This window comes from Microcaecilia unicolor, chromosome 1 (assembly GCF_901765095.1).
Source record: "Microcaecilia unicolor chromosome 1, aMicUni1.1, whole genome shotgun sequence".
NCBI lineage: Eukaryota > Metazoa > Chordata > Amphibia > Gymnophiona > Siphonopidae > Microcaecilia > Microcaecilia unicolor.
The window spans coordinates 646,453,094-646,597,272 of NC_044031.1; the positions used below are offsets into that span (position 1 = coordinate 646,453,094).

The window sequence follows — 144,179 nt, forward strand, 5'->3', positions numbered from 1 at the left end:
CCGACACGGGTTCAGCTGTAAACGACTTCCGTTTCAGCATACACTCCTGACTCACTCCTTCACTCCTTTGGGCATGGTGGTTAAATGATTTTTGAGCGATGAAGTTGTTTCCAGGTCCAAGAGCATCGACGCTCCTTCGTCGGCGCTAATCAAAGGACTCATCAACCCAGTCATCTATGGGCAGCTCGTCACACAGCAGTCCCACACTTGCTGCACAGGGGACAAAACGCTGGTCATCGGCGACTGACCCCCCATTGTCCCCTTCCTCTGTTAAGGCAACTGCAATGCAGAGAGGAAATTTCAAGTGAACAAAAACTGAACTTCAGAGGACAGCTGGGCCGTTGAGTGTACGAGCTTCAGGTCACCATCTTTCCCCTCTCCCTAATTTGGGACACTCTTTGTCTGGTTTCTCCTCAGAGGCCTGTCTGATATGGGTAACCCTTCAGCATAGCCCTCTGAGTCATTGAAACACGGAAGCCCCTCCACCACTTACAAGGTGGTGTCCCTTCGGAGGGGTCTCAGATGCCCTTTTTATTTCTTTATTTATTATCTCATTTGTACCCCACAGTTTCCCAACAGTGTCAGGCTTAATGTGGCTTACAATGCACCGCAGAGGCAGACACCAATGCAGTAAAATGAAGCTAATACAGCAGAAAACCTACAAGAGATACTGGGGATGAGTAGGAATGGACTGAAGGAGTAGGGAAACTATGAGGGAAGGGGGATATGTCCAAATGTCTCTAGATCAATGCGCTTCCAGCAGTGGAGACACATGAAGAGGCCTTGGGATAAGCACTTCCAAATAACAAGGTCTTCAGAGATTTCCTGAAAGTTAGATGATCGGGGATGGTTTTTATGGTCTTTGGCAAAGAATTCCAAAGCTGAGTGCTAATGAAAGAGAAGGAGGTAGCATATGTGGACTTTATAATTAATGCCGTTGCATTTTGGATAATGAAGGTTAAGATATGAATGGGAGAGTCTGAATGTATTCCGAAGCGGTAGGATGATGAGATCTATCATATAGCCAGGTACTTCACCATACAGGATTTTGTGAACTAGAGAGCAGAGTTTAAAGGTGATACGATCTTTGACAGGAAGCCAATGTAGTTTCTCTCGGAGGGGCATGGCACTCTCAAACTTTGACTTTCCACAAACCAATCTGGCCGCTTTATTTTGGGCCGTCTGCAGTTTCTTAATTAGCTGCTGTTTACATCCAGCATACACTCCATTACAGTAATCCGATGGCATAGTACGACGGACTGTATGAGGTTGCGAAAGACCTCTCGAAGGAAAAATGATTTTATTCTTTTTAGTTTCCACAGTGAGAAGAACATCTTCTTTGTGGTGGCATTAACGTGGTGTTCAAGTGCAAGTTAGCGGTCAAGGGTGACTCCTAAAATTTTGAGGCTATTTAGTATGGGAAGGTTTAAGGTGGTTGGTCTGTACTTGTTGTGCTGAGATGATAATAGAAGGCAGTGCGTTTTGTCAGCATTCAGCTTGAGTTTGAAAGAAGATGCCCAAAAGTACATCGTATTTAAACAGCGGTTAATTTCTCTAGAGATCTCGGACAAGTCATTTTTGAAGGGAATATAAATAGTAACATCATCAGCATAAATATGCTGGTTAAATCCTAAGTTACTTAAGGTCTTGGCCAGTGGAATCATCATAATATTGAAGAGGGTTGGTGATAGTGGAGAGCCTTGAGGGACTCCACAAGTTGCTTTCCACGACTGTGATAAATCTGATTTGGCGATAACTTGGTAAGTTCTAGAAGAGAGAAAGCCCTTAATCCAGCTATGAACATGTCCGCAGATTCCTATGCTGTCGAGGAGGTTCAGCAGTATGGTGTAATCAACCATGTCAAGCGCACTTGACATATCGAACTGTAATAACAGTAGAATTTTGCCTAGAGCTATTTCCTGCCGAAAGCTGTTAAGTAAAGTGATGAGCACGGTTTCGGTGCTGTGAAGGGAACGAAACCCAGACTGAGATTCGTGAAAAATAGAAAACTTGTCAAGATAGTCAGTAAGTTGTTTTGTCGCCATGCTGTCCATCAGTTTTACAAAAAGTGGGATTGAAGCAATAGGGTCAGGGCCGTGCCGATGCAGTAAGTGGGGTAAGCGCTGCAGGGGGGCGCCCACCTCTGGAGGGCACCGCCGCGGTGCTTACCCTCACCCCGCGCCGCCGAGGCCTTTAAATCTTTTACCTGGTCGCAGCAGCGTCAGTGAAAGCGCTGCCGAAGTCTCCCTTCCCTTGCACTCATTGGTTCCCTCAGTGTCCCGCCTTCTTCTGACGTCAGAAGAAGGCGGACACTGAGGGAACCAAGAGCGCGAAGGGAAGGGAGACGTCGGCAGTGCTCCGCTTTCACTGACGCTGCTGCGACCGGAAGTAAAAGATTTAAAGGCCCCAGGGCGCGGAGGAAAGAGCAGAGAGGCATGGATGGGAGGGCAGAGAGACAGGCATGGATGGGAGGGCAGCAGCAGGGCCCAGGGAGAGGACAAATTGCTGGAAGGGGAGGGGAGAGAGGAGGATTGCTAGCTATGGATGCAGCAGGGAAGGGCAGAGAGGGACAAGGATGGACATGGGGGCCCAGGGAGAGGACAATTTGCTGGAAATGGAGGGGAGGGGAGAGAGGAGGATTGCTGGCTATGGATGGAGGAGGGAAGGGCAGAGAGGGACAAGGATGGACATGGGGGCCCAGGGAGAGGACAATTTGCTGGAAATGGAGGGGAGGGGAGAGGAGGATTGCTGGCTATGGATGGAGGAGGGAAGAGCAGAGAGGGACAAGGATGGACATGGGGGCCCAGGGAGAGGACAATTTGCTGGAAATGGAGGGGAGAGAGGAGGATTGCTGGCTATGGATGGAGGAGGGAAGGGCAGAGAGGGACAAGGATGGACATGGGGGCCCAGGGAGAGGACAAATTGCTGGAAATGGAGGGGAGGGGAGAGAGGAGGATTGCTGGCTATGGATGGAGGAGGGAAGGGCAGAGAGGGACAAGGATGGACGTGGATGGGAGGACAGGACCCAGGGAGAGAGAAGAAATTGCTGGAAATGGATATAGAGCAAGAAATGAAGAAGAAAGGAGGAAAGTAAAGAAATAAATGGAAAGGAAGCCCTGGAAATGGAGTTAAGAGGACAGATAGCAGCAGACTCAGATACTGGGCCAGCATGATCGGAAAAAGAAAGTCACCAGCAACAAAGGTAGAAAAAAATCATTTTATTTTCATTTTAGCGTTTGGAATATGTCCACTTTGAGAATTTACATCTGCTATCTTATTTTGCAATGTATAGCAATTTGTTTCTAAGAATATTGCTGACAATTCCTGTCAGTGTAGCAAGTGGTGAGCGATCATTTTCACAGGGGGGGGGGGGGGGCGCCAACTGATAGTCTGCAGGGGGGGCACGGCCCTGAATAGGGTGATAATTGGTAAGGTCAGCACATCTCAACACCGTTTAATTTTTTTTCAAAAATACTTCTTTCACTGCTATGCTCGTGCACCTGCACATGGTTCTAGAACACCTATCTGCCTCCCACAAGCAGCATTTACTTTGTAGCCTTGCATAGTAATCTTTTCCAATGTTCCTCATACCATTTCTCAAAAGTTAAAGTAATATCTTTCTTTATTATTAACACATTCACCACACAATCACACTGCCAGCTTTGTTACACAGTCATTCTTTTACATGCACACATTCCAGCACTGCTCCCTTTTGTTTGGCATTCCAGCAACAATTTAAAACCACAAAATCCCAGCATATGTGAAATATATTGTCAAAAGATTTTACCACGCACAGTAACACTTCTCAGTATCAAACAATATTATCCAATTTATACAGGACACTTGCTCTCTACCAACCACTCACACCACTAGCATGCAACTTCCCCAGAACTTCTTTATATCTCCCGTCTCCTGTTCTCACCATAACTGCAGTTTCCATTTCGCTCAGAACTCTAAATAAGCTCAGAGTTCCTTAAAAATTCAGCCACAAGTTATTCATGACTGCCATGCTCCTTGTTTGCAGCTCCCGGTCCCTTGCGTGAGCTTCTCACCCACTGCACACCCGGATAACTCCCAGTCTTTCACTCTTGTCGCTGGCCCCCTCTCCTCCTTTCAATCCCCAAGCTCTCCTAGCCAATCAGAGGACTGTCCCCGTGATCCAATTCACACCATACAACATCCGCAGAATTTTTTCAAACACACTTCATGCCTCTCTCCCTCCATGAACGCACATAGGCACTAACTGCACATGCGCAATATCACTAGGCCCTGCATTCATAAGTACATAAGGACTAAAGCACTGATGAGTGCTGCAACATCACTGCCACACCAAAACTCCTGATGTGACTATTACTGCCACACTCCATAGCTTCTGGCCAGTCTTAACTTCACCCCCATTTACAGGCACTGCACCCTGAGATCGCAATCAACACACGCAAACTCCGGAGCTCCTTCCTTCTCTGCTCCATAGCACTTCCGGACCCACGGGTAATCACAACCCCACCCCCAGACCAACTCCGTACTTCAGACAGGATGGATTCCACTGCAGTGTCATAACTCAGGAGAACAGCAAAGATGCAAAGTCACAACCAATACAAACAAGGCATGATTCCACTGCACTGAACATGTTCTCTGTACTGAGGTTACCATCCTAGAGGACAGCTGTCTGTTCAGTTGAGTCATCTATGACCATTGGTTGAAGTTCTTATGGCTCTTCCTAGCATCTCTGTACTAAGCTTAGTATTGTAGGGGGCAGACATCTGTTCAGTTGAATCAACTGTGACCTCTGGTAGTAGTTCCCTTAGCCCAATGTGGTCCCAGCATCATTTATCTTTTTGACAAATTCTTCTGACAGAATGACTTCCACAGTTGTAATCATATCCTCTGCACCAAGGTTCGCATTCTAGGTGGCAATCTGTTCAGTTGAGTCAACTGTGTCCTCTGGTTGCAGTTCCCATGATCTATAGCAGTATCCTTTAACTTATTTGACAATTTCTTCCATAGCCATGACCATCTCCTGCGTGCTGAGATTATCATTGTAGGAGGCAGCTGTCTGTTCAACTGAATCTACTGGGACCACTGTTTGCAGTTCCCATGGTTCATCCCAGCATCTCTGTGCTAAGGTTAGAATCATAGGGAACAGCTGTCCATTTAGTTGAGTCAACTGTGACCTTTGTTTGCACTTCCCATTGTGCATCCCAGCAATTTGAACTTTTTTGACAATTGTTTTTTTAGACAGGATGCCTTCTACAGTTGTAACCATATCCTCTATACTGAGGTTAGCATGGTAGGGGACAGCTGTCTATTCAGCTGAGTCAACTGTGACCTCTGGTTGCATTTCTAATGGTCCATCCCAACATCTTTTAAAATTTTTGACAAATTCTTCAGAGATGAAGCCTTCTACAGCTGTAACATATTCTCTGTGCTCAGATTAGCATTATAGGAAACAGCCGTCTATACAGTTGAGTCAACTGTGACCTCTGGTTGCAGTTCTTATGGCCCATCCCAGCATCTCTATACTGAAGTAAGCATTGCAGAGAGCAGTCGTTGTTCTGTTGAGCCAACTGTGTCCTTTGGTTGCAGTTCACATGGTTCATAACAGCATCTTTTAACTTTATTGACAAGTTCTTCAGATAGGGTGCCTTCCATAGCCATGATCATATCCTTTGTGCTGAAATTAGTATCGTAAGATGCAGCTGTCACAGGAGGAGGTGATACAGGAGAAAGCTCGAACACTTGAGCTGGAATCTAGGTCCTGCTAGGCTGCTGCTAGGACCTAGCTGTAAATGGTCAGCTGGCTGTTCTAATTCTGGATCAAAACATGCATAGTAAACAAAAAGACATGGAGGGGCAGAATCGAACGGCGCCGGCCATCTTCGGGCCGGCTCTACAAAGGGCCGGTGCCAACCGTATTATCGAACAAGATGGCCGGCCATCTTTTCTTTCGATAATATGGTTGGGGACGGCTAAATCTCAACATTTAGGTCAAATGTTGAAATCGCCGGGTTTACAGATGGCTGGCTTCAAAAAAGTGGAAAAAAAAATCCAAGTGCTCATCAGAGGCATCTGTCCATTTCCTGACATGCACTTTTTTTAGCCAACCACCTCGGGATTACAAGACTGGTGCTCTAACCACTTGGCCACAGCTCCACTTACTTGGAGGTCCCTCCCTTTTGATTATGCCCCTTCAGGTTTCTCTCAGCCAATCACAGACAGGGATCTCTCTCAGCCAATCACAGCGCATTTAGCTGTCTGTGATTGGCTGAGAGAGACTCCTGTCTGGGATTGGCTGAGAGAGACCTGAAGGGACATAATCAAAAGGGAGGAACACCCAAGTAAGTAGAGCTGTGGCCAAGTGGTTAGAGCACCAGTCTTGTGATCGAGAGGTGGCTGGTTCAAATTCCACTGATACTACTGAAAAAGCCAAGCAAAAGTAGTTTTGATTTAGGACGTCCCTGACGAGCATTTTTTTTAAATTTTTTTTGGCTGGAAGGGGGTTAGTGACCACTGGGGGAGTAAGGGGAAGTCATCCCCAATTCCCTCTGGTGGTGGTCATCTGGTCAGTTAGGGCACATTTTTTAAGCTTGGTCATGAAAAAAAAGGGACCAAGTAAAACCGCAAAATGCTCGTCAAGGCTTGCTTTCTTTTTTCCATTATAGGGCGAAGGCGGCCATCTCGTAAGCACACCCCTGTCCCGCCTCCCGTCCCGCCTTCACTACCCTACCGACACGCCCCCTTGAAATTTCACTGGCTCCATGACGGAAAGCAGTTGAAGCCGGCCAAAATCTGCTTTCGATTATATCGGTTTGGCCAGTTTCAGGAGATCGCCAGCCATCTTCCGATTTGTGTCAGGAGATCGCCGGCGATCTCTTTCGAAAATGAGCTGGTTTATATACTATACGATCAAATGTAGACCATTTGAAGAACCACTACTTTATTTATTCAAAAATATTTTCTGTATAATAGACCAAACTACAAAACCAAAAAAAAATCTAAAATAATCCAACTGAATCAAAATGAACTGTTGCCTTCTTGTATATTAAAAATTAATGGTGTCTTTTACTAAGCTGAGGTAAGCACTCATGTGTGTTTACCACAGGTTACAAACGCACATCGAGGGTTTGCTGAGGCATCCTGCAGTAGTTTGAGGATCAACCCACACTTCCTACACGTTGAATAATGGAAATATTTTTAGCACTGGGAGGAGGGAGGCATGCACCTTTTAACCTTTTTGACAGATTCTTCAGAGATGATGCCTTCTACAGCCATGGCCATATTCTCTGTGCTGAGGATAGCATCATAGGAGGTAGTCTTCTATTCAGTTGAGTCAACTGTAACCTCTGGTTGAAGTTCTTATGGCCCATCCCAGCATCTCTTTACCGATTTAGCATCGTAAGGGGAAGCTGTCTGTTCAGTTGAATCAACTGCAGTTCACATGGTTCGTCCCAGCATCTTTTTAACTTTTTTGACAGGTTCTTCAGACAGGATGCCTTCTGCAGCCATGATCATATCCTATGTGCTGAAGTTAGTATCGTAAGGGCAGCCATCACAGGAGTAGGTGATAGAGAAGAAAGCTCCAATTCATTTTTTAATGTAACATTTGAACTGGAATCTAGTTCCAGATAGGGCTCCTTTTAGTAAGCTGAGGTAAGCACTAATGTGTGCTTACCACAGATTAAAAACACCTAATGCGGGACATGCTGAGGCATCCCGCAGTAGTTTGGGGATCAGTTCCAGGTGCCTTCCAGGTACTGTGGAGTATTTGCAGCCCATGTGAATATCCTACCAGCCTTCTCTGAGTTGACTCCCAGGTCCACCCCGATCCACCCAGGGCCTCCGCTCCAGGTGCCGCGCACTTCCACCAGCTGCCTTCCAGGTGCTGTGGAAGACTTGCAGCCCATCTGCACATCCTCCCTGCCTTCTCTAGGGTGACTCTCAGGTGCACTCCGAATCACCCAGGGCCTCCTCTCCAGGTGTCTAGAGCTTCCACAGCTGCCTTCCAGGTGCTGTGGAGGGCTTGCAACCCATCTGCATATCCTCCCAGCCTTCTCTGGGGTGACACCCAGGTTCTCCACTCCAGGTGTCACATGCTGAAACATTTTCTCTCTACAATTTGTATTTTCTCTCTGCTATTCCCAATGGCTCCTGTACAATTTTTGTTCTAGGTACTGTTCCTTCCTAATCTCTTTCTCCATCTGAAACCACTGTATACCTCGGGAACACAATGCCCACCTTCTGCTTTCAACATCTCACCATCCCTTTTGTCTTCTCCCTTCTCAGCTCTCAACCTTCAACATTTCCTTCATTTCATTCAACCATCTCCATTCTGTATGAGTACATCTCTTCATCACTCTGGTCATGCCTCTCCTACTCTGCTCTGTACTCTCTTGCTCCTTATCCTACTCTCTGCTGGGAATATCAATCCCAATCCTGGTTCTCCACATTAGCTCTCATCCTATTCCTGCAGCTCACACCACGATGTCTCCAGTCTAATTTCTGTTCCTCTTCTCTCCTTCTTTTCTGCATTTCTCATGTGCTCTGTGGAATGCCCGCTCTGTCTACAATAAACTTTCCTACATCCATTACCTCTGTATCTCTCATACTCTCCATCTGCTTGCCCTAACTGAGATTTGGCTTTGCCCTGAAGGTTCTGCTTCAGCTGCAGTCCTGTCATGGAAGTTACCGTTTCTCCTACACTCCTCGCCCGGTTGGCTGCGGACGTGATGTCAGGCTACTACTCTCACCTTCTTGAAGATTTCAATCTCTTCTTCCACCTCAGTCTCACTGCTTTTCTTCCTTTGAAGTCCACTCCGTCCATCTATTCACTCCTTTACCTCTACGAGTAGCTGTCATTTATCAACCCCCTGATAAATCCCTTTCTTCCTTTCTCACTGACTTTGACTCCTAGCTTTTCTTCTTTCCTTCATTCTTGGGGATTTTAACATTCATGCTAATGATCTCTCTGGTTCTTATACTTCCCAATTTCTCGCTTTAATATCCTATTTCAATAAAGCTGTGTTCCACTACTCCTACTCACCAGAATTACCACTGTCTTGATCTTATCTTCTTCTCTAACTGTTCACTCTCCAGTTTCTGCACCTCAGCTCTTCCCCTTTCTGAGCATCATCTGATAACTTTCACACTTAAACACCCTTCTCCACAGTCCCATCCTATCTCCAACAATCCATTTAGGAATCTTCAGGCTATTGACTCTTCTACTCTGTCCTCCAGTGTTTCAAACCTCTTGTCAACCAGTGTTGTTATCCAAGTCTGTCAATGAGACTGTTTCATCCTATAATACTATTCTCTCCTACACTCTGGATACTTTCGCTCCTCTCATTCCCCATTCTGTAAGGCGTACCAAACCCCAGTCTTGGCTGACTTCTAGAATCCACTACCTACGTTCCTGTGCCCAACCTGCTGAATGCCTTTGGCTGAAAACCCATGTCCATGCTGACTTCATACATTTCAAATTTTTGCTGACCTCCTTCCAGTATACTTTTTCACTTGCCAAACAGGACTGCTACATCCAGTTGACAAACTTTCTTGGCTTAAACCCTCGACGTCTCTTTGTCACACTGAACTCTCTCCTCATAATGTCTTCACCTCCAACTCCCCCTTCACTTTCTCCCCAGTCTCTGGCTGAATACTGTCATGATAAGGTTCACAAGATTAACTTTAAATTCTCAACCAAGTCACCTCCACCTCTTCTTCCCTCAGTCCATTCTCTCAACCCTCCTTCAAACCTTGCCTCCTTTTCTTCCTTTTCTGAAATCACTGAAGAGGAAACTGCACATTGTTTTCCTCTTCCAAACTGACTATCTGTTCCTCTGATCCTATTCCCACCCATCTACTTAGCACTATCTCTTCTACTGTCATCTCTTCTATCTGTCATATCCTCAATCTTTCACTTTCCACTGCAACTGTTCCTGATGCTTTCAAACATGCCATAGTCACACCACTCCTTAAAAAACCTTCATTGGATCCTACCTGTCCTTCCTACTATTGCCCCATCTCCCTCCTCCCTTTCCTATACAAGCTACTTGAACTTACTGTTCACCGCCCTTCTCTTGACTTTCTTTCATCTTAAACTATTCTAGATCCACATCAATCTGGCTTTCGCCCTCATCATTCAACTGAAATAGCCTTTGCTAAAGTCTCCAATGACCTGTTCCTGGCCAGATCCAAAGGTCAATATTCTATCCTCATCCTTCTCCCTTGGTGCTCTGATCTCATCCCATGATTTTCAGTATCACCTTTAGGCTGATGACTCCCAGATCTACCTCTTCACACCAGAATTTTCAGTGGGAATCCAGGCCCAAGTATCAGTCTGCCTATCTGGCATTGGGGTCATCTTTGACTCCACTCTCTCTTTCTCTGCACATATCCAACAGACTGCTACAACCTGTCATTTCTTTCTCTATAATATTGTGGAAGCCTTAGTGGTGTGAGAAAACAAACTCTGCCACCATTCAGGATTTGGAACACCTCTGTCCATGTCTCCAAGAGCTGTTCTCACTCACACACACAAGCTCTTGCAAATGTCATTACTCCTTCTCAGCCAACCCTCAAAAATAGGGAACTGGCTCCAGGCACTCAATCCAGTTTTACATTGATGTGCTTAATCTTAGGCAGTTCTTTTCTTCAATCCTAAATCCAAATGACATAAGGGTTAAACGCATTCAAGTCAGCTTTTTAACTTAATTAACAGTTCCTTTAAAAGAAACCATCTTCTTTTAACCTCAGAGTTATTCAGATAACCACATTCTCAATTTTCTCAAACCACCTTTTCAGGTTTCACACTTCTGACACTCTCCAGAGCACTCAGACCACATGTGCTTCCGGCCTCGCTGACATCCAGGGCACCTCTGACAACAGCTACAACTGTCATTTCCAAGGTGACCAGGTTTTGACTTGGATCACCTAACCCTCCACAACCAATCATGCACATATACATGGAATGTTCAATTTTATTTTTTTACTCTTTGGAATCTGAAAGAAATTTGCATTTTGAAACTCATTTTCCCATTGATTTTAATTGTAAAGTGAAGATACTTACCTCTAGCAGGTATTCTCTGAAGACAGCAGGCTGATTGTTCTCACATGTGGGTCGGCGTCCACGGCAGCCCCATGAACGGAGATTTTCCAGCAAAATCTAAAAAGCTTTGCAACAGCCAGTAGGGCGCAGGATGGATGCACTGCGCATGCGTGGCCATCTTCCCGCTCGCGTGCGTCCATTCCCGCCTCAGTTAAATGAAAAGCAAATAAAGAATAAAACAACAACTGCAAAGGGGAGGTGGGTGGGTTGGTGAGAACAATCAGCCTGCTGTCCTCAGAGAATACCTGCTACAGGTAAGTATCTTCACTTTCTCTGAGGACAAGCAGGCTGCTTGTTCTCACATGTGGGGTATCCCTAGCCCCCAGGCTCACTCAAAATAAGAAAGAGGGTCAATTGGGTCTCGCAACGGCGAGGACATAACTGAGATTGACCTACGAAGAAACAGCTAACTGAGAGTGCAGCCTGGAACAGAACAAAAAATGGGCCTGGGGGGTGGAGTTGGATTCTAGACCCCGAACAGATTCTGCAGCACCGACTGCCCGAACCGACTGTCGCGTCAGGAATCCTGCTGAAGGCAGTAATGAGAGGTGAATGTGTGGACTGATGACCACGTCGCAGCCTTGCAAATCTCTTCAATAGTGCCTGACTTCAAGTGGGCCACTGACGCTGCCATGGCTCGAACACTATGAGCCATGACATGACCTTCAAAAGTCAGCCCAGCTTGGGCATAAGTGAAGGAAATGCAATCTGCTAGCCAATTGGAAATGATGTGTTTCCCGACAGCGACTCCCTTCCTGTTGGGATCAAAAGAAACAAACATTTGGGCAGACTGTCTGAAGGGGCTTGTCTGCTCCACATAGAAGGCCAATGCTCTCTTGCAGTCCAATGTATGCAACTGATGTTCAGCAGGGCGGGTATGAGGATGGGGAATCTGTCAAAAAAGTTTAAAGGTGCGTGATTCCCCCCCCCCCCCCCCCCCAACCAGTGCTAAAAAATATTTTCTATTATTTAGTGGGCAGGAAGTGAGGGTTGATCCCCAAACTACTGCGGTAGACCACAACACACCCCCTAGTAGGTGTTTCTAACCTATTCTCTGTGCTTAGGTTAGCATTCTAAAGCCATTTATTCAATTGAGTCAACTGTGACCTCTGATTGCAGCTCATATGGCCCATCCCAGCATCTCTGTACTGAGGTTAGCTTCACAGGGGGGCAGCCGTTTGTTCAGATGAGTCAATTGTGTCTTCTGGTTGCAGGTCATATGTTTCATCCCAGAATCTTTTAACTTTTCTGACAGATGCTTACCACAGGTGGGTTTTTGGGGGCTCAACACCCAAGGTAAGGGAGCTATGCACCTGGGAGCAATTTCTGAAGTCGACTACAGTGCCCCCTAGGGTGTCTGGTTGGTGTCCTGGCATGTGAAGGGGACCAGTGCACTACGAATGCTGGCTCCTCCCACGACCAAATGGCTTGTATTTGGTCATTTCTGAGATGGGTGTCCTCGGTTTCCATTATCGGCAAAAATAGGGGACGACTATCTCTAAGGATGACCATCTCTAAGGCCGACCTAAATTTCGCAATTTGGGTGTCCCTGACCGTATTATGGAAACGAAAGATGGATGCCCATCTTGTTTCGATAATACTGGTTTCCCCGCCCCTTTGCCAGGACGTCCCGGCGAGGACGTCCTCAGGAAAACTTGGGTGCCCCTTTCGACTATGCCCCTCCTTGTGAACCATCCTGCAAAAACTTTAAAGTTTTGATGAAAAACCCCTTTTTAAAAAGTGCTTATGCAGTACTGGCAAAAAGTGCCTAATTTGTCAGTTTTGCAGCATTTATCTCATGCATCTCTTTTACAGTGTGTGAGTCTTTTCTGTGATTCTGGAGTACTAAGATATGTTATTTTGTTATGTACACCGCCCTGATCTGCTCATCAGTCCAGGTGGAATAACAAGATTTTAATAAGCATGAACGTAAGATACACTGGCTACCAATGCTTGAATGTGGTATGTTTAAAAATTGTATTGTTAACTTTTTAAAATTTTAGATTCCTCCAATACTTTATCCTCACATTTAGGTATTATATACACCCAAAGGTTCTTCACAGGTGAAAGCCTGACTCATCTCCCAAGCCTTTAATGCATGTGGTAACTGACTGTCCCCTCATTCCACCCCTGGTCTAGCTTGCCGCATACCTTGTAACTTAGGGGTCCTTTTATTAAGATGCTCCGAAAAATGGCCTGCAGTAGATACATGTATTGGACATGCGCAAGTCCATTTTTCAGCACGCCTGCAAAAAGGCCTTTTTTTGGCCAAAAATGGACGTGTAGCAAAATAAAAATTGGTAAAGTCTGCGGTGAAGTCTCATGCGTTAACAAGGTGGTAATGGTCTACGTGCGTACAATGCCGGCGCGCCTAGTAGACGCATGTAAAAAATGAAATTACTGCCTGGGCCCTGTGGTAGTTGGGTGGTAGTTCAAAACTGACGCATGTAGGATGCGCGTACGTGCCTGCGCAGCTTAGTAAAAGGTCCCCCAAGTCCAGTTCCTCATATCTTACTCAGCTGTATATATATTTGCCTTCAGTTTAGCCACTCATTTATTTATCTCAATTGACTTTATACTACCCATCTTGTCCCTATCTGTATTTCTCAATTGTACTTGCCCCCTCGGCTACATAGTAAAATGCATCATGGCACAAACAACATTAGCATCATAAATTGTTTATTTGAATGTTGTCATGCGTACCTATTAGTTGTTTCATTGATGTTATGCTGAGGGATCATATAATATCTATTTTATTTGAATGTTCTTCCATAGTGTCTATTATGGTGTCATTTATATTGTACTGATTTTTATCATATTTCTGTTATATGATTGTTCTATAGTGCAGTTAAATGTTTATATTTCTGATAATGTATCATGTTAGTCCCATCTCCAAGGTTACTTCATTGATTGTATTTATATTTCTATTTGGCCATTTTACTATTGCTATGCTGTTAACAAACTTGTAAGTTTTATGTTAAATTGTACCTGCTGTACACTGCCAAGAGATGAGTCTCTTCATAAAGGTGTTAAATCCAAATAGATAATTAAATGAATAAATAAATAAATTACTGGATAGGTCTGTTTTTAGAAAGCAATTATGGATTTAAAAAGTTTTTAGGGGCTCTTTTACCAAGCTGTGGTAAAGGGGGCCCTGTGCTAGCAGCCATTTTTGGGAAGCAGAAGGGAAGGGAAATAGGACTTGATATATAGCCTTTCTGAGGTTTTTGCAACTACATTCAAAGTGGTTTATATATATTCAGGTACTTATTTTGTACCAGGGGCAATGGAGGGTTAAGTGATTTGCCCAGAGTCACAAGGACCTGCAGTGGGAATTGAACTCAGTTCCCCAGAATCAAAGTTCACTGCACTAACCACTAGGCTATTCCTCCATTAGCAATGTGCCACCTAGAAGCCTGCCCTTGCAGATCAGCAATGCAGCCACGCAGGCTTCTGTTTCTGTGAGTCTGACGTCCTGCACATACGTGCAGGACGTCAGACTCACAGAAACAGAAGCCTGCGCAGCTGATCTGCAAGGGTAGGCTTCTACATGGAATGTTGCTAGTGGAATAGCAACATTCCATGTAGAATCTCAAAAAGGGAAATGGGACTTGATATACCACCTTTCTGAGGTTTTTGCAACTACATTCAAAGCGGTTTACATATATTCAGGTACTTATTTTGTACCAGGGGCAATGGAGGTTTCAGTGACTTGCCCAGAGTCACAAGGAGCTGCAGTGGGAATCGAACTCAGTTGCCGTGCTCTAGGGCCCCTTATCATGCGGGTAAAAATGGCCAAAAATGAAATGGTCATGTGGTACATTTTCACTTGCCGAATGGCCATTGCAGAGGGGGAGCACTTACCAGCACCCATTGAGGCAGTAGTAAGGGCTACCGTGCTAACCCGGTGGTAACCCCCTGCGGAAATATTTTTCAAATATTTCTGCTAGCGCCGGAAATGCCACATACTGGAGGTGGAACTACCACTGGTGCCCGCATTGGGCCAGCAGTAGTTCCGGATTGCCACGCGGCAAGCCCACAGTGGGCTTACCGCTGCTTGGTAAAAGAGCCCCTTAGCAATGGAGGGATGGAACAAATGTGTTGTGATTCCAGGCTTCAGAATGACTTTGAAATTGTGTTTTGTAAAGAAAATGTTTGACTTTTATATGATCTTTTTGTATTAATACTTTACAGATTTCATAACTGTATTTCTTATTTGTATTTTATTGTACTTTGCAAACCATCTAGAATGGTTACGCCAGGAAGAGGTTATATAATACTAGTAAGAAAGGCCCGTTTCTGACACAAATGAAACGGGCACTAACAAGGTTTTCCTGCTCTCACCTCTCATGTCACTGCGCTCCTCCGGGGTTCTACTCCAGGGGCAGTGACGTGAGAGGAGTAGAGGATGCAGAGCTGACAGGCGATGGCTGCCTGCGGTGCCCCGCTTCCTTTTTAACACAGCTGACGTCGGACGGAGGGAGGGGGGAGCGGCGGTGATCTGTGGTGGAGGGTTGAGTAGTGGGTGCGGCGACTTTGGGGGGGTGGTGGAAGGTGGTAGCGGTGGCAACGTGGGGGGTGTAGGGCTGAGCGATGCGATTCGCTGAGTGTCATAGACACGCCCTCGACGTCATCACGTTGTGACGCGAGGGCGGGGCAGACACTCATGGGGAAAAATTCCGATCTATGCCACCTCGGAAGTTGCAGCTTCATTAGAACGTTGGGGTTGTGAATTATGTGCGGAAGGGGCGTGGCTGAGGGCGGGTCTATGAGTGACAGTGAGTGGTGCATGAGTGACAGTGAGTGGTGCTGACAGCCTAGCCTACCAACAGTGCAGGGCTTCAGTGTTTTCCCTGCCACAGAGTGAGCTTCAGAATGTTTGAGGTGAGAATTATTTATATAGATTTTATAAATACGTAAATATACCATATGTTATCTTTCTGTACAGACCACCCACTAAAGTACTTATTTAGTTTTAATTTTAACTCTTGAACTAGCACGAATCAAAGTAGCAAGATGAGGTTTGGTGAATATATTTACTTTTGTACTTGTCATACCTGATAACCAATTCATATAAGAATAACTTATTCAGTCAAATTTTCATGACATGATATATTACCAAATTTTCATTTTTTTATTAGTTTTCAAAATAGCAGTGATTTTTAAAGAAGCAGAAGAGTGTTGAAATCAGAAACAAATAGCAGGTGAGGACATTAATGAGTCTAGAACCTCGGTGAGGACCTTCCATCAACGCGCATGTGGGTTCTTCTACCAGATGTCCACAAACTGATGATAATTCCAGTCATTGAGATCACATAAGGTCTGCAGCAGAAGCCATTTCACCGATACCACATTGGTTGACATTGCGTCTGATTTTCACATATCCATCTTCTCCCCAGTAGTGACCCCAGCTGGAAAAAGAATGATAGATGGATCAAACCATAACAAGCAAAGCACACAATGTGGCAATTATAGGCACTTACTAGGAAATTCTATAAATGGTGCCTGCAGTTAGGAGGTAATTTCACAACCAACTTTCTGCACTGAAATCCTTTCTCAGATGCAATGTGCCAAAATGGAGATGAAACAACAGATTGGTGTGGAATACACTTGCATGCCAAATTATAGGATAGCACCTAACTGTCCATGCCCAGATGCAAAGGGGGCATTCCTGTGAGAGGGGTATGGGCGGGCCAGGGGCGTTCCGGAAATTGTAAGCAGTATTATAAAATATCACAGATGTGCACTGAACATGCATGCTGGGATTCACACCAGGTTTCATAAGAACATAAGTGTTGCCATACTAGGATAGACTGAAGGTCCATCAACAGTGGTCAATACAAGTCACAAGTACTTGGTAAGATCCCAGAACAGTAAAACAGATTATATGTTACTTCTCCTAGAAATAAGCAGTGGATTTTCCCCAAGTCCATCTTAATAATGGCTTATGGACTTTTCTTTTAGGAAATAATCCAAACCTTTCTTAAACCCTGCTAAGCTAGCTGCTTTTACCACATTCTCTGGCAAATGCCAGAGTTTAAATACTCATTGAGTAAAGAAATATTTTCTCATGTTTGTTTTAAATTTACTACTTATTAGCTTCATTGCATACCCCCTAGTCCTTGTATTTTTGGAAAGAGTAAACAAGTGAATCTTGATAGGACAGGGTGGAGAATACTTGTGTAGTGCTGACTGTTGATGACCCCTCTGAAACTGAACCCCCCTGCAGAATATGGAAATCTACACCAGGAGATCAGTGACTAAAGGCATCCTGAAACAGGAATGATTTGAATCTATCCAAAGAATTTTCAAGATGCATTTGAAGGGGGAGAGAGAGGCCTACCACACAGAACATTTTTGATTGAACAAAATCAAAGCATGTCAAAGGGAGGGGACTACAAGACGATTTTACTGGAAGGATCAGAGGCTCTGGGCGGAAAATATGGTATCAGTAATTGAGAGAAGTACAGTGGTGATCCTATATTGTGGATCTTATGAACTAGAGAAGTTTATATGTGATCCGACGGGTAATGGCAGTCAGTGTTTTTCGTGGAGTAGTGGGGTGATGTGATCAAATATCTTAGACCCAATCACAAGTCTTACAGCTGTATTTTGAACTATCTGAAATCCTCAAATATTCCTAACTCTAGTGCTATATAGAAGAAAACAGGATACTGGGCTAGATGGATGATTGGTCTGACCCAGTATGGCTACTCTTATGTTCTTATGAAATAATGAGTGAATGGGTGAGGACCCTTATTTTATCATCCTCACTTTAATATTCCCTTATCTCTTATTTGTCCTGTTTGTCTGTCCTAATTAGATTTAAGCTCTCTCGAGCAGGGACTGTCTCTTCATGTTCAAGTGTACAGCGCTGCGTACGTCTAGTAGCACTATAGAAATGATAAGTAGAAGTAGGAGTAGTAGTAGGATACGAAGAGCTGCCTTGTCAAAGAGGTGACATACAAAGTATATCATTTCAAGCTTAAAAGCAGTGTTGAAGATCTGTGGTTGAAGTACTCAGAGAACCTGACAGAGGGTTTGAGGTTGACTTGTGTGTCCCCTAGAAGGATAGGACAGATATTTATTTATTTATTTATTTATTTGGATTTGCTCACACTAGAGAATGGCACAGGGACAAAGTTTGTCTCCATCCCCGCAGGTTCTGTCCTCATCCCCGCCCCTTCCCCATGGGCTATGTCCTCATCTGCAGAAGATTGGAACACTTACGATTTTATATTTAAATCTTTTTATTAAAGTATAAAAAGGATCAAAATGCTGTGCAAATGTTGTTTATAAATCTCAAATGGAAAACAATGATAACAGCGAACAACTGTAATAACCCCCCACCACCACAACCACCCTCTACCCTTCCAACCCCAACAATAGCTGACTTCTACTACCCCATGGAATCCTAATCCACCCTGTTAAAATGTCCAAGGGTACAAAATACAACCCATTCTGTATGCCCTAGCGGGGGAGAAATATGCCTTATGAAGCACTGTTGTGATTGAATGAATAAATCATCAACAATTTCAGGATTCAGTCTAGCTCTCCTGTCCTCCACAGTCCTTCCTGCAATAGAAAATGTCTTCTCAGAAGATGTGCTGGTAGGATCCCCCATGCAAATTTTGCTAGTTGTGGCCAGCATGTTTGCTTGTTTTTCCAAAAAATCTAAATATTATCAACTTCATCACTCGAATATAAACAACAGCCCAGTTCATTAACAGGCTTCAAAACAGAAAATGACATGAGGACAAACATAAGCTCTGTCCCTATCCCTGTAGGTCCCTGTGTCATTATCTAGCTCACATCTTATAAGTATTGCCATACTGGGAAAGACCAAAGGTCCATCAAGCCCAGCATCCTGTTTCCAACAGTGGCCAATCCAGGTCACAAATACCTGGCAAGATCCCAAAAAAGTACAAAACATTTTATAATGCTTATCCCAGAAACAGTGGGTTTTCCCCAAGTCCATGAGGAAGCCGTCCAAACCCTTTTTAAACTCCGCTAAGCTAACTGCCTTTACCACAATCTCTGGCAATGAATTCCAGAGTTTAATACACTTTTCTCAGATTTGTTTTAAATTTACTATATTGTAGCTTCATTGCATGCCCCCTAGTCCTAGTATTTTTGGAAAGCGTAAACAGGCGCTTCACATCTACCCGTTCAACTCCGCTCATCATTTTATAGACCTCTATCATATCTCCCCTCAGAAGAGCCCTAGCCGCTTTAGCCTTTCCTCATAGGGAAGTCGTCCGATCCCCTTTATCATTTTCGTTGCCCTTCTCTGCACCTTTTCTAATTCCACTATATCTTTTTTGAGATGCGGCAACCAGAATTGAACACAATATTCGAGGTGCGGTCGCACCATGGAGCAATACAAAGGCATTATAACATCCTCATTTTTGTTTTCCATTTCTTTCCTAATAATACCTAACATTCTATTTTCTTTCTTAGCCGCAGCAGCACACTGAGCAGAAGGTTTCAACATATCATCAACGATGACACCTAGATCCCTTTCTTGGTCCGTAACTCCTAACGTGGAACCTTGCATGACGTAGCTATAATTCGGGTTCCTCTTTCCCACATGCATCACTTTGCACTTGCTTACATTAAACGTCATCTGCCATTTAGACGCCCAGTCTCCCAGTCTAGTAAGGTCCTCTTGTAATTTTTCACAATCCTCCCGCGATTTAACGACTTTGAGTAACTTGTCATCAGCAACTTTAATTACCTCACTAGTTACTCCCATCTCTAGGTCATTTATAAATATGTTAAAAAGCAGCGGCCCCAGCACAGGCCCCTGGGGAACCCCACTAACCACCCTTCTCCATTGGGAATACTGACCATTTAACCCTACTGTAAGCTCTTTCTTCTATGTTTGTGCAGCGCTGTGTACGCCTTGTAGCGCTATAGAAATGCTAAATAGTAGTAGTAGTAGTAGTACTCTCTATTTTCTATCTTTTAACCAGTTTTTAATCCACAATAGAACACTACCTATCCCATGACTCTCCAATTTCCTCTGGAGTCTTTCATGAGGTACTTTGTCAAACGCCTTCTGAAAATCCAGAACCAAAATATCAGCTGGCTCACCTATATCCACATGTTTGTTCACCCCTTCAAAGAAATGTAGTAGATTGGTGAGGCAAGATTTCCCTTCACTAAATCCATGTTGACTTTCAGGCTTATTTTCGAATGTGATCGCCGGCCATCTTCCGACATAAATCGGGAGATGGCCGGCGATCTCTCAAAAGCGGCAAAATCGGTATAATATAAAGCTGCTTTTTTTACACCATCGCCGCTTTCCCGTCGCCAAGCCGGCGAAAGTTCAAGGGGGCATGTCAGCGGCAAAGCGAAGGCCGGACATGGGCGGGCATGGGCGTGGCTACCAGATGGCCGGCTTTCACAGATAATGGAAAAAAAAGCGGCGTTAATCAGTATTTCGCCGGGTTTACTTGGTCCTTTTATTATCAAGACCAAGCCTCAAAAATGTGCCCCAACTGACCAGATGACCACCGGAGGGAATGGGGGATGACATCCCCATACTCCCCCAGTGGTCACCAACCCCCTCCCACACTAAAAAAATAAAAATAAAAAACTTTTTTGCCAGCCTGTATGCCAGCCTTAAATATCATACCCAGCTCCCTGACAGCAGTATGCAAGTCCCTGGAGCAGTTTTTAATGGGTGCAGTGCAGTTCAGGCAGGCAGACCCAGGTCCATCCCCCCCCCACCCCCCACCTGTTACACTAGTGGTGCTAAGTGTTGAGCCCTCCAACCCCCCCCCCCAAACACACTCTACCCACATGTAGGTGCCCCCCTTCAACCATAAGGGCTATGGTAATGGTGTACAGTTGTGAGGAGTGGATTTGGGGGGCTCAGCACCCAAGGTAAGGGAGCTATGCACCTGAGAGCTATTTGTGTATTCTTTAAAAATTTTTAGAAGTGCCCCCTAGGGTGCCCGGTTGCTGTCCTTGCATGTCATGGGGACCAGTGCACTACAAATGCTGGCTCCTCCCACGACCAAATGCCTTGGATTTTGCCGGGTTTGAGATCGCCGGCATTTTTTTCCATTATTGCTGAAAAACAAAAATGGCCATCTCAAACCCGGCGAACACTGGCATTTGGTCGGGCCAAACCGTATTATTGAAAGAAAAGATGGCCGGCCATCTTTTTCGATAATACTGTTACGGCCAGCTGTTGCGCCGCCGCCAAAATAGATCGCTGGCGCTGTTCGATTATGCCCCTCCACGTCTCATTAATCCATGCTTTTGAATATGCTCTGTAATTTTGTTCTTAATAATAGTCTCTACCATTTTGCCCGGCACCAACGTCAGACTCACCGGACTATAATTTCCCGGATCTCCTCTGGAACCTTTTTTAAAAAATCGGCGTTACATTGGTCACCCTCCAATCTTCCAGTACCATGCTCGATTTTAAGGATAAATTACACATTACTAATAATAGCTCCGCAAGCTCATTTTTCATTTCTATCAGTACTCTGGGATGAATACCATCCAGTCCAGGAGATTTGCTACTCTTCAGTTTGTAGAACTGCCCCATTACATCCTCCAGGTTTACAGAGAATTCATTACGTTTCTCCGACTCGTCAGCTTTGAATACCATTTCTGGCACCGGTATCCCACCCAAATCTTCCTCGGTGAAAACCGAAGCAAAGAATTCATTTAATCCGCTACGGCTTTGTCTTCCCTGATCGCCCCTTTTACTCCTCGGTCATCTAGCGGTACAACCGATTCTTTTTCCGGCTTCCTGCTTTTAATATACCTTAAAAAAATTATACTATGTGTTTTTGCTTCCAACGCAATCTTTTTTTCGAAGTCCCTCTTAGGCTTCCTTATCAGCACTTTTTTCATTTTTCAGTAGTAGCTCAAGGTGAGTTACATGCAGGTACACTGGGTATTTCTTTGTCCCTGGAGGACCCACAATCTAGCTTTGTACCTGAGGCAATGGAGGGTTAAGTGACTTGTTCAATGTCACAAGGAACAGCAGGGGGATTTGAAGCAGGCACCTCAAGATGTCAAGACTGGTGTCTAAGCCCTAGGCCAGTCCTCCTCAGATAAGTGTATGGGGCCTAATTTTTAGCACCCTTCATAGAATTGTCCCCAATATGTAATGTTATATGAATATTTTTACTGCTGTAATAGTTTATTGCCTATGATTGATTTGTTCTTGCTGTATAGCGCTCTAGAAATGTTAAGTAGTAGTAGTATACGTCAGAAGAAGGCGGAACACAGCGAAGGGAAGGCTAGACGTCGGAAACGCCGCCTCCTTCCCTGACGCTGCGCTGCTGGAACCGCCACCACGGAGGTAAATTAAAAAAAAAAGAAAAGGGATGTTGGGGGGATAGAAGAGGGTGGGCAGCAAAGTTGAACACTGTGAGCAGGAGGGCAGGGGAAAAACGACAGCATGGATGCGAAGAGGGGGGGGGAAGAAGAGGGCGGGCCAGGCTGGGACATGGGACAGAGAGGAGCATGGATGCGAGGGGGGGGGGTCATGGAAGGAAGAGAGGGGAATTACAGGAAAAGGAAGAATGGAGGGGGCAGGGGACAGAGGAGCATGGATGGGCATGGATTGGGAGGGCATCCCTCAGGGAGAGAGGGAAATTGCTGGAAAGGGATGAATGGAGGGGGCAGGGGACAGAGGAGCATGGATGGGCATGGATTGGGAGGGCAGGGCTCAGGGAGAGAGGGGAATTGCTGGAAAGGGATGAATGGAGGGGGCAGGGGACAGAGGAGCATGGATGGGCATGGATTGGGAGGGCAGGGCTCAGGGAGAGAGGGGAATTGCTGGATAGGGAAAAATGGAGGGGCCAGGTGACAGATGAGCATGGATGGGCATGGATTGGAAGGGCAGGACTCAGGGAGAGGGGAATTGCTGGATAGGGATGAATGGAGGGGACAGATGGGCATGGATGGATATGGATTGCATGGCAGGCCTCAGGCAGAGAGGGGAAATGCTGGATAGGGAAAAATGAAGGGGCCAGGTGACAGAGGAGCATGGATAGACATGGATTGGAAGGGCAGGACTCAGGGAGAGGGAAATTGCTGGATAGGGATGAATGGAGGGGACAGATGGGCATGGATGGATATGGATTGCAGGGCAGGCCTCAGGCAGAGAGGGGAAATGCTGGATAGGGATGAATGGAGGGGGCAGGTGACAGAGAAACATGGATGGCCATGGATTGGGAGGGCAGGGCTCAGGGAGATAGGGGAATTGCTGGAAAAGGATGAATGGAGGGGGCAGGGGACAGATGGCACGGGATGGATTGGGAGGGCACGGCTCACACTCTCTCTCTCATATACAATGTCTTTCTGACTCTCACTCTCACACACTCTGTCTCACACTGTATCACATTCACTCTCTATGTGCCACACAGTCACTCACACACTCGCTTGGTCTCATACACTCACTCTCACAGAGAATCTGTGTCTCACACACACTCTCTCTCTCGCCCACACACACACACACTCTCTCTCACACTGTGTCTCACAAACACACTTGCACACACTCTCATTCTCACAAACACACTCACACCCAGACTCACTCTCTCTCTCACACACTCACACTTTCACTCTGACTCTCAAACAGTCACTCTCACAGTCACTCTCCCAAACATACACACTCCAAGGAAAACCTTGCTAGCGCCCGTTTCATTTGTGTCAGAAATGGGCCTTTTTTACTAGTTTCTTCATAAAGATGGTAAATTGCTTTGTTCTTACCTGAGGTTAAGTGATATAGCAAATTGAATAAAGTGTAAATCCTAATAAATGAATAAATACCTGTTCTTTACTATCCAATATGGTTCATAGTCCGACACTCCATAACCCACAGCAAGCATTGCATGGTTAAGGCCATACGCGCACAAGCCATCATAGATTCCTGGAGGAGGATAGAAGAGATTTAATTCCATATCCATTCTGTATATTTTCAAAATAGAAATTGTAAATTTAGCATCAGTCACAAGCAGTGGCGTAGCAAGAGCGGGGCGGTGGGGGCGGTCTGCCCTGGGTGTCAGCAGGTGTGTGTGTGGGGGGGGGGGGGGGTGCTCCGCTCCCGCTGCTCCCCTGCCTTAAAAAAAAAATTTGTGAAGCAGAGTCACAGGCAGGCAGCGCCTCGCGTCTGCCCTGCTTGTAAAAGAAGTAAACCTCCTTCTCCTCTTCGGGCCTTTCTTCACTGGGTCCTGCCCTCCTCTGAGGTAACTTCCTATTTCCGCGAGGGCGGGACCCAGTGAAGAAAGGCCCGATGACAACGAGGAGGTTTACTTCTTTTACAAGCAGGGCAGACGCGAGGCGCTGCCTGCCTGCGACTCCGCTTCACAAATTTTTTTTTAAGGCAGGGTGGGAGCAGGAGAAGAGGGCTCTCTCGACAGAGCTCACTGGTAGACAGGTTGGGGTAGGGGTTCTCAGATGGGAGAGGAGAGGGGTGTTGTGGGGGTTCCCAGATGGGATGGGGAGGGGTGTTGTGGGGGTTCACAAATGGGATGGGGAGGGGGTTCTTAGATGGGAGAAGGGGCGGGGTGTTCTGGGGGCTCTCGGGAGGGGAGGGGGGTTCTCAGATGAGAGAAGGGGGTGGGGTGTTGTAGGGGTTCTCAGAAGGGGAGGGGAGGGGGTTCTCAGATGGGAGAAGGGGACTGGGGTGGGGAGGGGGTTCTCAGAAGGGGTGGGGTAGGGGTTCTCGGGAGAAGGGGGGATTCTCAGATGGGAGAAGGGGACTGTGGTGGGGTGGGGGTTCTCAGATGGGGAGGGGAGGTGAGGGGGTTCTCAGATGGGAGAAGGGGGTGGGGTGGGGAGGGGGTTCTCAGATGGGAGAAGGGGACTGGGGTTGGGAGGGGGTTCGCAGATGGGAGAAGGGGGCTGGAACTGGAGTCTGAGAAGGGGTCATGAGGGAAAATGGGGCATGCCTGGGTCAGGTGGGAGAATGGGTTGGGCTGAAAAGGGGGGGCCCTAATGCAAGGCATGTGGATGAAGGGGGTTGGAACTGGGGGCTGAAAATGCGGGTAGGTGGGATAAGGGGCTGGGGCAGGGGCTGAAAAGGGGCAGGGGCTGAAACTGTGAGGACTGGGGGCTGAAAAGGAGACAGGGAGAAGTGGCAGGGGCAGAAGCTCGGGACTGGTGAAAGAAAAGGGCTGGGGTTGAAATGGGGGCTGAAACGGGGACAGGGAGAAGTGGCTGGGGGCTGAAGCTTGGGACTGGTGAGAGAAAAGGGCTGGGGTTGAAACTGGGGGCTGAAAAGGGGACAGGGAGAAGCGGCTGGGGGCTGAAGCTCAGGACTGGTGGGAGAAAAGGGCTGGGGCTGAAACTGGGGACTGGTGGAATAGTGGGGCTGGAACTGGGGGCTGAAAAAATGGGGCAGAGAGAGGGGACAGATCCTGGATGGAAGGGGGAGTGAGAGGGAGGGCAGACCCTGGATGGTTGGGAGAGGGAGGGCAAATGGTGGATTGAAGGAGCAGAGAGAAAGGGCAGACAGTGGATGAAAGGGATAGAAAGGGCAGACAGTGAATGGAAGGGGGAGAGAGAGAGGGTAGACAGGGGCAGATGGTGGATGGAAGGGGGCAGAGATAGAGGGCAGATGTAGATGGAAGGTGAAGGGAGAGAGGGCAGACATTGGATGGAGGGAACAGCAAGAGGGCAGACACTGGATGGCAGAGAGAGAACTAAGAGAGATGCTGGATGGAAGGAAGACAGTGAAAAGAAGATGAGGAAAGCAGAAACCAGAGACAACAAACTGTAAATAAAATATATTTTTTTATTTTTTTTTGCTTTAGGATAAAGTATTGTAGATGTGTTAAATGTTTATAATAGAACATGTAAATAAGGTAATCTTTTTATTAGGACTAATTTTAATACATTTTGACTAACTTTCGGAAGAACAAAACCCCCTTCCTCAGGTCAGGATAGGATACTGTAACAGCACTATACTGTACTGACCCGAGGACGGAGGTTTTGGCCTCTGAAAGCTAAATGTATTAGTCCAATAAAATGGTATTATTTTACTTTCTATATTTGTTTTATTTCTATTTGTTAATTTGTAAAGTGGTGATTGGTACTTGTTAGGTTTTTTTTTCAAATTTACATCTGCTGTCTTTATATTTTGCACAGTACTAGGGGACAGTTTCTGTTTCTGTGGTGTTGCATTGTATGCAGAGTCTGGCATTGGGGGTTCAGTTTAATTTTTGTCTAAATAGAAAGTTTATGATTACTTATTCTATAGTGGATTAGGGTGTATCTGTGTTTGTGAAAAAGACATGGCTTTCAGTTGGCATTGACTGTGCAGGATCGACGATCTGTACTATTCTGTCTAGTTTCGTTTTACAATAGGTGAATTGATGTTCTAGTGCTCACCGTTTAAGATACTTTCCTTTTCCTTGTGTGATTCGTAGAAATGACTGCTTATGGTATGGTAGAATTGCTCTATAGGTCCTGAGTGTTTTGTATTCTCGGCATGCCTAGTACTAGATTTTGGAGGGGGGTGTTAAAAAATGACCGGCCCCGGGTGTCAACTACCCTAGCTACGCCACTGGTCACAAGTCAATGTCCTGGCAACACATCAAACATGTGCCTGTACCTTAGCTCCCAGAGGAGTTGTGGAGAAGAACATTTTCATTTACTTTTGATTGGTCTGTTTTCTTTTGATTGTGCTCAGTTTTGTTTAGCACATCCTTACATGAGCTACACTAAAAAGGAAAATAGTATGCACTAACAAAATAGCACATATTAGTTTGTGTTAGTGAATGCTATTTCATGTTTACCTGCTTTATTTTATTATGTGCTGATGAATAGCAAACCTGTATGAGCAGATGTCAAAAAGGGCCTCCAAAAATAGGGTATTAATTGCAACAGAGAGTGCTTGAAAGTAAATTTCAAAATGTTATGTGAAGGCAAATAGTGGAAGGCTGCATGAAAGAAAGGCTAACACCAGGCAGGAAAGATGGGAGCCAATGCCCCGCACTCCATATTCACCCTGCAAAAAGCAGCTGTACAAAAGCTGATTAGGAACCTTAGGGGCCCTCTTATTAAGCCGCATAGGTGCCTATGCACGCCCAATGCATGCCAAATTGGAACTACCGCCCGGCTACCACGTGGCCCGGGTGGTAATTTCATTTTTTAGCATACCCACTACGCACGCTGGAAAATATATTTTATTTTCCAGAGTGTGGCGCTAACCGGGTGATAATCGGCATTGTACATACCCTGATGATTACCACCCGGTTAACGCGTGAGACCTTACCACTGAGTGAGTGGGTGGCAGTAAGTTCACAGTCCCAAAATGGACATGGGTCAATTTTCATTTTGCCGCACGTCCATTTTTGGCCAAAAAAAGGCCTTTTTTGTAGGTGTGCTAAGAAATGGACCTGCACGCGTCCAATACACACGTCTACACCAATGCAGGCCACTTTTCGGCGCACCTTTAAAAAAAAAGGACCCCTTATAGAGGATATGTTGCTAAAAATTCAATCATCAATCAGGAAAATAAAAGAGGTTCTAGAGATGCAGTGAACAGAATCTTACATGCAACAGAACACATCTCACAACAGGAGGATCATGCAGAGAGCATTGAACTACATGTCAAAGAGATTCATAACTTATATTCTGTTATATCTCCACAAGGATTCATTGTGGATTACAAGAAAAAATACATCTTAGTCAGATGGAATTACAAGACAGCATTTTTAAAAATCATACAATCTAAAAGAAATTAAACTGAATCTATATCTGAAAACAGAAAAGTTTTCAAGTGTCTTCTAAATAAGAAATAGGAAGAAATAGACCTTAACTGATGAGGAATACTTTTCCAGATTTTTACTGCTAAATATTGAAAAGAGTTATTCAAATAACTCTTAATCTTTAAAACCACAAGGGCTTTGAAACACTAAGTATTTAGATAAACAGATCAAAATGCCCTTCCTGTGGACAGTAAAATCAAATACATAGATAAACTAGCTGAATTTTGTCCCATCAAAGATTTAAAAACTATACAGGTTATTTTAAACTTTATATGTCAGGTAACCAGAAGTCAATGTTAATTATTTTTAAATATTTTTATTGAACATTTTTGAAATAAACACATCCAACAAAGCATCTTAAACAGATAAGTACATAAGTAGTGCCATACTGGGAAAGACCAAAGGTCCATCTAGCCCAGCATCCTGTCACCGACAGTGGCCAATCCAGGTCAAGGGCACCTGGCACGCTCCCCAAACGTAAAAACATTCCAGACAAGTTATACCTAAAAATGCGGAATTTTTCCAAGTCCATTTAATAGCGGTCTATGGACTTGTCCTTTAGGAATCTATCTAACCCCTTTTTAAACTCCGTCAAGCTAACCGCCCGTACCACGTTCTCCGGCAACGAATTCTAGAGTCTAATTACACGTTGGTTGAAGAAAAATTTTCTCCGATTCGTTTTAAATTTACCACACTGTAGCTTCAACTCATGCCCTCTAGTCCTAGTATTTTTGGATAGCGTGAACAGTCGCTTCACATCCACCCGATCCATTCCACTCATTATTTTATACACTTCTATCATATCTCCCCTCAGCCGTCTCTTCTCCAAGCTGAAAAGCCCTAGCCTTCTCAGCCTCTCTTCGTAGGAAAGTCGTCCCATCCCCACTATCATTTTCGTCGCCCTTCGCTGTACCTTTTCCAATTCTACTATATCTTTTTTGAGATACGGAGACCAGTACTGAACACAATACTCCAGGTGCGGTCGCACCATGGAGCGATACAACGGCATTATAACATCCGCACACCTGGACTCCATACCCTTCCTAATAACACTCAACATTCTATTCGCTTTCCTAGCCGCAGCAGCACACTGAGCAGAAGGTTTCAGCGTATCATCGACGACGACACCCAGATCCCTTTCTTGATCCGTAACTCCTAACGCGGAACCTTGCAAGACGTAGCTATAATTCGGGTTCCTCTTACCCACATGCATCACTTTGCACTTGTCAACATTGAACTTCATCTGCCACTTGCACGCCCATTCTCCCAGTCTCGCAAGGTCCTCCTGTAATCGTTCACATTCCTCCTGCGACTTGACGACCCTGAATAATTTTGTGTCATCGGCGAATTTAATTACCTCACTAGTTATTCCCATCTCTAGGTCATTTATAAATACATTAAAAAGCAACGGACCCAGCACAGACCCCTGCGGGACCCCACTAACTACCCTCCTCCACTGAGAATACTGGCCACGCAATCCTACTCTCTGCTTCCTATCTTTCAACCAGTTCTTAATCCATAATAATACCCTACCTCCGATTCCATGACTCTGCAATTTCTTCAGGAGTCTTTCGTGCGGCACTTTGTCAAACGCCTTCTGAAAATCCAGATATACAATATCAACCGGCTCCCCATTGTCCACATGTTTGCTTACCCCCTCAAAAAAATGCATTAGATTGGTGAGGCAAGACTTCCCTTCACTAAATCCGTGCTGACTTTGTCTCATCAGTCCATGTTTTTGTATATGCTCTGCAATTTTATTCTTAATAATAGCCTCCACCATCTTGCCCGGCACCGACGTCAGACTCACCGGTCTATAATTTCCCGGATCTCCTCTGGAACCCTTCTTAAAAATCGGAGTAACATTGGCTACCCTCCAGTCTTCCGGTACTACACTCGATTTTAGGGACAGATTGCATATTTCTAACAGTAGCTCCGCAAGTTCATTTTTTAGTTCTATTAATACTCTGGGATGAATACCATCAGGTCCCGGTGATTTACTACTCTTCAGCTTGCTGAACTGACCCATTACATCCTCCAAGGTTACAGAGAATTTGTTTAGTTTCTCCGACTCCCCCGCTTCAAATATTCTTTCCGGCACCGGTGTCCCCCCCAAATCCTCCTCGGTGAAGACCGAAGCAAAGAATTCATTTAATTTCTCCGCTACGGCTTTGTCCTCCTTGATCGCCCCTTTAACACCATTTTCGTCCAGCGGCCCAACCGACTCTTTGGCCGGTTTCCTGCTTTTAATGTATCTAAAAAAATTTTTACTATGTATTTTTGCTTCCAACGCTAATTTCTTCTCAAAGTCCTTTTTTGCCCTCCTTATCTCCGCTTTGCATTTGGCTTGGCATTCCTTATGATCTATCCTGTTACTTTCAGTTGGTTCTCTTCTCCACTTTCTGAAGGATTGTTTTTTGGCTCTAATGATTTCCTTTATCTTACTGTTTAGCCACGCCGGCTGACGTTTAGTCTTTTTTCCCTTTTTTCTAATACGTGGAATATATTTGTCCTGAACCTCCAGGATGGTGTTTTTAAACAGCATCCACGCCTGATGCAAGTTTTTTACTCTGCGAGCTGCTCCTTTCAGTCTTTTTTTCACCATTTTTCTCATTTTGTCGTAATCACCTTTTCTATAGTTAAACGCTAGCGTACTTGATTTCCTAGTTTCACTTCCTTCAATGCCAATATCAAAACCGATCAATGAAGCATTGAATCCCTCACGCATCCCTCCCCCCTCCCAACCAACCAACCCCCCCCCCCCCCTTAACATGAGAGATGATATGCATATGGCCATTGCAAGTTCATTTCCAGTTCTCGTTCAGGTAGATTCCAAGAATTAGAGACACTGTCTACATCACGTGAACCACCAGTCGGGGGGTAGGGGGCATCCAAGTCAATCCCCGATAGAGATCTCCATTCTCTATACTTGTCCCAGAGTTTATAGAAGTGGGTCACCTGCCCAAACAGAATAGCCATGAGTTTCGACATCTGATATAAATAGTCCATCTTGTGAATCACCTTAATTATTGGTGCTGTGTGCAGGTTTTTCCATGATGAAGCTAGTGTTATCTTGCCCGCCACCAGGAAAGTCGAGGCCAATCGATGCATAGCTGGTGTAATCCTTTGGGGCCAAAAATGTAATAGACAGTGTTCTGCCGTAGCAAGGTAGGCTTTTCCCAACATCTAGCTAAGCTGACGTAGCAACTCTGCCCAATAGCTTTTTATTTTTGGGCAGGACCACCAGATGTGAAACATATCTCCTACTGCCTTACAGCCCCTCCAGCAATGGCCAGAGGATTGTTTAAACATTTTTGCTAATCGGTCAGGTGTATAATACCAATGATACAAAATCTTGTAGCCATTCTCTATCAGAGAGCTACTTATAGATACTGTTAATATAACCAAAAGCTCATTCCCAGCTCCGCATATCATGACTAATCCCTAGGTCACGTTCCCATCACTGTATATATTTCACGACTGGTGACCTATGGGATAGAAGTGCTGCATAGATTCAGGAGACACATCCTCTGGCACTCCTCCTCCCCCCATTGCCCGCTCTAGTCCTGTCTCTTCTAGCTGTAGCTTCTCTCGTGCTGTCCGGAAAATATAATTTCTTATCCGGCTATAGTGAAACAGGTGATGGGACGGGAGGCCAAACTGTTCCTGCCTCTCCGCTCCCAAGCCTTATATACTGGGTCAGTCTCCCCCCAAGAAAATCCAGGGGTGCCTCGTATCAGCATTTGTCGAAAATATTGTCTGTCAGGGTACAATTCATGGCGTATATCACACCATGTTTGGAGGGGGAAACGGACCGCTGGGGGGCACCTGCAGCCAGGGCCTATATGCGCGACCTAGGTAGCCATAATGTTGAGGCCAATTGCGTGAGTCCCAACCATTGTTTTTCTATTTGAAGCAGGGGCGTACCAGACATCCAATTTTGGGTGGGCCTGGGCCCAAGATAGGTAGGCAGAAGACCCCCCCCCCCCCCCGTCCCATAAGTGATTTGGTCTCTCCCTCTCTTTTCTGTATGCCATATGGTCTCTCAAACACCCCCCTCCCCCGCATACCTTTTAAATAGCAGATTTTCACTGGCAGCGAGCAGCAACTAATACACACTGTTCATGTTGGCCCCACAGCCTTCCCTCTGATGCAACTTCCTGTTTCCGCATAGGTGGGAACACATCAAGAAGGCTGTGGGGCTGGTGCGAACAGTATGTATCAGTCGCTGCAGGCGAAGATCTGCTATTTACAAGGAATGCAGGAGGGACAGTTTTTGGCTGGTGGGGCTTGGGGATCCCTGCTAGCCACATCATAGGTGTGCTGCTACTCGGTGGGCCTGGGCCCACCCTTGGCTACACTACTGATTTGAAGCCAGGGTTTATTACTGTCAGTGGCCCACCCCACCAGCAAGCATAGCTGGGCTGCCTGAAAACACAGAGCGAAATCTGGAACCCCCATTCCCCCCCCTCAGTTTGGATTAGTACAGCATCTCAGCTCGCACCCTTGGGGGCTTGCACTTCCAAATATATGCAAATGCCTTTCGTTTTAATTGGTGAAAGAAGCTTCTAGGGATTGGAAGTGGCAGTGCCAGGAGCAAATAAAGAATTTTTGGCAATATCATCATTTTTACGGCTTGTATTCTACCTATCCAGGAAAGTTCCAGCCCCTCCCAGTGATCTAATTCCTGAAATAGTTCCCGTAGCTTTGAGGGGAAGTTTGCCTAAACAAACTCTGTAGTGTGGGTGTCAAATTGACTCCCAAATATCAAAGAGAGCCTGTGGTCCATCTAAAAGGAAACCATTGTTGTAAGCTTAGTGTTAGCTCTGAGGGCAGATTTAGACCCATGATTTCCGACTTGGTCATATTGATCTGTAGTCCTGATATAGACCCAAACTGTTGATGAGCACAAATAGCAGCGGGAACAGTGCGTACCCCTGGCGCATCCCCCGCCCCAGTCTAAAGGCGTCCGATCGAGCCCCATTAATAATTAAAGAGGCCATCGGGTGGTCATATAAACGTTGAAGCCATGATATAAAACGGCCCGTTATGCCCATATGTTCCAAAACCCAGAACATATGAGGTCAATGGACCCGATTGAACGCCTTCTCTGCGTCTAGAGAGAGTATTAATGTGGGCTGATGTGTGGTGTTTGCTTCATGTATTAGATGAATGGCCCGTCTGATGTCAAATGTCTGTCGACTCTCTATAAAGCCCGTCTGGTCCACATGGACCAAACCGGGCATCAATCTTTGTAGACGTTTGGCCAAACTCTTGGTGAATATTTTGTAGTCTGAGTCCAGTAGCGATATCGGGCGATACGATCCACACCGTAAAGGATCCTTCCCCGGTTTTAGAAGAACAACGATGTTGGCCAGTCGCCAGGAGTAGGGTAGCGCTGTCCGTGTTTCTAGTGAGTTAAGAACTTGTGTCAATAATGGTGCCAAAAGCTTCCTAAACATTAGCCCCCTCCTTAAGTCACTTCACTGGCTCCCCATCTGTTTCCGTATTCAGTTCAAGCTTCTCTTATTGACCTATAAGTGTATTCACTCTGCCGCTCCCCAGTACCTCTCCACTCTCGTCTCTCCCTAAGCCCCCCCCCCCCTCGAGTACTCCGTTCTGGAGATAAATCTCTCTTATCCATCCCCTTCTCCTCTACTGCCAATTCTAGACTCCGTTCCTTTTGTCTTGCTGCACCTCACGCCTGGAATAGACTTCCCGAGCCTGTGCGTCTAGCCCCGTCCTGGGCCGTTTTCAATTCCAAACTTAAAGCCCACCTCTTTACCACTGCTTTTGACTCCTAACCACTACTCACTTGCCCTGTCCTTTATCCTCACCTATTTATTCCCTTACCCTTAATCGTTCTGTCTGTTTACCTGTCGTATTTAGATTGTAAGCTCTTTGAGCAGGGACTGTCTTTTTGTGTATGGCGTACAGCGCTGCGTATGCCTTGTAGCGCTATAGAAATGATAAATAGTAATAGTAATAAAGCCATCCAGCCCTGGGGCATTTCCGTTGGGCAAGTCCTTTATGGCCCAAGTCACCTCCTCTAGAGTGATAGGTGTGGATAATGAGTCGCTTTGGGCTGGTGAGATCCTGTGAAGATCTACTGTTGCTAGGTATTCATGTATCTCATGGGCCCTGGGTGGTACGCCATCCTGGTATAAACGTTTATAAAAGTTTAAGAAAAGCTGAGCTAATATCTTCGGTGTTGGTCAGGCGTTGTCCTGCCCTGTCTTCTATTGCATGTATACAGTTTTGCCTAGAGCTTTTTTTTCAATTTGTGTGCTAATAATCGAGAGGCCTTATTGCCAAATTCAAAATACTTTTGTCAGACCCGTTGTAGATGCTCCGCCACTTCCGCCAGTTGGAGCTCTCTGAGCTCCATTTGTATCTGGTGCATGCGAGAGGTTACCCCAGGCGAGGGTGTTGCCCGTGCCATCTGTGTTTGGATTTTTTTCGAGTTCTGCGTATACCTGTCGTGACTGGGCCACCTTCTGTCATTGTACGTGCGTGTGAAGTGAAATGACCTGACCCCGAATTACTGCATTAAGGCCTTCTCATAACATTCCATCCCCCACCTCCCCATTGTCATTAATCGTTATGTATTCCTTTATGTCTTTTTCAAGTCACGAAACTATATTGGGGTCTGCCAATAGACTATCATCTAAGCGCCATTGTGCTGGTGGGGGCGTTGTGATGCTACATGTTATCTTTACAATTAGAGGGGCATGATCTGACCAAGTTCTGCAATGTATTTGCACAATGTGTACCCTGGGTGCAAGAGTATGATCCCATACTACTACTACTATTTATCATTTCTACCCCCTAGCCAAAGGTCTATTCGTGATTGAGAGTCATGCACCTTGAAGTAGTATGTATAGCTAAGAGAGAGAGGATTAAAATGCCTCCAAAGGTCAAGCAATTGCCATGTACCCATGAACTTATGTAGTTTGGCCCGGTCTGATCGAGCATACTGAACTCTGGCAGCTGAGTTGTCCAAGGTGGGGTGTAGAGTTAGATTAAAATCTCCCCCCACTAGTAGAGTGCCCTCAATGTAGGAGGCCACCGACAGTTTATCAAAGAACAAACCCTGGCTTTCATTGGAGGCATATATGTTTAATAGCGATAGAGTTTCTGCTCCTACTCACACAATCAGCAATACATATCTTCCTCCCTGGTCCCGCACCACCTGCTTCACCAGCCACGGGTGTCTACGTGATAGTGCTATCAACACTCCCTTTTTCTTTTTATCAGTTTGGCTAGAGGCGAAATATATCTCCTTAAATTGGCCATGGTGACAAAATCGTTCATGGGTTAGCAGCTAATGAGTCTCCTGAATGAAGGCCACATCCGTCCCCAAGTGAAGCATTTCTTTAAACAGGAGCTGTCTCTTCATAGGAGAGTTTAGCCCTTTGGCATTAAGAGTGAAAAGAGTCAAAGTGCCCATGGTATCTAAGCAATTACTCTAATTTATCTCTGAACCAGAAATCCCCCTTTCTCCCAGTTTCAACAGGCCATATGTCCTCTGAGAGGGCTTCTAACACTAAGTCATCTCTGCTTACCCCTCCCCTCCCCATAACCAATCATCACCCTTCATTGTAAGGTAGTGTGTTTCCAGAGGATATGATCCAACCCCAAGCCCTAGGTCGAACATAGCAAAAAGAAAAGGTAGACAAATATACAATTATAAATTAACCATAAAGCCCATAAACCATACGCGGCTAAACTTAGGCCTGTCCGTAACCTTAACATAACAGATTTTAGCAATGCCCCTCCCCCCATTTCCAGACATTCAATGGCAGTTTTCAATCTTACAGACATGGAGATCATATAGATCAAGTCATCTGCATGTGTGACCTCAGTTCTTGTTGATCCTCAGCTGCGCAAATCAGGTCATTGCTGCAGGGTCTGCCTTCCTCATGGTACAGTCAGACTGCTGGCATTGCAGGCACCCTTTGCCCGAGGTCACCCTCTGCCATCGTGATTTTTCCAGGCGTGGGATCTTCCCCTTTCGTGTTGTAGCTGTTGTTAATTTGTTTAGCTCAGCATCAGGGAACATCTTTGTTGCCTCCGACGCCCTGCGGAGCTGATGTAGCTTGCCATCTTTATAAAAACGTAGTGCAAATGGATAGCTCCATTTATATTGAATATTTTGAGAGCAAAGAAATTGTGTTAGCGGCCTAAGCTCCGCCCGGCATCGCATTACCAGATCTTGGTAAACCTTGATATGATACGTGTCCCACTTGAAGTCCGGTGATGCTCGTGAGGCATGCATTATTTTTTCTTTTATTTTAAAGTCAGAGAAACATGCAATCAGGTCGCGTGGTTGGTTATTTATGGGTGCTGCTAGGGAGCGGTGAGCCCTGTCTACCTGAATCTCAGCAGGGTCCTTCTCAATTTGTATCTCCTTTAGAAGTGTGCTTGCCATTTGCTGTACCACCAGCTCGCAGTTTGCATAATGTGGGGTGTCCGGTAAACCCCGGAATCTTATGTTGTGGCGTCGGCTTTGATTTTCAAGGTCTTCTATTTTGTCCCAGAGCTGTTGAAAGACCTGTCTATCTTCTGAAGCTTGCGTGTTTAATGTATGCAGCATCTCCATCTGTTCCTCAATACGTTCTTCATTCTCTGCCACGCGTTGCCCCAGCGCACTAATCTCCCTGCGGAGGTCAGCTCCCAGTGTGTTAAGTTCGGTGGGGACTACTTTCAAATTGTTTTTTATTTCCCGCATCCATATTCTAATCTCCTGCAGAGGTTCGCGGGTGTAAAGAGGAGCACTATGAGGCACACTGTTGCTGTAGGTCTGGAGCTTGGTCTTCCGGGGCTCCCTTGTTAGCTTGCGTGGCCGGCGCAGCTGAGCCTGAGTATGCAAACTCAGCCAGAGATTGCACCGCCGCCTGTGAAGCCTTAGGAGAGCAGCACCGGAATCTATCCTAGGGCTGAAAATCAATCTAGCAGCTGTGTTTTGAAGAAGCTGCAATCTCTGAAGATGGCAGCCAAGAGCAAGCAACCTATGGACAGAACTGAGGGAGAAGAAACAACCTCTGCTTTATCGGGCTCCTTGACACCATTAAAAGTCATGAACTGCAACGGTTGATAAAAGTTGTAACTTCCAGACTTCTTGGGTTTCCACTGAAAGAAAGGCCATTAGAGGTAGAGAATGCCTGTCGTGTATGTGCAAGTCAGAAAGACAACCTGAAACCAAGACTCAATTATGTGGACAAGGGCATAATATTGCAGGGTATCAACAAAAGAGAGATCTGGAATAGGAAGTCTTGAAAATTATTATTTTGTCTGTACAACTAGCAATTTTGAGTTACTGCTCGGCTACCGCATGGCCTTTGTGGTAAATTCATTTTTGACTCACATCCGCAACGCACACCAGAAAATATATGACTCCTAGCTGGTTAAATGGCACTTAACCAGTTATCTAGCAATTTTCAGTGAGAGATTGACAGTTATCTCACACTGAATATTCAGCGCATTGCCGGCTAAGTTTAGAGGCCAACTTTGACTGCCGAACTAGCACGCCTATCTTTGGCCAGTTTCAACTTAACTGGCCCGTGATGAAACGGCTCGGCATTGAATATTTGGTTTCAGCACTGACCACGGGAGTCAGCCCAGCTAACTCCTGTGGTCCGAATATCAGACCGTCTTTCAGATCATCTCCTTTCTGAAGAGGGTAGTCCAAGTCCACAAATAGGGAGCCCACTGGGGAAAATGAAGCAAACATCGTCCTCATGTTTGGACTGAGTACTGCAAGGGCTGTTTAGTTTAAAATGTGGCTGGAAGATCACTACAGATACTGGGCTATGTGCTTTAATCTGCTATATGGGAAAATTGAAATAGGGGCTTCGGGCAGGAAAATATGGAAAGGAGACTCAGAGATGTGAGACTGGGTGATGTGAGTGACCCCCCCTCCGAAAAAAAACAAAAACAAACAATCAGCCCCAGGTACCATAGTTTTACTTGGACATAGTTGTGGGCTGACAAATGGTAGATGGCCCATGGTAAGAGAAACCCTGCTGACGTCGGAACACAACCCATTCCAGAGGGCCACACTGAGCTACAAAGAGACAAACTTAAGCCTGAGACTTTGTGTGCGCTAAAAGGGGATAACTGTGTGGGCGTATAGGCACAAAATTTGTTACGGTCTCCTACTGCATTCTTACAGTGGAATATTCACCAGTCAGTTAAATTACTCCAACATATTCGTAAGAGAAGTGTCAAACTCTTAGTTCTCAATGGTTATTTAATAACTATAAATTTAAAAAGAAATAATGCAACAAATGTGGTTGAAAAACAGAGGAATTCTGCCCCCCAGGTGCAGAATGAGCTTGTCTGAAACTGCTTCAGTTCAACACCCTCAGACCAAAGGGCTGTTGACATAAACTGCAAAACATGTGGCAAATGTTGAAATGTTAGAAGGAGTAAAATGTCAATAGGATTGCAAGAGGGGGATGGAGAGAAATAAAAGGCACAAAATCTTGCTTTTCTCTTCTCAAGCACATGAAAAGAGGGGGTAGAAGGCCTACTTATAAGCAGGAAGGCAGAGGGCAGAGCCAGGGAGAAAAAGAAGACTAACTCTTCCACAGGGGGAATCAGATGAGAAAAAAGGTGGATGGTCCAAAATACCAAAGACACAAGATGATCAGGAAAATAGAAGTATATTCTTTAATAATAAAACAGGATGTGTTGGTTCAAATAACCCAACACAGGCTGTGTTTTGGCTATACAGCCTTGCTCAGGGGTCCTGTAGACAATGCTGCTAGTGCTAATGAAATGATCCTGCTACTTATTTTGAAGAAAACTGCATGCATTTCGAGTAAATCCACTGAGAGTTGCACCTGTGGATCAAGACACAACTCTCTCAGTAGATTTACTCAAAGTGGCTAGATAATTTTTTTTAAGCTCTAGCAGCGCTGTCTACAGGACCCCTGAGGAAGGCTTTATTCCAGAGGCCAGAGCCAATCAGGAAAAGGCATGCCACTAAGGTCACTGAAGCCACCATCTGCTAGGACTCCAGTGACTGAAATCAGAGAATTACATGCAGTAGCTGACTATGACAGCACATATTGTAAGGGCTCTCATGCAGTGACAGTGGAGTGATGAAGGACCCAGGCAGGTTTCTGCTGAGTAGGAGAAGGTGGTCACATGCAAGGTGATGACAAATAGGATTAAAGATTAGAATCTAAACAGGAAGCAACTTGCATTAGCTAAAACTGATAGCAAAATACAACCAAACATCAACATTATGGTATGCAGCCCGAAGACTGCCACACATGCAGCCAGAAAAGTGTTAAAAACAGGGAATGCTCTCAAGTTCAAGCACATTTAAACCTCTTTAAAAGGGGTTTTGACTACAATTCTCAGAAGGCTATGTGCTCTGAAGCCAGGAGGGCTGTGCTTAGGAGAGATAGGGAAGTTGATGACTCATCAGGTTTCCAGTTGGGCTAATTAACATTGCCTTCCTAGAATTAGAGCGTAGGAATTTAAAAGAAAGGCTTTTAGTTATGTAGAGAGGAAGAGACACATCCAAGGGAAAGAGCAGCACTAAAGGCAACAGGAGAGGGCTCTTTAAGGTTAGGGGGCAGGGCAAGGCTTTACCCTGTCAGCTTGCAGCCATGCCTGGAAGAAGGGTGGGGAGAAAAGTTCTCCCCAGTAAGGAATGGAAACAGGTATTGAGGGTTCTGTGTTGCAAGGGGCCCCAGCCTGGCGATAGACGAGGAGAGTCCCAAAAAACAAGAAAGCAGACGATCCGCAAAATCTAATGTGGAGGCAAAAAAGAGCAGCTCAATCAATAGTGTAGTTGAAACTTTATTAGAAAAATAATTTGCCCAACACAGACAGTGTTTCGCCCACAAGGGCTGCATCAGGGGCTTTCAGTTGCTGCAAAACAAAGAACAGCAGAGCAAAAAAACAGCAGGTCAACTTCTTCCAATACAATGTTGCGCTCAAAGGAGGAACATCATATGTTCACAACAATCATGTGCTGGAAAAGGGAGCAGGATTCCCTGAGTCTTGGAACCAGTCCAGTGTTTGGGACAGGAGGGTTCAACTGTAACAGAGAGGAGGAGTAACGGATTGTGGGTTCAAGTCCCATTTAAACCAGAGGAGCTCTATGAATTAAGGTAAGTCCCCAAACAGATCCATTATGTGTGCTTTCATGAATGGTGCAATAAAAGGGAGAGGGGTCTGTGGGAACGAGGGCACAGAAAATACCCCAGTTATAGTAGCACAGTGGGAGAAGGGCTAATAGAAAAGCAGAAATCCCATGGCTATTTCAACTGATGAAAGAATGGTGTATGTTCTAGTTATGTGGTAGCACGATTGGGAGAAGGGCTAGTGGAAAAGCTAACCCCCTGAAGCTAATTTAAAGAGTGAACAGAAAAGGTATTTAAACCCTAGTTTTTAAGGTATGAACCCCCTCCCCTCCGAAAAAGGGAAGGTTTAATGGAAGATTGGGGAGAGAGCAGCAGCACTGTAGTAGAAATGGATCAGTTTCATAAAATGATAAGTAGTAGTAGTAGTTACATGGCTGAGCTAGGCATAGAGGGAAGTGGGCAGCACTTTATGTTAATTATTCACTGAAGGAGAGACAGGCAGACTGATGGGATCACATTTACACACAGAAGGACATTGCCTCCTATCCCATGACTTTTTAATTTTCTCAAGAGTCTCTCATGAGGCACTTTGTCAAAAACTTTCTCAATAGAAATCAAACGAAATAAAACATGGAAAAGAAAATAAGATTATACCTTTTTTATTGGACATAACTTAATACATTTCTTGATTAGGTGAGAGGAGGGTAATAAACAGAGAAATAAACAGAGAAATACAGCTTTATGGTTTATAATGGGTTAGAAAACCCAGATCCTTGGGTATTTCTCTGTTTATTTCTCTGTTTATTACCCTCCTCTCACCTACCAACACCCATTCTGTTAGAATATTAATGAAATGCTTTGATGTCCCCATGCATACCCCAACCCTCCCACTCTGTCAGACTGTCAAAGTAATGCTTTGATGTTTCTCTTATATATACTATCTGCTACCACATTTGCTTATTTCGGATCTGACGAAGAAGGGCAACCTTCGAAAGCTAATCAAGAAATGTATTAAGTTATGTCCAATAAAAAAGGTATCATCTTATTTTCCTTTCCATGTTTTATTTCGTTTGATTTCTATTGATTACCTTTAAGCGTGGACTAACACGGCTACCACACCTCTCTACTCAAAAACTTTCTGAAACTCTAGATACACTATACATCAACTGGCTCACCTTTATCCAAATGTTTATTCATGCCATAAAAGAAATGAAGCAAATTGGTGAGGCAAGTCTTCCGTTGGCTGAACCCATGCTGACTCTGTCTCATTAAACCATATTTATTTATTTAAAAGATTTTTATTCCACCTACAACTAGATGGATCACAAATCAATATACACAATAAAATAATAAAAACAAAAACATTATCAGAACAAAGCAGTACAGTACTCAAAGAAAGCATAAACATAAGCACCGTGCATGTTCAAACAAATATGTCTTAAGCAATTAACCAAATTGAATGCTGCTACTACGCAATCTCAAGTAACCTGGTAATTTGTTCCAAATTTGTGGACCTGCTATCGAAAAAGCGGAGTTTCGAGTATCAGCATATCTCACAAGTTGCATTTTATCATTTGCCAATAACTTTAAATTCTCAGAAAGCAAAGATCTGGTGGACTGATACTCCTGGATCACATCAATCAGAGTACAATACCTGATGGATCAAACATACCACTTTGTACTGTTGTCGAGAATGAACTGGCAACCAATGCAGTGAGCGAAGGATCGGTGAAATATGTTCAAACCGAGACACACCCGCCAGCAATTGAGCAGAAGCATTCTGTATCACCTTCAATGCTTGTAGTTTAGATTTTGACGGACCCAAATACAACGCATTGCAGAAATGAATACGGGCGATCAATAAACTCTGTACCACAAACCAGAAGTCACACTTTGGCAACATAGGTCTTAACTTAGCCAACAAGTGAAGCTGAAAAATGCTAACTACATGCAGTACTTGATCCTTCCTAGACAATAAAGGGTCCAAGATGCACTCCTGTACTGGTAACACAAACTCACCCAGACTCACAGAATGACAATGAAGTAAATCCTCATCCTTCCCAAGAAACATCAATTCAGTTTTACTAAAATTTACCATTAAGCTATTTAGACACATCCATCATTTAACAGCTGTCATACAGTCACTCAGTCAATCCTCTCATACCTCTTTGCACTGGGAAAAAGAGTTGCACATCATCAGCATAAATCCTATACTGAACATTTAAATCCCTGAAAACTTTTCCTAAAGAGGCCATATAAATATCGAATAACAAAGCAAAAAGGGCAGAGCCCTGAACCCCCCTCTTAAAACTGGCTGCCCTGAAGACACCTTCCCCCTACTAATAGCTAATGTTTATCTATGTGTTCTGTAATTTTATTCTTTATAATAGTTTCCTCTATTTTGTCCGGCACTGATTTCAGGCTTACCGGTATGTCATTTCCCAGATCACCCCTGGAACCTTTTTTAAAAATCGGTGTTACATTGGCCACCCTCCAGTCTTCAGGTACTATGGACAATTTTAATGAAAGATTATAGATCACTAACAGCAGATCAGCAATTTCTTGTTTGAGTTCTTTCAGTACCTTGGGGTGTATACCATCCAGTTTAAGTGATTTATCACTCCTTAACTTGTCAATTTGGCTCAGTACATCTTCCAAGTTCACATAGATTGTAGACTTGCCTTTAGAACAAGGGTTCTCAACCAAGTCCTCGGGACACATCAAGCCAGTCTGGTTTTCAAGATATCCACAATGAGTATGCATGAAATAAATTTGCATGCACTGCCTCCAATGTAGTAAATAGGGCCCTTAGTCCCTAAAACTTAGCCTAGAACTGGGAATTAAGTAGGCAACCCTGGGACTCCCAGGCAATGGACCAGACCCTGTGCTATGGTAACAGGATTTTTTTTTTTTTTTGTGCTCCTCAATGTGTCCCTTCAGTTCTACTTGCTATTTCCATGTCTTGTGCCTCTGCTAGCAGAATCAGAAGCAGGCCACGAGTGTATTCTTCAAACTAGAAGAGTGTCCCCCGCTCCTGTTAGTGCACCTTAGTAAAAGGCCCCCCAGTCTGATTATGCCATTTTTTCCAAGGAAATAGGATACATCATTGATTGCATGGACATTTGGGGCTGGATACAATGAATGGCACCCAAATTTGAGTGCCAAAAAATGCACACTGAATGCTATTGTCACATTTCCTGGCTGTTCTGAGCATGGGCACTGGTGGCCATCTTGGATCCAGGCTTATTCCAGGGTTTGGCGGCCATCTTGGAGAGGGCCTGTTAGGCCAGGGCAGCCATCTTGGAGGTGGCAGCTGCAGGAAGGAAGCCCTTATTTGGTCGCAGGGTGTTCCCGATGGGGGCTGCCATCTTGTTTTCAGCTGTGCCTGGTTGAGCCTGATTCCTTCCTATTTAAGGCTTTGCCCTCAGTCTATCAGTGCTTCGGCTTCTACTCGGTTCGCTGACTAGTAGCAGTGCTTTGGATCTTCTTCTGACGGATACCTGGTACTGACCACTGCCTGTTCCTGGACCTACTTCTGACCGCTGCCTGGTACTGACCACTGCCTGTTCCTGGACCTACTATTGACCGCTGCCTGGTGTTGACCTGTTGCCTAGCCCTGGTTTGTTGTTACCTGCTGCTTGGTCTAACCCTGTGGACTTTGTGCTGGACTTTGTTCTCTCTGTTGCTGGCTGCCCGAACTCAGGGGCTCAACTCCTGGGGAACGGTGGGAGGCACAGGTAGGACTCAGGGTTTTGGCCGACAGCCCGATGAGGGTTTCCTTCATTGTGTTCAAGGGCTCACCTCTCCTTGGAGATACATTACAGCTATTCTATAAATGATGCTCTGAGTTGGGTGCCTTTTATAGAATAGCATGTAGCTCCGGGATCTGCACACAACTTTTAGACACAAAGATTTACACCAACTGAAACCTGATATAAATCCTCACACCTAAATTAGGCGTGGATCCTCCAAATTCTATAATACTACGTGCATCTGTAATGGTATCAGTTTAAATTATCAGGATTATTGATTGTGTTGGATCAGATAAAGATATATATCAATATATTTGTACAGCTTTAAAAACTGGCTTTCATTTCAAGCCCATCTTCCCCCCCCCCCCCTCCCTTTTCCTTGGGAAACCTTTGATAAGCAAAAGCTTGGCTAGGTGTTCACCTAAAAGCCATTAACACCTCTACTACTTAACAAAAGGACAAACAAGTAAGAGGCTGCTTCAAAGGTTTAACTTTCTTCCTCTGATCAAAAGCCTGACTGGTCAACAGAACAAAGGATCAAAGGTAACCAGTAGATACAAAGGAAAGTATAATGTGTATCTGCTACAGAGATTCAAGCAGGAAGCCTTTTCACTTCAATAGACTATTTGTCAGCAAAATCCAGACAGGAAGTCTTATGATGTCATAAGATATGAGACCAGATACCACAATGCTTTGCAACTACTCAGGGTCGAGTGCAAACCAGGAAGCAAATGCACACAGGACATGCACTCATATTTCCCTGCAAACAGACTGTATAAAAAGCCTTGGGAATCTGCTGCTCTTGGGATCTGCTGCTCTGGGGACCTACAGCTCTACCCTTCTCTCCTGTAACCATGTGCCATGTGCTCATCACTCAGCTTTGTAATAAGGACTTGTAAGTAACTAATAATTCATATTTACCTTATTTAAGCACAGATTTTCTGTAAGACTCTTATCTCTCACTGCAACATTAATTGCTAAAATTGTAACGTAATAAACCCTTTTGAAGCTAAATATATGGTCTTTGGTGTCCTGAGTGGATGCTTTTAAATCTTGAATCTTGTTGCTTTAATCAGCAACTGGTGGAGAATTATTCAATATATATATATATATATATTTTTTTTTTTTTTTAAATTATAAACATTAGCGAGTGCTCTAGAGCTATCCCCAAGTATAAATTATTCCTTGTAACACATCTTTAATGAACACCCCTGACTTGCCCATGGATCTCCCATGGACACATTCCTTTTTCAGGTGCACGCTAATAAATTTGTGTGTGTATCTTTATAGAATAGCACTTTGCAATATACATGTGCAAATCCATATTGTTGCCAATTAATGACAATAATTGGTCATTAGTGTCCAATTATTGGTGCTAATTGGCTCATTAACCAATTAAACTGCATGCACAAATCAGGCACACACCTAAATGTGCACGCACAATTTTGAGTTCCATTTATAGAATTGGGGGGTTGGAGTCTATTGATTATCTTAGGGCTCAAGCTTGGAAGGGGCTGTGGTCCCTTATGGGTATTGTACTGTTATATTTCATATTTTTATGCATGAGATTTTATCTTTATTTTGTTCAGATTAGTGAATTTGTGTTTTGAAATGTCTTTGTTCAATTGCACTCAACCTGGAATTTTGCATTGCATTGAATATGCAGGTTACACATTGTTTAACTAAATAAATATCTCATTTCCAATTCTACAGTGGCTACACCAAGCACAGTGTTATAGTAAATGCAAAACTCTGACCTTTGTCATAGAACATAAAGGTAAAGGCAACTCCAAATGCTACAGACATAGGTCCATCGAAAGCCAGTGCGGATGCTATGTTGTCTTCTCCAGCCAAGTCATAGAATTTGGAAGAATTCAGCGACGTGGCTAGGCGTTCTTTGTACCGACATTCACTGCCCTATGGAGAGAAAATATTACCAAAGGAGAAGGTTCTCAGCTCTTGGAATGAGAATCAGCAACAGCAAATAGTACCAGACAGGCTAAGCCATACTACATTTCACCCCTATGCGCATATGTCAGTGGTTCCTCCTGTCCTAGGGGAAACCAGCTTGTTTTCAGAATATCTGCAATGAATATTCATGTGATTAAATTTGCATGCGTTAGGAGCACTGCATGCAAATCATCTCCTGCATATTCAGTGACAATGTTGTCTAAGGTATCATTCAATAAATAGTTGTACTAAATTCATACAATATACTCAACAACTATTGCATTTATATTTATCTTTATTACATCAATTAATCTCATAAATCTAACAATTATTGTCTAAAATCCCCATATATCTACCATTCATTCAATCATCCATTCACTCTAATTCACATTTATAAAACTAATATCAAAATATCAAACTCTATAACATTAGAACACCCGGAATAATAGAATCACTTATAATCTTGTAACAAAATGTTTTGCTTTCAATAGCAATACTGGTGTGAAACTTGTAGATTACACTGACATTCAAAGCACTTATTCTTCATTACGATCTTCTCTTGATCTATTGATAACCTGCTGTGCACTCTCTGTTACCATGTGAAAATTAGTCCATTGATTAAATCAATTGTCCACCACAGCAGGTTAAAACAAAAAGTTACATTCCATCGTAAACCACAACTGATTTACTATGTGCTGTAGTATTGAATGACAGTAGTTCCATTCACCGTGACTCCACTCTTCACGGGACTAATGTGAATCTTTTCCTTGATTTTCAAACTGCTTCACTGCAGCTGTCCTCTCATTTGTTTACTGAAACACTTGTACACGGGTCCGTGTACAAGTGTTTCAGTAAACAAATGAGAGGACAGCTGCAGTGAAGCAGTTTGAAAATCAAGGAAAAGATTCACATTAGTCCCGTGAAGAGTGGAGTCACGGTGAATGGAACTACTGTCATTCAATACTACAGCACATAGTAAATCAGTTGTGGTTTACGATGGAATGTAACTTTTTGTTTTAACCTGCTGTGGTGGACAATTGATTTAATCAATGGACTAATTTTCACATGGTAACAGAGAGTTCACAGCAGGTTATCAATAGATCAAGAGAAGATCGTAATGAAGAATAAGTGCTTTGAATGTCAGTGTAATCTACAAGTTTCACACCAGTATTGCTATTGAAAGCAAAACATTTTGTTACAAGATTATAAGTGATTCTATTATTCCGGGTGTTCTAATGTTATAGAGTTTGATATTTTGATATCTGCATATTCAGTGTAGATATCCAGAAAGCCTGACTGGTTTGTAGTTTTGCTTTTGTTTAGGGATGTTGAAACGAGTTGTTCCTACATGACATCCAATAATTTTCTATTTTGGATAACACACTGTTGGAGGCCATGTTAGTCCACTTGGATGCCTAGAAAGTGACAGACAGTAAACATTTATGTCTTATAATGAATTAGAAAACCAAGGGAGATAATATTCCACCACGGTGGTTAGTGTTTGATTTGAACACTAGCTGCTGTGCTTATTGTATACCTAGATATTCTATAGGGATGGACAGCAAGAAAATGTTTGTGTTGTGTTGTTTCCTGTGTTCTTTAGGGGAATGTTCTATGTTATGTTTTAAATCCCCCCCCTTATAGACCTCTTTCTGACTCCGTCACACGGGGGACTAAAGGTACTTATTTCATATATCAGGTTCTGTATAGTTTCTCTGACCTCCATTGTCACCCAATCATAAGGGGGTGGCATTAGGAGCTGTAATTGAAAACTAATTCCCATAACTACTGCTTTCTGTCCAAAACTGAGTGTCACTTGTATGTGATCTACCTTAGGCTAAATGTTAGGTAAAGAGAAGATAGAATCAATAAAAATAGAGACAGAGATAGGTTTAGATAGATAGGTACATTTTATTTCTTACCCAAACACAAGTCTTCAAGTTGATACAAATACAGACATCAGATTCTGGGTTTATCTGCACAGCGCCCTGCCGTCTGAGAGAAGCGTTGGGGAGGAGTTCCAAACTAAGGCAAAATCTCCCCTCTTTTATACACAAACCTCTCCATAGAAGTGAATGGTGAGAAACCTTGCTCCTAATCTTTCTCACTTTCTGAGATCATACTTTCCCACGCGGTCTGCTGTCTGATGTGCCCACCTCCTTCCGTTCTCAGCTACTGCTAATTATCAACATGTTTTGGGAAGCGTTGAGATAACAGTTTCACATCTTCCGGCTGCAATACTTTTCATACTTTTCATACCTTTCATACCATCTCATGAACTCTGTATTACCTCTGTATCATTGTATACCAAAACTAATAAGCTCCATTTTATTCATCTGATCCATCATTCTTTCATTACAGGTGCTGTATATGATTTAAAAATTGTACCAATTTGTGGCAGGACTCATTGTTCAGACCTGCTTTTTGCAGATTCTCAAATATTAAATCATTTACTTGTTGTTTGGCCTAGTCAGTACTTTTTCAGTTGTTTTAGGCTGCATAGCTTTGGCCATCACTATTCCAGTGGTAGCCTTAAAGCCAGGCCATATATTAACAGTTACTATATCTGTGTATTAAAAACTTGATATACCGCCCAATTGGAATGCTTTCTGAGCGGTTTACAAAATCAAATAAAATCAAAAGTTAGAAAAGAATCAAAGCATACGATAGGAAAGAAAGTATATCATCACAATAGACTTACATATAAGAAAAGAGAGACAACTCACTAAACAACAAATAACAAATACCAGAAAAGAAAACAATAGAATTCAATACAATAAAGTAAAAACAAATATAAATACAGATACAGATACAAAGACAGATAAAGATAACCAGCCTTGACCCTGCCCTGTCATATAGAAATTAATGACTCCTTAGGGACTTTCAGACTAATTTTTGTTTTATGTGGGGACCCCTCCCTTTCATTGCCATGGGAGATGACCTGAATCCCCCAGGTGGCTAGTGGAAGTTTATTGGATTTGGAGTGATATCCATGTACTTCTGCCCATGGCCACAGACACATCCAATATGGCAGCTGCAACCTTTCACCATTGTCTTGTGGTACTACCAGAAGCTCTAGCGGTACAGTAAAACTATGGTGAAAGGTCATGGGTGTAAAATTGGATGTGTCGATGGCAATGGGCAGGAGCAAATGGGCATCACTCCTGCCTCAATGGACCCCTGCTAGACCACCAGGGATTCAGGTAAGGCCTGGGGGCCTACAGGAAGTGGGAGGACAGAGTGGAATCACAGGTAAGGTGGAAGGGTTGTCTGCTCTTGGCAGGGGGTACATGAGGAGGGGACAGAAGGAGGGCCTTGGATTGTGAGGGGAGGGGCTTGGATCGTGGGACAGCCTCCCGTTGTTGCCAAACCTGTTGTTGATGAATGAAACCCTGCCCATTTTCATTTGTCAATGAAACAACAGAAGAAATGTTGTTGACCTTTCCTCTGTCAGTGTTAATGACTGCCCACACATAAAACTCTTCTGGTCTTTGGATACTGGCTGGTGCTGAATATATGGGTCTAACTTGAGTGCTGGTACTTATCCGAGTAACGAGGATATTCAAACCAGTACGCAGATACATAAATGGATAAAATTAGGACATTATCTGGACAGTTACCCATTTTGTGACTGAAAATAGCTTGTTATAAAACTGCCTAAACTATCTAAAGGTAAAAGTTGTTAACCAGATAAGTGGAAACTCCACCAAGGCTCCATCACTGGATCACCTCAGCACCATCATGATAGTCCAGATTTTTACAACTTTATCCAGGTAATGGCACTGAAAATCCATGTCTGGACCCAGTGAGCAGGACTTATCTGTGCCGGGACCACTGTTACCCAGATAAGTCCTGCGTGTGGCAGCAGAAACTTCTATGAATGTGATTTGGAAGAGGATTTTCTGAGGAGAAACCAGTGGATCTCATTCTGGTTTACAGAAACCACTCTGTATACTTGAAGAAGAATTGATGGATAAGAAGTCCTCAGAAGAGTCAGATTAATAAAGGGAGTCTTTATGCTGAGTAATCCTTGACAGTAGCCTGAATGAGGTTTGGAGTCAGAGGAAGCTCCTACTGTCACAATTCAAGGACAGTGAGCCCTTGGACCGTAGCAAGATTAGTTTCCCCTGTGTGATTCTAGCACAGCACAGGCCCTCGCTGATGACAGACTGATGCAGATGCCTGACAAAGTCTAGGACAGTGTAGAAGAACTGCACTGTGAGTGATGGAGGCCAGGCTGGTCGCAGGCAGATGGTGAGTAGTCAGGAACAGGCTGGAGGTCAAGGCAGGCAGCAGGCAGATGAAGTTAGGAACAGGGCAGAGGTCAGCAGGTGGCTCTTATAAGAGCCCCTGGGTAGAGGAAACCAACAGGATGCCTTGTAGCGCTATAGAAGTGATAAGTTGTAGTAGTGGGATGACCCCATGGAGCAAGGGAGGGACAGATAGGCAGGAATGATGGAGCAAGGCAAAGTAGTAACAGACAGACAGGACTATGGTAGGCAAGGCAGGAACAAACAGACAGGGGCTCAGGAACAGGGCAAGGCAGGGACACTGGAACTACGCAAGGCAAGCAGGAACACTGGAACTAGGCAAGGCAGGCAGGGACACTGGAACAGAGCAAAGCAAAGCAGGCAGGGACACTGGAACAGGGAATACTGCTGGAGACCACGTAAAACAGGTGAGGGGCATGACACCTACTTACTGATGAAAAGAATATGAGACTGTTTGATCTTGTTCTGCTATGGATGTGACTAGAAGGTGTACATGCCAAAAAAGTTCTTCAGTAAACTTTCATTTTTAGAACAACCCAAACTGTTGTGGTATGTCTATATTCCTTGAAATACAAAGGAGATTCCTATCTCTAAGGATCCCAAAGAATGTCTTTCGCCATGACTTGAGTAATCCCAGGAGTCCCACAGGTTGCATGGTAGCCTCAACAGCTGCCCATTGTACCCCTTTACCTGCCCTGAAAGTGAAAAAGGGTTACAATAGTTGCAATAGTTTCTGTCGTCATGTGGAGACCAGTTTACACTATTGTCAGCATGACACCTTTCATTAACAGTAGGCAACTTCTTCAGACTAATTTACTAAATATCAGTTATGAAAAAAAATACTCACATGTCCTTTATATTTGTACTTGGAACTTTTCATCAGGCCATTTTCTACTGCATACTCGAGTGCATAAAGAGGAAATCCTCCACAACAGCCGTCATTGTTATAGTCACAGTCCACCAGCTGCTGCTCGCTCAGCTCCTCGAGTTCTCCAGTTTTGATACAGTATCGAGACTCTATCGTACCCACCTGGGAAGAAAAAAGGTGAGATGTGACTTCAGACTGATGAGTGCACTGAAACAGAGAGACATCTAATAAAACTAACTTTCCCCCACTTTCATATAGATTCAAATCTGTTTTAGCAGCTGTTGTTATTTATTTATTTAATGCTTTTCCAGCTAATAAGTCTCAAAAATGATAATGGTTCTTTCTTGCTTTTAAAATGAAAATTGAAGACCCTGCTATAACAAATCTATAAGTTCAGTGTTTGAGTGCTGCTCTCTTTGCCATCAAAAACCTATGGGATGCAATGTTTTAGTGTCAGAATTTCCGCACTTCTGAATCTATAGGGTGTGGCATTTTAGCACTCTGGTTTCCAAATGAGGGCACAATTATGATAGAGAGTGGGAATCATCTTCCACTTCTTCTAGATATTCACTCAACCCCCTCTCAGTGAGAAACATGTCTACTGTTTATGGATAGCTGGATTGAAACCAGCAGGTTCCAACTCTTCAGAAATCAACCAGATCAATGACATTAGATGGGCAGGTACCATCCAGCATGGCCTTAGGGATAGAGGCAACTAGATGTCTGGACAACAACGTCACTGTATTTCAAGATCTTGCCACACTGGTTTTGCTAGCTGCTTAGATTATTACAAAGCTTGGTGATAAGACATAGGGATGGGTGTGCTTAGGTGTTGGATTAAGTAAGGTAACTTGTATACTCATTTTGTCAAGGATGATAGAGAGCCAGTGAGGAACACAATAAAATCCCAAATGCATAACCAGCAATATCCTACAAACAGTCAAACCTTTATGACTGTCAACTGGAATACATCCTTAGCACTGTGGACTGGAATAAGTGGGCAGAATGGATTGGATTTTATCTGTCATTACTGACTGTAACTAGGTAGTACTTAGCCAAAATAAATGAAGATTTGAAGATTCCCCTTTGTGGTTATTGTTATTATTTCACTCAGAGGTGATACTAGTGTTTAGAATTTCTAAAAGCTTCTGGTACTTATCTACTCACACCATTATAAATTATACACGTCTCCTTTTCCCTCTCCTCCAGAACAGGACACAATCCTTCAGATGAGATATCACCTTTTCTGTCTGCAGTCTAGCATTCCACTCACTCTCACTACTCTTCCTTAAATTGATATAGATTATATTCATTCTCAGATAAAGAATGAGAACAAGAGAAACAGATTCTAATCCATTACTCTGTTTGTTCTATATGAAATGAGACAAAATCCTGAGTGGACCAGCCTGTTCTGAAAAACTGGAATCAGTCTATATCCATCTGCCTTCTAAAAACATAATAGACGATAACAAATAATTACTAATTTGTTTATCCAGTTCCTCTCAGATTTTGTGGTTTACACTGATAAATAGGGGTGTGCATTTGTGAGCATGTATTTGGTTTTGGTTGGATGCCTATAAAGTAGGGCTATGCTGATTATTTGTATTCGATTCAATTCAGCCCCGAATACATTAGTCATGTTCAGCCAAATAGTGATTTAAATTCAAATACGAATAATCCGGAGCTCTAAATCCTACTGAAATCAACATACGGGGACCCTTTTACTAAGCTACGCTAAAAAGTGGCCTATGCTATTTTTAGCACATGGATTTCCTGCATGATGAAACCACTTTTAACGTGCTTATAAAATGGCAACAATTTCATTTTGTTCCATGAATGGCCACGCCCTAATTTCCCAATTAGCACAAACCTACTCTCCGCCCCAAACATATCCTCCCCCTCACTAAAAAGTATTTTCTATTTTTTAGCATGGGATTGGCATGCGCCGATCCCAGAACTACTGCATGACGTGCTCAGGTGTCCCACGGTAGTGCCTTTTAGCGACCGGTAAGCACACGTTATTCCTTACTGCCACTTAGTAAAAGGACCCCAGATCTCTGATTTCATGTTGCTTCTTTTATTATTGGTTATGTTAAAGCTCAATGGCCATTATTCGTATTCGCTATTCATATTGAGCCGAATAATATTTTTCATTATTCTATTTGGCCAAATAGTAAAATATGCTATTTGGTATAGCTCTACAAATGAAAGTCACTGCATATCTAAGAATAAATGCATTTTTAAGCTTTTGCACACTTTAAATTTGCATCCAACAATTAAGTCAAACCAGCAAGAAAACATGGGAAAAATTAATTTTAAACAAACCTGAACAAACATGTTAGGCTTTGTGCACCCTTTAACTAATGATCTGTTCCTGTTGCCAAAGCTAGACTGCTTAAAAGACACATTTTCATTTCTTTGTTTTTCTTTTTGGTTCTACACTTTCCTCAATAGATGAACACACAAGTTCTCATGTTTAATCCAGCATTTAGTTTTTTGGGGATTTTAAAATTATTTTTATTTCTGAAAAGTCAAAATATAAATCAAGCAAATTTTAATCCAACATTTAGGGCCCTGTTTACTAAGCCGCGTTAGCATTTTTAACACACGTTAACCATGTACGCGCGTTACCTGTGTACGCGCCTACAATATCCCTATAGGCACCTACATGGTTAGCGCTCACACTAATTGTAGGTGTGTTAAAAACACTAACGCGCCTTAGTAAATAGGGCCCTTAGTCCCCAAAACTTAGCCTAGAAGTGGCAATTAAGTAGGCAACCCTGGGACTCCCAGGCAATGGACCAGCCCCTGTGCTATGGGAACAGGATTTTTTTTTTGTGCTCCTCAATGTGTCCCTTCAGTTCTACTTGCTATTTCCATGTCTTGTGTCTCTGCTAGCAGAATCAGAAGCAGGCCACGAGTGTATTCTTCAAACTAGAAGAGTGTCCCCGCTCCTGTGAGCTCATTGTATCTAAATCTGCACTACCCAAGCTGCAAAGGCCTCAAACACAAATCAACTTATGCATCCAGCTTTTCCTACATAAGCACACAACTATGGAACACATTACCAAAAGCCCTGAAAACAACGCATGACCACCTAAACTTCCGGAAATCACTAAAAACTAACCTGTTTAAAAAGGCATACCCTACCGATCCAACCTAAATGCCTGATCTCTGCGACACAACAAAACTAAAGTACGTAATGGACATAACTCAACTCTTCCGTTGTACAATCCCTAATTGTGGCTGTGCCACACAAACTTTATCTTACCACAACATCACTTTGTATTTGTTCTCACCGGAGTTTGCAAACGCCTCTCCGGTACTATGTAAGCCACATTGAGCCCACAAATATGTGGGAAAATGTGGGATACAAATGCAACAAATAAATAAATTATAAGAAGATTGTGAAAGGCAGAAGGAAGAATGGAGATGAAGACCTCTAATAGTAAACTTTTTGAGGAATGAGTGTGGTCAGAGAGGACGTTATCCATACGTTATTACTATTAACACTGGTGATTATATTAGTGTTTCCTCTTCAGCCAAACTTTCAGGATCACCTCAGTGAATATGCAAGAGATAGATCTTCATATAGCGAGTTTCCAATGTAAATAAATGTATCGCATGCATATTCATTATTGACATCCTGAAAACCAAGCCAGTAAAGTGTGTTTGTAAAACAGGGTTAAGAAAAACTGGATTAAATAAACCCTTTTAACAGCATCTAGCATGATGCTAGAATTTCAACCAGCAATCAAATATCAGAATTAAGAGATTCTGAGACTGGTGCTTTTTACTATATGAACATTGCATATGTGAGGGATGTGCATTCATTAGTGTAGTTTATAATTTATTTCAATTTGCTAGACCGCTTTAGCTGCTAAAGCAGTACAGAGGGCTTTACAGGCTAAAAGAAATTTTGAAACAGGAAAGGAACTCCAATTAAAATAGTAAAGGTCAGCAGTCACACTATACAGTTTAAACAGACGAGCAAGGAGAACAGTCGAGGAAGATCTCTAGCTGGTGAAGCTCATGCCATCTAATCAGTCTGACCCTCCGAAAGGCTGCCTAAAAAGCCAGGCCTTCAGGTTGGCCTTGAAGGTTTTAAAGGAAGATTCACTGCGAAAGGGAAGCAGGAGGTTGTTTCATATATGTGGTGATAGAAAGAAGAAAACACTGTGCCTAGTAAATTCATAGTGGGCAGGTCTTGGGGCCGGGAAGGACAAGACGATGGTCATTGAGAGAGTGAAGGGTGTGAGCAGGTACATTTGAGTACATTTGGTTCATTAGCATGCCTTGAAAAATGTAGGGACCTGTCTACTAAAGTGCACTGACTAATTAATGTGCATCTATTAGCATATACTTAATGTTAGTATATGCTAATAGGGAGAGGGGAGACATGATAGAAACGTTTAAATATCTCAAGGGCATATATGTATAGGAAGAGAGCCTTTTTCAAATGAAGGAGAGCTCTGGAATGAGGGGGCATACGACAAAGTTAAGAGGGAATAGGCTTAGGAGTAACCTAAGGAAGTATTATTTCACAGAAAGGGTGGTGGAGGCATGGAATGGCCTCCCGGTGGAGGTGGTGGAGTCGAGGACTGTTCCAGAATTTAAAAAGGCATGGGATAAGCATGTGGGATCGCTTAGGAACAGGAAGAATTAGGGGTTACAGAGAATGGGCAGACTGGATGGGTCATATGGCCTTTATCTGCCGTCATGTTTCTATGTTAGCACATGAGCATGGTAGTCCTGCTGGCATGACAGCATGCACTAATGAGCAGTCTAACCCATTCTCCACCCCTGAAGATGAGTGGAGAATGGGTGTAGATTGCTCATTGCAGTTAGTGCCCAGTACTTGTGTACTGAAAAAAAACACTCCAAATCAAGAACATTTTAGAAAATTCCAAAGACAAATCAAAATATATTAACATATGTACATCCCTCCCCTTTGTAGATTCACTGATGATCCTGAAAAGACAGAAGTACAAATAACAGCAAATTATATTTACCATGTCATGTTTCCTCATAGCCCAGAATTGAATGGTACATCTGCTTTTCAGCTCAAAATGACTGACTAGGATTAAGCAGTAGCGTACCAAGGGCGTGGTAGTGGGGGTGGTCCAACCCAGGTGCAGGCAGAAAGGGGGTATGTGCGGAGCAGGCACGTGGTTGTTGGATCTTCTGATCCCCTGTCCCCCCAGCAGAACTGACAGCTGCGCGCCTGCTCCATGCACCCCCTTGCTAGGAGGAAAAGTGATGCGCTTTAGGGGGATGATGTGTTTGGGAGTGTGTGGTGCGCCTTGAGAGGGCTACGCGACGAGGGGCACAACGGTGACCCACCCCAGTTGGTGAACAAGTTAGGTACGCCACTGGGATTAAGGCATATGAAGGGCCCTCAGTAAAGTAGGCACTCATGGTTATATGCCCATTGTGTGCATAACTGTTTAGAATAATGGCATATTCACATATAAATACCTGTATTTGGCTTGAGCACTATTCTGCAAATGCCCACATAACATACATAGCAGATATTTGCAAGGGGGTGAGCACCGGGGCACAGCATGAGCAGGACAGAGGTAGGGCTCCCTCTTACATATATAACTCATAGAGCTCTAAGCTTCATGTGTCCCTACTACATTTAGATGCCTGCATTTCTGCCAGCCCTATGGCTAATGTAGACATGAGTGCCTAAATGTTAAGCAATGATACTGGATTTCTACAATGAACTAGGTGCTTTGGTTCTTTGGTAGAATAGGTGTCTAAAATCCAACCTTCATTTAGGTGCTCAGTTATTAAATTAGCCCCTAGGGGAGAAATTCTTTATATGGTGCAGAATATTAGGTGCTACTTCTGCATTGGATTTTCAGCATGGAAAAGCATTCTAATGGATGCAAGGTGATGAAACAGGGCAGAAACGGCAGATCCAAATGAAAACACACTTACGTGCCCATTTCCCATTTACAGAATAGTGCCCAAGTGTTTCTGTGAGGATCTGCAAAGGAGGCATGGCCATGGGAGGGGCATGGCAGGCCAGGGACATTCCCTTAAAATGCACCCATTGTTATAGAACTCGGGAGATTTGCTCCCAATTTGCCCAAAGTTGTGCTATCCTATAAAGGGAACTAATCCTGAAATGCCTGTTATAGACTACCATTCAGCACCAATTTTTTTTTGGCACCGAATTTTGAACGCCATTTATAAAATTTCTCCCTAGATGTGTTAGTCAGGCAATCCCAAGTTCTAGATTATTATTGACAATAACCAATGGCCTATCTATACTTTGAAAATTGATCTTGGGGAGTGTTATCTACTGTCTACCAAACTAAACACATAATCATGTTCTTGAAGTTTTATAGAGTTCATCATAGCTCTGAAGCTCTGCAGAAATACAGACCTATTTTCTGATGTCTAGAAAGCTAAAGACTGAATGAGCCATGTTCTAGGAGAGAGTAGCAAAATCTTTACCGTGGCGAAAGCCCAGCAGGAACCACAGTAAGATCCTTGGTCCTTCACAACCGTGACACATTTCTCTTCTCTCCAGTCAACATTTGAAGGTGGTTCTCGATACTTGACATCCCGGTATGTTTTCAAATTTCTCTCTTTGGATGTTGGAACTTGTAAGCAGTTCATCTTTGCCAGTTCTTTTTCACTCTAAGGAAACAAAACAATTGTAAAGAAAAGGCAGAGAAGGACCAATGAGATATACTGAAATGCAGAGACAGAAACAGAGAAAAGGGGGAAGAGAGAGAGCAGGAGAGATGTGTGCAAATAATATGTATGCACGCCCAAATGCATTAGAGAGCAATAGATGGAAAGGCAGAAACAGAACTGAAAAGGATATTGATAGAAATGAAAAGTAAAAAGATAAAGGGTGAGAGAAAATAGGTAGGAGAGACAGCCATGTTAAGTGTTGCAGTATATGTGGTACTCTGCACCACCACTTTCATCATACCCTTCAGCTCAGGTCCTGTGTGATAACACCCTGTCCTCACACCTTCCATCCCCCTACCAATCACCACACAGAACAGTGTCCCAGTTCTCCTTTGTGATGTGACTCAGTTTATTAAGCGTGAGACCAGCAGCCACCATATGGCATTATGGGAAAAGGAAAGATGTAGCTGATACCACACAGCACAACTGTAGAGAAGTGACTTATAAGAGAGGATGTCAGAGCACTTAAGTATTTTTTGTGTATATTTTAGTATGTTTGTAGGGATATTTATGATTATATGATGTATATTGCATCATATTTATTGTAGTATGGTCTCCTGAAGAAGTACCTATGAAACACAGCCTGTGTTGAGACCAAAAGTGTTCTTGTTAAGAATGTGGTGTTAATGGAGTGATTTATGTGAAGATGTCTTAAGTTGGAGCAGTGGGAATTCCTTCCAATGAAGGTTAATTCAAGGAGAGTCCTCAAAGAAATTTTTGGGTGTCCTTGAGTAAAGGATTAGAACAAGAAAATATTTTCGGCAGTATTGAACTTGGATTGATAAAAAGAAAGACTTCATTAGCAACTAATGCTTTTGAAGAAGGACTTTCTGTTTGATCTGGACAGTGCATATGAAAGCAACTGCTTCAATTATTGACTGTGGAAATTTTTATTGGGGAATATAGTCCAGGGTAAGATGGTATGGTTAATGCTTATGTGAGATTTTAAATATTGGAATAAAATGTTAGAAATTGATATTAAAAATGTTTGTATATGTTTGAAAATTAGTCATAGTATTAATGTGTGGAAAAATATTGACTAATATATGAGAAGACAGCCCTATATTGTGTATTAAGTTTTTTCTTAGAGATTAGGGCCTTGTCCTGTCTACAGTACTGAAGGGCTAGTTACTAGCTTGATCTCCCACCAATCTACAAGGGAAATAGGATCCTAGCTGCCCTGAAGTGCTGAGGGCCCATGCATGAGTTTGACTTGCAGTGCGTGCAAATTGATCTCATACATATTACATTACAGTCAATGATTGTATAACTAAATCAGTGTAGCTCACAGAACTTCAAGAGGTAAGGTAAACCTTAGAAAGTACAATACAAATGTGTATACAGTACCAATTAAAAATTCATGGTTAAAATAAAGCAAGATAGCAGAACAACCATAGATGATTAGGCAAACTTATGAAATAACCAAGTTTTCAAAGAGCATAGCTAGACTGGTAGTGTATACATGTTAGTAACTCATTCCACCACTTTGCTCTCTGAAAGGAGAATGTTAATTCTAATTCTGTTTTATAGTCAATCCCCTGAGGGGTAGATATCCTGAAAGCCCAGTTGATTGGGTGTGTCTTCAAGACTGAATTGAAACCCCCCCTACTCTATGCCATGCTAAACTAGGTGAATACCTGGCCTCCTTCAATGTATAGATTACTAATCTGTGCCTCACTGATACTTTGGAATACTCTACTATGGCTCAGACTTGTGTTTCCCTTTTTCGTCTGCAACCTGCTCAGTTGAAGTTTAGTGTTTTTTAGTAGCTGCATTTATCTGTAAGATTGCTCAGTTTCCTTATTCTAATTCTACCAGTCTTGCCTTGTCTGCAAAGTGATTCATTTTCATCCAGTAAGTCGTCTTTCCTTGGTCGGCCAGTTGGTTGTGTTCCTGGACAATATGCCAGTTGGCCTCCCAAGTTTTTCTTCGAAATTGCTCTTCATTTGTGGAACTGTATGTCTTTGCTTTCATGAAAGAAAAATCAGATCATGTTCATGAGAAGAATGTAAAAATTCAGTATCAGCAGAACTGCAAACAGAATTTGCATGATTTTCAAAGATTTGTCCATTTATGGCATCACTTTAAATGAGGCCTAATATCACCATCAGCATCACAAGTATTACTTTCAAAGCCCCATTTTGAGGAGTTAGAAAGCACCTGAGTAGAATCGGATGAACTAGGAAGGGGTTTGAAAAATCTCTCTGCAATAACTTTCCACTAACTACAAGCCTCTGTTCTCACAGACACCTTCTCATAGTACAAACTCCAATTCCTCAGAATATAGCAGAACACTTTTTATAGATAGATATATTTATTCTACAAATCTTATACTGTATACATGTATAGTCCCCTCCATTTTTACTTGATCAAAAGAATAAGTTTGGTTAATTTCTGTATAAATATAATAATGCTTGCATTTTGGAGTATCAAGTGGTAATATTTTCTTCATACCATAATTAGATTTCCAAAGTTTCCACTCATTGTCCAGACTTTCCAAAGCCAGGGCATGATAGACTAGAACTGATGCCAGAATGAGCAGGAATTTCTCTGAATGCATCCTAGAGACAAAAAAAAAAAAAAAAAGCTGAGTAAAGCAGATTACAAACAATTAGGGGAAGAAAAAGAGACAAATGCAGAAAGGGGAAAGAACAAAGAGAAAATAGAGAAAGCAGAATAGACATAAACAAGAAAGAAACATAGAGATAAATGGTAAACAATTTAAGAAAGAGTTTCCCCCCCTGTTTACTAAGCTGTGCTGGCGGTAGCCGCTAGTGTGGCGTAAGTAAACAGGGGGGAAAAAGAGAGAAGAAGAGAAGAAAGAGAGTGACAGAGAAAAAAAGGTAATTGAAATAAACAGGTCAATTTTCAGTTCCTGTGCCAACAGGTCTTTTTAAACATCAGCCATGATTGGTTGAAAAACATGAATATTCAGCAGCACTACATGTACAGTTAGGCCGAACACCCTCACTTCACCCTAACTCTACTCTGGCATGATATAGAGAGTGCTGGGGCTTGTAGATGAATTATCCATATTGTGCAGCTGAAAATCCATGGATTGAGGGCATAGGCATATTCCGGCCGAATTCAGCCCACTGGCTGTTTTTTGGCCTGTTAAGTAGCGTTGAATATTGGCTGGATTGGGAGCAATTCTATAACCAGGTGTCTAAAAACTGGCACCCTGAGAGTCCTTGATGGGAGCTACTCTGTAAAAAAAAAGTAGGAGCCTTTATTGAACACTAGCATAAGAGATGAGATACGCACCTGTAACTTCGGTGTGAGCCATAGAGCTAGTGTACATGAAGGCACCCAAGTTCCAGACACATGAGTAGCTTATAGTATTCTGTTAGGGGCTCTTTTACTAAGCCGCGTAGGTGCCTATGTGCATCCAACTTGTGCCAGTTTGGAACTACTGCCCGGCTACCGCATGGCCAGAGCAGTAATTTCATTTTTTACGTGCGTCCACTACGTGCACCGGAAATTTTCCGGCATGCGGCGCTAACCGGATGGTAATCAGCAGTGTACATGCACTGATGATTACTGCCAGTTAACGCATGAGACGTTACTGCTAAGTCAGTGGGTGGTGGTAAGGTCTTAGGCCCAAAATAGACGCACACCAATTTTTATTTTGACGCACGTCCATTTTCGGCCAAAAAAAGAGGCCTTTTTTGCAGGTACCTGTGTGCATCCAATACATGCGTCTACACCAGCACAGACCATTTTTCAGCACATCTAAGGTACATGTTTAACTATGCACCCCACCCATGCGCCACCTACATTCTGCCTACGTAACATAGTAACATATAGTAAATGACGGCAGATAAAGACCTGTACGGTCCATCCAGTCTGCCCAACAAGATAAACTCATTTACATGGTATGTGATACTTTATATGTATACCCAAGTTTGATTTGTCCTTTGCCTTTCTCAGGGCACAGACCGTAGAAGTCTACCCAGCACTGTTCTTGTACTAAGTTCTTAAGCTAATGTCGAAGTCCCTTAAAATTTACACTCCAGCCCATCCCTATCTATTCAGTCACAATCAGGGCATAGACCGTAGAAGTCTGCCCAGCTCCCATTTTGTTTCCCAATTACCAGAGTCGCCACCCAATCTCCGCTAAGATTCTGCAGAATCATTCCTTCTAAACAGGATTCCTTTGTGTTTATCCCACGCATGTTTGAATTCCATTACTGTTTTCATCTCCACCATCTCCCGCGGGAGAGCATTCCACATATCCACCACCCTCTCCATGAAAAAATACTTCCTGACATTAGTCCTGAGCCTGCCCCCCTTCAACCTCAATTCATGTCCTCTTGTTCTACCGGCTTCCCATCTCCGAAAAAGGTTCATTTGTGGATTAATACCTTTCAAATATTTGAACGTCTGTATCATGTCACCCCTGTTTCTCCTTTCCTCTAAGGTATACATGTTCAGATCAGCAAGTCTCTCCTTGTATGGCTTAGAGAGACTTGCTCACCTGAACATGTATACCTTAGAGGAAAGGGGAAACAGGGGTGACATGATACACCCCCTCACAAATATGCTTTAGCAGAGACATGCACATATTTAGAGAATCATGCGTAGGTGTTCTACTGGCTCATACATATGTGTGCACATACATGTGCATAAATATTGGTGACTGTCAGGCTTATTTTCGAAAGAGGACGCCATCTTTCAGCACAAATCAGAAGATGGGTGTCCTTCTCACAGGGTCGTCCAAATTGGTATAATCGAAAGTCGATTTTGGATGTCCCCAACTGCTTTCCATCGCAGGGATGGCCAAAGTTCAAGGAGGCGTGTCGGAGGCGTAGTGAAGGCGGGACTTGGGCGTGCCTAACACATGGACATCCTCGACCTATAATGGAAAAAAAGGGCGTCCCTGACAAGCACTTGGACAACTTTACCTGGTCGTGTTTTTCTTACGACCAAGGCACAAAAAGGTGCCTGAACTGACCAGATGATCACCGGAGAGAATCGGGGATGACCTCCCCTTACCCCCCCCCCCCCAGTGGTCACTAACCCTCTCCCACCCTCAAAAAACATCTTTAAAAATATTTTGTGCCAGCCTCAAATGTCATACTCAGATCCATCACAGCAGTGTGCAGGTCCCTCGAGCAGTTTTAGTGGGTGCAGTGCACTTCAGGCAGGCGGACCCAGGCCAACCCCCCCCCCCCCCCCCACCTGTTACACTTGTGGTGGTAAATGTGAGCCCTCCAAAACCCACCAGAAACCCACTGTACCCACATCTAGGTGCCCCCCTTCACCTGTAAGAGCTATGGTAGTGGTGTACAGATGTGGGTAGTGAGTTTTTTTTTTTGGGGGGGGGGGGGTTGGGGGGCTCAGCACACAAGGTAATGGAGCTATGTACCTGGGAGCAATTTATCAAGTCCACTGCAGTGCCCCCTAGGGTGCCCAGTTGGTGTTCTGCCATTTCAGGGGGACCAGTGCACTATGAATGCTGGCTCCTCCCATGACCAAAGGGCTTGCATTTGGTCGTTCCTGAGATGGGCGTCCTTGGTTTCCATTATCGCCGAAAATCAGAAACGACCAAGTCTAGGGATGACCATCTCTAAGGACGACCTAAATTTCAGGATTTGGGCGTCCCTGACCGTGTTATGGAAATGAAAGATGGACGTCCACCTTGTTTCGATAATACGGGTTTCCCGCCCCTCCATCGGGACGTTTTTCAAGGACATCCTCAGCAAAACCTGGGCGTCCCTTTCGATTATGTCCCTCCACGGCTCCGATATTCAGCAGGCGAAGGGCAGCTCATTTGCTGTCCACCACCAGCGTTAAACCTGGCTATTCAATACTGGGCTGTATCTAGCAACTGGTATTGAATATCCGGGTTTATTTTGGCCACTAAAAACTTAACCGACTATGCCGATATTCAGTGCTAACTGGTTAAGTTTTTAGCGGTGAAAGGTAGGCCTTCTTTTTAAGTTGCCTATTTTGACCACTCAACATAGTTGGCTTGGTGCTAAATAGCCATGCCTAACTGTCTATCAGGCTTATTTTCGAAAGTGATCGCCAGCCATTTCCCGACATAAATCGGGAGATGGACGGCGATCTCTCAAAAGCGGCGAAATCGGTATAATCGAAAGCGGCTTTTTTGACAGCATCGCTGCTTTCCCGTCGCCTCGCCAGCAAAAGTTCAAGGGGGCATGTCGGTGGCGTAGTGAAGGCGGGACATGGGCGGGCATGGGCGTGGCTACCAGATGGCCGGCTTTCGCAGATAATGGGAAAAAAAGCAGCGTTAATCAGTATTTCGCTGGGTTTACTTGGTCCTTTTATTTTCATGACCAAGCCTCAAAAAGGTGCCCCAACTGACCAGATGACCACCGGAGGGAATGGGGGATGACCTCCCCATAGTCCCCCAGTGGTCACCAACCCCCTCCCACACTAAAAAAAATATAAATAAAAACCTTTTTTGCCAGCCTATATGCCAGTCTCAAATGTCATACCCAGCTCCCTGACAGCAGTATGCAAGTCCCTGGAGCAGTTTTTAATGGGTGCAGTGCACTTCAGGCAGGCAGGCAGACCCAGGTCCATCCCCCCCTACCTGTTACACTTGTGGTGCTAAGTGTTGAGCCCTCCAACCCCCCCCAAACCCACTGTACCCACATGTAGGTGCCCCCCTTCACCCATGAGGGCTATGGTAATGGTGTAGAGTTGTGGGGAGTGGGTTTGGGGGGGATTTGAGGGGCTCAGCACCCAAGGTAAGGGAGCTATGCACCTGGGAGGTATTTGTATATTTAAAAAAAAATTTTAAAGTGCCCCCTAGGGTGCCCGGTTGGTGTCCTGGCATGTCAGGGGGACCAGTGCAGTACAAATGCTGGCTCCTCCCACGACCAAATGCCTTGGATTTCGCCGGGTTTGAGATGGCCGGCATTTTTTTCCATTATCGCTGAAAAACAAAACCGGCGATCTCAAACCCGGCGAAATCCAAGGCATTTGGCTGGGCTAAACCATATTATCGAAAAAAAGATGGCCGGCCATCTTTTTCGATAATATGGTTCCGGCCAGCTGTTGCGCCGCCGCCAAAATAGATCGACGTTCGATTATGCCCCTCCATGTCATAAGATATAGCCGGTTAGCAGCTAGCAGGTTAACTGGGATATTCAGCGGGAGATAACTGGCAATCTCCCACTGAATATCCACGGTTAGGCACTTAAACCCTATTTAACCAGCCAGGACCCATTTCTGGCCAGTTAAATAGTTTTGAATATCAGAGGGGGGGGGGGGGGGGTATGTTATTAAATTGCCCTGATAACAGCTGCCACTAAACATTTAAGTCCCTTAAAATATTAGCCTGAAAGAAAATGAATGGGTTAAAAAGTAAATCTGGGATCTTTCAGCCCTACTATAGACTAACTTCATCAACCCAGTCCTCAGGCCCCACTCAGCCAGTCAGGTTTTCAGGATGTCCACAATGAATATGCATAAGAGAGATTACATACACTTTGCTTATTGGTATGGCAAATGTCTTTCATGATTATTCATTGTGGATATCTTGAAAACTTGACTGGCTGGGCATGCCCCAAGGACTGGGTTGAGAAGCTCTGGTATATTGTAGAGTTACATAGTAACGTGGTAACATAGTAGGTGATGGCAGAAAAAGACCTGCAAGGTCCATCCAGTCTGCCCAACAAGATAAACTCATATGTGTTACTTTTTGTGTATACCTTACCTTGATTTGTATCTGTCATTTTCAGGGCACAGACTGTAGAAGTCTGCCCAGCACTAGCCCCGCCTCCCAACCACCCGCCTCGCCTCCCACTACCGGCTCCGCCACCCAATCTCGGCTAAGCTTCTGAGGATCCCTTCCTTCCGAACAGGATTCCTTTATGTTTATTTCATGCATGTTTGAATTCTGTTACCGTTTTCATCTCCACTACCTCCCGCTGGAGGGCATTCCAAGCATCCACCACCATTGGAGCCGACTCTGTGGGTGCTGTGGGTGCTTGAGCACCCCCAATATTGAGAAAAATTCCTTGTATATGTTCAGGGAGGGGTCATTTCCATTGGGCTTAACACCCCCAATAATTTTGAAAAGTTGGCTCCTATGTCCACCACTCTCTCCGTGAAAAAATACTTCCTGACATTTTTCTTGAGTCTGCCCCCCTTCAATCTCATTTCATGTCCTCTAGTTCTACCACCTTCCCATCTCCAGAAAAGGTTCGTTTGCGGACTAATACCTTTCAAATATTTGAACGTCTGTATCATATCACCCCTGTTTCTCTTTTCCTCCAGGGTATACATGTTCAGATCAGCAAGTCTCTCCTCATACGTCTTGTAATGCAAATCCCATACCATTCTCATAGCTTGGGGCATAATCTAGTCCCCACACCCACCTGTTCCCAGTCAATTCTAATGTGTTTCCAGCCCATCCCCATCCTATTGGTACAAAACCTTCACCATCCCCACTGTTTTCTTTCCATCCCTGTACCCAACTCACATTTAAAAGATCTTGTAAAGTCAAACAAAACAAAACATGTGTCCTACAACTTGTTAAAATTTAACACAAAACAATAGGCATTACTTTGTTAAATAGCAAGAAAAACATATTTATTAATATGGACACTTTCAATTTTTTTTATTATCATTTTTTTAGCTGAAGTGTCGGTGTTTCAGGGGGTCTTTTACTTAAGCTTAGCTCGAGTTATCTGCTGCAGGGCCTATTCTATACCTTTGGGCCCTGCTGCAGATAACTCGAGATAATCTTTAGTAAAAGATCCCCTCAAGTTGTTGAATCAATGTGTACATGAGGACATAATCTGGTTCCCATCCCTTTCTATCCCCATTCACTCTGGATCAGTCCTCTCCCATCTCCACAGTATTAATGAATGTTTTGTTACCAAGTACACGGAGTCCCACAGATTTCTGCGGGTTTCCAATTGTGCCCTCCCCATGCACACCTCCGGTAGATAGTATGGTTTGGCTTTCCTCTCCTTTTTTTGAGAGTGCAGTAAGCTGTCTCTGCAAGTAGAAGGGAGACTAAGGAAAAGGAGTTTTGTTGAGCTGCTCTTGTTAGAGGAAGGAAACAGTTTTTGAGTTCAGAATCTGAGGTCTCAAGAAGGGAAGGTTCAGTCTGATTGTTCATAGACTAAATCTTAGGAATGAATCCTTGTAAGAGAAGAATTTGCTTGCCCAGAGAAAAGAGTAGAGAAAGCTATTAAGGAACTGGAGCTTGTCCTAACTAGGAAGGTTCCGCCTTTCAAATTTCCATCAACAGAAACGAAGAGGAGGCAATCCATCTCCAGTTCTGAGATGAATCAAGCCCCTCTAACTTTCATGTAAAGTATGAGGGTGAAAGATTGGGGATGAACTGGGCAGTATTATTCTAACAGGAAAGTCTACAAAGGTAGATCTGCCAAAAAGATATAGGAGACAACCTTGATACAGCGCCTGTCGCGAAACATGGAACCATGTCGGCTTTATTGTGTCTCCGCCGCTTGCAGTACAGTAAAAGAGTAATTTGATTACATTAAAAAAGCTAAGTACAAGCTAAATATAAGCTGAATTGTTAAGTTATTGAAAAATATAGAAAAATAGAAAAATAAGATTAGAAGATCGATGAGGATTACGTCACTACCTCCGAAACATGCTTGGCTCATTCTAGCCATAATAGAGGTAGATGCGCGGATCTGATGATCTAATTAAAAGGTTCTTTTCTACTAGACCAATGAGATATGAACTTTAAAAGGTATATCTGAAGCTGAGCGTTATATGGTATTATATGTTTTAGAATACAGCATAGCCAAACTGTTGCCATTAATGTGCATAAGTAGGCACATATGCATATATTTGCCAGTATTCTGTTTCTTTGTGTGCATTCTTGGCACTTAAATGCTGGCACCCTCCTTATAGAATTGCCCTCCACATGTTTATTCAGCATGGCTGTCTATTTGTATGACTGATGTGTATTTCTTTTTTAATTGCTGGCACTTTTAAAACAAATAGGAGGAAATATTTTTTCACTCAACGAATAATTAAGCTCTAGAACTCTTTGGCAGAGGATGTAACAGTGGTTAGCGTATCTGGCTTTAAAAAAGGTTTGAACAAATTCCTGGGGGAAAAATCCATAGTCTGCTATTGAGGCAGACATTGGAAGCAACTGCTTGCCCTGGGATTTGTATTATAGAGTGTTGCCACGATTTGGGTTTCTGCCAGGTACTTGTGACCTGGCTTGGCCAATCTTTGGAAAACAGGATACTGGGCTAGATGGACCATTGGTCTGACCCAGTATGGCTACTCTTATGTGCTTATTTTAAAAAGTATGATCACTGCTAGCTTTAGAAATTAAGTTGAACATTTATAAATGTAACTGTCATTCCCTGAAGGTTCCCTCTTTTTTCAGCTGGATTTCAGGGCTCCTCCTGGCTGATGTTGAGGTTCCTCCTGTCTGTTTACTTTGTCTCTCTGTATGTTCTACACTGCTTGATACTGACTACTAACCATTCCTTTCCTCCTTTATGTACCAGGTTGGTACCAGTTCTTCTGTCTGCTCTGGGTGAGTGCTAGATGGGTTATGCTTCCCTGTCTTCCTTCCAAATGGTACCGACTAGGTGTTCATTTCTTCCATATTAGTACTGAGTCTTTAAGGCTGACTGACACAGAGGGAAACTGTAAGGTTCCTCAATCCACTGGGCATCCTGCTGCCACCACCACTTCCTCCATGAGTCACAAGAAAAAACTCCTTACTTCCAAAAACACATAATCCTTTCTTAAACAAAAAGAACCTCAAGGAAACAGAGGCTTTCACAAAGCTTTTGAACAACTTCTCTCCACTGCTCTCATGAAGAGAATTTCTTTCAGACAAAAAAACTCACAAAAAGTAAGAAGAACTCTGCAACCCCAAGCAGTGGTTTAATAGTTGCATTATTACCTGCCTTGGATAAAGGCGAGTTATAAATGAATACATAAACATAAAATGCTGGGTTTGATGGTCCATTGGTCTTGCACGGAGCCTCTCATAGTCTTATAGATATAATAGTCCAAAACCAAGACCTGGATAACAAGAATACTACACGTGATGATTCTTAAACTGCTGTTTCTCTTCTTATTTCACGTTTTTGGTAAAGGTCCTTTATTCAACTAAATGTACTAATGGAAATCAAAAAGACACTGAAACTTACCTGAATGTTTTTCAATCTGTAAAGATGTGGAAGGTCTCCTGATCAGTCTGTCTCCAAGAAAGGCAGACGTTCTGGTTTAAATAGAAAGTTCTGAAGTAGAGCATATGGGCAGGACTGGTCCCATGACCATGACATATTAGATTTCTGTTAGCTGGCTTAACCTTTGATATCTGGTTTATCCATTAAGATAAGTTTGTGCATCGTGATTTTCAAAGACGGTTATAAAATAATCTGTTGATGTGTCAATCATGAGTTACTGAACATTTGGAAAGGTCAGCAAATGTCAGGGACAGTGATGTACTCTTATGGGGCAACTTTCATACTGTCTGCCTTGGTACAAAATCCATGGAACGATGACTACATATTTTGGAACAAATTTCAAAGAGAGAGGATGCACTATGCCTTCTTGGAAAATTGTTACAGGTACAAAACACCCAATTGCATTTATGTATTTAAAAAATTCAGTCTACATATATAAAAGGCAATTCTATATGTAGGGCCTACAGTTGTTTATAGAGTACAAGCACATGTTGAAGGATTGGCACCCTTAATTAGAAACATAGAAACAGAAAAATGAAAACAGATAAAAAAAACCATATGGCCTATCCAGTCTGCCCATCCATGCCATCTACTCTCCCTATCACTCCCTTAGAGATCCTATATACTTGTTCCAAGCTCTCTTGAATGCAAATACTGCTTTCGACTCCATCACTTTCACCAAATTTACCACCCTTTCCATGAAAAAGAATTTCCTCAGGTTTCTTCTGAGTCTATCCCCTTTCCCCTTCATCCTATGCCCCCTTGTTCCAAAACGTCCTTTCCGTTGAAAGAGACTTGCCTCTTGTTCATTTAGGCCACAAAGGTATTTAAATGTCTTTATAATATTTCCCCTCTCCCACTTTTTTTTCCAAAGCAGAGGTTCTCAACCTAGTCCTTGGGACACACCTAGCCAATCAGGTGATCAGGATACCCACAATGAATATGTATGAGATAGATCTGCATGCCATACCTCCATGGTAAGCAAATTTATATCATGCAAATTCATTGTGGGTATCCTGAAAACCTGACCGTCTAGGTGTGTCCAGAGGACTGGCTTGAGAATTCCTGTTCCAAAATATACATATTGAGATCTTTAAGTCTGTCCCCATGCACTTTATGATAAAGACCACTGACCATTTTAGTACGCATATATGTGCTAGGTGCTATTCTATAAAATTGGTGCACTAGTCACATGGTACATAACAGTAAATAGGCTGTACCAGTGGGCAGTGGGTGTGTCACAGATGTTCTGCCTAGCAACGCACGCATCAAATAGATTAGCACCAGATGCACACACTTCAAGGCGCACTGAGGTATGCCGGTTTATGCATGCCATTCACCAATTATTTTTCGAAGCAAAAATACATAGTAAAAACTTTTTTAGATACATTAAAGCAGGAAACCGGCCAAAGAGTCGGTTGGGCCGCTGGACGAAAATGGTGTTAAAGGGGCGATCAAGGAGGACAAAGCCGTAGCGGAGAAATTAAATGAATTCTTTGCTTCGGTCTTCACCGAGGAGGATTTGGGGGGGACACCGGTGCCGGAAAGAATATTTGAAGCGGGGGAGTCGGAGAAACTAAACAAATTCTCTGTAACCTTGGAGGATGTAATGGGTCAGTTCAGCAAGCTGAAGAGTAGTAAATCACCGGGACCTGATGGTATTCATCCCAGAGTATTAATAGAACTAAAAAATGAACTTGCGGAGCTACTGTTAGAAATATGCAATCTGTCCCTAAAATCGAGTGTAGTACCGGAAGACTGGAGGGTAGCCAATGTTACTCCGATTTTTAAGAAGGGTTCCAGAGGAGATCCGGGAAATTATAGACCGGTGAGTCTGACGTCGGTGCCGGGCAAGATGGTGGAGGCTATTATTAAGAATAAAATTGCAGAGCATATACAAAAACATGGACTGATGAGACAAAGTCAGCACGGATTTAGTGAAGGGAAGTCTTGCCTCACCAATCTAATGCATTTTTTTGAGGGGGTAAGCAAACATGTGGACAATGGGGAGCCGGTTGATATTGTATATCTGGATTTTCAGAAGGCGTTTGACAAAGTGCCGCACGAAAGACTCCTGAAGAAATTGCAGAGTCATGGAATCGGAGGTAGGGTATTATTATGGATTAAGAACTGGTTGAAAGATAGGAAGCAGAGAGTAGGATTGCGTGGCCAGTATTCTCAGTGGAGGAGGGTAGTTAGTGGGGTCCCGCAGGGGTCTGTGCTGGGTCCGTTGCTTTTTAATGTATTTATAAATGACCTAGAGATGGGAATAACTAGTGAGGTAATTAAATTCGCCGATGACACAAAATTATTCAGGGTCGTCAAGTCGCAGGAGGAATGTGAACGATTACAGGAGGACCTTGCGAGACTGGGAGAATGGGCGTGCAAGTGGCAGATGAAGTTCAATGTTGACAAGTGCAAAGTGATGCATGTGGGTAAGAGGAACCCGAATTATAGCTACGTCTTGCAAGGTTCCGCGTTAGGAGTTACGGATCAAGAAAGGGATCTGGGTGTCGTCGTCGATGATACGCTGAAACCTTCTGCTCAGTGTGCTGCTGCGGCTAGGAAAGCGAATAGAATGTTGGGTGTTATTAGGAAGGGTATGGAGTCCAGGTGTGCGGATGTTATAATGCCGTTGTATCGCTCCATGGTGCGACCGCACCTGGAGTATTGTGTTCAGTACTGGTCTCCGTATCTCAAAAAAGATATAGTAGAATTGGAAAAGGTACAGCGAAGGGCGACGAAAATGATAGTGGGGATGGGACGACTTTCCTATGAAGAGAGGCTGAGAAGGCTAGGGCTTTTCAGCTTGGAGAAGAGACGGCTGAGGGGAGATATGATAGAAGTGTATAAAATAATGAGTGGAATGGATCGGGTGGATGTGAAGCGACTGTTCACGCTATCCAAAAATACTAGGACTAGAGGGCATGAGTTGAAGCTACAGTGTGGTAAATTTAAAACGAATCGGAGAAAATTTTTCTTCACCCAACGTGTAATTAGACTCTGGAATTCATTGCCGGAGAACGTGGTACGGGCGGTTAGCTTGACGGAGTTTAAAAAAGGGGTTAGATAGATTCCTAAAGGACAAGTCCATAGACCGCTATTAAATGGACTAGAAAAATTCCTCATTTTTAGGTATAACTTGTCTGGAATGTTTTTACGTTTGGGGAGCGTGCCAGGTGCCCTTGACCTGGATTGGCCACTGTCGGTGACAGGATGCTGGGCTAGATGGACCTTTGGTCTTTCCCAGTATGGCACTACTTATGTACTTATGTACTTATATAGTGTGCCCCAAGATCACCTCCCCACAATCTGTGTGTGTTTAGCTGGACTGTGGAAAGGCAGCTTTCAGACAGCCAGTTTACCCACAGCAACACAGTAAATGACAGCAGATAAAGACCCGCATGGTCCATCCAGTCTGTCCAGCAAGGTGGCCAGAGCTGCGCCCACCATTGTGCTTAAACGTTGCTTGTCAAGTCTCCACCATGAGGCAGTCAGACTTGATGGAGTCTTTGTTATAACCACATTTCATTCCCAAGTATTGCTGACAGTAGTCAACTTACTAGTTGAGATGTCTACCCTCCCCCCTGAGCTGCACAGTACCCACACTTGCAGCACATGATCTACAACACTGGAATTGCCGAAGCTTCACCTGTCTCTTGCCATTTGTGGGATACAGACCATGGAGGTCTGTCCAGCAACAGCCCAGGTAAATGACTTTGAAAATTGCCTAAGAGGGAGCAAATATAGGGCACTTGAATGAGTATGTTTTACATGCTCAATTGAGCTCTTATAAAATTGCCAGGGGGGGGGGGGGGGATATGGCCATAAACAGCAATGGGGGGAGGGGGGGGAAATTCTATGACAATGCACCTCTATTTAGCCACTTAGAGGGTTACAATGTGGAACCTATCCTAGACAGGAAAGAAGATGCCTACTTTTCTTAATAGACTACTAGAATAACAGCTAAAATACGCACCTTTAATTTAGGCGCAAACACTTATGCCACCCATAGAGCTGGTGTAAAATTTGTGTCTAAATGCCAGAGATATATGTGTGTAACTTACAGTATTCTATGTTACTTAAGCACTTGTGCACCCCATCCATGCAATGCCCAGATTCCACCCATGTGTATACACATCTGTCCAACAGACACTATGTAAGATATGCACATATTTCCAGAATAACCTACAAGTGGATTTTTGGCATTTACACATGTGTGTGCATACATAAATGCATCAATTTACATCTGTAATTGCTGCATAAATGGAAGTGCATATTTGAAGAATTGCCCTCTAACCCCTTGATTTTATATGTAGTGCTGAAAGTTGCGCACCCAACTTCAGGCGTGCTTCCGAGATCACATGCAAATAAATTTTTGATAATGAGCTCTGAACCATCAATAACTGGGTGCTAACAACCAGCTATTGATATTAATTGGCACCCATTAAAATTTGCACACAATGGATGCATACTATTCTATGAGGCACAGCGCCTATCTCCTAAGGCTCATAGCTCAAACGGGGGCGTGGCTATGGGTGTTCCAAAAAGTTGTGTGTGGAATTACTATCTAACCACGCCTAACTTAGATAGTAACATATTCTTAGTAAGTGACGCCAGATAAAGACCTTAACGGTCCATCCAGTCTGCCCAACAGTCACACTCATTATCAGTTCATGATTAAATCAACAATGAACATGATATTATATACTTGATCATGGTCTTTCTTTGGTGTTTCTGGGAAATAGACTGTAGAAGTCTGCCCGGCTCTGTCCTTATGTTCCAACTACTGGAGTTGCTGTCAAAGCCCACTCCAGCCTACCCAAATCCATCTTGTCATTTGCGGGACCCAGACCATAAAAGTGTGCCCAGCACTGTCCTAGGTTCTGGCTACTGAAGCTGATGCTGACATTTACCCCAGGTTTCAGCAGGCATAAGTCCGGCGTGCAAAAGTTGGGATCTGCGTTAAAAACTATTCTATATAAGCCGAGCACCCTTTAAAAATAGCATGTAGCGCTGAATTTTGTTGACACCTAAGTTTCAGCACCATTTATTCAGGGGTCCTTTTTTTACCAAACTGTGGGGAAAAGGGCCCTGAGCTAGCAGTGGATGCCGTTTTTTCCACATGGCAGGTCTCTTTTTACTGCAGCGTGTTAAAAGGCCCCAGACAAGCATGGCCACGTGGTAAGAGAACTCTTACCCTGTGGCCATGCGGTGGGGAGCCAATGAGCTGACGATAACTGGGTGCAAAGTGATGCACTTAGGGAATAGAAATCCTCGGGAGACGTATGTGTTAGGCGGGGAGAATCTGATAGGTATGGACGGGGAGAGGGATCTTGGGGTGATAGTATCTGAGGATCTGAAGGCGACGAAACAGTGTGACAAGGCGGTGGCCGTAGCTAGAAGGTTGTTAGGCTGTATAGAGAGAGGTGTGACCAGCAGAAGAAAGGAGGTGTTGATGCCCCTGTATAAGTCGTTGGTGAGGCCCCACCTAGAGTATTGTGTTCAGTTTTAGAGGCTGTACCTTGCGAAGGATGTAAAAAGAATTGAAGCGGTGCAAAGAAAAGCTACGAGAATGGTAAAGGATTTACGTTACAAGACGTATGAGTAGAGACTTGATGACCTGAACATGTATACTCTGGAAGAAAGGAGAAACAGGGGTGATATGATACAGACGTTCAAATATTTGAAAAGTATTAATCCGCAAACAAACCTTTTCCGGAGGTGCGAAGGCGGTAGAACGAGAGGACATGAAATGAGATTGAAGGGGGGCAGACTCAAGAAAAATGTCAGGAAGTATTTTTTCACGGAGAGAGTAGTGGATGCTTGGAATGCCCTCCTGCGGGAGGTGGTGGAAATGAAAACGATAACAGAATTCAAACACGCGTGGGATAAACATAAAGAATCCTGTTCAGAAGGAATGGATCCTAAGGAGCTTAGCCAAGATTGGGTGGCAGAGCCGGTGGCGGGAGGCGGGGATAGTGCTGGGCAGACTTATACGGTCTGTGCCAGAGCCGGTGGTGGGAGGCAGGGCTGGTGGTTGGGAGGCGGGGATAGTGCTGGGCAGACTTACACGGTCTGTGCCCTGAAAAGGACAGGTACAAATCAAGGTAAGGTATACACAAAAAGTAGCACATATGAGTTTATCTTGTAGGGCAGACTGGATGGACCATGCAGGTCTTTTTCTGCCGTCATTTACTATGTTACTATGATAAGGGCTCCCACGGTAACCCGGAGATAAGTGGGCAGTATGGCGATGCCCAATTACTGCCGGGTTACTGCCATGCAAGCCATTTCCGGGAGTTTTCTTTTTCCTCCTGAAATAGTGCACGCTTGGGGAGGAACTACCGCCAGTGGCCATTCGGTAAGCCTGCATTGGGCTTACCGATGCTTTGTAAAAGACCCCCTGAATTCCTTCCCTAGTGCACAGAAACATAACACGATACACACATAGGCATTCCCGGGAGAATGCGCAGAGCAAGGGCAGAATTGATATTAATGTGCATATTTTATGAAACACATCAATTCACACAGGCATCTACACACGCTCACACTTACAACTTCTTGGAGCACGTGTGAAGGCTACACTTTCCTATGCCAGGCAGTGGAGTAGGAAGGGCGGGGAGGTGGGGGCGGTCTGCCCCGGGTGCACGCTGCTGGAGGGTGCAGAGAGCAGCCGCGAGCCTGTTGGCTCTGCTGGCTCCCTGCTCCCTCTGCCCCGGAACAGGTTACTTCCTGTTCCGGGGCATAGGAAGCAGGGAGCCAGTGGAGCTGACAGGCGCGTGGCTGCACTCTGCACCCTCCAGCAGCCAAGAATGCACCCAGGGAGGGGGGTGTCATTGCACTGGGGGGGTTTGATGCACCGTGGAGGGGGGTGTCATTGTGCAGGGGGGGGGGTTGATGCCCCGGGGAGGGGGTGTCATTGCGCCGGAGGGATGTCGTGCTGCATCCTAGGGGGATGGACGCCACTGAACCTGAGGGGGGGGGTGCGCAGCGGCGATCCACCCTGGGTGGCAGCCGACCTAGGATCGCCACTGATGCCAGGGTACTAATTTATAAAGACAAATAAGCATATATGTCACCTTTATAAAATAACACAACAAGAAGTGCCAAGGTACACAGCACAGAATGCAGAAGAAAAATCAGCACAAAGGACCATCAAGAAAGCGATAAGCTTTTGCTTATCCTTCTTTTGACAGCCTTTTGTGCTATCTTTATAAAATAAACAGAACATATGTGCCTTTACTGCCTAGGACACCTGTTATCAAATTGCCCTCCTTGGAGATGTGTATTTGGTTGAATGTGATTGAGTGTTTTTAGTCTTTTCTATAATTTATTTGGTGTTCTTTTTCCTTTTCCTAAATTTTATGATTGAAATTATACACCACTTTTACTTCTCTTAGGGTCATGATCCCAATATTTTTTCCAGGACACTGATGTTTATGGTTTATCTGTATTTAGTATAATGCCTTTCCTTCAGCTGTAACAAAGTAGTTTAATGCTATAAAGTTTTCATTGAATGAGACATGCCACCTTATTGTGCCTTTCAGTATAAAAAGTTTCCACCATCAGCACTTTGCAGCCAGCCACACGGTTGTTAACTGTTTCTAGATCTTTCTTATCGAACCTACAGATATCTGCTGCACCAGTTTTTTCACTGCTTGACAAGATGGTTTACAGTAAATATTGAAAAAACTAATACAACTGAATCTATAGATTCAGTAAAAAAGAGCTAGAAACAGTTACTCATTTTGTGGCTGGCTGATGGCAGAAACGTTTTATACAGATAGGCAGAACGAGGTGGCACGTCTTGTTCAATGGAAACTCTGTAAGCATTACAACATCAGTATACTGAAAAAGCATTGGGATTATGACCGTAAGAAAATTGCAGAAAACGAAGAGGTTATGATAACCTGGGACATCCCCATCCTGACTGATAAAAAGCTGGATGCAAGGAAACCGGATTTAGTGATAAAAGAGAAAAACACCAGAATGGCATTGACTATTCAGATGTAGACTTGCTACATAACCAATGATTGTGAGTGGAGGAGTGGCCTAGTGGTTAGGGTGGTGGACTTTGGTCTTGAGGAACTGCGTTCAATTCCCACTTCAGGCACAGGCAGCTACTTGTGAATCTGGGCAAGCCACTTAACCTTCCACTGCCTCCTGTAAGCCACATTGAGCCTGCCATGAGTGGGAAAGTGCAGGGTACCAATGTAACAAAAACAAAAATTATAGAGGTGTTGGTCCCAGTCCCATCTGAAATGTATTTTCAAAAGGATACAGCCTGTTCAAAAATATGTGAGATGGACATCCATGTGCTGGCAACATCCAGCATGAGCATCCATTTTAAAAACTGAACCATCCAAATTATGAACGGACGAAGACAAGAGACATGGATGTCTAGATGGCAGCATTGTGAGAAAATGGCCACGCTGATATCCATGCAGCGCAGAGGGGGAGCCTAGTGGTTAATACAATGGACTGTAAGACAAGGGACCCAGATTGAAATCCCATTTGTTTTTTTATAATTGTGAGCCCTCCAGGAACAGAAAATTATCTACTATACCTAAATATATAAGCTACCTGCAAGCCTGAAGGCTATTGAAATTGTGTGTATTCCGGTACAGTAAGTAATTTTATGTTTCTGGAAGGCTCACAATTAAAAAAAAAAAGTTGAAATGGGATTTGAACCTGGACACCTTTGTTTATAGTCTACTGCACTAACCACTAGGCTACCCCTCAGTGTTGCTACTTGCTTTGTTTAAAATGCCCATAATATCTGAAGCTGTCTTTGAGCAGCTCCTCAGTACCTTTCCACTCTCATCTCTCCCTACACTCCTCCCCGTGAACTCCGTTCGCTGGGTAAATGTCTCCTGTCATCCCCCTTCTTCCCCACTGCTAGCTCCCAGCTTCGTTCCTTCTATCTCGCTGCTCCCTATGCCTGGAATAGACTCCCTGAGCCAGTACGTCAGGCTCAGTCTCTGGCTGTCTTCAAGTCTAGGCTTAAAGCCCACCTCTTTGCTACTGCTTTCGACTCCTAACCATGACTGTCTTACTCAACACCCTCACTTATCACTTATCACTGCAATTTCCCCACCCCTAGCTGTCTGTTCATCTGTCCAATTTAGATTGTAAGCTCTGTTGAGCAGGGACTGTCTTTTCATGTTAATTTGTACAGCGCAGCATAAGTCTAGTAGTGCTATAGAAATGTTTAATAGTAGTAGTAGTAGTATCCCCTTCCAGTTTCACATTTCACAGTTTCACATTTCAATGGAGAAGGAGGATTTTGGAAGGGTCATTCCACTGAAGGATTAAGAAGGGGTCATGCTTAATCGCTCCAGTGGTCTGCTGCTCAGTCAGACCACTTTTGTGTAACCTGGACATTCCTGAAACAGGTCTACATAAGGACATCCTTCTTTGTAGGCATAGATGTTTCTTCCCTTTCGGTAATCGCTATTGGACATTCATATTTTTTCCACCCAAAACACACCTGTCACTATGGGTCAAATTGTATTGACCCCCTTTACCTAAATCATCCAGTTTGGATCTTTTGCAACCTGTGAATTATCACCCTGAGGCAAATATTCATTTATTTTACAAAATTAATAGAGACATATGTCAGCAGAGTATTTGCTGCGCATTTGGAGAAGTTTTCATATTTACACATTTCTTAGTTTGGATTTACGCCGAGTCATAACACAGAAACTTTACTTCTAGTATCAACTTCTTATATGAAGAAACAGCTGTGTATAGGGAGGCAGATGATTTTGCTGCAATTTATTTCTACAACTTCTGATGCCGTAGATCATGACTTGCTTTTGGAAAAACTGAATGTAATTGGCTTAGCAGGATCAGTCTTTACATGGTTTCGTAAAATTCTAATTAATAGAAGTTTAGTACATCTCTTTTTGGTTATTCTTCTCACCTACGGGCTGTGTTAACTTTTCAACTTCCAAGTTCTAGGAGCGTTCGGTTTTCAAGAATTTTTAGTTAATTATTCTCTATTGCAGCAATTTCCTTTTGGAATATATTACCTTCAGGGGTTAGATTAGAAACTATTTGGTATTCATAAGAAATTGAAGACATTCTTATTTGACAATTTCTTTTTGTTTTTTTCCTTTTCTCTACTTTTCTATTTTTGCATTGTAGTTCCATCTTATTTCTTTTTGCATCGTCTGTTCATGTTACTCGTTCCCCTCCCCCCCCTTCTTTTTTCATAGATTGTAAGCTGCCCAGATAGTCGTTCTGTAGGGCAGGGTAGACATTTTTCAGTAAACTTGAAACTTGATAATGGTTTGATTTGATGGGTTTAATTTTATATTTTAGATTATATAGATCATTCTTTATTCTCTGTACTATAAATTTGACTGTAAACCGCAGTGGTTTACAGTCAATATATAGTGGTATATAAGAGATACATAGACGTTGACATTGTCAGGAAGCTAGGACTGGCATAACACTTCCCCTACCACATCCCTGGTGTCCATTCATTGCCTGCAGGGGAAAACATCTAGTGCTGTCTGTTTTCAGTATTTTTGTTTCAATAAGTCCCTTCCTCAAAGAACTTAGAGCCCAATATTCAAAAGATTCATGCTCCTATCTTTAAGAGTTATGCACCTCTTTTCTTAATGACCTTCACTGTTCTTTCGATTCCAACCATATTCTTCTTGTTTCCCTTGATCTGTCTACTGCATTCAATCTCGTTGGAGTTCTGAAATGTTTTTTTCTGTTTCTTCACTAATTGGTCTTTCACGGTTTCTACCCAACCTCCACTTCTATTACCCTACCCTTGACCAGTGGTGTCCCACAAGGATCTATTTATCTCCTTTTCTTTTCAATATCTTTTAAAATCCTTTAGCAACCGTCATCCAAGGTGCTGGTATCAAAGCTTCATTTACACTAATGATATTCTTCTCTTCTTTTCAACCACCCCCTTATATTCTGGTATCACTCCCTTTCAGAAGTGCTTCAGAAGTTGTGAACAGGCTTTCTGATCATACATTTCTTCTAAACAAAGATAAAACAGTGGCCTGTTGGATCACTGGAAATCTCCCCCCCCCCCCCCCCCCGGCCCAATCTCTACATCTTTTTGGTGTTGACATTGTTCCCTTCGCTCCACCCTCAATATCAAGCCTTCCTAATATACTGCATTGATTATTGTAAAGTAATATATACTGCCTTCCTTAAATCCAAACAGATGTCCTAACTTTGGGCTCCTTTTACCATGCGGTAGTAAAAGGGACCCTGCGATGGTATCAGCACGCAGGTTTGCTGCGCACCGAGGTCCCTTTCTACTGCTGCCGGTAAAAGGCTTTTTTTTAAGGAAGGAAATGGCTGTGTGGTAAGTTAAACACTTGTTACGTGGTCATTTCCTGGGGGAGCCCTTATGGCCTCCTATTTAGGAGGCAGTAAGGTCTCCAGCAGTAGACTGATGGTAACTGGGCTGCCTAATTACCGCCAGGCACGCCTCCAGAGGTAGAAAATACAAAAATATTTTCTAGCACTGGGAATGGCGTGTGGTGGGGGTTGCAATTACCACCATGCTCCCCCAAAAGCCTGGCGGTAGAGCAGAATTGCCATGCGGCAAACCTGTGGTAAGCTTGCTGTGCTTTTGTGAAAGGGGTGCTTTATGTAGCAAGTTAACCGGGCACCGGTCTAGATATCGGCCGGTGCCTGGTTAACTTACAGGTTAGTGGGCATACTTGGATATTCAATACCAAGCAGGGTTAAGAGACTTTTTAGCTGTTATTAATTAGGAATATCATAAAGATGACACTGACTGCAAAGACATTTAAATATTTTTAGGACTTGCTAATATATTCCTTTATATTTTGTTGCAGCAGTGAATTGTATAAGCCTCTTTAATTAACCTATGTGATGCTAATATTGCCTCTACGCAATCTTGTGAGAAACTGTGGTAGAAGTAGTTTTATATTTCAATTTTAATTTTTGTGGATTTCATTTCTGTATGTCATTTTTGTTTGAGATTTTCATTACATATATTTTAATTGTTATTAATTCTGTTATAGTACATACATTTAAGTGTATATGTTTTTATATTGTGATGTATTTATGTTTTAGACTCCTGATGCAGGCAATTTCTCTGAAACCCAGCCATGTTGGGTCTTTTCCACAATAAAGCCTTGTTATTTTTCCATCACTTCCTTTGACCACCTCTGTTTGTCTTGTTCTGAAATATTAAGCAATATAAAATACAAAAAAAAATAGCAACTTTTTTCTTTTTGAATTTACCTTATAATTTCTTTTTTCTTTTGCCCTAAACTTTCTTCAAATGTTTCAATTGTGAATCATTGTAAAGTGCAAATAAAAATAAAATTCAAAATCAAATAGGAGGTTTTGGACTAGTGAAAGATAATGGGGTTCCAATGGCAGTAATTCATTTAGTAGCCAGGGACTACTATGGACTTTTTTTCTTTTCCAGTCAAAGCACTAGCCTTTTGCATATGGTTTATTGTTTCTGTTGTTTACAGCATAGAAAATGTAAGTGGCATATCCTGTGGTTTTGCATGTCATTACCAAATGAAAACAAGCAAAACAAGAGAAATTTCCTGTTTTGTCATTCACCAATAGTAGTGCACAGTCTTTGGAATAGTGTGCACTATGTAAAAAAGGGAACACTGTTTTTGAAAGAGAATACATTACTTCCCAATAGTAGAACCATCACGCATGTGCACACTTGTGTGTGCATACTCATTTATCAGAAAAAGGGTGTGCCTTCTTTCTGAAATAGTGCATTCTTTTTCCACATAGGAGGGAATTTAATAAATGGCACTGAAACTTAGGTGACAAAAAATTTGGCACTAACTGCCAGATACTATATACCACGCTTAAAGATCTGATCTGAAATCCAGGCATATTCTATAACAGCGTGCGTAACTTAATTGGCTTAACAAGCTAATCAGTGTATTTTTAACAGCTCTTAGCAAGCAATAATGAGCACTAATTGGCAATAATTAGAATTTACACGCACAGCTCGCCAAGCATATTCTGTAATGAACTGTGCCTAAATTCTAATGTGCACAATTCAAAAGGGGTATGGCTATGGTCAGGGAAATGGGCATTTGATGGGATTTCCAAATTTATGCATGTAGTTATAGAATATAGTGTACGTAAATCTATGTGCAGGGATTATGCCACATTTTCATTAGTGTAAATGGATTTGTGTAGTTTTAGGCGCTGGGCTATCAACCAATTGTATTCTATATATCGCACCTACATCTAGGCACCACTTAGGCGGAAATGTTTACTGCGTGGATTTTTTAGGTGCCTTATATAGGATCTGGCCCTAAGCACTATTCTATAAAGGCACAGATCCTGCACCTAACGTTTGGGCCAGCCATTCCCAACCCAGTCCTCGGGGCACACCTAAAATATCCAAGCAACAAAGCCAATTTATTTGATTTCAAAATTCTAACCAACATACTCTCACATCCCAAAAATGCAGTATAGGGCAACCTGTAAAGGTACAATTCTGATTTAAATGTGACCACTGCCCCTACCTAGTTTCCAATCCTTGACTAGTGAAGAATGTTAAAGCTAGTAATACATAGCTCAGAAAATACAGGTACATGTACATCAGATAACCAGGCTTCTGTTATAAATAGAACATCCAGAGAATAATCTTCAATTAATGGTCTCTTATGGACTATAGATCTTCCATTTATATAAGCACGTGTTAAGGCAGACTCTGTACTCACATTCCCAACACTTTCTTCCACAACTTTAGTCTGGATATATATCAAATTATCTCTACTAATCACTTGCCCCTTCCCTCCATCCTCTACATTACCTCCAAACCATCAGTGAACAACATTACTATATTTTGTATGCCACTCATTTCCAATATATACAGGTATGCTAACCCTCACCTGTTCATCCCCTGGTAATTGAAAGCAACCATTGCCCCACCTCACATACAGACTTACAGGTATACTTGCTGTAAACAAAAAGGTCTATACTGTATCTAAAAATACTAATAGACTGTTTTTAACACTCTTAGAAATGGTCCTGCAAAGGAGCATGCCCCATTGACACACCTCTTCAGCATGATACCTGAAGCACAATGCCTCAGGGCTTCAGCATTTCTTATAGGCCCCTGATTATGATGTCATTCACTGAAGCAGGGCCATGTCCTAGTATTGCACAGTCCCAATTAACTCCAAGTAAAGTGTCTGTGTGCAAAGCATCAATAAAAAGGCTGTCAGATACTATAGAAGCAAACCTTGATTCTCAGGGCTTTGGTGTTTCTTATGGATGGTATTCATCGAGGCAGGCCCAGCCAAATAACCCCTTGAAGAAAAATGCGCATATGCTCAGTGAAGAAGAGGAGAGGACTAGGAGAAAAATACGTGTTCTGGAGACCCTTGGGGAGTACGAGTCATCAAAAGGACTGCCCTGAGAAAAGGTTTGCCTTATATGAAGTTATGGTTATGGTGGCTGTGAGTGTATCAGTTTCCAGAAAAAAAAGTGATTACCATTAAAGATTTTATCTTAACAGAAAATGAAATAAGGGCAAGGGACTTGATTGATTGCCTTTCATGGTTTTTGCACCTACATTCAAAGTGGTTTACATAGTATATACAAGTACTTATTTGCATCTTGGGCAATGGAGGGTTAAGTGATTTGCCCAGAGTCACATGGAGCTGTAGTGAGAATCAAACCCAGCTCCCCAGGATGAAAGTCTGCTGCACTGACCACTAGGCTACTCCTCCACATTTTGGAAAATAAAAATATAAGGAGGTTTTTTTAGGACTTATGTGGAAGCTGCTCAGTTACCAGTCCTATAAACAAACAGGATGGATTCTAAACTTCTAAAGTCCTTTTTCCTCCTTTTTGAAAATGTTCTCTTTTAAATAAAGACTTAGCATTGTTTAATATTACTTGCACTATTTAGAGAATGATTGGATTCTTACTGTAAGTAAATAGCCACTTTGGGTAGTTGGCTGTGATAGCAGCCATGATGCTCATAATAGTGCTGGACTGGTAATGGTATAGCAGTGACAATAGTAATAAAACAAGTATTTGAGGTGTTTTTTAATATCAGCAGTTATGGCAGTAGTATGATTATCACATTGAGAGCAGTTGTATTTATGGATATAGTGATGGTGGTTGTGTGGTGAGGTAGCAGATCTGTTCTCTCAGCACTTGTAAGACCTGACCGTACTTGCTTTTTGACATCTCTGGGTATCCCAGCCCAAGGTGATATTATCAACCACAAGATAACTCACATAGTTACTACTTCTCTTCCTCAGAGAGCTTACAAGCTATGAGTTCTGCTTATCAATTTGCACTACTGGACATTGTTGAACATCAACAAACATCGTTAGTCAAGAAGCTCAATTGTGTAGTACTGTGAGATGGTTGGGCAACCATTTTGTTCAGGTAGATACAAAGGGCAGGATCAAGTGGGCTTTGCTCCTGTCCCCATCGCCCCTGTTGGACTACCATAAATATCAGGTAGACCCGGGGGGGAGGCCTAGACTGGGGGGCTGGGTGTTGGGGAAGGTTTTAGGGGGAAGGCGTTGTGACTGTTGTGGGCTGGCTGGAGGGAGGGGGAAAGGAAGGAAGGGGGATGTATTGGGGATGGGAGGGAGATCGCAGGGGCTAAAAAAAAGTCATTCAGGTCCCAGCCTTTAAGCTGTCCTAATTTCAGCCGCTTAGCTCTGTAGGTCTCAACACTGAATATTGCATCACCCACACAACTAGTGGCTCCTCCCCAACACTGCCCCCTGACCTGCCCACTTTTTTTAGGCCAGTCAGAGTCGATACCCAGTTAACTGCCGCTGAATATCGACAGTTGGGTAGCCCTAGGCAATTTAAATAAGCAGGAGCCTCTTCTTCCTGCTTAAATTGCTTCGAATATCAGCCAGATTGTGTCTATGGCATGAATACCTCATCTTATAACACATTAAAGGACAGCAAATAAAGACCTAAACGGTCCATTCAATCTCTCCAACAGTCAAACTCATTATCAAGTCATGATTAAACCATATGTATACTTGATCTTGATCTTTCTTTGCCATTTTTCAGGATGCCGACTGTAGTAACATAGTAACATAGTAGATGACGGCAGAAAAAGACCTGCACGGTCCATCCAGTCTGCCCAACAAGACAAACTCATATGTGTATACCTTACCTTGATTTGTACCTGCCTTATTCAGGGCACAGACCGTACAAGTCTGCCCAGCAGTACTTCCCGCCTCCCAACCACCAGTCCCGCCTCCCATCACCGGCTCTGGCACAGACATAGGAGCCGACTCTGCGGGTGCTGTCGGTGCTTCAGCACCCCCAATATTGAGAAAATTCCTTGTATGTGTCCAAGGAAGGGTTATTTCCACTGGGCTTAGCACCCCCAATAATTTTGAAAAGTTGGCTCCTATGGGCACAGACCGTATAAGTCTGCCCTCCACTATCTTCGCCTCCCAACCAACCACCAACCCCTCTCCCCCCCCCCCCCAAAACCTGCTCCGCCACCCAATTTCGGCTAAGCTTCTGAGGATCCATTCCTTCTGCACAGGATTCCTTTATACATATCCCACACATGTTTGAATTCCATTACTGTTTTCATCTCCACCACCTGGCGCTGCCTGGTGCTGTCCTTATATCCCGCTACTGGAGCTGCTGTCGAAGCCCTCTCCAGCACATCCTAATCACATATTATATTACTTTTTTCTCCCTTTACCACACATGTTTTCATTTCTCTTTCTCATATTCCTCTATATATCTCTAATTGCAAATCTTCCAATTAGAGGAAGAATATTTTGGTATACTGTGCCTCTGTGACTTGCCAGCTAGATACAGCTCTGATTAGAAATGGCAGTTTAAAGACCCAAGACCATTCATTAAGGAACTTTCTGTTGTAAGTTAATGAGTGCTATGAATAATGTTTCCTATAATATGTGTAGCAGGTCCCCTTGCAGACTGAGTTTTTTTTTTCTAACTCCAGCAATTAAAAGCTTGTGACTCCAGAGGGGAAGAGGGAAGAGATATTTCCAAGGTCCTAGTGTGTGAACACTTATTCTCTGAGCCTTTTATGTAGGCAATTCTCCACTCAAACAACGTCTGTATGTACCCTCTCCAGAAACTATGGTTAAAAGTTTCATTTACTGGGGAATCAGAAGCCAAACAGTTTGTCTGTTACTTTCCACAAAATTATAACAAGAAAAAAATCAAATTGCAAAATACAAGAATACACTTTGAGCTCTGGTCTCACAAAGTCTTAATTTTCCTCTCCCTCTCAGCCTGCATATAGGATCCTCTGTACAGGACCTTCCTGAGTAGTTTATCGACTCTTCAAAATATCTTCTCTTTCTTTGGGATTTGAAATAACACCTCCCTTTTTGGGTTCCACGTGCCTCATGGGTTTTCTGAACCCAGGGAATTCTTATTTGGCAATCTCCCCAACTAAGGTTCTGTTTAAAAAAAAAAAGACAACTCCTTTCTTGGTGCAAAAATCTTGCTGGATTGCACTGTACTCACACGCTCACTCTTTATTACACACATCCTAACCCCCAGGCTTGATGACACCAGCTTATCAGCATAAAACTTCTCTAAATGGCCCTGTGTATAGAGAACATCATAATGTCCTTTATCATTAGCCATAAATACTCTTGTATAACCATCATCCAGAGCATCATCTGTAAAGGATATACTCTTTATAGAATAGCACTTAGGGGCCCTTTTACTAAGCAGTGGTAAAAGAGGCCCTGCGCTAGCGGCAGTGGCCATTTTTGCCACATGCTAGGGCCTCCTTTTACTACAGCGGGTGAAAAGAGCCAAAAATGAAATGGCCGTGAGGTGGTGGTAAGGGCTCCTGCCCTAACCCAGCAGTAACCGGGCTATGGGCGATGCTGCTCGTTACCCTGTGGAAATATGTTTTCAATATTTCTGTTAGCACCAGAAATTGCACACGTTGGGGGTGGAACTACCGCTGCCCGTGTTGGGCCAGTAGTAATTACAGGTTTCCAATGCAGAAAGCCTGTTGCTCTGCAGCCACCCTATAGTAAAAGGGCCTCTTAGCACACCCAACTCTGGGCGTTAGACTTATGCCTGGTGAAAGTTGTGCAAATCCTGATGTGCAAGTTGGGCATATATCTCCAGTATTCTACAACACCATGCCTAAATTTTTGGAATGCCCCTGACCCGCCTATGCGCCTTCCATGGGATTTGGGTGCCCTGCATTATAGAATAGCACACAGTCAGATAAGAACATAAAAACAGTCGCACTGAGTCAGACCAGTGGTCCATCTAGCCCGTATCCTGTTTTCAGCAGTGGCCAATCCAGGTCATAAGTACCTGGCAGAAACCCAAATAGTAGCAAGATTCCATGCTACCAATCCCAGGGAGAACATTGGCTTCCCCATATCCATCTTAATAACAGACTATGGACTTTTCCTCCAGAAACTTGTCCAACCCTTTTTGAAACCCAGATACACTAACCGCTGTTACCATGTGCTCTAGCAACGAGTTCTAGAGGTTAACTATTCTTTAAGAGAAAAAAATATTTCCTCCTATTTGGTTTTTTTTTTTATTCTTTATTTATGAATTTCAAAATAAACATTCATATAAAATAAATGTAGGAAAACAAGAAATGTTACAAAGGAGAAAATCTTCCTCCTTACAAAATTAAAGATTGAGAAATTACATTATTACTTAGTCCACACTTTACGATCAAGATAAAAAGCAATTTAATTAAGGGAAATACGAGAAAAACTCTATATGACTAAAATAAGAAGGTAAAGTCCAGGTCTCCACCAGCGGTTTTAGCGTTCTTCAGGTGCATTCAAGGTCACTTCACCACCACTTTCTTTAGCAACTATGAATTGTCTCAATTTATCTGGATCAAAAAACACATGGAGGGGCATAATCGAACAGAAACGCCTATCTCCATGGGCGTTTATCTCCGAGAACGGGTCCGTGAAGGGGCGGACCGAATCGTATTTTCGAAAAAACATGGACGTTTATCTTTTTTTGAGCTGGGCGTTTTTGTTTTTCAGCGATAATGGAAACCGAAAACACCCAGCTCAAAAACGAATAACTCCAAGACATTTATTCGTGGGAGGGGCCAGGATTCGTACTGCACCAGTCCACCTCACATGCCAGGACACCAACCGGGCACCCTAGGGGGCACTTTTACAAAAAAAAAAAAAAAAAAGGTAAAACAGCTCCCAGGTGCATAGCACCCTTCCCTTGGGTGTTGAGCCCCCAAAATCCCCCTCAAAACCCACTGCCCACAAGTCTACACCATTACTATAGACCTAAGGGGTGAAGGGGGGCACCTACACGTGGGTACAGTGGGTTTGGGGGGCGGTTTGGAGGGCTCCCATTTACCAGCACAAGTGTAACAGGTGGGGGGGGGGGATGAGCCTGGGTCCACCTACCTGAAGTCCACTGCTCCAGTGACCTGCATACTGCTGCCAGGGAGGTGGGTTTGACATATGAGGGTGAAAATAAAAAGTTGTGAAACGGCATATTTTGTGGTGGAAGGGGGTTCGTGACCACTGGGGGAGTCAGGGGAGGTCATCCCCGATTCCCTCCAGTGGTCATCTGGTCATTTAGGGCACTTTTTGGGGCCTTATTCGTGGAAAAACAGGGTCCAGGAAAAGTGCCCTAAATTCTCGCTAAAAACGCATATTTTTTTTCCATTATCGGCGAAAGGCACCCATCTCTGATTGGCAGATAACCACGCCCCAGTTCCGCCTTCACCACGCCTTCGACACGCCCCCATCAACGTTGTCCGCATCCGCGACGGAGTGCAGTTGAAAACGTCCAAATTCGGCTTTTGATTATACCGCTTTATTCGTTTTTGGGAGATAAACGTCTATCTCCCGATTTGGGTCACAATATAGGCGTTTTTCTCTTTCGATTATAAGCAGGATAGTGAGCCATATTTAAGGAAATAAGGCATCTACATGCATACTTTAATTTGAAAGTACCTCCTATTGAGAGAACCTGAGGCCTTAGCCCCAAAAATTCTCTCCTCCACCTCTGTGTGGATTTACTAATATCTGGGAACACTTGTATCCTTGATCCATAGAATTGAGATGACATAGATCTGAAGTAAAGTCTAAGAACATTGTTTCTGTCAGATTCAAAACCTGTAATAGGTTCTGAGGAAGTTTCTAGAAATTGTGTTAGATTCTCTGGGACTTCAGGTGGAGATATTTTAACTCCTGTAATATAATAAGTCTTTATAACCAGAGGAAAAGCTTCTTTTGAAATTCCTAGTATATCTGAGAAATATTTCTTTAACATTTCCAGCGGAGATATCAAAGGGGTCTTGGGAAAATTTAGGAATCTTAGATTATTACGCCTAAGCTGGTTGTCAAAGTATTCCATTTTCCTTTGTAAATTATCTCTTTCATTGACAATATTTCCAACAACAGTCTGCAATTTCTTTATCTCTAACAGATTTAACTCACATTTTTCCTCCTGAGTTTTAATCCTCAGTTCCATAGTTTGCTGTTGTAGTTTAATATCCTTTACTTCAGTGTTTAACGAGGATGTTATTTGAAGCAGGGACGAATTGAGGCCTTGAATTGCATCCCAAAGAGCCTCAAGGGTAACAACTGCTGATCTTGTCTTTTCACTGAGTCTTGAAGGTAGAGTCGCCAGGATAGGGGAAGGCGAGGAATCGATACCTCCCGCTCTCCGCCCGGGTGACACATTATCCGGCGTTGAGCATTCAATGGGGCCGCCGCTAACCTCCAGGGACAATGCCTGAGGCTCTCCCATCTGCCCTTCCTTTCTACCCGGTCTTGGCGGGGCTGTCTGAAGGGGCGGGCTTAACAAAACCGCCCCCGCGCTAAGATCCCACAGATGTTCTGGGGATCCAACCAAGGTGGAGGACTGGGCTCCTAGCGTCCGAAGTCCGAAATCTTCCAAAGTCAGCTGCCGCTGCGTTAAGGTACTTCCAGGGCCAGGAGCGGCTTTAGCCCCAGTTTTCTCCTTTCTTTTCACCATAGCAAGGTGAAAGAAAGGTAAAACGCAGCGAAAGCGATTTGTGTTTCGGGAGACTTCAGATTGCACTCCCTCTAACGGACGCCATCTTGATCTATCCGCTCCCTCCTATTTGTTTTTACAGTATTTCCATGTAATTACATTGAGTGTCCCCTGGTCCAGTGGTATTCCTTGGTTGGCTGGCACATGGGGCAGATCGCCGCTGCCCCCCCCCCCGATGCAGTGTCGCCACCCCCTGGTGCAGTGTCTTTCCCCCCTGGGTGCAGCATCATCCCCCCCCCCCCGGCACATCACTTCAAGACCCCCCCACAGGGTGCATTGCCTCTTACCTCCTGGGGTGCTGGGAGCAGCCGCTCAGCTGTCGGCTCCGCCGGTTCCCTGCTCCATCTGCCCTGGAACAGAAAATAACATCAGAGTGAGCAGGGAACCGACGGAGCCGACAGCCACGCAGCTGCTCCCTTAACCCCCCCCCTCCCCGCAGTGTGCACCCGGGTCAAACCACCCCCACCACTCCGCCCTCGGTACACCGCTGCCCTGGTCTTTGTACTTTTTGAAAGAGTGAAAAATCAGTTCACTTCTACCCGTTCTACACCACTCAGGATTTTGTAGACCTCAATCAAATCCTCCCTCAGCCATCTCTCTTCCAAGTTGAAGAGTCCTAACCTCTAGCCTTTCCTCATATGAGAGGAGGATGCACATGCAAATCCTAATTGGTGTCAATTAACATCAATAATTGGTTGTTAGCACCCAATTATTGATGTTTAACAGCTCATTAAGCAATTATGTTGCACATACAGGTGTGAGGATGTCATAATGCCGTTATATCGCTCCATGGTGTGACCGCAACTTGAGTATTGTGTTCAATTCTGGTCGCCACATCTCAAGAAAGATATAGCGGAATTGGAAAAGGTGCAGTGAAGGGCGACTAAAATGATAGCGGGGATGGGACGACTTCCCTATGAAGAAAGACTAAGGAGGCTAGGGCTTTTCAGCTTGAAGAAGAGACGGCTGAGGGGAGACATGATAGAGGTATATAAAATAATGAGTGGAGTGGAACAGGTGGATGTGACGCGTCTGTTCACGCTTTCCAAAAATACTAGGACTAGGGGGCATGCGATGAAACTACAGTGTAGTAAATTTAAAACAAATCAGAGAAACGTTTTCTTCACCCAATGCATAATTAAACTCTGGAATTCATTGCCGGAGAACGTGGTGAAGGCGGTTAGCTTGACAGAGTTTAAAAAGGGGTTAAACGGTTTCCTAAAGGACAAGTCCATAAACCACTACTAAATGGACTTAGGAAAAATCCACAATTCCAGGAATAACATGTATAGAATGTTTGTACGTTTGGGAAGCTTGCCAGGTGCCCTTGGCCTGGATTGGCCGCTGTTGTGGACAGGATGCTGGGCTCGATGGACCCTTGGTCTTTTCCCAGTGTGGCATTACTTATGTACTTATATACTTATACATCTTGGGAGAAGACCCAAATTTGTTCACCATATATAGAATCCAGGGTAAGAGATATTGGCACACACTTTATAGACATAAATGTCAATTGTTGGTGAAATGACACACTTAAGCACTAATATTCTATAATCCAGGTGTGTATTTGGTGAGAACTTCTAAAAGTGCCTTTTTGTACTTTTAGTGGTGCTGAATAAACGTATTAATTTAAACACTGGTGTTTTAATTGTTACTGTTGCTGCCGCCAGCCACTGAATATAACTCCTATATTTCTGGCCCCTTCCTTTATTGGCTCAGCTGCTGCCAGTGGCATTGCAACCTGTCAACATTTCTGGGTTCAATGCAGACTGCTGAAGCTGTGTTGCACTTTACCGAATCTTCATAGGCTTCCTTCCGGCTGCAGGAGCTGCCAAAAGTGACCCACTGTTGTCCCTCCACCACTGAGATGTGCGTATTCTGACACTAAAGTGGCTGACAACAACTCTTTCTGTTTCTGAATTTGCAGCTTCAGGTAGCACCATTCCAGCTTTGCTCCACAGCCATAGAGGCTGGTTCTCCACAGCCGTGGAGGCTGCCAGCAATGACTCAGCCTCCTTCCAGGACTGAACACTGGCCACCAATGTGATTGCGTTCAATTGTCAATATTTTCTTTCATGGTTTCACATCCAGGATTAGAAGAGATGCAACAGGTGATAAATCTACTTGCCGGCGGAAGAATGGGGGTTTGGGAAGTTCACCTGTCTCAGGATCCTATTTTCACTGTAGAGACCTTATCTTTTTCTGATGTGTTTAGAGCTTCCAAACTTTGTCTTAATTACTGTTGTAAAAAAACTTTTCCCTGGGAAACCTGATTTCCACAGAGGATTGTCGCATCTTCCCTCATTCCTGGGAGAAATTCTTTGCGAAGTCAACAGTTTCTTGGGTATTTCTTGCAGGAACAGTCTCCCAGAGGAGTCTCCCAGTGCACAGTTCTGAAAAAGAACAGGTTTCCATCACTTGGCGCTCAGACCTAGTGAAGTGTCATACCCTGGCAAGCAAAATCCCAGCATGAATGCCAGTGTGATACCCAGCTACAGCAGGTAGGGCACTGAGAATGCCTCAAGTAAGACATGTTAAAAGGGGCCTTCCAACTATAGGGATTACTTTGCAAAATAACAAGAACACTGGTTTACTCAGGGTTGATTGTTGTGTGAATATTAGGTCTTATGTGCATCATTTTGAAATTAAAAATTGTATTTAATACATTCAGTTAATACTCTATGATCCAAAATCTGAAGAAACTTGAGATGATTCTTTAGCATGTGAGATAATTAGACAGTGATTATTCTGTTGTATGCTGATGTCTCTGCTAGAATGATATGCCTTGATCTTTTTAATTTGTGTGTATGTGTGTATTTATAAATTTATATTATGATAATACTAAACAAGTTTATCCTTGGTAAATAACAGTAAAAAAAAAGTAGGAAATAATAAAAATAGATAACACAAACAATATATTTAAAAATCACATTGTTGACTGTATCATTAGTGCAGCACTGCATATGCGAGAGGTAAAAGGTTAATGTTAAAATGACAATCCATACTTGAATTTGGAATGTTACCTACCGGTATTAGACAGGGAAGCCAAGTGTCAAATTCCAGTTAGGTGCTGGCATGTACAACAGCTATAGACTTGTCATAAATGCATGTACCTACATTTAGGAGAACCTATACTGACATAGATTAGTAGTGCCGCTTTTTTCATTCTATTTGTTGGTGTTGATACAAAGAACCGAGCTACTCATTCCGTAACACTACTGTTTCATACAACCCATGACACAGGCGTTCCGCTGAAACACAGCCCGTGTCAATTCCCAATTGCCACATCCCATCTTGGAGGCCCATTGTACTTTTGTTGCTGTGCTTGGCTTTTTTTTGTGCTTTGGATTCTCTGTCTCCTATTTACATAGTAACATAGTAGATGATGGCAGAAAAAAGACCTGCACGGTCCATCCAGTCTGCCCAACAAGATAACTCATATTTGCTACTTTTTGTGTATACCCTACTTTGATTTGTACCTGTGCTTTTCAGGGCACAGACCGTATAAGTCTGCCCAGCACTACCCCCGCCTCCCACCACCGGCTCTATTGTAAAAGAACACATAACACTCATAATTGTTCTAACAGGATAGACTCACTGTCTGCAGAACATGGACTCCTAAATTGTATCCCACGTGACACTCATAAAATGCCTGAAGCAGAATCCAGAAAAACCTGCTTCTTGTCACTGATGTGTAAATCATATTTGGCGTGTCTTCCCACATTAGCCTGATCTGGCTGACCACAACAACAGTTTTACTTGTTCTCTGTCTAGCAAAAAGTATCAGGAGTGTTTTTTGTCATTTCTGGATCCGTTTTCAAATGTTTACCCAGCCAGGTTTGGCATTCACCAGGTACATCTCTGACTTTAAAAATGCCCCCCCCCCCCCCCCCCCAAACTGGTTCATTTAGATGACTAGACTCATAGGATGCACAAAATTAGTGAGTCGAAAAAGCAGCATCTCATGATGCATTCCAAGAGTGGTTTTGAAGCTGAACCAGCCAGTGTAGAATTTCAGCTAAATATTCTAGTAATGCATTGTTATTAGTAAATGTGCCTTAGTTTTATATAGCACTGCAGAGCTTTTAATGAGAAGATAGCTTCAAGCACTTCATAAGCAAATCTCAGTATGAAACTGGTGCATTTTAGGGCTCAAGTGAACTCTGACAGTCAAGAGAGGCTATGTTTTGCCCTGACATTTCAAGAGAGGGAAAGTTTTTTTGATACCTGAAGGAGCACAGATAGGAAGAAATTCAGCGACACTTTACATTCTACATATCAACAATTGAAAGGATTCTCATATTTTTTAAAGTCCTAAATGTGCACCCTGAACAAAATTGAGAATATTATAATGCTTTGTATTGCTCCATGGTGAGACTGCACCTCGAGGAAAGGTTAAAATGGCTAGGGCTCTTCAACTTGGAGAACAGACAGCTGAGGGGAGATATGATAGAGGTCTATAAAATACTGAGTGGAGTGGATCACTTGTTTACTCTTTCCAAATATACTAGGGGCATGCAATGAAGGTACTACGAAGCAAATCAGAGAAAATATTTCTTCACTCATCTGTAATTAAACTCTGGAATTCATTGCCAGAGAGTGTGGTAAAAGCTTATTCCTGGGATAAGCAGCATAAAATTTGTTTTACTCTTTTGGGATCTTGCCAGGTATTTGTGACCTGGATTGGCCACTGTTGGAATCAAGATATTTGACTTGTTTCCAACAGTATCCAACCCACCACATAAGGAGTGGAGTAGTAGCCTAGTGGTTAGTACAGTGGACATTGATCCTGGTGAACCAGTACAGCTCCTTGTGACTCTGGGGTATGTAATATGTAAACTGTTTTGATTGTAACTACAGAAAGGCAGTATATCAATTCCCTTTCTCTTATGTAGTTATGATATCCAGAGGTGTATGTATATAATTCCTTTGAAATTAAATATCTCTGAATGAGACCTGGCTGGTAACTTATTCCAGAGATGGAGACATCAACAAAAATGTTCTACACCCAATTCTTGATTTGTATGGGATCTTAGAGTGGGTAGTAATAAAGAGAAAAATATTCAGAGGAGTAGGCTATAGTAGGTTATCCCAAAACAAGAAAATGGAACTGGCACACAGAAAGCTGTCTGGAATGCCAGCTATGCTCCTATTTTTCCAGACTGCTGACTGAGAAGGGGGAGCAGCTGCTTTTCTGGACATCATATGAAATGGAAGTTTGTGACATGCCGGGATCATAAAGGGGTGCGCTACTTGCATATTAAGCAAGTTACGCAAGTTATGCAAGTTACGCAATAAGCACTACCACTTTATTTCTCTTGCCAGATGAACTTCCAATTGTTGATTAATTTATTTTATAATTCATTCTATCGCTCAGGAACTTCAAGGCAATACCACTTTGTATTTTACTGTACCATTTATGCGCTTTAATGCAATACCACTTGCATAGGCGCCCGTTATAAGAGGCTTGGGGAGGCTAAGCCTCCCCCACCACTGCCCTGCCCGCCCCCCCGTACCTTTAAATATTATATTTTTGTTGGAGTCGCGGGCAGCGCCGGCATTGAAGGCATCAGCAGGCTCATTGCAGTTCCAGCAGCCTTCCCTCGCAAGTCGGATGATGGCTCCGCCCTCTTCTGACGTATTTCCTGTTTCTACGAGGGCGGAGCCATCATCCGACTTGCGAGGGAAGGCTGCTGGAACCGCGATGAGCCTGATGATGCCTTCAATGCCGGCGCTGCCCGCGACTTCGGCAAAAATATAATATTTAAAGGTACGGCCGGGGGGGGGGGGGCAGGAAGGAAACGAGGGCAGACGGGAGAGGAGAGGAGGGTTGCTGCACATGGTGGAAGAAGGGGAGAGGAGAGGGCAGGGGAGAGGAGGGTTGCTGGACATGGGTGGATGGAGGGAAGGGGAAAGGAGGGTTGCTGGACATGGGTGGATGGAGGGAAGGGGAGAGGAGGGTGCTGCACATGGTGGAAGAAGGGGAGAGGAGAGGGCAGGGGAGAGGAGGGTTGCTGGACATGGGTGGATGGAGGGAAGGGGAGAGGAGGGTTGCTGGACATGGGTGGATGGAGGGAAGGGGAGAGGAGAATTGCTGCACATGGTGGATGAAGGGGAGAGGAGAGGGCAGGGGAGAGGAGGGTTGCGGGACATGGTGGATGAAGGGGAGAGGAGAGGGCAGGGGAGAGGAGGGTTGCTGGACATGGGTGGATGGAGGGGAGGGGAGAGGAGGGTTGCTGCACATGGTAGATGAAGGGGAGAGGAGAGGGCAGGGGAGAGGAGGGTTGCTGGACATGGGTGGATGGAGGGGAGGGGAGAGGAGGGTTGCTGCACATGGTGGATGAAGGGGAGAGGAGAGGGCAGGGGAGAGGAGAGTTGCTGGATATGGGTGGATGGAGGGGAGGGGAGAGGAGGGTTGCTGGACATGGAGGGGGAGGGAGGAGTGAGGAAGGAGATGAGATGACGGAAAAGGAAGAGAGTAGAAAAACTGCACGTGGATGATGAAAATAGGCAAAAGCTGGATCCACTGGACAGTCAAGTTTGCGGAGGACCCAGCTTTTACTTACGGATGTAGGACAAGAAATGAAGAAGAAAGGCAGAAAGTAAACAAATAAATGGAAAGGAAGCCCTGGAAACGGAGTTAAGAGGACAGATAGCAGCAGAATCGGATACTGGGCCAGCACAATCAGAAAAACAAAGTCACCAGACAACAAAGGTAGAAAAGATCATTTTATTTTCATTATAGTGTTTGGAATATGTCCACTTTGAGAATTAGGTGTTCAGCATTAAAAGTTTATTTACTTATTTATGACATTTTATCCCACATTAAACATGAATTAGGATGTTTTGTGGCTCTACATGAGAATTGTGATATTATGATCCCTTGTTTCAATATTGTTGACGGTCTGCATTTTCCATATGGGTGGTATATTGGTGTATTAGGTTATGCCCAGTGTAATATTTATGGTACAGTAAGGTTCAGAGTGTGTTTTTGCACAAAGTTGTGCATAGTGTTTTGGATTTGAGCGATTGTGGTTAGTATATGCTTTGAGCAACCACTTTATTCTTTGACATATGATACATACCTAATATCTAAATTTAATAAAAGGTATTAATTGTGCATTTATTTTTATTGTTTTTTTCTGTGTGTGATCAGACAATTATGGATTTAAGCTCCACCCCTGGCCCCACCCCTTACCCCGCCCCCTTTAGCCTCCCCAAACAGTTGGGCCATGACCGCCTATGCCCACTTGCAATTCTCTATCCGGAAATGGCGATCGCCATTACGGCATAATGTAAGCCACATTGAGCCTGCATATTGGTGGGAAAATGTGGGATACAAATGCAACAACTAATAATCTCCTTTGAGCAGGGACTGTCCTTTTTTGTTAAACTGTACAGCGCTGCGTAACCCTAGTAGCACTCTAAAAATGTTAAGTAGTAGTAGTAGTAGTAATAATAATAATAAATAATATTCTTCTTTATCTTCTAATCATTAATTAAATGCAAGGGAAGTTCATAGGCTTCAGAGCTGTCACTGTGGGAGCACAGAAAAAAAATGAGCAACTAGGGACTTGATGGAAAGTGACGATCAAATCAGAAAACTCCACGGAAAGCCATAATACTCATGGCAGACAGAAAATAATCCTCTGAAAACAAATAATGCTATTGTGATGTGTTGGAGACTTTATTTAGAGTCAGCAATGTTTCCAGGCTAGCATTATTTTGGAGAAATTCTGCTTCTCAGAGTCAGAGAAAGGAAGAGGCAAAAAGTTAAGAGAGAAGAAGGAAGGAAAGGAAGTAGAAAAAGGCTTTCCATAAACATGTTGAGGGCAATCCTATAAAGAGGTGTTTCGAGTTCCTGCTTTCCCTTATAGAACATTAGAATAGAAGAGCTAATATATGTATGTATATTTTTAAGTGTAACTGTTTATACTACCCATAGAGCCGGTGTAAGTGTTCGCACCTAGGGCCCTGTTTACAAAGCGGTGGTATCCGTACTGCCGCTTTGCCGTGTATCATTTCTGCACTACCACTGGACTACCACAGGATCCCAATGGTTGTGCCTGTCCCCAGTGCGTGCCATTTCCGGCACTACAGACGTATTATTTTTGCGCGAGGGGGGCTTACTCAGTGGTAACGAGCAGTGCAACAAGTGTTTAACTTGCCATACAGCCATTTCCTTTTTGACTAAAGAAATGCCTTATACCCGCTGTATTAAAAGAGGGCCTCGGCGCATGGGCCTCCCTTTACCGCAACATGGTAAAAAGGGCCCCTAGTTTGCTTTAAAAAAATGTGTAAATTATAGTATTCTGTAATTTATGTGCCATGGTCACACTCTACCCAGATTCCACCCATGTGTATGTCTGTCTTCAAAGTACATGTCTTTGCGTTCAGAAGCTATTTCATACAATAGCACATAGCAGCAATATTGTCATTAACCCCTGTATTCTATAAAGATTGCCCAAATTTGGGTGCGGATCCCAGATCGACATTGAAAAATCTTATTAATTTATTCATTTTATTGGAATTTATTAACCACCTTTATGAAGAGATTTACCCAAAGCGGTGTACAGCAGGTACAATTTAACATGAAACTTACAGTTTTATGAATAGCATAACAATAATAAAATGACCAAATATAAATATAAATACAATCAATGAGGTAACTTGGAAACAGCAAATTTAAACCTAATACAGGATTAACATAAACCAGTCAGAAATACACACTTTCAACAGCACTACAGAACAACCATGTAACAGAAATATGATAAAAGTCAGTACAATACAAACAATACCATAATACACAGCATGGAAGAACATTTCTGTCCTACCACTATACCCATGGAGGCAGGATATATTGTTATGTATATTTAATATGAGTATTATTTGTATTCAGTTGCAGAGTCTGTGTAGTTGATAGCACTGTGTACTGGGGCTTTCCTCCTATAGTCTGCAGTATCCTGTGATTGATTCCTTGTGAGCGTTTCCTATTGGCTTTTAGCTCTGAGCTAGGGCCAGCCCTCCCTCTCTGCCCCTGCGGGCTGTATAAGAGAGTCCAGTCTTGCTGGCATGCTTTGTGATCCCTCCTTATTCTACTGTAATTCCATCAAGATTTTTCACCATTTCTCCAAGTTATTCCCTTTTGTTTTCACTGAGTTACTCCCCCTTATTCTCCTTTGAGTGTTACAGCTTTTCTCCACTGGGCTGAGGTTCTAACCATCTTCTTGCCTCTAGGGTGGCTAGATACAGATTATATGTGCAGAAGGCAACACTTCTCTTCTAAGCAACTGAACTAAAAGTTTTTTTTTTTTTTATTATTATGAGTGCTACAATAAAGAAAGTTTGCTTAAGAATTGAGAGTCTACTGGTAAAGCTTCTACTTGGAGATGGTTTAAGCTGACTGTTTAGTTACACTATACTTTGCCTAGAAGAGTACAGTGAAAAATCTTGGACACTACAGTAAAAATCTCAGGGGGAGTGAAAAATCCTGGTCACTCAGTGGATTCTACTGACAAAGATTTTAGTGGACATTTCAATACAGAGTAATTATAAGCATTCCTCAATGTGAAAGAAAGAGCAGAGTTATAAGTGCATTGCTGAAAAGCTTCTAATGTGTAATCTCAAGTGAAAATTAAGTAATTTTGCAGAAGAACTGTGCAGTGTGAAAGCCCTAAGCCTCAGTTCTATCTCCAGCAGAGCAAATAAAAGACTGTTAAAGTAAAAAGTCTGATAACACTTGCTGCTAGAGAGTTATAGAAGGCAATTCTGGTGCATTCAAAGAAACGCTCTCTCTGTGGAGGTTTAGCAAGCTAAAACAAATTGCATGGCTTGGAATTTTACTCTGTGAATTTCAGTGAAAGTCTGGTCTGTTTGAATAAACTGAGAATTGTGGAGCTTGCATTCAAATCTATAAGCATAGGATTTGTACAGATTTCATCTGATCTCTAGACTGGGAGTGACAGAGAAAAGGTCTTATTTACCCTACAGCCTGGAGACTGTGACTGATTGACTCACAGAGTGAGTTTCTGAGACCCCTACTGAGCCCAGCTTGGGAGTAGCACAAGGAGCTAGAGACTCAGACCTATACTGAGTCCTGCACTGGAAGTAACAATCTAAGACCTCCTATAGACCCAAGACTGGGTGTGACAGAGGGAGGCCATGACTAGAAGTGGCAGGGAGAGAGTCTGGACTGAGTGTGTTAAAGTCTGATTTGCCCTATAGATTCGAGACTGGGAGTGATAAAGGGAGCTTGAGACCCCTTCCCCAAAGACCCCTGACTGGAGTGATAGAAAGATTCTGAATACTCATTCCCCCCCCCCCCCAAAAAAAAAAAAAAATGATCCAGAACGTGGAGTAAGAGAAGGAGCCTGAGACCCTCAAACTGAGCAGTTTTGGGAGTGAAGGGGAATTTCAGACTGAGCCTCTCACTGGGCCCACAATTTGGGTTTCTGCTAGGTACTTGTGACCTGGCTTAGCCACTATTTGGAAACAGGATACTGGGCTAGATGGACCATTGGACTGACCCAATATGGCTACTCAGATCCCTGAGGTACACCAACTGTCAGTTGGTGTACCTCAGGGATCTGTCCTGGGACCTCTTTTTTTCTCCATCTATACTTCTTCCGTTGGTACTCTGATCTCATCCCATGGTTTTCAGTATCATCTTTACGCTGATGACTCCCAGATCTACCTCTCCACACCAGAAATCTCAGCAGGAATCCAGGCCAAAGTATCAGCCTGCCTGTCTGACATTGCAGCCTGGATGTCTCGGCACCATCTGAAACTAAACATGACCAAGACTGAGCTTCTCATCTTTCCCTCTAAACCAACCTCTCCTCCTCCCCCATTCTCTATTTCTGTAGATAACACTCTCATCCTCCCTGTCTCATCAGCTCGTAACCTTGGGGTCATCTTCAACTCCTCCCTCTCCTTCTCTGCATATATTCAGCAGACTGCTAAAACCTGTCATTTCTTTCGCTATAATATCAGCAAAATTTGCCCTTTCCTTTCTGAGCACACTACCAGAACCCTCATCCACACTCTTATCACCTCTCGCTTAGACTATTGCAACTTGCTTCTTACAGGTCTCCCACTTAGCCGTCTCTCTCCTCTTCAATCTGTTCAAAATTCTGCTGCACAACTAATATTCCGCCAGTGTCGTTATGCTCATATTAGCCCTCTCCTCAAGTCACTTCACTGGCTTCCTATCCGTTTCTGCATACAGTTCAAACTCCTCTTATTGACCTATAAGTGGATTCACTCTGCAGCTCCTCAGTACCTCTCCACTCTCATCTCTCCCTACATTCCTCCCCGGGAACTCCGTTCACTGGGTAAATCTCTCTTTTCTGCACCCTTCTCCTCCACTGCTAACTCCAGACTCCATTCCTTTTATCTTGCTGCACCATATGCCTGGAATAGACTTCCTGAGCCGGTACGTCAAGCTCCATCTCTAGCTGTCTTCAAATCTAAGCTAAAAGCCCACCTTTTTGATGCTGCTTTTAACTCCTAACCCTTATTCACTTTGTTCAGAACCCTTATTTTAGCATCCTCACTTTAATATTCCCTTATCTCTTGTTTGTTCTGTCTGTCTGTCCTAATTAGATTGTAAGCTCTGTCGAGCAGGGACTGTCTCTTCATGTTCAAGTGTACAGCGCAGGAGAAGTTCTCTACGATGACGAATCACAGAAGGCAAAAGTAGAGACTAAAAGACGATTTACCACTGGAGATGTGAGTCCAACAGTCTTTATTATATCAATGATAACGACCCGACACAGGCCGCGTTTCGACGCTAAAAAAGCATCTGCATCAGGGGTCAATAAATACACCAAGTAGTGAATGCAAAACGAGGAGTCCTACTTGTATGTGTGTTGTCAATTCACTGATCACGTAGCACTAATCAGAAAATGCTGGACTTTTGCTCTGATAGTTTGCGTCCAGCATTTTCTGATTAGTGCTACGTGATCAGTGAATTGACAACACACATACAAGTAGGACTCCTCGTTTTGCATTCACTACTTGGTGTATTTATTGACCCCTGATGCAGACGCTTTTTTAGCGTCGAAACACGGCCTGTGTCGGGTCGTTATCCTTGATATAATAAAGACTGTTGGACTCACGTCTCCAGTGGTAAATCGTCTTTTAGTCTCTACTTTTGCCTTCTGTGTCAAGTGAACAGCACTGCGTATGTCTAGTAGCGCTTTAGAAATGATAAGTAGTAGTAGTTATTGCTCACAATCCTTTGAAATCAAGCAGGGTCCTCGGGCTTAACCTTTCAAACTCTTCAAGTGCCCAAAACTGTATTGGGCAGCACTGAAGGCATCTACTGGACTGAGGTAACTGTAGATTACGGGGAAGGATTAGTTATCTACAGTGGTGTGCTGGTAAATTTTTAACAACAGGCTCTCTCCCCTGTCCACCTCTGCGCCCCCCCCAAAAAATTGCAGAGCTGACTATAGCCGGGGGGGGGGGGGGGGGGCAATGCATTACTCTCTCCAGGAAAAAAAAAATTAAATGATCCCAGGTTCAAATCTAATTCATGTTTAATGTGGGATAAAATGCCATAAATAAGTAAATAAATATAAACTTTTAATGTTGAGCACCTGATTCTCAAAGTGAACATATTCCAAACACTATAATGAAAATAAAATGATTTTTTTTCTACCTTTGTTGTCTGGTGACTGTTTTTCTGATCATGCTGGCCCAGTATCCGATTCTGCTGCGATCTGTCCTCTTAACTCCGTTTCCAGGGCTTCCTTTACATTTATTTCTTTCCTTTCCTCCTTTCTTCTTCATTTCTGGTCCTCAGCTTCTGCTTATTTTCTTCATCCTGTTGCAGGAATTGAGATAGGAATTTGTGATACTTCAGGAGTCAGACAGCACACACCAGAATGAGAGAGTAATCTTCTTTATTTGCCAGCAAACAAAGTAGAACATCAGCATTAAGTCTCTTCTTCTCTTTCTCAGCTCTCTTTGTCTCTCTCTCAGCTCTCTCTCTTCTTATGCTGTCTTCTCCTTCTTCTGTCTGTTCCTTCTGTCCTTCTCTTTCTTCTGAGCTCCTTCTGACGTAAACTGCTTCTTCTCCCACTTAAATACTGTTCTATCCCCCTCCTAGCCTTGCCCCCCCTTACTCTCCAATTGGTTAAGGAATAGATTGGTCACTTTGCCTCAACCAATCATTACTTTTGAAATATCAGTTACATAGGTTCCAGACATCCTAAACTGACCTGTGACCTGGGGCCCCTTACACCAGACATTTGGTCTCCAGAACTCTTACATGTTATTATGATTGATTTCTCATATTCCTAGTACTAACTGCTAACTAAACTCTGGCATTCATTAAAGAGGTCAAGGGCCAATCTTACTTAATAGCATACATATCAGGTTATCACTTTCAAGACCATTTCTACATTTTACCTATAATTAATCAAGGAGAAGAGAGCTGACTAGTCCTGACCTCGTTCACCTATCAGCTTATACATTGAACCAGCCAGAACTATGGCTAAGTCAAACCACATGTTGATCTCCTCAACTGCAGTCTTAAACAGCAGACAAAGGATCATTTTAAAAGTAACACAGAGTTGAACAAACATCCTACATAGAAATTATAGAGAATAAAACATATTCTAAAATACCCAGAATCAGTATTCCTTATAAGCAAGAACTTCTAAAATCTAACTCATTTATATCTAGAATTATTTAGACTCTAACTATTTCCTTCTAAGCAGTGTTCAATTTAATCCTAAACAAACTGCCTGCTTACAAAACTATTCAGTATGCCTAATAATGTACAGATGTTGAGCCAGCTTTCATCATTCACCAGGGTGAAAGAAATTCCTGTCTCTGACCTTTCTAACCCAGCCCGGCAAACGCTAGAGTTCAATATAATCTGAACCATCTGGCATACCTTCACTTCATTTACAGAGTAAAGAGTTGAAATTTGAAATAAGAATTCAATTCAAATACCAAGCTTTTAATATCATTTCTTATATATATATAATTATGCCCATGGCTGCCTCAATCCATGTGCAGTTTTTCTCCTCTCTTCCTTTTCCCTCATCTCATCTCCTTCCTCACTCTTCTCTTCCCTCCATCCATATCCAGCATTTCTTCTCTCTCCCCTCCTCTCCCCTGCCCTGCATGCACCCATGTCCAGCAGTGACCCTCCTCTCCCCTGCCCTGCATGCACCCATGTCCAGCAGTGACCCTCCTCTCCCCTGCCCTGCATGCACCCATACCCAGCGACCCCCTCCATCCACCCATGCCCAGCAGTGACTCCCTTTTCCCCCCTGCCACCCCCTCCCGAGTTGTTTGGCGAATTCTTCTCCTCTCTCCCTCCCGATCTGGTCCCTCACTGCCCGCTTGTTCTTTGAATTCTTCAGGGCAGGCAGTCTTGCCTGCCCACTTCCAGCGCTGACTGTCCCCCGCTGCCGATTCACACTTCAAAATGGCCGCTGAGACTTCAGCAGAAGTCTCGCGAGGCCGCCTCTGGAAGTTTCGGCGGCCATTTTTAAAGCGCGAACCGGCAGGGGAGGACAGTCAGCGCTGGAAGCGGGCAGGCAGCCTGCCCTGAAGAATTCAAAAAACAAGCGGGCGGTGAGGCAGATCCGGAGGGAGGGAGGAGAGCCAGAGCCGGCTCATAATTTTCAACAACCGGCTCGCAAGGCGGAAGAAAATTTAACAACCGGCTCTTGCGAGCCGGCTCCAGCACACCACTAGTTATCTACAATTGTAATTTCTTTCCCCTTTTTTTCTGTTTCCTTCCTTTGACCATTGTAGGTTTTTTTGTTTACATTTTCTTTTATAATGTTATGTATATTTAGTTTTGTGAACTATTTTGATGGCATTAGCCTTTTGCAGTATATCAAGAATAAAGAAACCTGAAACCTGATAAGCCTTCCAGACACTGTGGCGCCAGCTTCCCTGCAAAGAAAGGCAAACCTACATAATTAATTAGCTGAAGCCACCTGTTTTGCATAGTGCAAGAAGCTCTGCCCCTTCCCCTCAATGTCTGCAAGATACAAAGGGAAGGCAAGGAATTTCAGTATTAGGGATTCCTAAATAAACTGTTGTGTGCAACAAGAGAATAGAGAGCTGCCTGCATCCTCTCCCCCCACCCCCGTGCTGTTTCTACAAGGCAACAATTGCAAAGGTGTTCTAAGAAAAAAAAAGAGAGGAAGAGGGTTTATTAGTGCAAGCCTATAGCAGATTCTGAAGTAGTTGAGCAGCCCAACACAGGGGGTACAGATTATATCAAAGCTGCCATATGACAAAAGAAAAATGGTCATCAGTTGGTGCCATATGTAAAGACAACCATCAACAGAGGTTTCCTCCATTCACAGTCTTTGTGAAGTTCATCCTGATGCAGAAATTACCACTATTGTTAGCAGAATCTGTGGTACTTCAGGAGTCAAACACCACACACCAGAATGAGAGAGAAATCTTCTTTATTTGCCAGCAAACAAAGTAGGACATCAGTGCTAGCTCTCTCCTTCAGCTCTCTGTGTCTTGTATCTCTGTGTCTTAGCTCTCCTGTCTCGTCTCTCTGTGTCTTGGCTCTCGGTGTCCTGTCTTCTCCCGTCTCTCCTGTCTGTTCTATAACGTAAGCTGCTTCTGTTCTCATTTATATAGAGGCTTATTTTCAAAGCACTTAGCCTCCCAAAGTTCCATAGAAACATATGGAACTTAGCCTCCCAAAGTGCTTTGAAAATATGCCTCATAGGGTCCTAAACCCTTCTAGCCCCCCTTTCTCACCAGATGGTAAGGAATAGATTGATTACCCTGTCTTGAACTAATTATTACTTAAAATATCAGTTACATAGGTTTCAGATATTTCCTAAACTGACCTATGACCTGGGGCCTCTCAAACTAGACAATGTGGCACCTATCTCCTGCATTTTATTATTATTCACATAATCAGATTCCCGGTTAACTTCATAACTTGAGCTGGGTTCATTAAGGGGCTAAGGGGCCAGTCCTACACTTAGCTATAATCAATCAAGGAAAAGAATTTACTTTTCCTGACCTCTTTCACCTATTAGCTTCATACACAGAACTAGCTAGGACTGTGGATAATTCAAACCAGATGATGACCTCTTAAACTGCAGACAAATCTCACTTGAAAAGTCAGACAAAGATGTAACACTGAATTGAAAAGATATTCTACATAGAAATAGAACTTATTAATTAAACAGAATAAAACATATTTTTAAAATAAGCAGAAATCAGAATTCCTTATAAGACAAAATCTAAATTATCTAGAATTATTTAAATCTAAACTATCTTCTTCTAAACAGCATTCAGCCTAATCTTTTAAAACTGCAGTATGCCTTTGAACTAGCATTAACAATCCATCATTCAAAAAGGGACAAAGAAAGTTTTACTTCTCTCTGACCTTTCTAACCTCTAGTCTAGCAAAAGCTAGACATTTGAGTAATTAAAACCAGATGGCATTCTACCACTTTCCAGGACTGAACCAAACTTAAACAGAATTAACAAATTAATATGATTTCTCTATCCAGGCTGCCTCAATCCGAGATTTGACAAAGAGGAGAAATTACCTCAGCTTCGTGTTCGATGTGTACCTGAAGCAGTCAAGACAGGGCCAGGCTACTTCCCTAGTGAAAGGCCATTCAAAAAGTACAGCAACACCAAGAAGCCTATAGCTGTACACATGACATGTGTCACCCACAGCAATCCTACCTACTGACCGTTCTCCTAGTACAGAGAAAGTAGAGGATCTTAACAGACGGTGACCTATTCGTAAGAAACCTCATCCTTTCAAGAAATGTAGAGGGTTTAGGGAGAAACCCTTAAGAGAATGTAAAGATCTGTTGAAAAAGTACAGAATCTGCTACAAATGAAAAAGTACAGAATCTGCTACATATGTTGCTCGTATTCCAAGGATGTGGCTATAAAGCAGCATCAAGTGTACAGAGTGCAATAGTGACCAGCATGTCAGTGCCTTACACCAAGCGTAAGCTTACATCTACAGGAACTCTAGCCTTGGAGTCCAGCCACAGCGGGGAGAAGGAGGTAGAGCAAGTGTCACCACTGAATGTTGTACACAGGTGTGCAGAGAAGGCCACAGTGGATGGTTGTGTACCAAAATTTGTGTAGCTAAGGTATATCCAAAGCAGCAACCAGAAAAGGTAGTAAAGATGTATGTCATTATAGATGATCAGAGTAACCAGTCCATGGCAAGGACAGTTCTTTGACTTATTTTACATCCAAGCAGCTTGCTGTCCCTACAACCTCAAGACCTGTACAGGGAAGACAAAGAGGATAGGGAGAAAAGCAAGTGGATATGTGATAGAAGTGATAGATAGTAGCAACAAGACCCATTGTCATCACCAACCTATAGCAGAGTATCTGCAGCCTTTGGACCCGAATGCCAAGATCTTACTCTTGTTGGGAAGATATGCACCAACCTTGATCAGAGTTTGTGGGTCACGTACAGGTCCACCTGATACCCCATATGCCTACTGACTCAACCTGGGATGGGTGATGGTAGGTGAAGTCTTTCTTAAACTGAGGAGACTAAGTGTGGATTTCAACAAAATGTATGTTCTAGAAAATGGGTGCACCACCTTGTTCAAGCCTTGTCATAATCATCTGTACATGAAGGAGGTTTACAACTAGGAAGAACTAGACCCCGGCTCAACCATTTGTCAGGACACCTCTCCACCAGATTTAGAGGTTCTAAAATCTACAATGATTAAATCATGTAACTAAATGAAAGCTATAAGACAGATATATACATGTTATAAATACAACATCACTGGTCAGGAATTTCAGGCCCTTATCTCATCAGCCGGGAGGCCCATTGTAGCGAAAGCCTGAAGTCTCCTTATGACCAGGAACAAGTCTTTTCTGCGCGATGCGTCCACCTACAGATGAAGCTCAGAGCTCTGCTGCAACAAGCCCTCCTTTTTATTAAGCTAAAGCTTATTTTCAGAGCCAAGGAAAATTACAGAATGCTTGAGAATAGGTAAACAAGCCATACTGTGGGAATGTGGTCACATATTTCCAAGTCCAGGTGGCCAGTTTGAACTCAAAAACAAGCACCATCCCCCTCTTCACATACCAAATTAATTAGAGCTGTGTCTTATTTTCTACATTCCAACTTATTTTCACACAAAGTTAAACAATCATTTTTAAACAGAATTACTTCTAATCACAAATACAGACCCCGAGTGCACTTGTTGGTCAAGGCAGATATAGTTGAAAAGCAATCTCTAAAATCCTTTTTATTACAAGGAGTTAAATAGTGGTAGATTTAAAACAAATAGGAGAAAGTTTTTCTTTACTCAGCGTGTAGTTAGACTCTACTACTACTACTACTTAACATTTCTAAAGCGCTACTAGGGTTACACAGCGCTGTACAGTTTAACACAGTTTAACACAGTCCCTGCTCAAAGGAGCTTACAATCTACTGGAACTTGTTGCCAGAGAATGTAGTGACGGCAGCTGGCCTTACGGAATTTAAAGGGGGTTTGGACAGATTCCTGAGGGAAAAGTCCATTGAACATTATTAATATTTTTTTTTTGGAGGGGGGGTTGCCGGGTTTTTGAAGCCTGGATTGGCCGCTGTCTGAGACAGGATGCTGGGCTTGATGGACCCTTGGTCTTTCCCAGTATGGCGGTACTTATGTACTTATCTACTGATACCAAATGGTGAGTGTCTGCTCCTATACTCATAGAGGCAGAGTATATTGTTATGTATATTTAATATGAGTATTTGTGTTCAATTGCATTGTCTGAGTAATAGCACTGTGTACTGGGGCTCCCCCCCCCCCAATAGTTTGCAAATATTCTGTTACGGGAGGTAGAGCTTTTCAGCTTGTCTTACTGCTGTGTTGGTTCTTTTCAGATGTTTCTTCCAGCCTGTTGTGTTGACTCTCTTCAGATGTTTTTGTACCTTCCAGTCTATGCTGATGCTGTCTTGGCTCCTTTAGGTGTTTTGGGGGCTTCCAGCCTGTCTTGCTGCTGTGTTCATTTTCCTGAGGTATTTTTACGCCTTCTGGCCTATCTTGCTGCTACATTGGCAGTCTTCAGGGCCACAGATGGGGGGGAGGGCAAAATTCCCCAGGCCCGGCCTCCAAGGGGGGCCCAGCGCCGTGGTTTTTTTCTCTCTCTCTCTCCTGCTACTGATGGGCCCCGAGTGATTGCATGCCGACAGAAGCAGGAGAGAGAACTCCGGCACCGGGCCCCCTCCAGCACTGCTCTTCACTCGCCTTGTCCCCTCAGGCACATGCTCTGTTTTGAAACTGAGCATGCGTGACAAGAGAAAAAAGCAGCCGCAGGGACAGGGCAGGCATGGAGTGAAGAGCAGTGCTGGATTCTTCTGCTGGCAGGGCCTCTGGATCCCCTCCAGCCCTAAGGTATCTCAATTGCAGCAGTGATCCTGGGGAGAGGGGGGCAGCAGCGGCGACGATCTGGGGGGTGGGCGGCAGCGATCCGTGGGGGGGGGGGGGGGTGGTGGCGGCCCTGCTCCGGTCCCGGCTAAGTCTCTTGGCGGTCAAAAGATGACAGCAAAATCCTTAGAGATTTGGCTGCACAAATGAAAAGATCTATCCTGCGCTAAGCCTTTTTCAGAAACTTCTACGACACTAAAGAAAACGGCAAAGACAAAGCATACAGTGAAACCAACGGAGATATCATTCATTATACAAGATCCTGTGCCTGCAGACTCTGTTTCCCCCCTGCTTCTATGCCCTGGGGACAGGATCAGGATATACCTAATAACAGTTGAAATTGGATGCTTCTCACAGCGCCAATGTCTTGTACTGCTGGGACCCTGCAGGATGAATGTCAAGTAAGAGTGGATATGGCAGCTGATTCACTCACTGCCACGCTCAAATCAGTGGAGGCATCAGAACAGCATAACACCGCTCCTCCACATCAGCTCAACATCGGGTAAGTGACTCTTCATCGACCTATTCCACCCAGTGGTGTAGCCAAGGGTGGGCCCGGGTGGGCCCAGGCCCATCCATTTTGAGCTCAGGCCCACCCAGTAGCAACATACCTATGATGTGGCAGTCTTAAAATGTTTTAGGACCTTCCAGAAGATCTAATTGCTGAGCTGGTCTTCTTTAGGTATTCTATCACCCTCTTTGGCCTACAGTTACAAGAAAATTTGAGTCTGGGATGGTGAAGGTGGAGAAGCCTAACACTATTGATGAGCCTTAAACTCACTCCAATTTTTTTTCCAAACTTCCGTTATAGTACCTGTTGGTTATGCCATCCACAGAAACATTAGGCTTTCCTGGTGCATTGTAATAACCTTTGAAAAAAACAGGCTTTTTCTCAATGACTCAAGTTTATTTCTTAGTGCCTTCAGGTGTTCCTATTTAGAAGTAGGGCCTGTTAGCCTTTGTTTTTTGTTTGTTTTTCATATTTCATTTGTAGAATGTTTTCAGTTATATATATACAGATTTAATAATATTCCATTCCAAGAAATGTCACAATGCAGTAGATTAAAATAGACAAAAGAAATTCAAACTATGTCAGAATTCCAAGCCCAGCATAAAGGGGAGGGGGAGGGAGGAGAAAAAAAACAAAAATAAAAGGAAAATAAATCCATGAAACCCCGTGTTATTTAAAACATAAAAGCTGATGGTAGATTATATATTACTAACAGTAGACTCTAATAACCTCCCTGATGCATATACAAGAGTTATCCTGAGACATTGATTCTCTCTTCAGTAAACTACTTAAACTGAGTAGGATCAGAAAAGATATATTCAACTCCCTCAAGCATTATTATACATTTAGTAGGAAACTCTACAAAGAAATTAGCTCCCAGATCCACCACTTTCTGATGAAATGCTAGAAAAGTTTTTCATGTATCCTGAGTTCCTTTGCTAAAATCAGGATAAACTCTCACTTTCTGGTTTGTTATGAAAAAAAAAAAAGATTGCAGAGCTCAACTTGGATGGCTTGTGACTTCTAACATATCCATTCCCAAATCAGACTGCCCTCCAGAATCCGTTCAGTGCTCCCCAGTGCTCTCTTTATGGAGGGCAATACTTATGCCAACAGAGAAAAAGCCTCTCTTTCAAATATATCTTCACCATATCTGTAGGCCTTACCATATTTTAAGGAAATTAATAAAGCACAAATTTAAGTCATCAAACAACGTTTCAAGTTAGTAACCTTAGCTCATAGTCGGTGATTATTTTTAAACAAGAGTAGAGAAACTGACACAGCTGAGACCTGCAAGTCACCAGACAAGTTCTATATGAAACACAATGACTCACACCTCACCCAAGGAGACATTTGGTCACATTGGCCACGCTCCAATCTTTAGGTACTACGGATGACTTTAACAACAGCTTGCATATTACTAACAGCAGATCAGCAATTTCATGCTTCAGGTATTTGAGTACCCTTGGATGTATGTCTTCTGGTCCAGGTTGATTTACTACTCTTTAATTTGTCATTTGGCTCAGTACATCTTCCAGGTTCACCGAAATTTCTTTCAGTTCCTCTGCATTGTCACCCTTGAAAACCATTTCTGGTACAAGCAGATCTCTTACATCTTCTTCCGACCTTACTCCACTTCAGAGGCGTAGCCAGACACCCAATTTTGGGTGGGCCTGGGCCCAAGATGGGTGGGCAGAAGAACCCCACCTAGTCCTACAGGTGATTTGGTCTGTCCTTCTCTCACCTGCATGCCATATGGTCTCAAACATCCCCCCTCTCCCGCATACCTTTTAAATAGCAGATTTTCACCAGCAGTAAGAAGCAACTAATACACACTAGTCATGTTGGCCCTGCAGCCTTCCCACTGCTGTAACTTTCTGTTTCCACATAGGCGGGAATATGTCAGAGGGAAGGCTATGGGGCTGGTGTGAGCAGTATCTACTATTTACAAGGTATGCAGGCGGGACATTTGTTGGGAGTTTTCAGCTAGTGGGGCTTCGGAATCCCTGCCAGCCACATCATAGATGTGCTGCTACTGGGTGGGCCTGAGTCCAAAGTGGGTGGGCCTAGGCCCACCCAGGCCCACCCTTGGCTAAGCCACTGCTCCACTTGAGAAGGTGATAGAATAGGCACTCTCCATCTGATCCCAGCTAGTGCAGATTTGGGCCACCTCACCTGACTTTGCTGTTTCACCAATCTTTTTTCTTTCTTTCCTTACAAGTACTTTAATTTTGTGTACTCATTCCTACAAGGGACTCTTTATTTTCTTATTTGCAGTGGTTTTGGGATGCCCAGGCCAGGGCCGCCAAAAGAGAAAACCGGACCCGTGGCAAATAATTTTCAGGGCTTTGCCCCCCCCCCCCCCCTCACAGCAACTGTTCTCCATTTACAGTGTGATCATCTAGCCACACAGCTGAAGTGACGTCTGGGTGACATTACTGACCTGGTCTTCCAATAGCACAGAAAACTCTAAAGAGCTCTCTGTGCATTCCCTAACCTTCCTGCCACTGGTATACAGTATAAACAGCGTACACACCCCTTTCAAATCAGTTTTATTTTGTCCGCAGTTTAGTTACGACCTGCTGTGCTTCTAATTCTCATGATTAGTTGTCTAGTTTAGATTATTTTAATTCTTCATCTTTTTAGTTCATATTAGTTTTATATATACATATGTTGAGTTATGTCTCAAAAGCCAGGGTTCAAAGATTGTGCTTTGTGTAATCGAAAAATGTCAGTCACGGATCCCCATATAAAATGTCAACATATAGCAGAAGACTGTCCTGAATGTCAAAAGATGACAGCAAAATCCTTAGAGATTTGGCTGCACAAATGAAAAGATCTATCCTGCGCTAAGCCTTTTTCAGAAACTTCTACGACACTAAAGAAAACGGCAAAGACAAAGCATACAGTGAAACCAACGGAGATATCATTCATTATACAAGATCCTGTGCCTGCAGACTCTGTTTCCCCCCTGCTTCTATGCCCTGGGGACAGGATCAGGATATACCTAATAACAGTTGAAATTGGATGCTTCTCACAGCGCCAATGTCTTGTACTGCTGGGACCCTGCAGGATGGATGTCAAGTAAGAGTGGATATGGCAGCTGATTCACTCACTGCCACGCTCAAATCAGTGGAGGCATCAGAACAGCATAACACCGCTCCTCCACATCAGCTCAACATCGGGTAAGTGACTCTTCATCGACCTATTCCACCCAGTGGCGTAGCCAAGGGTGGGCCCGGGTGGGCCCAGGCCCATCCATTTTGAGCTCAGGCCCACCCAGTAGCAACATACCTATGATGTGGCTGGCAGGGATTCCCAAGCCCCACTAGCCGAAAACTTCCAACAACTGTCCTGCCTACATACATTTTAAGTAGCAGATCTTAGCCTGCAGTGAGCAGCGACTGATACATACTGCTGCACTGGCCCCAAAGCCTTCCCTCTGATGTATTCCCACCTATGCGGAAACAGGAGGTTGCATCAGAGGGAAGGCTGTGGGGCCAACATGAGCAGTGTGTATTAATTGCTGCCAGTGAAAATCTGCTATTTAAAAGGTATGCGGGGGAGGGGGATATTTGAGAGACCATATGGCATGCAGGCGAGCGAAGGAGAGACCAAATCACTTGTTGGACAAGGCAGAGTTCTTCTGCCCACCCATCTTAGGCCCAAGCCCACCCAAAATTGGGTGTCTGGCTACGCCCCTGATTCCACCTCTCGGAGCTGATCTCCCTCTTCTACCAGGAAATGAAAACATCACTACTTTTCTTATTCTAAGAGCAGTACATTGGTATCACACAGAAGGCATATACACGTAAGTCACTACAGCCATGGTAGATGCCATCTGTGCCATTCTTCTCACAGTTGACATTCAAAATCGGTACAGTCTACATCCTCAGCTCACATGCATAAAGGATTTGCTCCTCCTTTGCAAAGCCTTACTACAACAGTTCAGCAAGCTCCTCTGCCATCAGATCCAAACCTTGTTGCGATGTCTTCAAATGTTTTCCAGAATGGCTCAATTTTTCAAGCAGCAAATGCCACCTGCTTCAGACAATCCGATAACACTTGATACTACTCAGTATACTCTCCATCAACAACCTTCTGTCAAATCACACCTCACAACTCCATCATCCAGAAAGAGAACATGGTCAGTCTCTCCATCAACATCCCAACCACTTGAGCACATTACAAAATGGACTTCAGATCATGCTCTTGAGATTCCTCTCTGGTCTCTCAAGAGTCTCACAGATGTAAACAATGATCTTCCTGAATACACATCTATTCTGCATCACAAGGAGGATTATGCATACCCTCAATTGCTGATGAAAATGGCTAAAGCCCTTCAATTACTACATACATCTCATGCCTCATCCACAGAACCTGAAAAATGATCTGTATTGAAGTACTTAACTACTAATAAAGAATCAGTACTTCTTCCCATTAACAGGCTATTACAGGATCAACACAAACAAATTTAGTCCACTGCTTTTACTATTTGCCCTACTAATTGCTCTCTGGATAATAAATACAAACTCCAGAGTGTTTTAGGGCATTGAAACCAACAGTTTCCACACTAATCTGTGGTAGTTAAGCCAATGATTAAGAAGCATAAGACAGGGAAGGAGAGTACATCCCACCCCCCAAATAAAGATCTCAAATGTATGGATCTGCTAGGCAAGAAATCTTATCAGAATACTACGATGCAGGCCAGGATTGCAGTACATTCCTTCCACTTTGTGCAGTATTTATATACTGTTATGGACAATATCACTAAGTTACAAGATACTTCAGGTCCAATCAGTGCCACCTTGTTGCCTACCATCATGCAAGATCTATAACTGTTCTCAGTTTATGATATGGGCAGCATTTGACAGTTATGAGACAGCAGTGTGTGGCACAGCATTGCTATAACTACGCAATGCATGGCTTGGCTATGTTCTTCTGCTCTGGCTAAAGATCTGTTTGATAAAGTGGCAGATCTTCCCTGTTTATGAGACAGCCCTTTTGGACCTAAAGAGGCAGAGATGATTATCAGTGTTAAAGAAGAATGCACAACACTGGACAATCTAGAAGAAGATCAGTCAAAAAGTTCCAAATCTGCTTAGAAGTGTCTATCGTATTATCAATCCAAATCAAGGTTTTTCTAATAAAAGATCTTATCTATATCAAAAAACTGGCTACCACAATAAGCCATGTAGACAAAAACAATATCTCTCGACTAAACTTGTATGTGATAGACAACAATCTTGGGGTGTCAATCCTCAGCAGCAAAAGTCACACACTAGTTTTTGACATGCAGTTCCACACCGATCTTTCAGTTGGAAGTTATCACTTTTCTGCAAAGCTTAGAGGATTATAACAACCGACTCATGGTTATCAGCTCAATTTTACTACTATTACTACTATTCATAATTTCTATAGCACTACTAGACGTATCCACCAACCAACGGACCGGCAAAATGCGTAAATCTAGATGTTCATTCATACCTTCTGCAAGTAGAAGTGAACAGGTTGCTGCAAGCTCAAACAATTGAATTGGTACCTCCAGTTCAGAAAGAAAACAGATTCTATTCCAAGTACTTCCTTATACCAACAAAGTTGGAGGGATTTTGAGCCATCCTAGAGCTGAGGCTGCTCAAAAGATTCATGTGTACTCTGACAAGCATTCTGCCATTTTTGCATCAAAGAGTTTGGTTAGCGTTTTTGGACCTCAAAGATGCTTATCTGCATAATCCAATACATCCAGATTCACACCAGTACCTGTGTTTCACAGTGCAAAATGTTCATTATCAGTACAAAGTTCTCTCGTTCAGTCTCACTTCTGCATCCAGAGTCTTCACCAAATGTGTAATTGTCGTAATCGGTTCGTCAGCAAGGTCACATCATTTTTCCTTATCTAGACAACTGGCTCATCATCGGTTGCATCCCACAAATAGTCCTTCAAGCATTGCAGATGACAATCAATCTTCTCAATTCACTGGGTTTCCTCATCAACTCAGAAAAGTCACTTTTGCAACCCACATGACAATTATAGTTTGTAGGGGCATTACTGATCGTGCCAGTAGCTCTGGCATGCTTACCCTTACCGAGTGCACACTCTCATTCAGTTGGCTCAGGATTTGATTAGAGTTTGAATGACAACAGTCAGACAAATGCTGGTGTTACTGGGTCACATGGCTGCAACAGTGTGTGTCCTCTCCCAAGCAAGGTTAAGAATGCGTCCCCTCCAATAGCATTTGAGAGCTCATTGGTCACAATATCATCAGTCACTCTCCATGAAGATACCAGTTACTGTTTATTTCAAAGCACATCTGAAATAGTGGACTTGTCTATCCAGCTCATTTTTGAAAGAGATCCCCGGCCATCTTCCGACACAAATCAGAAGATGGCCGGCGATCTCCTGAACCCGGCCAAATCGGTATAATCGAAAGCCGATTTTGGCCTGTGCCAACTGCTTTCCGTTACGGAGCCAGCGAAACTTCAAGGGGGCATGTCGGTAGGGTAGTGAATACAGGATGGGGGCGGGACAGGGGCGTGCTCATGAGATGGCCGGCTTCGCCCGATAATGGAAAAAAAAGCCAGGCTTGACGAGCATTTCGCCAGCTTTACTTGGTCCCTTTTTTTTCACGACCAAGCTTCACAAAGGAGCCCCAACTGACCAAATGACCACTGGAGGGAATCGGGGATCACCTCTCCTTACTCTCCCAGTGGTCACCAACACCCTCCCACCAATAAAAATAAGAAAAAAACCCAAAACTTTTTTTCCAGCCTCTATGCCAGCCTGAAATGTCATACCCAGCTCCCTGACAGCAGTATGCAAGTCCCTGGAGCAGTTTTAAGTGGATGCTGTGCGCTTCAGGCAGGTGGACCCAGGCCCCCCCCCCCCCCCACCTGTTACACTTGTGGTGTGGTGGTAAATGGGAGCCCTTTAACCCCCCCCCAGTGGCGTAGCAAGGGCGGGGCGATGGGGGCGGTCCGCCCCGGGTGTCGGCGGGTGGGGGGTGCTCTGTCGAGAGCCGACAGCTCTCGTCTCCTGCCGCTGCTACCCTGCTTTTTTTTTTAATCCATTGCAGCGACGCAGGCAGCGCTTCCCGTCTGCCCTGTGAAGGAGAAAATCGTGTCGCTGGCGTCGGGCCTTCCCTCGTTGTGTCCCGCCCTCTTCTGAGGTAACTTCCTATTTCCTCGAGGGCGGGACACAACGAGGGAAGGCCCGACGCCAGCGACGCGATTTTCTCCTTCACAGGGCAGACGGGAAGCACTGCCTGCGTCGCTGCAATGGATTAAAAAAAAAAAAGCAGGGTAGCAGCGGTAGGAGACGAGAGCTGTCGGCTCTCAACGGAGGGGGCACATTACGGGACCGGCTTGGGGGAGGGGGAAGCTCAGAGGGGAGAAGGGGATTGGGGAGGGTGGGAGAGCCTAGAGGGGTGCTCAGGGGAGAAGGGAATTGGGGAGGGTGTTAGAGCCTAGAGGGGTGCTCAGGGGAGAAGGGGATTGGGGAGGGTGGGAGAACCTAGAGGGGTGCTTAGGGGAGCAGGGGATTGGGGAAGGTGGGGGAGCTTAGATGGGTCACTGGGTGCTCAGAGGGGAGAAGGGGATTCGGGAGGGTGGGGGAGCTCAGAGGGGAGAAGGGGACTGGAGAGGGGAGTGCTCAGAGGGGAGAAGGGGTCTGAAGCTGTAACTGGGGTCTGACAAGGGGGCAGGAGGGAAAATGGATCCACGCCTGTGGCAGGTGGGAGAATGGGTCTGGGGCTGAAAAAGGGGGATGCAAGGCATGTGGTGGATGAAGGGGGCTGAAAAGAGCGGGCAGAGAGAGAGGGGACAGACCCTGGATGGAAGTGGGGAGTGTGAGGGAGGGCAGACCCTGGATGGATGGGAGAGGGAGGGCAGACGGATTGAAGGGGCAGAGAGAAAGGGCAGATGGTGGGTGGAAGGGGGAGAGAGAAAGAGGGCAGCCTGGGGCAAATGGTGGATGGAAGGGGCAGAGATAGAGGGCAGATGTGGATGGGAGGGGCAGAGAGAGAGGGCAGAGTGGATGGAAGGGACATTAGAGAGGGCAAACACTGGATGGCAGAGAGCGAAGACAGATGCTGGATGGAAGGAAGACAGTGAAAAGAAGATGAGGAAAGCAGAAACCAGAGACAACAAACTGTAAATAAAATATATATTTTTATTTTTTTGCTTTAGGATATAGTATTGTAGCTGTGTTAATAAATGTTTATAAATAGGACATGTAAATAAGGTAATCTTTTTATTGGACTAATTTTAATACATTTCGACTTAACTTTCAGAGAGAAAACCCCCTTCCTCAGGTCAGGATAGGATACTGTAACAGTACTATACTGTATTGACCTGAGGAAGGAGATTTTGGCTTCTAGAAGCCAAATGTATTAGTCCAATAAAATGGTATTATTTTATTTTCTGTATTTGTTTTATTTCTATTTGTTAATTTGTAAAGTGGTGATTGGTATTTGTTAGTTTTTTCAAATTTACATCCGCTGTCTTTATATTTTGCACAGTACTAGGGGACATTTTCTGTTACTGTGGTGTTGCATTGTATGCAGAGTCTGGCATCGGGGGTTCAGTTTAATTTTTGTCTAAATAGAAAGTTTATGATTACTTATTCTATAGTGGATTAGGATGTATCTGTGTTTGTGAAAAAGACATGGCTTTCGGTTGGCATTGACTGTGCAGGATTGATGATCTGTACTAATCTGTCTGTTTTCGTTGTACAATAGGTGAATTGATGTTCTAGTGCTCACTGTAGTGTTTAAGATGCTTTCCTTTTCCTTGTGTGACTCGTACAAATTACTGTTTATGGTATGGTAGAATTTCTCTATAGGTCCTGAGTGTTTTGTATTCTCGGTATGCCTACTACTGGATTTGGGGGGGGGGGGGGTGTTAAAAAAATGACCGGCCCCGGGTGTCAACTACCCTAGCTACGCCACTGCCCCCCCAAAACCCACTGTACTCACATGTAGGTGCCCTCCTTCACCCCTTAGGGCTATGGTAGTGTTGTAAAGTTGTGGGTAGTGGGTTTGGGGGGGGGGGATTTGGGGTGCTCAGCACACAAGGTAAGGGAGCTATGTACCTGGGAGCTATTGTTATTATTTTTTTTTTAGAAGTGCCCCCTAGGGTGCCCGGTTGGTGTCCTGACATGTGAGGGGGGCCAGTGCACTACAAATGCTGGCTCCTCCCATGACCAAATGCCTTGCATTTCGCCGGGTTTGAGATGGCCGGGCCCGGTTTCCATTATGGCTGAAAAACGAAGCTGGCCATCTCCTCTACACCCGGCGATCTATTTAGCCGGCTCCAACCATATTTCGAAAATACTGTTGGCTCCGCCCCCTTGCAGCGCCGGCCCCGAAGATGGTCAGCCAGCTATTTGGCCGGCGCCGTTCGATTATGTCCCTCCACATCACCTTACCGAAGAGGCCCCCTTTCTGTTGGATTATTTGTAGTAAATAATTAGCAGATTTTAGTACACACAGCTTCAGCTTTAGAAATGTTAATTTCTTTCTTCATCTCTCTCTCATTCACCCCTGAATAATTCACTGCTGAGTCACTTTAAAGTTGAAGTAACAAAACATCTGTTTACTCACAGTTTGTAGTTAGATTATAATCAGACAGGCTTATATATACATATTACTATACATTTGTATTATCAGCTCCTTCCATGTGCTTAGATGGTAATGGATGCTCACACCACCATAGATCCTCTCAGGTTAGGAGAGATCATGAGCTCCATGTGCTCCATGTGCTGCGTCTGCACCCCCACAGGAAGTTGCATAGCTGTGTGACCTCTCTAAGTAATTCACATCAGAGGTCACAGAGTAATCACAGAGAAATAATAGGTGACAGGCAATGCATGTAAAATACAATTACATTCCAACAAACCCCTTCTCATGCATAACTGTCATGCAATTATTTATTCATACAAAGTCCAAGCTTTATACGCAGATTCACAAAATGTTCTCTGGGTAACGGTTTGGTCATGATGTCAGCTGTCATCTCACTGGTGTGACAATAGTGTAGACTGATGACCCCTTCTTTTGCCAACTCTCGCACGTTGTGGTATTTCGTTGCGATGTGCTTGGTGCGTGACTGAACCTTGTCATTCTGTGACAGTCGGATGCAGCTCTGATTATCTTCCATTATCTGGATTGGTCTCTTTTCAGCTATACCAAAATCCAGCATAAGTTTTTCAATCCACATCAGTTCTCTGCACGCTTCCGATACAGCCACATATTCAGCTTCTGTAGAAGACAAACTCACAATACTTTGTTTATGACTGGCCCATGAAATTTGTACATTTCCATACATAAACACATATCCATTTGTGGATTTATAATCAGAATGATCCCCTGCCCAATCTGAATCACAGTAACATATTAGTTTTGGATTACTATTGGCTGAAATCTTTAATTTACAATCAATGGTACCCTTTAAATACCTTACCATCCTTTTAACTGCAGTCCAATCTGATTTGGTAGGTGAGCTGACCCTTCTGCTCAAAATTCCTACTGCATTTGCTATATCAGCCCTGTATGTGGTAGCTAGATATAAAAGCTTACCTATGGCTGATCTATATTGGATGTTATCTGGTAAAGGTTCTCTTACTGTTTCATCCTTCAGAAAATCAGTGATCATGGGAGTGCTTACAACTTGGGCATCTTGCATACCTAAACTTTCAATAAGCTCATTTATTTTCTGCTTCTGGCTTAGAAGATAAGAACCATCATTTTGTTTCTCAATTTCTATACCAAGATAGTATGACACATTTCCAAGTTCTTTTATCTCAACATTGTGGTTTAAACACTTTACAATGTCCTTGTACTCTTGCTCACTTTTGCTTGCAATGAGCAGATCATCAACAAAAGCTAAAATGTATGCATATTGTCCATTTGTGCACCTAGTGTACAAGCATTTATCTGCTTCACCTTGCTTAAATCCTAAATTTGTCAATATTTCATGCAATTTTTCATTCCAACATTTTGCACTTTGCTTTAATCCATAAAGACCTTTGTTTAATTTACACACTAGCTTTCTTTGTTTTGTATTTATGAAACCTGTTGGTTGTTCCATGTACAAGTCTTCAGTTATATCTCCGTGAAGAAACGCTGTTTTCACATCAATGTGGTTGACTTGCATGCCTTTTGAGACTGCAATGCTCAGAAGTGTTCTGATTGTCGTGTGTTTCACTACAGGTGCAAACACTTCATCAAAATCTTCTCCATATTTTTGAAGATATCCCTTTGCCACTAATCTGGCTTTATACCTTTCCACTTTTCCTTGTGCATTCCTTTTTAACTTGAATACCCATTTGCATCCTATAGCTTTCTTGCCAGGAGGTAATTTTGTAAGAATCCAAGTATTATTTTTATCCAATGCATCAATTTCTTCTTGTGCAGCTTTATGCCATTCAGCAGCTTCTTCTGCTGACATTTTCTCAATCTCATCCCATGTTAAGGGCTCTTGAGCTTCTGCTGACTTTGTTAAGTAAGACAGTCTTGGGGGTGGAACACCTTTGTTTTCCCTGGATGAGCGTCTGACAACAGGTTGGTCTGACCTTTCTGCATCCTCTATATCTGAGAGTTCTTCTCCAATTGATTCCCCTTCTCCAACTGTACTGTCTTCTTCAATGATCCTTTCTGTGTCTGCTTCCTCTGCCTGTTCCTCGTTAGATACAGGTGAGTTGCTTTCAGACATCTGCCTTGGTATGGCATTTATATACACTGGCATGTCTATTATGGTTCTAGTTTCATATTCTGGATGATAAGGCTCATCTGGGATAATCCAGCCTTTATCAACCCTTTTGTTTTCATCAAAATATGTAACATGTCTTATGCCAACAATGCCAGTTTTCAGATTCAAAATTCTATATCCTTTGTGTCCTGGAGCATAGCCAACTAAAATGCCCCTTTCTGTTGTGGAATCCAGCTTATGCCTTCTTTGCTTTGGTACATGAGCATATGCTGTACTTCCAAATGTTCTTATGTGTGACAGGTTTGGCTTCCTACCATGCCATGTCTCATGTGGTGTGCGCTCAGCGCCTTTAGTTGGCATTCTGTTTTGTAGGTACACTGCTGTGAGAATTGCTTCCCCCCATAGTCTTTTAGGGAGATTGCTATCTGACAGCATACATCTGGTCATTTCCACAAGTGACCTAAATTTTCTCTCTGCAACAGAATTTTGCTCTGGTGTATAAGCTACTGTTGTGATATGTTGAATGCCTTCTTGTTCTAGAAATGTGCGCATGCTTTGTGAAATGAACTCACCACCATTGTCGGTCTGAAGAACCTTTGGTTTTCTTTCAAATTTATTGCTCACCATGGCTACGTATTTCTTCAGCATGTCTGTGACTTGACTTTTTTCTTTCAGCAAATAGGCCACACAATATCTAGAGAAATCATCCAAGAATATTAGCACAAATCTGTTATTTCCCAATGATGGGATATTAAACGGTCCACATAAGTCACTGTGTATTAAGTCCAGCACTTTATTACTCCTATTTCCTGTGTATGCAGGAAATGAGGGTCTCACACCTTTTTGAGTAACACAGTCTATGCATTTCTCCATTTTACCAGCATCTGCACTTATCTGAATGCCAGTGGCTAGTTGCTTACTGTAAAGATCCTGGATCACCTTAGAATCACGATGTCCCAGGCGGCGGTGCCAGATTTCCAGACTACATTTACCATCATTCTTCCTTACTTGCGCCATATGTGAGGCTTCACCTGAAATGCTCAGTTTATAAACATCATTATGCATAAAAGCTTCAGCATACACTTCATCATTTTTAGAGATTGTGCACTTACTGTTTTCAAAATGAATCGCAAATCCCTTCTTATCTAATGTAGATACACTAAGCATATTGCAAACTGCTTGGGGAATATACAAGACATCACTTACAGGAATTTCTTTAACTTCATTAGACACTTTGCATTTTAAGAATCCAATACCTTTTGCTTGGATCTTAGCAGTCCCTGCGTTTGCAGTTTTAAGAATACCTTCCTCTGGACACATTTCCTGAAAGAAATTCTTACAATTGGTTAAATGGCATGTGCTCCCTGAATCCAAAATCCAAGTACTTTCATTTGAATTATTATTTACCATAGTCAAAGATTTTTCTGCATTAGAAAGCCCTTGTGTTTATCTTTGTCCTTCATACATTTCCTGGTTTGAAAATTCTTTAGTTCCATTGGCTTAGGTGAGCTAGAGGGAGTGTTTTGTGTTTCCTTACACCATTTAGATACATGTCCCTCCTTTCCACATGAGTAGCAAATCAGCTTGCCCTTGGGTGGAGTTTTCCCATAGCTCCGCCTTCCTCTGTTCTTTGCCAAGAAATTTGTTTCATTTCTCTCTGACTGACTTTGAGAACACATCTCCTCAGAATCATTTATTATGCATTCCTGCCTTAGTTTGATGTTGCCTGTTCAAAAGATTGCCCTTCAATGGCCTCATTTACAGACCTAAAAACATCAAACTTCTTTGATAGTGAGGTAAAAAGAAATGCTCTTTTCAATGCATCACACATGGGAATTCCAGATAGTTCTAGCTTTTGAAATGAAGACATAAGATGCATAATGTGATCATTACATTTACTTTTATCCCTTAATTTGGTTTCATTCAACTCTGCTAACCAAATTGGTTGCTGCTTTGCATATGTAGTTGCATACATAGTTCTCAGTTTATATAAAATGTCCTTTGGTGTATCTTTTCCCTCCACTAATATGGCTTGTTTCTCTGAGAGAGCTTCCAAAAGCATGCACTTCACATAATAGTTTGCATTGTCCCATTCAGCCATATTTTCAGCTGTTCTGTCTTGATCTAAGCATATATATAATCCTTTTGCTCGAAGGAGACATATGAATCTTAGTTCCCACTGCTGATAATTAAACTCAGTTAATTTAGGCACCTTGAGAGAATAGAACAATGGTGAATTTCTTCCCTCAGCCATTTTCTTAACCTTCTGTCTGCTGTGTGGGGGGAGAGAGAGACAGACTGAATCTTTCCTTTAAAACTTAAGAGAAAAAAATGTGGCCTTTTTTTCTGCCTGGTAATATTTCTCTTCTTTTTCAATTCCTGGCCCTGGGCCCATAACCCTTTTGTTGGATTATTTGTAGTAAATAATTAGCAGATTTTAGTACACACAGCTTCAGCTTTAGAAATGTTAATTTCTTTCTTCATCTCTCTCTCATTCACCCCTGAATAATTCACTGCTGAGTCACTTTAAAGTTGAAGTAACAAAACATCTGTTTACTCACAGTTTGTAGTTAGATTATAATCAGACAGGCTTATATATACATATTACTATACATTTGTATTATCAGCTCCTTCCATGTGCTTAGATGGTAATGGATGCTCACACCACCATAGATCCTCTCAGGTTAGGAGAGATCATGAGCTCCATGTGCTCCATGTGCTGCGTCTGCACCCCCACAGGAAGTTGCATAGCTGTGTGACCTCTCTAAGTAATTCACATCAGAGGTCACAGAGTAATCACAGAGAAATAATAGGTGACAGGCAATGCATGTAAAATACAATTACATTCCAACACTTTCAACTACCAAAACCGACAATGGATGCTTCCAAGATGGGTTGGGGTGCACTTTGCCAAAACCAGTCAACTCAAGGAGTATGGACTCAGGCAGACAAATATCACAGCATTAGTCTTCTAGAACTCAGAGTCATCTGTCTAGCAATGATAGCTTTCCATCATTTTCTAGCCAATCAGATCATTCATGTCCAAATGGACAACCAAGTTGCTATGTACTATGTTAACAAGCAAGGAGGAATGGGATCTCATCTCTTGTGTTAAGAAGCAATCCACCTATGGCATCTGGTTCTGAGCATGGGCTCATTTCTGACAGTGACTGATCTGCCGGGCTGGCTAAATTTGCTGGTGGATTCATTCAGCTGAACAGCCACATGAATGGTCTCTGAAGATCACAATTACATGAGGCCTTTTCAAGAAATGGGGTTTTCCTGCAATAGACCTCTTCGTGTCCCCTCAGAACAAGAAGTGTCAAAGATATCACTCAAAGTGGCCCAGTCACAACAGACTAGCATCAGATGCTTTCCTTATCAGAGGAGATCAGGAACTTCTTTACGCTTATCCTCTGCTTCCTTTCACTGCAAGAACTCTACAAAAAGTAATGTGATTCTTATTGCTCCCCACTGGCTGAGACAACTGTGGTTCCTGATACTTCTATCTCTTGTCCAACATCCTCCAATCTGTTTACCATGTGTACCAGACCTCATTACTCAAAACGACAGCGTCTATCATCCAAATCTGCATTCTTTACATCTCACTGCATGGCTTATTCAGAAAAAGTAGACAGCACTAATCTATTTTCTCCAGCTGTTTTTCAAGTACTTCTGGTGGCTGGTAAAAACTCCACACAATAGTCATATGCTTCTAAATTGCACCACTTTGTCTTATTTTGTACAAAGAAGTTTTATCAACCAAGTACATGTTCTATAACTTGTATTCTCAACTACTTCTTACATCTTTCAGATACAGGCTTATCATACTCATTCATCAAAGTTCATCTGGCTGCTTTGTCCTTACTACATGATCCAGTCTATGATTTTACACTTATTAGACATCCAATATCAAAGAGATTTATGAAAAGTTTGCTATATTGTAGACCACCAATACAGCCTCCGATCATTGCTTGGGATCTCAACCTTGTTTTACAAGTTCATATGAATTCTCCATTTGTACCTCTGGAGTCAGCTCCTTTTCAGATTCTTTCATAGAAGACTTTGTTTTTAATCACAATTACACCTGCGCGCAGAATAGGAGAGATAACAATTCCTAGTGCATTACTCTCCATACCTGCAGATCCTTCATGATAAAGTACTGCTCCGAACGCGCCCTAAGTTTCTACTAAAAGTGGTGTCCCCTTTATATCTCAATCAGACTATTGTGCTGCCTGTGTCTTATTCTCCCCATCACTTGACTGTGCTAGAGCACTGAACATATACTTGCAAAAGATAAAATTTCCCAATTGTCCTTCACAGCTTTTCCTCTTGTTACAATCAGTTCATCAGCCGAAATCAATAGCAAAATACACTTTATCTTGATGGATAGCAAACTGCATTTCTTTTTGCTATTAGCAGACATATAAGTCACAAACTAATACCACTCCACATATCGCAGCACACTGCCTGTGGGCTGTTTCCACCTCTACAGCACTACTTCAACGTGCAACTCCTTTGGATATCTGTCGAGCTATTGCGTGGTCATTGATGCACACTTTTACCGAGCATCACTGCATAGACGATGCATCAGCAGCTGACTATCTCTTTGGAAGATTGGTTCTGCCCTCATCATTGTGAGGCACCAACTCACCATCTCCACCAACTCAGGTAACAGTTTAATACCTTACCTATGTGTCTGTACTTAACTGTCTTCAGTTGTGCGGCTAGATGATCGCTGTCCATAGAGAAAAAGAAATTGCTTACCTGTAAAGGTAGTTCTCCTTAGACAGTTGATCATCTAGCCACACATACCCACCCTCCCACCCTGAGTTGTTGACGGCTTGAACATTAACTGATTTGACAGGGGGGGGGGGGGTGTACACTGTTTATACGGTATACCAGTGGTGGGAAGGTTAGGGCATATGCAGAGATCTCTTTAGAGTTTTCTGTGCTATTGGAAGACTGGATCAGTAATGTCACCCAGATGTCACTTCAGCTGTGTGGCTAGATGATCAACTGTCCAAGCAGAACTACCATTACAAGTAAGCAACTTCTTTTTCTGCCAGACATGGGTCATTTCTTCCTGCTGCATTCCATTTCCTGTGAAGTAATTTCCTGTTTCTGCATAGGCAAGATGTGGCAGGAAGAAGGACTTGTGGCCGGCAGAACGTCCCTCTGAATCACCGGTGCCAAGTCCTCCTTGGAGGCCAGACCTGGAGAATCTCCCCCCACCCCCAGGCTTTTCAATTAAAGAAAATAGGAGGGAGGAGGGAGGCATTTTAATTTTATTTGCAGTTGAAGATTTAAAATAAATCAAATTAGAGATGTGTAATAAAATTGGGCATGGGGCTTTACTAAATAGCAAAACAAAAAAGGTGGGAATATAAGCCAGGCTCTCCAAAGAATGGAACCAAAAATTGTTTAAAAATCAAAGTTTAATATTTTCAAACAGATATTAAACTTTGATTTTTAAACAATTTTTGGTTCCGTTCTTTGGAGAGCCTGGCTTATATTCCCACCTTTTTTGTTTTACATTTCACGCACCGTGGGATCTATTGAGTTCTCCATATTTTTGTGGATTCTCTTTAGGCTTTACTAAATAGCACCATACTGTAACGTTAATGTATCAACATGGGTTATTAATGAGCAGGTCCCACAGGGAATTCTGGGAGCCCGAATAAATAATGCAAGTTATCGTGACCCAGTAAGCAACCCCATTGATTTATTAGAAAGATTGATAACATGTGATAAATGTGGTTCATTTTAATATTAATACAGTGCAATCTAAGATTACTATCATGGAATGTGCTTGGTGTGAATGATAACATTAAAGGCTGATATCTTGAAGCTACTTTACTGTTACCAGAAATTCACATGTTAATGACAGATTGCAATTATTAAGAGGATGGATTATCTAAATTCTTTGTGCAGGATTTACTACTTGAGCTTGTGGGTAACTTGTTTGGCAGAGAAGAAAGTGCACAATCAACAAATGAAGGTTCATGTAGACACTAGAGGGCAGTAATTAATTGCGTTAGTGTGTGTTTAAATGTGGATGCACCAGGGGCATAGCCAGACACCCAATTTTGGGTGGGCCTGGGCCCAAGATGGGTGGGCAGAAGAACTCCGCCCTGTCCCACAAGTGATTTGGTCTCTCCCTCTCTCGCCTGCATGCCATCTGGTCTCTCAAACATCCCCCTCCCCTCATACCTTTTAAATAGCAGATTTTCACCGGCAGCAAGCAGCAAATAATACACACTGTTCATGTTGGTTCCACAGCCTTCCCTCTGATGTAACTTCCTGTTTCCGCATAGGCGGGAATACATCAGAGGGAAGGCTGGTATGCAGGAAGGACAGGGATTTTCAGCTGGTGGGGCTTGGGAATCCCTGCCAGACACTTCATAGGTGTGCTGCTACTGGGTGGGCCTGGGCCCACCCAGGCCCACCCTTGGCTACGCCACTGGGATGCACCCATACCGTTATCAACAGAATTCAGCAAAGAGTGATTTCACTTCTGTGTGAGGGCATTGCTGTGGGGTGAATTCTAAGGGGGTCACATAGTTTAGCTGATTGTATCAAATCATGCCACTTGAACCTTTTGAATTGAAGCACATTATCAATAGAAAAGAGTTAAGGGAATTAATATTAACAGCATAAACACATGCCCCCCCACCCAATTCTATAGGGCCAGATTCAGTAAATAGCACTTTTTCAGATTGTGCATAAATGCTGATTCAATCTAATTAGTGCCAATAATTGGTTGTTAAAAAGCCAATTATTGGTGCTAATTAGCTCATTATTCAATTAAATTGCATGTACAAATTGGGCATGTGCCCAAATTTGCACACACGATTTTTGGTGACTTTTTTAGAATTAGGGGTTTTATGGCATTGTCCCCACTTGTGTCTGCCAGGTTATGGCTTGGTTGTTTAGGCAGTATGTTGATTCTTAATGCTCTGTGTGTTTGTTGGGGAGGCGTGGCAAAACAGTGGGTTTTTAAGCCTATAAAACTGCATTAATTCTTGAAGTGTATTTCTATAGTTTGGCAAGTAGGTGGCGCATGTTTATGTTTAAAGTAGTTATATAGAACTGACTGTTTCTTCTTTAGTTAACACAGATAAGAGGTAACCTGCAGTGATGTAGCCAGCTACTTTTAAAACTTGCTGTTCTGGGCTCCGATTGGCCAGGAGCTCAATTCATCTAGGATCTACTGTTTTTCTGCTCCAGTCTTAACCAGGGAGGAAAGAGAGAAGGATCTCTTTGCTGAGACCCTGTGACCAGTTATATTTGATAATTTGTGAGCAGCTATATGTCCTGATCTCCCCAGGTACTATTTAGATAGTAAAAATATGTTTAGATAATGTTATAATTGATCCATATTTCAGTTACCTATTATTGTTTTGCTGATTGCACCTTTTCTGTTCATTTTTCTAATTTTTTTATGACAGTAAACATTATTAATAGTTTATTGCCTCTGCTTGTCTGGATTAACTAAGAATCCTGGTGGTTTGTGTGTTGGGTCTGTGAGTGCTTTCTAGGAACTGTGGGATCACTGGGAGTATGGCCTCCAGTAATCTAGAAATCACTGGGAGCGGGAGACACGTCCAGAGGCGGTTGGGACCCAGTCGGTGGGAGGAGGGTGCTAGTGTAGAGCACAAGTGGCAGGTGCAGGCGGACCTGAGCTGTGCTAGGGATAGTCCCTCTAAGTGGCAGCAGGGTAGCCCAGGTGCGTGGGTAGGCATTCCATGACAAGAGGTATGTACTGTTTGGGAGGTGGGAATTTTTGTGTTTCCTAATGTTTCATAATGTTTCTCTGCTTTATTATGCCATTGTATTTTGGTTTAAGATTGTTGTGCTATTTTGATGACTTCCTTTTGTGTCTTATGTTGTTATGTTTTTATGCCGATTTTAACCTTCTATCTGCCATATCCTCAGTCTTTCACTTTCCACTGTGACTGTTCCTGAAGCCTTCAAACATGCCATAGTCACACCACTCCTTAAAAAACCTTCATTAGACTCCACCTGTCCTTCCAACTATCGTCCCATCTCCCTCCTCCCTTTCCTATCCAAGATACTTGAACGTGCCGTTGTCTTGACTTTCTTTCATCTCAAGCTATTCTTGATCCACTTCAATCTGGCTTTCGCCCTCTTCATTCAACTGAAACAGCACTTGCTAAGGTCTTCAATGACCTGTTCCTGGCCAGATCCATCTATCCTCATCCTTCTCAATCCATCTGCTGCTTTTGACACTGTTGATCACAGCCTACTCCTTGATACTCTGGCCTTGCTTGGATTTAGGGGCTCTGTTCTTTCTTGGTTTTCGTCTTATCTCTCCCATCGTACTTTTAGTATATACTCTGGTGGATCCTCCTCCACTTCTATCCCACTATCAGTTGGTGTACCTCAGGGATCTGTCTTGGGACCACTTCTTTTCTCCATCTATACTTCTTCCCTTGGTACTCTGATCTCATCCCATGGTTTTCATTATCACCTTTACGCTGATGACTCCCAGATCTACCTCTCCAGACCAGAAATCTCAGCAGGAATCCAGGCCAAAGTATCAGCCTGCCTGTCTGACATTGCTGCCTGGATGTCTCACTGCCATCTGAAACTAAACATGACCAAGACTGAGCTTCTTATCTTTCCCTCTAAACCAACCTCTCCTCTTCCTGCATTTTCTATTTCTGTGGATAACACTCTCATCATTCCTGTCTCATCAGCTCGTAACCTTGGGATCATCTTCAACTCCTCTCCCTCCTTCTCTGCACATATTCAGCACTGCTAAAACCTGCCATTTCTTTCTCTATAATATCAGAAACATTTGCCCTTTCCTTTCTGAGCACACTACCAGAACCCTTATCCACACTCTTATCACCTCTCGCTTAGACTATTGCAACTTGCTTCTCACAGGTCTCCCACTTAGCAATGTCTCTCCTCTTCAATCTGTTCAAAATTCTGCTGCATGACTTATATGCCACCAGTGTTGCTATGCTCATATTAGCCCTCTCCTCAAGTCACTTCACTGGCTCCCTATCCGTTTCCACATACAGTTCAAGCTCCTCTTATTGACTTACAAGTGCATTCACTCTGCAGCTCCTCAGTACCTCTCCACTCTCATCTCTCCCTACGCTCCTCCCCGGGAACTCCGTTCACTGGGTAAATCTCTCTTATCTGCACCCTTCTCCTCCACCGTTAACTCCAGACTCTGTTCCTTTTATCTTGCTGCATCATATGCCTGGAATAGACTCCCTGAGCCGGTACGTCAAGCTCCATCTCTAGCCATCTTCAAATCTAGGCTGAAAGCCTACCTTTTTGATGCTGCTTTTAACTCCTAACCCTTACTCACTTGTTCAGTACCCATACTTTATCATTCCCACCTTAGTAATTCCCTTATCTCTTATTTGTCCTGTTTGTCTGTCCTAATCAGATTGTAAGCTCTTTCAAGCAGGGACTGTCTCTTCATGTTCAAATGTACAGTGCTGCGTACGTATTGTAGTACTATAGAAATGATAAGTAGTAGCAGTAGTAGTAGTACATATAATTTATATCTAGCAAAAAAGCATACATAGACGTAGATCAAAAAACTCACCCCAACTCCGCTTCCCAGGAACACCTGCTTTATACACATATAAAAATTTATATAGGGATCACTCCCTGTATAACCACTGTATGTGTATATGGCAGCAAATTTTGCAAAGTGCACCTTCTATGTTTAAAACTAGGGTTGGCATATAGAAAGCTTTTCTAAAGTTACCCTCCATGTGCACTATTTAGAATTCTCTCGCAAATATTTTCTTTATTTCCTTGTAGAGGACAAAGACTTGACTTAGCTGGAAATGGTGAATGAAACCTTTATCACTGAATTTATCCTGATTGGACTATCCTCTGATCCCAAGATGGCTCTCCTACTTTTTCAGCTCTTCCTTGTTCTGTACATTGTTATCCTATTGGGGAACCTGATGATCATCACAGTGGTGGGACTGGACCCTCAACTTCACACTCCAATGTACTTCTTTCTGAGTAATTTGTCCATCCTTGACATCGCCTATACTTCCACCATTGTCCCAAAGATGCTGGTGAACCTATTGTCCATAAAGAAAACCATCTCCTTCAATGCATGTGCTACTCAGATTTACATGTACCTCTTACTGGGCGAAACTGAGTGTCTTCTCCTTGCTGTCATGGCTTATGATCGCTATGTTGCCATATGCAACCCGCTGAGGTACACCAGCATCATGGACAAGGCAGTCTGCTTGAGACTGGCAGCCACTTCCTGGTTGACTGGTTTCATCATATCCATCATAGATGTATATTTCGTATTCCGCTTACCATACTGTGGACCAAACATGATTGACCATTTCTTTTGTGAGGCCACAGTAGTGTTAAGACTGGCCTGTGCAGACATTTCCGTTAATGAGATTGTGACACTTGTGGGGGGTGCATTGGTGTTGCTGGTCCCTCTGTCCCTAATCCTCACCTCCTATGCACATATCCTTGCCGTCATCTTGAGGATCCATTCTGCAGAGGGAAGATGCAAGACTTTCTCAACCTGTGCCTCCCACATTGCTGTGGTGACCTTGTTCTATGGCACAGCCATCTCCATGTACATGAGACCAAGACCCAAGGGTCTGACTGATGGTAAAGAGAAGATGGTGTCTGTGTTTTATACCATAGTAACTCCTTTACTGAATCCCCTCATCTATAGTTTAAGGAACCAGGATGTAAAGAGAGCCATATGGAAAGCTCTCAGGGCAAAAAAGTATTAAAACATTGTGGCCAATATTCAGTCCATGGAGGTCCATGGTTTTTAAGCAGGCAAATATAACCACAGATATTCAATGCCAGGCTATGTCCAGGCATCATCATTGACTATCCAGGGTTAGGTGACGACCTGGAAGTTATGCAGGTGCTAGGTGATATTCAGTGCTGGCTCCTGCATACCTAAGTAGGTTATGATACTTGATACTTCATGATAGGCCTGTCTTTTGTACGCCCCCACCTGCCCACTTAGCCATATGGGCACTGGCACTGAATATGGGCAGTGCATGTGCAAATTCTGGATCCTCCCTGACTCCGCCCCTTGACCACCTTTCCACTCCCCAGATAGTGCCATAATGGTCAGAGCTGATATTAAGCAGAACTGCCTGGTTAAGGACCACTTAATATTGGCAGCTGGCCCGCTCACATGGTTTAAGTGGGCAGGAACTTCTTCTTCTCATGTAAACCATGCTGAATATCAATCCCGTTATCTGTATACAATGGCATGAGTCATTGTGAATGGTGATGCCCCTCAAGCTGGCTGGGTATAGCAGCTCCAGAACATGCAGCAGAGCTGTACTCACTTTTCAGCTATGTTTTTCATTATAATATGTGAAAAAAAATCAGTCACTGCACAGTGAAATCCTTCCCCATCTAATCCAGTCCTTACAGTAGCCATTGCACTGTAGTGCATCATGAACACTGACACAATTGCAGTCTTCAGATATTCAACATCAGCCCGTGTTCGCGCATGGGCATTGAATATCTAGGTTTATGCGGACAGCTATCTCTTATGCAGTTAAGTGCAATAATCAGCACTTAACCATATAAAAAGCAGCACAAAATGATAGGACTCTGTTTTATGTGGACTGACTTTGCCGCTTAACTAAGGTGGTTAAGTGATGAATATTGGTTTTTAATTGCATAAGTATCGACTGCCTCTGAACCACAAACAAAATAGTCGGCTTTCATTTTAGCAGTCAATGCTGATACTCAGCGGTAGTAACTGTTAAGTGATGCTGAATATCAGCAGATAGCCCTGCACATGTGATTTAACCAGCCGGGAACCTTTCCTGGCGAAGCCACGGGGGAGGGCCTGGGCCCCCCAAGGTCTACTGGTTTGACTGGTGCGGTCCAAAAGCCCTGCCAGTAGAAGCCTTCCTCCAGCTGTTTGCCGCTGTGCTGCCTGCCCTGCTTCCCCCCATCCCCCACGTGAATGCTCAGTTTTAGTGAAATTGAGCATGTGCGAGGCTTCACGCATGCTCAATTTCATTAAAACCAAGCATGCGTGCTGCAGGGGGAAGCAGAGCAGGCGGCATGTGGCAGTGAACAGTGCTGGAGGAAGGTGGGTGGGGCTAGGGGGCCCCGTCAGCCCAGATATGTGGAGCTGTGGCAGGGAGTGGAGAGCAGCGGGGAGGTGGGGCAAAATATGCCCCCCACATATATTGGGCTCAGCCCCCCCCCCCCCCCCCCCAAATTGAGATCTGGTTATACACCTGACTTAAACCACTTTGAATATTGAACCCTTAGATTTCAAGCTTTTGTGGGGACAGGGAAATATCTGCTGTACCCTAATGTAATTTGCATAAGCTAAAGCCAGATAATAATGGAGGTATTCAAGTCTCATGAAAAATTAACTAGACATGTTACAGTAATCGCAAGGAACATAAAGGCTTCTCATAGAGGAATGCTGGTGACCTCTCACCATTTCTGTGATGGCACAGTGTATATAGAAGAGAAGATTGCACTCCTGCTGCAAATACATTTCTTTTCTCTGGCTATACAGTGGAAATCCATTTTCAATAGTTTTTCAGTCTGACACCATTTGCTTGTGTTGAATTCATTAGAAAAATAATGTGGCCTAAAAAATGTGCCTTGTTTTCTTTTTGGGCCCTCACTTTCTGGAATGCTCTTCCTATATCTATTAGATCTGAATCAAACTACGTACAATTATGTAAAAAACTGAAAACTTTTTTGTTTGATAAATTTTAGGTTGTATGTTATTATTAAATGCATTTTTGCAATTCCTCATATTGTTTGAGTTATCTTATTTTTGATACCTGCCTTGAACCTTATGCTGGGACTAATGCAGTTTATAAATTTTAGTTTAGATTAGATTAGGTTAGATTAGATTTCAGTCTGTGATACAGCGACTCTTCAGTCTTTTGCAGTAATTAAACCTAAGCCTGAGTTGTTTGTATGGAAACAGTTTAATTTCCTAGTTCAGTTAAAGAGACGTTTGTACACTTAATAAAAGGGAAGGGTTAATATTGCAGAGTGGAAAAGTAGCCCTAGTGGTTGGAATAGTGGGCTGACAACCATTGTAACACCAGCAAATCCCACTGTAGCTTCTTATGATCTTAGACAGGTCACTTACACACTCAAGTACAAATTTAGGGGCCCCTTTACTAAGGCCATGCTCCTTTGATGACATCATTCTATGCTGCCCCATTCTGTCACAAAAACCTTGTTTGAGGTTGTAAGCTATCAGCCCAGTACAGCAAACCAAAATCTCCCCCTTTATCCCTGTACCAACTGCCACTGCGCCCTGTGTCTTCCTGGTTTGTCAACAGTGGTAGCAACAGCGGTAAAACTAAGAGCAAGTTGGGCAGCAGGCCCACCTCCCTGCATGCGACTCTACTAATTCTGTCTGCCCCGCTTGCGCCTTCAAAACAGGAAGTTTACAGCAGAAGGGGCAGGGCCAGTAGAACTAGCAGAGTCGCATGCAGAGAGATGGACTGGTGTGGCTTGTTATTACTTTTACCATTGCTGCTGCTACCACCAATGAACCAGAAAAACAGCAGGAAGAGAAATGGGGGCACATGCTACATGAGGAGAGAGACAGAGAGAAGCTGCATGAGAAGGGAGATGCAGAGAGACACAGAGAAAGAAGCTGCATAAGAAGCAGGACAGAGAGAAAAAGACAGATAGACAGAGAAGCTGCATGAGAAGGGAGATGCAGAGAGTGAGAGAGAGAGAGACTATGCTGTATGGCAGGGGGGCAGACAAAAAGAAAGAGAGTGAATGTCAGCCTTGAAAGGAATGAGACAAGGAATCAACCTGGGGGGGGGGGGGGGGGGGGGGGGGGAGGATGAACTGAGGGCATAGATATATCTGTCAGAGGTAAGTGGGAGTGAGAGAACAAAACAAAAACAAACTTTTATGAATGAGAGGATGAGCCTGGGAAGTTCAGCCTGAAGAAGAAGGGAAGAGAGAGGAAATGAGCCTACAAAAGACCAGGATAGATGTGCCTGGCATTGTGTGAAGGAAGCGTTGAGCTAGGGAGGAGTGGTTGAGTCTGGTTGCTGGGGGTCATGAGCGTTAGGTTGGAGGGGATATAAGGAAAAGAAAAGGATAAAAGCGAAGTTGAGAGGACACTGAATGGAGGGAAAAGAAAGAAAAGGGAAAGGAGCATATTCCCCAAATTCACTTCGTTACACACATGGCCCTATACATCACATACATCACATACAAACATAAACACCAACCCCATCTACACACTTGTAGACATCCCCCAATCACTCAAAATTCACACAGCATCCAGTCAAACATACACATACTCCTTCCTTACATAGTCATAAACATCCCTACATAAATCTACTCAATCACACCCCCCCCCTAGCACAGACTCACATATACACACTTACGCATAGAGACCTCAACTATATACTTGTAGGTACCCTCTCACTTCCTCTCTCTCCCCCACCATCAGCCTCCACCTCAAAAAAGGAAAACTAACCCAATCAATGGCTCGGTGGCTGGGCAGAAGGAGAGTCTGAGAAACTGAATATGTGTGTTTGTAAGCTTGTGTGTCTTGGCATAGTGAGTGCATCTGATAATTACTTAAACACATATAGCTATAAGAAACAAAATGAATATTTCTTTATTTATTTATTGGTACTTATATCCCACATTTTCCATAGAAACTTCATCTGGGGTCACGTGAACTTTTAATGCCTAAAATGAGGTCACAACGGAAAAACGTTTGGGAAGCACTGGGCTAGACATATTTGAGTAGATGCATGACCTGTAGACCTTACAATTATTTTTCTGTTCAAGTTGATAATTTTACAATCATTTTAGTGTATATGTTTTTCAAATGCGGTGGTTTGTTATTTAGTGATAATCTTGGGATTGGTGATATATGGGGTACAAATTGTCTAGTTCAAAACTGAGCCCAGCTATAGAAACTATAGGGCTGATAAACCACAGGAGGCAGCCCTGCTAACTCCCACGGCCGGCAGTGAGCCCAGAATTTCAATACCAGGCCATTTCCAGTGACCAGCATTGAATATACGATTTATTTTTGGCCGATTTAAACTAGAACCGGCCAAGTCAATATTTGGTGCTGGCCAGTTAACTTAGCCGGTGATGCACTGAATATTTGCGATATAACCGGTTAGCCTCTATCTCCTGAATTCTATAAAAATTGCATACGCACATTTGGGTGTGCGCTGAATTTGTACATGCAATCTAATTATGTAATGACCCAATTAGTGTCAATAAAGCAAACATACTTACCTGTAGCATGTGTTCTCTGAGTACAGCAGGCCGATTATTTTCACATGTAGGTGACATCATCTGATGGAGCCCGGTGAGAATGCTGACTAGCGAGTAATGTAGAAGCTTCTAGCAGTGTTCCACTGCGCATGTGCTGGTGTCTTCCTGCCCAACGTGCAAGTACGGTTCTCCAGTCAGGTGAAAAAGCAAAAAGCAGATATCATACAACTAAATTCAACTCCTAGGGGAGGTGGGAGGGTATTTCAGAATAATCAGCCTGCTGTCCTCGGAGAACACCTGCTACTAGTAAGTGCCTTTGCTTTCTCCAAAGACAAGCAAGCCTTCTTATTCTCACATCTAGAAATCAATAAGCTACAAGGCTCACCAAAAACAAGAAAGCTAGGATAATTAAGTCTCGAAACGTTGAGACCAAAACTTCAATCAACCTGAAACTATATACATACTAGCTGTGTAGCTGCAGCCTGGGACAGAATAAAACAGGGCCTAGGAGGGAGGAGTTGGATCAGTGGTGTGCTGGTGAACTTTTTTTTTTTTGTTCCAATATTTTTATTGTGTTTTGTAGTCAATAACAAATGGCTAAAATAAAAGCAAATAACCAGCATAACAGATTAACAATAACAAAGCATCAGCATACATGTTCAGACTAAGATTATATAAGAATTATTGCTATAATAAGTCATGATCATACATAAATTCAACTCTAAGAGAGGTTATTATGTAGTTGATCTAGTAAAGAAGTCCATATTTTATTGTATTTAACAAGTGAGTTATATTTTTCAGCCGCAGCATATTCATATTTAGCTAATATACACACAGAATTCCACCAAGTTAAATACGTTACTTTGGTAAGGTCTTTCCTTGGTCTCAACAGACTAAAATCTCTTCCAATGTTTTGTTTAAAACTCTTAAAACAGTTTTCAAATGCCATGTTCATAGCCTTATATAGCTGCTGAGACTTACAACAGTGACCTTGCAAGACTTCAGCGGAAGTCTTGCGAGGCTGCCGCTGGAAGTCTCGGCAGCCACTTTTAAAGAGCGATGCAGCAGCAAGAGGGTCAGTGCCAGCAGCGAGCAGGAAAGACTGGTGATCTTTCCTGCCCCGAAGAATCCACTAGACCACCAGGGTGGCTTCAGTTCAGGTATGCGCCAGGACCCTGCAGTTCGGGGGAAGAGAGACAAACCGATTGTGGCCGTACATAAGGGAATTTAACAACCGGTTTGCAAAATGTTGAAAAATTTAACAACCAGCTCTTGTGAGCCAGTGCGAGCTGGCTCTAGCACACCACGGAGTTGGATTCAAGACACCAAAAAAAATTCTGCAGAACTGCCTGTCCAAACCGACTGTCATGTCAGGAATTCTGATCAACACAGCAGTGGGATGTGAATGTGTGGACTGAAAACCATCTTGCAGCCATGCAAATCTCCTCTATGGAGGTTGATCTCAAGTGGGCTACTGATGTAGCCATAGCTCTGACATTGGAGCTGTGACATGTCCCTCAAGAGTCAGCCCAGTTTGGGTATAAGCAAAGGAGATACAATCTGCTATCCAATTTGAAAGTGTGCATTTGCCGAAGGCCACCTGTAATGCTTCTCCTGAAACACTGGGTCTGTGAGCCCCTGGGCCACCGCTGAGGAGCGGCAGTGGCAGGAGAATCACCCAAACAGGAGACAAGGCAGAACACAGACAGACAGGTACAACCTGGACTGGAGCGGCTGGGCTGGAACAGAAGCAAAAGCAGCAATCAGGAGAATAGTCCACGAAACAAGCAGAGTCTTACTGGCAGGCAGCAAAGCAGCAGGGAAACCAGGAACCACACAGAGTCAGTAGGCTGGCGGCAATCAACAGGAACCCAGGAATCAAGCAGAGTCTTGGGCAGGCAGCAATCCATAGAGTAAACCGGGAAGCAAGCAAAGTCTTGGGCAGGCAGCAATCCATAGAGTAAACCGGGAAGCAAGCAAAGTCTTGGGCAGGCAGCAATCAGAAGAATAAACCAGGAAGCAAGCAGAGTCTTGGGCAGGCAGCAGTCAGAAGAGCAAACCAGGAAATCAGCAGAGTCAAGCAGGAACAGAAAGTAGCAAGGAAAGCACAACAACAAACACTCACAGAAGAACACTCTTCTGAGGACCTCTGTTGCAAGGCAAGCTAGAAATCTTCCAGGTGGCTAATAAAGGCAACCTACAAGGGAGTTCACCAGGTACGGGTACTGCTTAGTTCCAAAAAACTCCCAAAACAGTCTGGAAGGCTGGAAGATCCGGACCGGAATACCTTCTGGAACATGGGAAAACATCCAGCAGTTAGTCCACAGCAGCCACCAGGGGGAGAGGTGAATGAGAGCATGAAACATGGGCACAATCGTAACACCACCCCTATTCTGTTGGGATCAAAAGAAATGAAAATCTGAGTGTGCTGTCTATGAGCTTGAGTCCGCTCCAGATAGAAGGTTAAGGCTCTCTAAAGTATTCAGTACACTTTCGCCAGGATGGGCATGTGGTCTTGGGAAAACTTTTGGTAGAACAATTGACTGGTTAAGCTGGAACTTGGACACTACCTTAGGAAGGAACTTAGGGTGTGGGCAGAGAACTACTTTGTTGTGATAAAATTTAGTATACGGTGGATGAGTTACCAAGGTCTGGAGCTCACTGACTCTGCGAGCTGAAGTGACTGCCACCAGAAACACAACTTTCCAGGTCAAAAACTTCAGATAACAGGTATTCAGAGGCTCAAAAGGAGTTTTCATCAGCTGGTTGAGGATTATGTTGAGATCCCATGGCACAGTGGGAGGTTTGGTAGGAACAACAAATCTCTCATGAAGCAAACAACTAAAGGCTGTACAGAGATGGACTCGCCTCCAACACGGTGATGATACATGACAGTTGCACTGAGATGAACCCTTACAGAGTTGGTTTTCAAACCAGACTCAGAAAAGTGTAGGAGGTACTCAAGCACTTTTTGTGTAGGGCAAGAGAAGGGATCTAAGGCCTTGCCCCTACACCAGACAGCAAACCTCCTCCACTTAAAAGAGTAACATTTCTTAGTGGAATCTTATTTGGAAGCCAGCAAGGCAAATCCAGGGCATTGAGTTCAACACTTTCAACATCCAAGCTGTGAGGGCCAGAGATTGGAGGTTGGGATGCAGAAGGGAACCCTCGTTCTGCATGATGAGGGTCAGAAAACAGTCCAATCTCCATGGATCTTCGGAGGACAACTCCAGAAGAAGAGGGAACAAGATCTGTCATGGAAAGTAAAGAATGATCAGAATCATGGTTCCCAGTAAAGTCTTCTCTATGAGAGGATACGTATACAGGAGCCCTTATCCCCAATGCAGAAGAAAGGCATCTGACGCTAGTCTGCCGTATGACCTGAACCTGGAGCAGTACTGAGGGACTTTGTTGTTCAGATGAGTGGCAAAAAGATCCACCAAGGTGGTTCCCCACTCTCGGAAGATCTCCCAGACTACACCCATGTTGAGAGACCACTCACATGGCTGCAATATCCTGCTCAGCCTGTCCACCAGGCAGTTCTTGCAGGCAGGTAAGTGGCATGGAGGTCCATACCGTGAAGTAGAACCCACTGCCACATGCCGACCGTTTCCTGACAGAAGGAGTAAAAACCCATACCCCCTTGCTTGTTAACATAGAACATCATTGAATATACTACATGGCAAATATCTTGTTTAAGAGAATTCTCTAAACATGGATAACAGCAAGCTTATCTGATTTTACTTCATTTTATGAATGGAGGAAAAGAACTCAGATGCTTGGTTTATCATTGTAATTTTTTCAACAAAACTGCCGTGCAAACTTCCTCACCGGTCTGAAAAACCTCCTTTCAATCAATTTATGTTTTTTTATTTTTTCTGAATACTTTTTCACAATTTCCTTATTGATTCCTTTCTTTCATTTCTATGAATCCTAATAGCTCTTCCCTCTTACAGACCTTAAAGATATTTAGGACACATTTTAATTTAAAGGTAATTCTTTTTGGTTTGCACAATAGAGTGCCTCTGTTTCACAGCATGCTTCCTCAGGAGACAGATCGCCAACTTTTCAATCTTAGTGCCAGGAAGATATTAAATAAGGTGGGCGAGATGATTAATCTCTGTGGAACTCCTGATCTAGGGCTGTATGGTAAGAAGACAGGTTCTCTAAAAGAGACAGAATAGGTGTGATTGCCAAATATGAATGAAACCAGTACAGTACTACATCCGCAAGACTGATAGTCTGAAGGCGATGAAAAAGAACAGTGTGATCAACCAAGTCAAGTACAACAGAGAGGTCAACAGACAATAAGAGGACTGGTTTGATGTGATTGAGGGAGTGGTAAATGAAAGATGTAATGCCCAGTAAAGTAGTTTCGATAGTGAGATGTTGCTGGAATGCAGTCTAATTGGGATATAATACATGGGTTTTACTGATAAAGTCTACAAGTTGTGTATGAACTACTCATGCAACATTTTTGACTGTAAAAGGTAGTTTGGGGGGGGGGGGGGGGTCTGAAATAGATAATGAATGCATAATATGGTACATATTTAAAACAACTTCTGTACTGGGATAACAAACTTCTATAAAGCTATACTTACTAACAAAAAAGTTTGTTTCAAATTGACATTAGAGCCATAATATTCGTGTCCTTATATAATGTTAATCATTGAATAACTGGAACCTCAAATCTCCTGATAGGGGAAATCTAAAAGACTGTAAAGGCCTCTATCACTTCTAGAAGTCCTTTCCTATCATCGGTTCCCACTAGGAGAAAAAACTGAACCAGTGGAAAAAACTCCAAACTATAAGGTTCTCCAAGAAGTTGAACATTTGGAATGTAAATTTCATAGGGGAGGTTACAATACACTAAGGAAGAATTTGAAGCATTACACCATTTAAGTCAAGAACCTTCTGTGGTGAAACAGAAAGCAGATAAGGAAGGAGCAATAGTGATATTGGATAAGGAACATTACATGAGTGAAATTTATCATTAACTTTCAGATGAAGATGTATATCATCTATTGGATAAAGATCCCACCTTTGAGATTTTGAAGAAGATTCAGAAGTTGGCGATAGAAGCTGTGAAATGCGACTATCTTACAAAAAAAGAAAGTAAATTTTTATGTCTCATACACTCTAGTATTCCTATCTTCTACACTGTTCCAAAAATGCATAAGAATTTGGAGGCCCCCCCAGGAAGGCCTATAGTGTCCTCTCAGAATTCCCTGTTGGAGCGTATCTGCAAATAGTGGATTTTTTTTCTGCGTCCTTTAGTTGTGACAATTCCATCTTATTTAAAGGACGTGTCCCATTTTTTACAAGTTTTGGCTCAGCCAAATTCTGTACATGAACGAACAATAATAGTTACGTTAGATATAAGGGCTTCATACACTTCTATCCCTCAGGAGGAGGCTGTTCAAATTGTAGCACAATCATTGGAGTCTTGTCCAAAGCCAAATCGAGTTCCTACTGAATTTTTGGTAGGTTTAACAGAGCTCGCCCTTAAAAACAATTTTTTTCTTATTTAATGACAAGTTGTTTCTTCAAGTTTCAGGAATAGCAATGGGGGCTAGGTTTGCCCCCTCAATAGATAATTTGTTCATGGGTCAGTTTGAAGAACACTATTGGGCTCATTTTCGATAGAGAAGGACACACATCTTTCGACATAAATCAGAAGATGGACGTCCTTCTCACATGGTCGTCCAAATCGTTATAATCGAAAGCCGATTTTGGACATCCCCAACTGCTTTCCGTCGCAGGGATGGCCAAAGTTCAAGGGGGCGTATCGGAGGCGTAGCGAAGGCGGGACTTGGGCGTGCCTAACACTTGGACATTCTCGACCCATAATCGAAAGAAACAAGGACTTGCCTGACAAACACTTGGATGACTTTACCTGGTCATGTTTTTCTTACGACCAAGGCACAAAAAGGTGCCCGAAATGACCAGATGACCACCAGAGAGAATCGGGGATGACCTCCCCTTACTCCCCCAGTGATCACTAACCCCCTCCCACCCTCAAAAAATATCTTTCAAAATATTTTGTGTCAGCCTCAGATGTCATACTCAGCTCCATCACAGCAGTATGCAGGTCCCTGGAGCAGTTTTAGTGGGTGCAGTGCACTTGAGGCAGGCGGACCCAGGCCCATCCCCCCTACCACTTATGTTTGTGGAGGAAACAGCGAACCCTCCAAAACCCACCACAAACCCACTGTACCCACATCTAGGTGCCCCCTTCACCCATAAGGGCTATGGTAGTGGTGTACAGTTGGGGGTAGTGGGTTTTGGGGGGCTCAGCACACAAGGTAAGGGAGCTATGTACCTGGGAGCATTTTATGAAGTCCACTGCAGTGCCCCCTAGGGTGCCCGGTTGGTGTCCTGGCATGTCAGGGGGACCAGTGTACTACAAATGCTGGCTCCTCCCACGACCAAATGGCTTGCATTTATTCGTTTCTGACATGGACATCCTTGGTTTCCATTATCAGTGAAAATCAGAAACGACCAAGTCTAGGGACGACCAAATCTACGGATGACCAAATTTCAGGATTTGGACGTTCCTGGCCATATTATCAAAATGAAAGATGGACGTCCATCTTGTTTCGAAAATACGGGTTTCCCTGCCCCTGGATCGGAACGTTTTGTGAGGACGTCCTCATCAAAACTTGGACGTCCCTTTCAAAAATGCCCCTCCACGTTTATCCCTCATCCGAGTACAATAAGGTGATTTACTGGGGGAGATACATAGATGACATATTCCTGTTATGGAATGGTACTTCGGCCAAGTTACTCCATTTTGTAGAAGAACTTAATGGATGTCATCCTAACATCAAGTTTGATTGTAATTTTCATCATGGACATTTAAATTTTCTTGATGTGTAGATTAAAAAAGAAGGCAATTATTTAAGTATGGAAGTTTATTCCAAACCCACAAACAGAAATTTGTTATTAGCATATGGGGAGGAGTGTGGTAGCCGTGTTAGTCCACTCTTAAGGTTATCAATAGAAATCAAACAAAATAAAACATGGAAAAGAAAATAAGATGATACAAGAAATGTATTAACTTATGTCCAATAAAAAAGGTATCATCTTATTTTCTTTTCCATGTTTTATTTTGTTTGATTTCTATTGATAACCTTATTAGCATATAAAAGTATGCATCCGGTACATCTCAAGAACAGTCTCCCTTTTTCACAGTTTTTAAGGTATAGAAGAATATATGGTACTACTCAACAATATAGACAGTCCAGCAGTGGCGTTCCTAGGGGGGCTGACACCGGGGGCGGATCGCCAATGCGACCCGCCCCCCGGGTGCAGCGGCCCCCCGAATGCAGCACGGACACCCCCCGGCGAAAGGACACCCCCCGCGAAGGAACCCCCCCTGTTCCGGGGCAGAGAAGAAGCATGGAACGAATGGAGGACAGGCACGCGCAGCACCCCCCCCAGCAGACCGCACCCACTGCCCCCCCTAGGAACGCCACTGCAGTCCAGTGAGAAGTTGAAAGTTAAATTTTGTGAAAGAGGATACCCAGAGAAATTAATCAAACAATCGTACAAAAGAGCATTGTAAAATAATCAGGATCTTCTTT

At 43.4% G+C, this 144,179-nt stretch overlaps 2 protein-coding genes across 2 annotated transcripts; one reads left to right on the top strand and one right to left on the bottom strand.

Moving 5' to 3' along the window:
• Window positions 1-16,209: 16,209 nt before the first annotated feature.
• On the bottom strand, window positions 16,210-68,722 carry LOC115482541 (ervatamin-C-like). The gene is made up of 8 exons (XM_030222412.1): window positions 68,641-68,722; window positions 59,957-60,063; window positions 59,327-59,469; window positions 57,257-57,442; window positions 50,768-50,950; window positions 45,457-45,616; window positions 23,900-23,999; window positions 16,210-16,509 (listed from the first exon to the last, which is right to left on the bottom strand). Exons 2-8 carry the CDS (start codon window positions 60,060-60,062, stop codon window positions 16,410-16,412), a joined length of 978 nt encoding a protein of 325 aa, XP_030078272.1. The 5' UTR covers window position 60,063; window positions 68,641-68,722; the 3' UTR covers window positions 16,210-16,409.
• A 62,449-nt stretch (window positions 68,723-131,171) lies between these two features.
• Window positions 131,172-132,101, top strand: LOC115461391 (olfactory receptor 2D3-like). The gene has a single exon (XM_030191159.1). It carries the CDS (start codon window positions 131,172-131,174, stop codon window positions 132,099-132,101), a length of 930 nt encoding a protein of 309 aa, XP_030047019.1.
• Window positions 132,102-144,179: the final 12,078 nt, after the last annotated feature.

Excerpts from the sequence above, each read along its gene's own strand:
- LOC115482541 (XM_030222412.1), bottom strand. The coding sequence starts at position 60,062 with ATGCATTCAGAGAAATTCCTGCTCATTCTGGCATCAGTTCTAGTCTAT. Across the intron at positions 57,443-59,326 it reads TGAATCACTTTGCAGACAAG|AGTGAAAAAGAACTGGCAAA; the intron begins GCAAGACTGGTA and ends TTGTTTCCTTAG. Across the intron at positions 45,617-50,767 it reads AGTACAAATATAAAGGACAT|GGCAGTGAATGTCGGTACAA; the intron begins GTGAGTATTTTT and ends TTCTCTCCATAG.
- LOC115461391 (XM_030191159.1), top strand. The coding sequence starts at position 131,172 with ATGGTGAATGAAACCTTTATCACTGAATTTATCCTGATTGGACTATCC.